Below are 125,166 nucleotides of genomic sequence, written 5' to 3'. Positions count from 1 at the left end.
GTTAGAAATGTTTCTAAGAAAACTTTACACATCACTGTCTACTTCCCACTCTGGGTGCGGAATGGTAGTCCCTGTAATCTCCTATTCTTTAGTCCTAGCTAGTTACTCTATCTGTTGAGATGAGATAGAAAAGGTTTATTTTGGTACATATTTTGACAGTGAAGTCATGCCAGTGAGGGTGGTGGGAGTTTAGAGGTGGGGGGCTAAGGGTAGGGGGCTAGATGTAGGGGTTGGGGTGTGTGTCCGAGCCCAGACGGCAGAAGCTCGAGATTGAGGAAGCCGGTAGCATCATTTCCGCACTCAGAAAGCAGAAAATGAACGCTAAACCAAATTCCTGGATTCGACACAGTCCTGCACCCAAGCCTTTGCACTAAACTAACCTAATGAAGATAATCCCTCATCCGCTGTCCAGGTGCTGGTGTAATCTAAGCACTCTTCCCAGGTGTGCCTAGGGGCTTTTCTCCTGGGGGAGTCCAGGCCTGCTCAAGAGACAACAGTCACCATCACTAAGAGCAATAGCAATAAAATCATCTTCACTGAAAAAGCAAATTCCACCAGCAGGAAGCTCACCCCCTCTGGGGCTATCTCAAGCCTGTCTACCCGGTCCCCATGCAAAGAGCGCGGCACTTTCCCATAAGGCACTGCAATTGCATGGGTATAATCAGCACTCCTTGGCTCTGTGACCAGAATCCACCACCGCACCACGTTTCTGCAGTCTTTCTGTTTATAAAGGGTAAACCTCCTGCATCAGTGAGAGAGAGCGGTTAGTGACCTTTTGGTCTAGAGCCTGGCAGGTGACTGCCAATGCTAACACTATCCTCAGTCACTGTCGAAGTTAAACACAGATCATCTTTCCTAATGTCCTCAGAAGAGGGTAGTGCCACCACCACCGACCCAGTGCCGTCAAGTGGAAGGCGTTAGTTCCCGTTGTGGCCAGTGCTCCTCGCCCCTTCCCAGTCTCTCCCAAATCTTTTGTGCTTATCTCAGAAACAGCAGCAGGTAAAGGTCATGGTTGGCTTCCCTGACTGCTACATGTATCACACACATACCCGCTACACACCCATACACACACCCACACTCACACACGCGCACACGTGCACACACACGTTAAATACTTTAAAATGATAATGGGCCAACTGGATGGGAAAACTAAGGCTGTGAAAGCTGGATTACTACAGAATCCATCTTTTCACGTGTACCTGAAACGCTAGAAATCAAGCCATCTGCTGGTCGTCGAGCACACGAGTACTGTAGTGTTTAGGGGAAATGTGTAACTTTAACTCATTAATTAAAAAAACATAGAAAGGTAGAAAATCAGTAATCTAGTAAATTTTACCTTTAAGATCTTAATAGGGGAGGAGGAACTCAAAATATAAACCATAAATAATAAAAGGCAAAAAACTATTAAAACCAGAAACTCCACAAAGACAAAGTTTTGGTTCTCTGAAGGACTGAGAAAGACAGAAAAAAAATCCATGAAAATGAAATACCACTATGGATTTTTATAGTCACTATTAAGGACATGAAATGAAGAAAAACACCTTCCCAATAAATCTGACAATATCGATGAAACAAAATCAGGAAGAGACAAAGATTCTGAATAATCTGTTAGAGAAATTAAGTCTGATTTAAAAACTTGGCGCAAAAAAGTTTTCAAACCTAATTAACTTTACTGGCGCATGTATCAGTCATTGTGGAGAGGAATTACACCAACCACACACAAACTCACCAGCGGAAGAGAAACTTTTGGCCACCCTATGAGGCCAAGGTCGTCCCAACACAAACACCAGCATTTCATGCCGAAGAAGCTCATAAGCCGGCGTGGCTCCCGCGTGGAGAGGGAGGAGGGCGATTTCCACGGTGCGTGGTGACCAGGATGAGGTCTGTACTTTCTGGAGATCTTGAACTGAGCGGGGGTTATCATGGCTGCGTGAACGTCGTTAAACGTTCATGCACCATATAGGATAAAGTAGATTACACATTTGGGTTTATTTTATCCTCCTGTGGAAACACTGTCCCCCGACGCCTCCTATTCTAACCCATCCCATAAGGTGGCAGCGCGTAAAAGCCTTGCTTATGCCCAGTGATGGGAAACATAGTAAGGTTGTTTCCTGCTAGGAAGGTAAAAGATATCGGCCTTAACTTAGAACTTAACTTAGCCATTCTGTCACGCACTAGGAAAGCTCAGAGCATGTGGTGTAACACGGCAAGGGTCTGGTTCATTGTCCTGGATTGGCCTTCACAATGTGTACTTCAGAAGAAAAGAAACAACGGAAAGCTTTCAAGCTACTAGAGTGAAAAGCATCACGGGGGGCCCAGGGAGGAAGCTCAGTGGAGCGCTGGCTTTGCAGGCACAGAGGTGAGTTCAGTGCCCGATACTGCCAAAAGCGTCGTTCGGGAACCGCCCTTGCCTTCTGGAGGTATCATCCCTTCAACTTTAGAGCTTCTAAAACACATCGACAATGTTTTTCTCTAACCACCCCCAATTCTCAGCAGTTTACGCTGTAGTTTTGTCACGTGGCTCCTTTACAAACCGGTAAAGTCACCGGGTTGCTGAACTCACGGATCAATGCCACCCATTCAATGCCTTGTTCGTTTGTGGTACAAACCCTCTAGGCTGTCACTGTGTGGAAGGGTAGCAGATGAGAAGATGACGTGCCTCTTGAGGATGTCATGGCCCAGTGAGAGGCTGGGCTGCCTTTGGTATTGTCTTTAGCAACAACAGCCAGCAGCACAAAATGCCCACAGGGCAAGCTACTGAAGTGGGTGAGTAACCTATCCTGTTTTAGCCACATTATTCTATTCTCACGTTTAGGATAGGTCTGGGCGGAGGGGGGGTATGGATTGAAATCCACATGAACTTGGTGGATTTCATGTACATTTCAGTTCTCAGAATAACGCGTGCTTACATTCTGCCCCTCCAGATTTGGGGAATGGAGACCATACGGCATCGGCTTTAGCCCCTGGCTCAGAACTTACTTCCGTTAGCCCAGAAATTAAAAAGCTTTGAAGACGTTAAGAAGACACAGGCAGGGTTTGAAAACACACATTGCCAAGGCCGGCTAAAACTGGGAACCTCTGGCTACAGAACGTTTTTAAGTCCTAGTTTGCTCTCCGTACCTCAAGGATCGGCTTTCCGTCACAGCTGAGATAACGGACCTTTAACAATCATTGGATTTTCTGTTCAAACTGTTCGGCTGTCTTGACAGTGTGTTCCTGTGGTGACACACAGACCAGCGGGGCACAAGCTAGTCTCTGGCGACAATGGCTGTCCACACTGTTAGCAAGGGTGCCTGCCGTAGCGGGAATCAATCAATCAGCCATCACTGCCCTGGTGGACCTAAGAGGCTCCACTCTGGACCTGCTCACCTGGAAATGCTCCATCTTCGAACACTGGGGCAGTTCGGGGCACAGGGAAGCTAGAGTCTTTCCGGAGCAATAAAGGCCTGCCCGTTCACAGTCTGCTGGTCCTACTGGGTTTCACAAGAGCGCAACACAACAGCTCTCTGTTTCTTGGAATAAACAGGCATTTGCATTAAAAACAAGGAAGCTTGTCCTTAAGCAACAGAGACTTTCTGAATATTAGTGACTAACTGGATTAAATGCTTCCATTTCTCACTCCTATGCCGTGTAAGGCTCAAATCCCTAAAAAGTCTTTTTTTTTCTTACTGTGGCTTTTTCAGTTAGCTAAATTTTAGGTTATTGTGTTCTATGATATTAAAAGTGCTTTTAAAAAAAATCAAGATACTAAAAAAAAAAACCCTTCAAATAGAGGAGGTTTCAGATATTCTGAACACCAAGCAAGTTTTAGAGTAAGTGCAAATGCAAACATCTGCAGACTTGGTGTCAAGCTCGGTCAGCATTTCTCTCGTCCTGAAGTCAGCCTGCCGACCTCGCCTTGTGGGTCACTGCTGTCTCTTTGGACAGTCTCAGCTATAAAAATGTGCTAGCCGTTGCAACATTTCCCTCCTAAGGGGAAAGGAAACCACCTAGCCTAGATCTCCCTCTGCAAGGCTGTGCCTCTCTCAAGACTCAAGTGGGGAGGGAGAGGGTCACAGACGCTTCTGAGCTCCTAGGGCAAATGGAGAATTAACTTAGTATCTACAATACTCCTTGAAAGTTAAACTTTTACACCAGGCATTTCCTCCTAGTCACCTTTTTAAAGTGTTAATTTTGATGCTACTTGTATAAAAACGTCGATGTGAAATCGATCTAGATCTGATGCTATCTGGTGAAAAGATACACATTTTTGATACATCGTCTACCATGCATCTGGCCTAGAACTGCGTTACTTGTTTACTTCACTTTTAAGCTTCTATAATTTTTTTCACTAAAATGTTTCAATGCTAACACTAATTTTATTTAGAAAGAAAATGGGAATTATAGAATGGGATATGGTTTGGGGACACTGATCAGAAAAACTTCACATTTTGATACAAATGGTATGACTGACGAGCAGGAGCTAACTGCATTCAATTCTACTCTATACCTTGTTTTAGCTGGGGAAAGCAGAGAGGAGGAGGGAGAGACAGGTACAGAGGGATTAAGGACCATGGTACAAAACACACATTAAAATGCACAGAGAACAATCTTGTGGGGAACAGATCTACATAGGACCAGCCAAGTTTCACATATGAGAAAAGCAACTCTAGTCTGTTTGACTCATTGTTTGCTGGTGAAGACAACCAAAATAAATGCAAATATAGAGGCTAAAATGGTATCCAGAAAGGCCAGTTGCATAATGGAATGTGGTCCCAGTAACTTACTAAAGGGGAAAAAAAAACCCTCAAAGGCCTGAACTACACATTAAAAGGTATTCTCCTTGAGAAAGCACCTCTGGGTAACCCAGACTGCCACCTTGTGCATACTGGATGTGCAAATGTTTTCAATAGCTCGTTTTGTTCCCAGTACTGGACATCACACCCAGGGCCTAGCGTATGCTACGGAGAGCTCTGCTACTGAGTTATCTCCAGCCCCAAAGTGTTATTTTTAGTTATTTTTATTCATCTATTTATTTTACATCCTGGCCTCAGTCTTACCCCCGTCTCCCCCACCCCTAATCTCCACCACAAGTCTACTTTAAAGCTCACTAAGATACGCTATTAGGATTGGCGCTGAACGGTAGAGCCCTTGCCTATCAGGTACGAGGCTCCAAGTTCCATTTCCAGCCCTGGAGATTTTAAAGACAAACCAAATGCTGCCTCAGGACCTCAGGGACTCAGGCTGCACGGGAGCAGTGCAATCAGGGGATCAGGGCTCTGCTTTGGAAGCGTTCACAGGACTATTGTTAAGGATGCAGAAGAGCTGAATGGACATCCTGAAGTCTGTTCTTGAAGATTCAAGATACGCTAACATCAGCAAACACTCAAGTATGCTTACGCAGGCACTTTGCCCTCGTCGACTTCATTATGATGCAATCCCGAGGTAGGGGCCACAACTAACCCGGTTCTGCAGAGGGAGAAACACTGAAGTTTAGCAACTTGCCTGAAGTTGTTTCCAGACTGACTCGAGACCCCATGCTATGCAGCATTCCTGCAAGAAACTTTATCATGTGCCAGGCTTCTACTTAGTAACTCATTAAATGCAGCACTCCTATGAGGAAGGCACTGTTATGCATAATTTACAGACTAAGAAGCTGAGGTCTAAGGAGGTTGTGTTACTAGGTCCAAATGGACTTAATCTATTAGCAGCGCTGAGTCCACCATGGCCGTTACACTGTAACCGGCACACCAAGAAGTTGGTTCTCTCAGGAGAGAGGTTCTCTGAAGTGCAAGAGAATGTTCTTTATGATGCAAGGATCTCTCCAAACTGCCCTGTAGGCTCATCTTCCAGATTCTATCAGCTTTCCTTCCTTCATCCCACCTCCTCTCCAGGCAACACTGTGCCTGTCTCCCCCTAGGTCTTGCAGCCTCTTGCCTTTGGACCAGCTCTCAACCTGAGATTTGTTCATGCCTCAGGCTGCTACAGTGGTCTCCTAACTGGGTTATCTATTTCTTCTTTTCTCTCCGTTTTCTAATCTCTCTTCAGCAATCAATCCTTTTAACAAAAATCTTACAGCAATTTCTAGTCCCCTCTTCCCGCCCCAGTTCAGAAAGAAACCCCAGAAAGAAACCCAAGCCTCAGCATGCGTAAGTCCTGGTCTATTCAGACCTCAGCATCTCCTGAGCTCCTCCAGCCTACTTAGGGTGCTCTGGCCTTCCTACTGACAACCTTGCTGCTCATCTGAAGAGTGGAGCACAAACCCCTTCAGACGTCTGCTGCCTTCTGCCCGTGTATGTGCGGGAGAACTGCTCCCCTCACCTCATCGTCTCGCATCCTTTCCACCCTGCCCAAGCCGCGCTGCGCTCAGCTGGTAGAGCAGTCGTTCACTGAGCGACTTCTCAAGCTCTCGTCACTTCCTAGGCTAACTACTGCACACAAAGGGCACTCGGTATGCTTGGCAGGTCAGAGAACGAACAGATCTACTTCGTCTTCAGCGTCTCTGGCCAGCCTGCACACTTCGCTGGTTGTCAGTGCCGTCACTTGCTCCCACCAATAATACCTCTACATTTTCTTTACTCAGACCTGAGTCTTGACTTCTGTCTTTGCTGTAGAGTTAATAACCAAGTTCCCAAATGCCAGACTGAACAGACAGTTTGGGGTTCAAATTTCACTCGTGCTGACCATCCCCTCCTTCACTGGAGTCCCTAGTGCTTCTTCCCTGCTTCTCTTTCAGCCCATATTCCTGAGTAACAGAGCTGCTTCAGTGGGGCTCATCCTTGGTGTGGCCTTTGTTATGTATTTATTTACTGCCACCAGATTGCTCCTTTGGTAATCTCAGCTGCCACCAAATTTCCCATATTTTGAACTTGAGATATGGAAAGCAATGGGGAAACAAAGCAAAAATCATTTTTATCAATTTCTGAGATAGCTTTCCAGTTTCCACTGCCTCTTACAATGAATGAAGTAGAGTTCCCTTCTCGGAATAATAAAGTTTAACAAGCAAAACAGAAACACAAAGAAGCAGATCATCTCAAACTCTATTAAGGGGTAGGGAATGGTTAACCTAAGCAGAAGATCCCAGAACTGAGAGCTGATAGCAATGCTAAATATGACCAAGATTAAACTTTTAATAAGCAGTATCTCACAGATCCACGGGGAGGGGGTAGACCTAACCAAATATCTGAACCACTTTCTCAGGAAGCTACTACCTTCAGGAAATTATCAAGCAAGTATACTTTCATTATTTTTCATCTTTGTTCTTTGTGGGGTTCTTAATTTTGTTTTGAAAGTGAGAGAAAGAACAAAGTTGGGTGCAAGATGGGTGGCTAAGTGTTGGGAGCAGTGAGACCCCAGATCCTGAATTTCTTGTAATCCCCTGATCTGAGTGCCTACAGCTGCTCTGAGCACGAGACCTTCAGGAGTTCCTGACGGCAGGAGAGTGGTTTCTGGTGGGTTTGGCTGGGGTGTGGCTATCTCTATATAATCTGCCCCTAAACACAATAAAGGGGGGCATTCTTGGGGAATTCAAGGATGACCCGTGTCTCTGTCTCTCTCTTGTGTGTGTCTGTGTATTTTAACCTCCAGCCCCCTTGCCCAAAGCTCACAAACTGGGTGCACACAAAGCGCAGACACGGGGGCGCGGTGCACGGAAGCTAAGGAAATGGGAAGGATCTGGGAGGAGCTGAAGAAAGAAAATCATGACCAAAACATTGTATGGGGCTGGAGAGATGGCTCAGCTGTTCAGAGCACTGGCTGCTCTTCTAGAAGCCCCGCCTTCAATTCCCAGCACCCACATGGCAGCTCACAACTGTCGTCTGTAATGCAGCTCAAAGTGATTTGACTCCCTCATACATGTATGCAGACAAAACACCAATGCACATAAAACAAAAATAAATCACTTAAAATTATATGAAAACTGATTTTAAAAAAACTTTTTAATTATGTGTATGTTTGTCGGTTGTCGGTTAAGTATACATGAATGTAGGTGCCTACAGAAGGCAGAAGAGGGCATCAGGTTCCCCTGGAAATGCAGTTATGAGATTCCAACAGGGTGCCTGTAACCAAATTGACTCCAGTCTTCCACAAAAGTAGTTCATGCATGCTCTTAGCTGCTGACTCATCTCTCCGGAACCCCCAAACAAGCATTCTAACCTCATGTTAAAAAAAAAAAAAAAAAAAAAAAACACTATCTAAAAATATATGAACTAAAAAACTTAGTATCAAGAAAACAAATAACTCAATTAAAAAAACAGGGTACAGATCTAAACAGAATTCTCAAAAGAGGAAACTCAAATGGCTGAGAAACAAATGTTCAACGTCCTTAGCAATGAGGGAAATGCAAATCAAAACAACTTTGAGAATCCACCTTATACCTGCCAGAATGGCTAAGATTAGTAGCACACGTGACAGCTCGTGTTGGTGAGGATATGGAGCAAGGAGAACACTCGCCCACTGCTGAGTGGGAGTGCAATCTTGTCCATCTACTATGGAAATCAGTGTGGTGGTTCCTCAAGGAGATGGGAATCCATCTCCCTCATGATCCAGCTATACCACTCTTCCACATACACTCAAAGGACGTCTCATCTTGTTACAGACACCTGCTCAACCATGTCCACTGATGTTCTACTCATAACAGTCAGAAATTGGAAACAACATAGATGTTTCTCACCAGAAGAATGGGCAAAGAAAAAGCAGTATTTACACAACGGAATACCACTCAGCTGTTAAGGAAAAATATATATAATAAAAATAAAAATCAAATCACGAAACTCTCAGGAAAATGAACCAGAAAGAAAAATCATCTGAGTTGAGGTGAGAAAGACAAATATGGCATATAGTCACTTATGTATGGATATTTGCTGTTAATGATTACCAAGCTGCAATCCATAGAACCACAGAGAGGGAGGGAGGTGTGGGGGGCACGAGGGTGTGACGGATAGAGCTCCCTAGGAAAGGGAAATAAAGGTTATGGATGATGGGGAAGGCTGGAATGGGAGAATCAAGTAATGAGGGGAGGAAAACGAGGGGCAAGAGAGGGAATATGGGGGAGAGACAACTAAAATTAGGGTTATCTCAGGGGTACTGAGGAAACCTAATGCAGTAGAAGCCTCCTAAAATACATACACATAAAAAGGCGATCTAAATAAAGTCACCAAATAATGGGATAGAGAGTCCCAACTGACCACCTCTTGTCACCAGCGAAACTTACAGGACTGGGACTGGGTCACCCGAGAGGACCCCTCAAACAAGCCAGACTGTTGCCAAGACTTTAGCTTGCTTTCCACAACAGATGGCAAGGCCCCATTGCTAAAGACAACAGCTACAGAACTCACTGACATTGGAGAGGTCCAGTTGGTGCCTACATTGAGCCTTCACCCCACGATCTACTGTCCTTGTAGGGTAAAATAGGAAGGCACTCTGCACACTGCCAAAGGAGAAGGGTAAACACCAACCACAAACCTTTGGATCTACAATGGTGCCCCGCCTGCAAGATCTGCTAGGGCAATGGTGACACAAAGCTTATGGAGTAACCAACCAATATCTGATATTTAAGAGCCACTCCATGAAATGGACCAAGAACCTGAGACCAGACATTCTGCTACATTCATACATCAGTACCTTGTTCGGCCATGATCAGAGCTTATTCCCGCAGCACATGGAAACAAAAAGAGACCCACAGCCAGACACTAGCAGTGAGAGAGACCTTGGAACACTCAGTCCTAAAATTTGGTGTCTTCATTAAATCCCTCCCCTCAGGGGTTAGGGAACCCTGCAGAAAATGATGCAGTGTAAGACCCAGAGAGGACAGAGGACACCAAGAAAGTCCCTCCAAAGCAACAGGCTCAAAGCTCATGAACTCCGAGAGACTGAGGCAGCATGCACATGCCTGAACACTCATCTGCAGCAGGTGGGGCACTAGGCTGAAGGACATGGACACAGAAGTAATCTCTAATTGATAATCACTTGCAAATGAAAGCGTCGTTCCCCCCAGGGCATCTCTCTGGGGAAACTACTTCTAACAGGCTGTAGGAAGAGCAGTAGATGGCCAACAGAGAACTCATGGCATCTTTGGCTCATCTCACAATGCTGGGTCAGGGATTTTTCTGTTTATTTAACCTTACTAGTTTGTATTTTAATTTTTTTCTTTTTACCCTACAAGTCCTTTGCCATGTATATTAAGCCTTCCAGTCAAGCCATTTTTGCTATTTTTTTTTAAATGGGATTGCAGAAGAATATTTGAATGAGTAGATCTGTTACTTGTGCCTTCTCGTGGACTCTTCTGTTTTTGTAATTCTGACGCTTCTGTTTTATCATGTTATACTATTACCTCTTAGAAGCCTGGTTGTTTTCTAAGGAGAAGCAGAAACAGAGTAGATCAGGTGGGAGGGGAGATGGGAGGAACCAGGGGTAAAGGGAAACCAACATAAAGATATATTATGGGGGGGATTACAACTATTTTCAATAAAAGTAAAAAAATGAAAAAAAAATTAAAGATTAAAATGTGGATGAGTAGAGTTAAGGTCTGTTTCTGCTGGTTGAATAATAAACTATCTTGCTTGCTTAAGGATGCTGGGCTGATGTGGGATTCCCCTCTGAAGGCTATGAGGATTTCATTGCCATTGGTTATTAAAGAAGCTGTTTTGGACAATGGCTTACTAAAGCCAGGCAAAAAATCCAAACAGAGATATAGAAAGTAGGTGGAGTCAAAGAGATGCCATGTAGCTGCGGAAGGAGAATGCCGACAGCCAGAACCTTACCAATAGGCCACAGCCTTGTGATGATTCACAGATTAATAGAAATGGGTTAAGATGTAAGAGTTAGGTAGAAATATGCCTAAGCTATTTGTCAGACAGCGTTGTAGTTAATATAGTTTCTGTGTGATTATTCGGGTCTGTGCGGGCAGGAAACGAATAGCAGCCTCCATCAAAATAAGAATGTATTACGAGGGTGGGGACACACACACACATATAAAAGAAAAAAATTTTAAAAATGTGGGTGAATGAGTGGAGTGGAAGGTCTGCTTTTCTGTTGCTTAAATAATAAATAATCTTGCTTGCTTAAGGATGCTGGACCAGTATTCTCATGTGTGGTGAAGACCAAACATTCTTGAAGGGAAAAAAGTATGTATTTTCTTCCTTTTGGTTGGTCTGGATACCAAGAAAATAACTCAGGTCTAGAATGGAAGCAGAACAACCTGCCACAACTTTCCATCATAGTCTCTATATGCTGGCCCACTTAACACACATAAGTGTACTGTACATGAGGTCTTTAGAAAGCATCTATAAGCCATATATCTATATATCCTATGGTCATCCTATCCTCTAAAATAATACTTATGCGCTATAATATACAATATAATTCAAAACAAGTCCCTACCCCAACTACCGCCTGTGGACTATTTCTTTTGAGTAAATTTCCAAAAGTGGAATTAGTATTCTTGAATTTTATGACAACTCGAGCTGATGCTTATCCAAAATGGCGGTGGTAGCCATCCATGGGAGCCCGTGTGGGAGAGCTGTGAATTCCCTGCCAACTAGGGAGGAGACAGAGCAGGGTGTTCTAGCAACAGGGCGGCCTTCTAAAAAGAAGGGTGTAACTGTGACAAATGAATGTGGTATGTCTACATTATCTCTGTGGGAAAGGCGAGAGCTCTGAGATTTCCTGGCTCTTTCACAAGACCAAAGATGGTAAGGCATAATAAATAGCAGGTGCGTTCCTCTCTATACTTGTTTACTTAAGCTAACTGTAAACATTGCCTCATTTGCTTGCATTAATAAAAACAAGAGGTTGGAGAGATGGCCCAGAGGTTAAGAGCATCAGCTGCTTTTCCATAGGATTCTGGTTCAACTCTTGGCACCCACATGGCAGCACACAACTGTCCTTAACTACAATTCCAGGGGATCCGATGCCTTCTTGTGGATTCTGCAGGCAATGCATGCGTATATACATACATACACACACACACAAGAAAAACACCCATATACATAAAATTATAAAAAATATAAAGCGGGCTGGAGAGATGACCCCACAGATAAGAACACAGCACTGGCTGTTATTCCAGAAGACCTGGGTTCATTCTTAGCACCCACAGGGTGGCTCACAACCACCTGTAATCTCATTTCCTGGGGAACTGATGTCCTCTTTTGGCTTTTGTGGGCACCAGGCATGCATGTGGCAGATACACAGACTACTTGCAGGTAAAATAACCACCCCTCCACCCCCCACACACACAAATAAAGAAGAAAGTGCCCTAGAAGGAAGTTTACAGTTTTTGACAATATGTTCATTCTTATACAGTACAAAAGCTATAGCTGTGTTCTATGAAGTTGAAGATTAGCAATATAATTTAAGGCCTAGATACAAAAGCTCACAGTCAGTGGTTAAAAGTGTCTTTCACACAATCAGAAGCATAAAGCAAATTTAGAAACGGGTCTATTTGCCCTCCACAACTACTACCAACTTGCTAACTAGGCATTAAAATGTGTGAGGAATGCACAGATGTTAAAAGTTGTTTAAATACTTGGCCCCCAATTGGTGGAATTGTTAGGCAAGAATTAGGATGTGTGACCTTGCTGGAGGTGCATCACTGAGGGTGGGCTTTGAGGTTTCAAAACGTGCTATTCCCAGTTAAGGCTCGCACTCTGCCTCCTGCTTGTGGGTCAAAATAGAGTTCTCGACTACTTCTCCAGCATCATGCCTGCCTGTGGCCATGCTCCCCGCCATGACAGTCTAGGCCTCTAACCCTCTGAACCGTTAATCCCTACAACTCTCTTCGGGAAACTGGCCTCGCCGTGGTGTCTTATCACACACAGAAAAGCAACTAGGAGAGCCGATGTGCTTTCCTCCTTGTACTGTGATGAAAGCTGCCATTCTCAGATTTGTAGTTCTCCCCGCCAACGTCAGACAGCAGGGACGGAAGCACGGATGGGAGGCCAGAGTGGCCAACAGTCTAGACAGAGGAATATGATTCCCATTTCAGTTTGGAATAATGACAGCAAGCGAATGGACCGTGCCGCTAATTACTTGACTCTTCCACCTGCTAATTTAATACCCTGGACATGTTAATTTTCTTATTTTCCACCCATAAAACAGACTGAATGTAATTCTTATGCAGCAGAGTCCAAAAATATTTAAACAATAAAATAGAGGTGGTTATAGTACACACACATGCAGAAACACATTCAAACTAATGTCAGGAAAGAGGTAAGTCGCATTCCTTAAAATACCCAAAGTACCAAGAGAGAAATCAAAACTTACTATTTTAAGGACTCTAATTTAAAATACAATTTCCCGGTTTATATGGAAACATTTTAATAATAGTGAAATCTGAAAATCAGTCATTATTAATGAGGCACACTGGCTAAAGACTATGATTTTTGCAACCACAGAAAACCTTTGACAGTACAAAGCTTTTAATCTCTCTGATGAGCTCTGACTACTGGATATTACTCACTATGCTGAATAATCCAAGCATCTTAGCATACATAATCTTACACATAAAGAGCACTTTCTCCCTTAACTCACCCTTCTGGAGGCATCAGATCAGAAAGGAAAGGGGAACAATAAGTAGTTCAGTTTCTAAGTGAGTCCAGATAGTAACAAGAATTCAAACATCATTCTTTTTGGATGTTTAAATAAAACAAACTTTACATTTTATTAAACCAGCAGATATAACCACTTAGATATAATTTTATTAGCAAAAAATGATGATATTGATAATAAAAAATGAAAGGAAAAAGGAGAATGCACCTCAAACCAGAATACCATAACATGTTTTGTGGAAGCTGCATTTTATTTGAAAATCCACCCATTTGCTAACATACATTTTAATATTGTAAACAAAAATAGAATCTGCAGAGACAATGCGACAAGTACGCTTAACTCATGTACAGAATTGCTTTCCTACAATGAACTGTCCTTCTTAAGGCCCCTCTCCACCCAAGCGTTAGGATGTATTTACAGAAAGCACCGATCAACAGTGCATTTTAATTCTTCATTAACTAAACTCTTGGCTAGACACTGAATTTAAAGATACTATCTCCCCTTATTTAAAAGGTACATGATCATAACATGGCACAAGCCAAATAAAAAGTTCAAGAATTTTTGTCCCCTCCCTTTCCCCATAACATCTCCTAAAGTTTACTGAAAAGAAGGAAAGTCTTGAAGTGAAAGCAATTCCTACATTCATTTTGGAAAGGCCCTACTGTCCAATGGAATAGAATGACATGCCAAGCACGAAGCAGTATAGATCCTTCCCAATGCACTAATGCTGAATTTTAAATGTAGTGCTTTTCCTAGTCAGTGAACTGTTCCCTCGCAAAATCCTAGGCACAGAATTGACTATAAGGATTAATGCATTTATAATGCTTCCCTAAATCCCATAGAGACTGAGAATTCTTAAGAGATTCAGATCCATGGTTTTGCCTTAAAATACTTAGTGCTCTGTATGTCAGCTGAAAAGCATTCTGAATCAGATTCATTCTTGTGGACAAAATCAAACATACTGTGAACATCCATACTCATTTTTTAGGAGGTTTGATATAATATTAATGTTATGTAAAATTGATAATCATAAATAAATACAAATACTTAAGGAATGTCTACTGCAAACTGAATATAATTTTTTTTTAAAAAAAAGCTAACTTCAATTATGGTTTCTGTATTTGTGAGGACTGGAGGAAAGAAATATAATGCATAATTAAAAATTATGATTTTGATCCCCACTGAGTCCTGCTGAATTATGGTAAAGGACACAACTCTTTTCTCCAGGCAGCTTTTCCAAACATACACTCCACACTTTCCAAGTACGGGCTTTTCTTGGTTGGTTACTGATTATGGGTATTAATAGGAGTTGAAAGAACTGAAGTGTTAGTCACCAGAAAGACAGATCTTAGTCTTAAATCATGGCAATTCTTGGCTTTATAAACGGTATTGACAAGGCTCTCCTAGAAACTAGTCCCATCCCTGCTGTGGGCCTTCGTGGGTTACTGGAGCGCTCTAATGGAGGAAGAGTTTCAGAGACAGCAGTTTGGATTTTGCTGGAAGTAAGGAGTTGCCACCTCGAACTTGTGTTCGTGGAATAATTCCATTCTCCTCCATGTAGTTACATAAACTGTATCTGGAAAAAAAAGCCATAGCTTAAGTTAATTCACTATATTACAGGAAAAATCACAGATAAAAACACTTTCTGCCTTCACATTCAACCAGCCTAAAAATGTTCTTAACATGCTCATCACAGACCCTGATGGCACAGAAAGTCTCACCACCTTCCTGTGTCCCAGTACTCAATCCATGAACCATACTGTAGGGACTCCTAATTAACTATTTAAAAGCAGGAAGGAGTGGAGGCTAGGGGAGAAAACCAATGAACTATTTTTCCTTAAGTTAAAAATCTTTATCCATAAGCACAAATGCCCCATGTAACTCATTTGGGAAAGCAAAATATAAAATACTTTTAAAATACATATAATTAGAGAATAAAATAAAAGGCAGTGTTGTTTTACTGACTCAATTATTTACTAATATAATTAAGACCCTGAAGCATCTATAGGAATACGTTTCAGTCAGGAGTCACTATTCACCCACTCCTCTTCAACTGCCTATGCACAGCTAAGACTGAGGGAGATGTGCGAGCCAAATAAAACCATGAACTGCCAAAGACCTAGACAGGAAATGTAAACTGGGGCTAGAGCATCAAGAAGAACAATTAAACTGTCTTCTAGAAGATATAGGTGGTGTGGATCATATACACAGATCCTTGTATTTAAAACTTAAGTATTCGTTTGCCCTTCAATAAGAAACAAGCTATAGCTGGGAGGCAGAGGCAGATGATCTCTGTGAGTTTGATGCCAGCGTGGTCTACAGAGTTCCAGGACAGTCAGTATTACACAGAGAGACTGTCTCAAAAAACCAAAACCAAAAAACCCAAACCAAACCCAAGGAAAAAAAAAAAAACCACAAAATTGTATTTTTAGGTTACTATCAAGGAACACATAAAGTGCAACTCTCTAATGAAATTATACAAATGTATTTTTATCATTAGCCATAGCTGTTACACTGAAACTAAAGCTATTCCTAACCAAGACTTAATGCACTGTGTACAACTGGGGCATTCTCTACAATTCTCTTAGGATGGACTCAAACACATCTGTAAGGGTGATATTTGATTCCAGCCATCAGCTGTGAATAGTGGATGCTTCTGTGTTAAGATGTCCCTTGACCTCACACATCCAGTATGTCAAGCTATGTTCCAAAGGCAGTTTCTTTTGTCCTATCTCAAACTAGTTTTATTCTTCACTTAAAGAACAGAAGAGGAGGAGACAGTTGAGGCACAGAGGGAATGCAGGCTCCTTTAAATAAACAAAGAAGAAGAAGGGTGCACGGTGTTCAGTGCTGGCAATCTTTGTATCCACGCCCCCATCTCCCCCACACGCAGCAATACCTAAGTGACTTATAAGAAGTCCTCCAGAGAAAGCTCTGCAAAGGGGTCCTTTCCTGCAGCTCTGTGAGGACTGTGCCTGGAGGGGCTGGATGCTGCCGACAGCTGGGGGAAAGAAGACAGAGACAGGGGAGAAAAAGATCTCAGAATGACAGAACATGAGAGTAGAAAGTGTAATGAAGGAAGAGGTGGTTTTTGCTTTGTCACCTTTAATAAATTAAAGGCAGCCTTTGTAGAAAATGGGATTATTTAAAATGCTATTGCATGTCAAGTTAAAAGATATCCAATGGCATGTGTTTTCCAGAAAACAAATGTGCGCGCCTCTGAAACATAAAATGTAAGTCTTTATCCATAAAAGCTCGTATCAGTCAAGACTTCTAGTGTAGGGGGAGAAAGGGAGTGGGGAGTATAGGAGATAGGATGCATAATTGTGTTCAAAAAAATAGCCTTCCTATGTCCAGACATATGTCCACAGTGGTCCAAACTGACCTCAGTTCAGATTCCATGTTTCCAGATGCAATTATCATTTGCTGCCTTCTTGCCACAGGTCTCTCTGCTCTTACACAAGGCTTACCTCCTGCTTTTCTATCTGGACACCCTGAAGCCGGTGTACACCCTGAGGGAACTAAGCCCAGACGGTCTGAATAAAGGGTCAGGAAGGTCTCTGCTTGTTTTCAGTCCAAGTTCATCTGATTTTCAGAATTTGCCCCATCTTTTAATTTGAAGATAAAGTTGACCACTGCACCAAGTATCTTTACTCCCAAAGAAAAGACAATTTCTTTAATTAAGAGGTTATTGTGTGTGTGCCCACCCGTGTGTGCACTCCCAAGAGTTTCACCAAGCTAATTTGTGAGTATTTAAAACCCAACAAAACTATTTTTAGTTTGGAAGAAACTTCTGTTTCTCCCTTGCTACAGGATCACAGAGTCTGCACGCACAGGACCATTATGAGAAGAACTGGTTTTAGGGACATTAAGAATTAAAATTGATTAAGCAAAACAACTTCCATTCATATTTTCAACACTTAAATTATATAAAGAATTATAAATCACAAAAAAAACCTCTTTGCTGGTTTAAGAAGTATTTCATCTCTTTTTAAGTTTTGCTTTTATGTTTGCTTCTTTGTTTCTGTCTTAAGGAAAAGCACCATAAAGAATGATTGGCCAATGAGTTTTAGCAAATACTACCTCACCAGTATAAGCAATTTGACATTTAGGGCACTATAACCAGCTTACAAATTTGAAAATCATCTTTTGTTATTTTGATCATCAAGATTTTTCCAACCCACACACTACGTTAGAAATACACATTCAAAGGCAGAGAGAAGAGATGGTGGGAAGGATAATGAACTTGCCCGTGCTGCTACAGATGGGAGGACTGGGCAACAGGCTTGTCCTCACTAGCGCTCTCAATATCGGCCACTCCAATGGCAAAGTAAAGTGAACCCTAACTGGAAAGATGCCCCAACCTCCTTCCTGAAGCCCCCATGAATGGATGCCTATCTCAGAAGAAAATGATTTCAAATACCCATTAGTCACTGGGATGAAAGCGCAAACATTCATACTTACTTCCACTCTTCACCTACAGATTTTCCTTTTCATTTCAAGTTAAAAACAAATATACTCTACTGCACACTGAATCTAAATGCTAACTCTATGAGAGCCCCACACTAAAATGTCTCTTTACAACAGGTTTTCATGAAGGCAGCGGTTTGAAGACCTGATAGCATCAGGAGAAAATGTCCCTGAAGAATGTAAAAGAGACACCACCATTCTCAACATAAGCATGCTAGCAGGAGTCAGAGTTTTACAATGTTGAAAGAGTTCAGTTTACCTTGGGGAAAAAAACGCCTTCCAGGCTTTAAAAGTGTAAGACATGCACTGATAAGTCTTATGTATATACTTATGTATATAAATATTTGAGGCCACCAATGATTCAGTGTCTGTTTCTACACACTAAGCTTCTTAGCACGCTCCCCCAGAAGCAGGCTAACCCACATCCTAGAGTGGTCTGGCTGCAACATCACTCCAGGGCCTTGGACATCCAAGTGGCCACAAGCACCTACCTACTACTACCTTTTCCCATCACTAAAGAAAGCACAGATAAAGCCTTCACTGGTGGGAAAGTAGTCAGACACAGGGGGATAAGGAAGGACAAGAACAGGACATGCTGCCCACATTACTGCTCAGGAAAAGCAGAAAGAAGAAAAGGGATGGCGGGCAAGGACACTCCAGGGGGTTAAGACGCAGTAGAATTTGAAGTTTGAAGAAGTTGTCTGTGATAGAGTGCTGACTCTTTTTTATTTATCATTCTTTGAGTAAATTACATCTATTTTAAAGGTGCCAAGGAAAACACACTAGAATAAGAAGTTAATATACTGGAGGAAAGGAATTTTTAAAAACTCAACTTGTCAGAATTCACCGCAAAATCCAATTTACAAGCTGGCATAAAATAATACCATTATGGAAATATATAACAAACAAAATTACAACAGAAAATGCCCTGGTCCACTTTTCCAAATAGCATTCTCTATCCTGGAGTCCCAGTGCTGAAGTTAGTACAGCCACAAGTCAGTTCATATCCAAGTGAATCTATTTCATAACTAAAAGACATCTTACTGCTCCAACACAGGCATACTTAAGTCCTCTTTTCATTTATAAAAAAATTGAAATATCGCAAAGAGCAGCATATAAAATAGAAATACTAAGATTTCCAAGTAAGTGATGATGATGACAACTGAGATCCCTCTACCGCTCTAACTAATCTTGAAAAATACACGAGTGGTGAGATGGTTCCGTAGGTAAAAACCATTGCTGCCAAGTCTGAAACCCATGTTTGTCCCCAGAATCCATATAAAGGTGGAGAGAGAACCAACACCACAGGCTGTCTGTCCACAAGGTTATCCTCTGACCTCCATATTCCTGGCACCAGCACACACTCCATTCCTATGCACAAACACATACAATACATTTTAGTAAAAACATAAGCCAAAATGAAAAAACAATCTTAACAACTTGCTTTTACAAACACTTGCTTCAAAGTGGAGCTATTTGGCTTTCTTTCCTTTCTTGGTTATAGAATGAATTGTAGAGAAAGAGTAGTGAAATCATAAATTAACAAAAGACAAAGAAATATTTTATATTTCAAAATATACTTTAAATATATACTTCAAGAAGCTGACAAGTTAAACTGTTAAGATAAAAACGGCTGCTTCATCATGCTAATTTACTACCAAAGAAAAAACTGCAGGTTAGAATAAGAATGTAACAGCAAGCTTGGTGAGCCAGGCTCCTAACAGACTTCTGAGAGGCTTGGGGGCTGAGGGGCTGGGCTATAAACTCAGCTACTCACTCAGAGTCACACAAGGATCCTAATGTCCAGGCCAGTCTGGGACACACAGTGACAGAAAGAGAGCCTGGGTTCAACCTCCAGCACCACAGAAAGTTAATGAGAACAAAATTTCTAAGAGATTAACAGCTTCGTACCTAAAGTTCTTAGGGAAAATCTGGGCTCGGTGCCACTGACCTGTAATCAAAGGTAGAGGCAGGAAGATCAGAAGTTCAAAGGTACAAAATGAACTCTAGGCCAGAGCAGGGCAGGCTACTGTGAGATACCCCTTCTCAAAAACAAACAAAAGCAAAAATAGATATAACTAAGAAAACAACTTCCTCACAGCTTTACATTTAATTCTCCAGTCACTACAAAGACTGCATAGTGTCAATGAGATAGACCCACTCTGACTTTGTATATAAAACAAAGACAAGAACTTAAAAGAAAACTGGGTGTAGTTTCTTGGCTTTAAATGACTCACCAGAAATTTATAGAAAGATTAACTGAACTGAATTCTGGCTCATTCATAAAATGGGGTTTGGAATACCTAACCCCAAATACTTTGCACAGATGTTTATGGTTATCACAAAGGTGTATACTGCCTGACATACATCAGTAATTCAAACATCGCTAGCGCCTACATCAAACATTCAACTGCGCTGACAGAAGGCTCCCATCAAGAGCTCTGCATCTGCACAGCTCTGGGCGCTCTGCTAAGTCTGCAGCACTTCTCTCGCTCAGAGAAGCTCACGCTATGACTCTTAATTCACTCACCTTTAGCGTCCTCAGAGAGGGCAACATTATTTTAGCTCTCTTGTTTACTGATTAGCACTGACTTATATATTATGACCATTCTAAAATGTATTAAAATGTTGTCAATAAAAACACTCTGTATAAGATGACCTCCAAATTCAGATAAAAGGAAATTAGAATTCTAATTTTAAAATTCACCAACTTAAATTTTTAATTTTAACATCTAATATGTTTACTGATGTAGAAATATATTGACCCAACCTATAGAATTATGAAGGGTATGTGTTTGTTACTATTTGGATGTTATGACACCTCTCTCACCTATCACACACACACCAAACAAATACAAAAAACAAACAAAAAACCCCATGGGAATGTGAAGGGCAGAGACCATTAACACACCTAAGTCAAACCCATTCCTATAATAATAAACCCACTGTCCTATAACATCATTTGTCTAGCTCATAAAGTTGCAGCCTCCAAAACCTCTTAAAGAGTCCCACACTGTGATAATAACTACATCCATTCCCTCTGTCTCCTCATCCCTTCCTTCCTTTCACAGTGCCAGAGATAAAACCCAGGCAAAGCTTGTGAGTGCTAGGGAAGTGTCCCACTGAGCTGTATCCTTATATAATATAGCGATGGGTTCATTACTGTAGGATGGGTTTGCCTTACGCTGTGTGTTCACAGTCTCTACCCCTCCACTACGTTGCCAAAAAGTTCTAGCTACAGCTGGCACCTTGACAATTCAAACGGATTTCCATTCGCTCTATGTACATTATTCAACCTATGTGTTCTGCTCAGTAACACTAATAAAACACATTCCCTTACAGTTGATAAGAATATTTAGAGACGACAGTACTACTCCAGGATCCCAGAGATACCAGCCTTGAAGCTTAATCTCAGTAACAGTAAATTGTTTCAGGGTATTCAGAGCACAGCCAGATCACTAACGGCATATCCAATCCATCTGCGTGGGAATATAATATACAGTGTTGCACGCCATTAGTTTTCTACTAAAGATAACCCCACTTCTTGGTTGTTTCAATGAGCAACAAGTGGCAGGGAAAGGTTTTCCTCTAGAGGAAGCCATATGAGGACAGCTTCATTTCAGACTCCAGCCTCCGAAAGTGCTGCTGTCCTGAGCCGTGAAGCCTACCATATTTCATTATGGCTGCCCTTGGAAGCTAACAGACTAATGCACATCTTGGAGGCTCCAAGGCTGCTACTTTTTCAGTTCTTAAATTTAAAATCCTATTATGTCATCTCAAATCTATCAAGATACTTAACTTAGAGGAAGAACTTTAAATGAAAATACTGGAGCTGGAAGTGGTTCAATGGTTAAAAGCACTGGTTGCTCTCTTCCAGAGGACCCAGGTTAGAGTCTAGTACCTGCATGGCAGCTCACAACTATGTGTAACTCTATTTACAGAGGATCTGACATCTCTGAGCACCAGGCAAGAATGTGGTGCATAGACATGCAGGCAAAACACCCATACACATAAGATAGTAAGTTTTAAATGAGAATACAGACCTTTTAAAGGGACTTTCCTAGCGCACATTAGGAAACCAATGTATTTGCATGCTTTCTATATAGATAGTGCTATTGAAGTTCATTATGATGACATTGTAAAACTTTGGTCACCCAAGGTTGGCTATAAAACAAGAAACTAATTTTAAAAAGAAAGCCTAGGAAGTAAGGCCTTACTCTGTTTGCACTTGTCTTATTAACCACAGAAGTCAGAGATGGGACTCCTAATATTTTATGACTAACCGGTATATAATAAGGGCTCTACAGAAGCAACTTTTCATTTATGGTACTAAATCTAATTCCCAAAACAATTTCTCTCATGGTCCTGAATAACAGTAAAAAGACAAAAATAAATGAACACAAAGTACTACTGGAAGTCCATAAAGCTTTCTTTACAAAGATACAGCTGACCAAATCAGCTGAGAACCATTCAATATCCAAGATTAGTACAAGACACAAGTGAATGAATGAATGAATGAATGATTCACAACGCCTAAAAGCAAAGTGTCGTTGCTTTCTTTTAGACACTTAACTGGTGTCAGACTTGTGTAGTCTACTGCAAACGACAAGAACCCATAAGCCATTTTACTCCTTTTTTAGTCATATCCTCCCTTAAGCAAAACAAGCAGTACTCGAAAAAAAACAGCCTTTATATATAAAGTTATAAAACTTTAATAATATTCGTGTTTTTAAAAGTTAAGCGCCCCTTCAATTTTGTGCTTAAACAAAGGTTGAGCCAACACAAGTTCCTCATAAAGAAGTGACGAGAAGAGAGCAAGCACAACAACCTTTTCAACCATCAAAAAGCTTCAACAACCTCTGAAACCATTATCATGTAAATACTCACTAAAGAGCTAGTTCCTACCACAGCAACTACCAGTTACTAGGGACACTGTCTTCCTTCTTAAGTGACATAATACCTACACACAGCAAACAATTTACAAACTACTGGTCAGCTGTGAGCATTCTAATTTATATAAAACATCAGTAAAATGTATTTCAAGTACAAAAGGATATAATTAAAAGATTTAGGAACAAACATAGAAAGAGAAAAAAAAAAAACCTATGAGGATTCAGCGTTTTCCACATAAACACCGGAAAAATGCAAATGTTAGACACAAAACAAAGATTGCCACACACCTCTTTAAGTGCAGTGGTGATAACCTCTAAAGGTACGGAATGATGAACATGAACCAAGGGAAGGGGGTGGAGCTTGGCTGGGATGCAGCTCAGTAGCAGAGCTTATGTTCAGCATATGTGAGGACATGGATCAATGATTTTAATACCTAAAAGGGATTAAATATGAAATGGTTTCCTATCCATCACTGTCTATCAAATAGACTCGACACATCTTTATAACAATGTTGGTCCTAATAAGTCTACTAATAAGTATGTGCATTAGAAAAGGAATACAAACTATCAAATACTCTGCTTTCAATAAGCTTCAAAATTACAGTTTACCAACCTTCTGACACTGGAAGCCATTTAGGAAATCAAAGAGTACATTAACAATTCTATGTAGTGAGCAGAGCCACACATAAGGATAAGCTACCCTCCACTTCATAAGGTGCTTATCTCATAGCTTCGCAATAGTAGAATCCAGACTGCTCTAATGTGTCCCCAACCCCCTCCCCGAAAAGATAAAATTAAGAAGACACTTAGAGTAATCGTCAGGAACAGGGAGGGCATTAGAAGCATTTACAAATGCTTCTAAGTCTCTCCTTTAAAGATTCTAACTTAGCACAGCCTTGCCAGGGATTCTTCTAAGTCTCTCCTTTACAGATTCTAACTTAGCACAGCCTTTCCAGGGATTCTTCCCTACTTTTTTGGTTTGCTTTAGTGACAAAAAGTCACTTAGTGGGAAAAAAAAGTAACAGACAGTTTTTATGTAGGCTTTCTAAGAGTCTGCAAACATCCCAAGAGCAACACATACAGCAAATCCCAAGCCATGGGATTTGGCTAATATTCTGTGGCGATGGGTTTGAGGGTCTAAATGTCAAGAATCACAAAGAAACAAGCATGAAGTTATAGGAAATTCTCACCTACAATACTTGTTATAGGAAGTTCTCACCTACAATACTTGTTATAGGAAGTTCTCACCTACAATACTTGTAATCTACTCACAACTTTCTTACAGTTAATCAATATTCTAAAAAGTTCTTGCATCAGGCAGCTATAAAGCAAGTAATATCCATGACAAAAGGGAAAGTCTGATTAGTGTTACAGAGCCCTTCCAAATCAACACACACAACAGTTATGCGCATCACTAATACCTGTGCTCCTGATACAGGGCCAAAGGGGTTTGGTGGTCTCATGACAGGCTGGCTGTATATTAAGGTTGGTTGTGTCATTACAGGCACAGTTCCCATCTGAGGAGGCTGAAAAAATAGAATAATATTAAGTTAAGAAATGCTGGGTCACATATTCATTACTGTGGAAGAAGTAAACAAGAGGACTAGTAGGAATAAGAGATGAACGCTACCTCTCTGCTTTGACTGCATGCAAGGAAGACCGGTATCTACAAATTTCTGAGCACTACTTTCATATAGCCTTAAAATATACCAAATAAAGCCTAACCTTTTCTATCCAATGGATTTGTCAAACTTAAGCTTTATTGTAGTATAACAAAGAAATATTCTGACAGAAAAGACGAAACGAGGAGGAAGAGGAAGGGAGGAGATGGTTGAGGAAAAAGCTTCAAGTACCCAGATTTCTCTAGGTCTATATACAGAGAAAACTGTAGGCTCTATATCGAAATATTAATATACTTCAGAGCATGCCAATTGCCTTTGCATATCAAATCAAGTTTTATGCCATATGCAAATGATCATAAATAATGACTGACTTTATGTGTTTGTGCATACATGCAGGTGTGCGCACATGTCCATGTATGTATAGGTACAAGTACACACGTGGAGGCCAGAGGTTAACCTCATGTCACTAAGGGTAACAGAATATAGATTATGAGGATGGTAAATGATTCAAAGACTGGTTTTGTACCACAACAATCACTGTCAGTGGAAAATCCTCCTGGCCTATAGCACACTAATGTACCCTATGCAATTCTACTGTATTAAGTGGTATCATTTCACTAATCACACCAAAATAGCTTAGAGTAAACACTAACATCTAAGTGAATTTGCAATGAAAGGCAACATGCACAGCAAAGCTACAAGGGTGAAAATAAGTGGTCAATACTGGATACACTAATCAACAATACCCATTTTACAACAACTATTCTTAAAACATACTTATGAATCGTTGCTAGGTTCTTGATCTAGTAGCATATACAGGGCACTTAAAAAACAACTAAGGTTGTAATAAACTACTATAAATAAACTAATGTTAGAAATAAATTACTCTATTGTCCAAAACTTTTATTTAAAAACATACTTACAATCCCATATCCCATCATGCCTGTTGGTGTGGTAGCAGGATAGGCCATTACAGGGGGTGCCTGATATGGCAAAAGAGAAAGTAAACAAGGAAATGTTAATTCCTGGATGTCACGAGTTTAAAGGATTGTCAGATTTCTATTTAAGACAAATTGCTAAGACAGCTATGAGTATGTAACACTTGTGATTACTGGAAATTGTCAATTAATACTCAATGAGAAATAAAATCTCAAAATTAGCAGAAAAGCAGAACTATTAGAAAAAAACCACTTAAACTTAGACTCAACAGTAGTCTAAGCTCACAGCATCCTTTACAGATTTCAAAGACCTTTCCACAGAGCACTTGCCTGCTCTGTTTGAGACCCTGGATTCTATCCCCAGCTGCATCAAGATAAGCAAACAAATAAAAAAGTCGCCAGGTATTTAAAAATATCCAGAATTTTAAGTCTATCATTCTTATAAAAACTGGGTTCCAGAACAGCTAGAACTACATACCCTGTCTCAAAAAGTAAAATAAACAAAGAGTAACATTAAAATGTTTATCAAAAAAAATATAATATGGATGGTGTATTTCCTTTAGTACTGGAAGGAAAAAAAATCATAAAGATTCCACATCAATTAGTATAATGATGTTCAAAAAATTAGTTTCCAAGGATCTTGCTCATGGTTGTCAAAACCATAGGAAGATTTCAAAGTGCCTCTGAGTAGACTCTCCCTAGAATCACAATTTTCATATAAGTAGCTGTATGCTAGCTTCCTAACTTATCCTAAAACTTTCAATTACATAGAAGGAATTCAAGTTCTAAGTACGTATTAAATGAGGTCTTCTTGTTCTACTTTAACTGATGATTTGTAAACATACAATCTAGAAACAAATTGTTTTAGATATGGCTGTCTTAACAATATTCCCTGCATACCTCTCTCATAAAAGACTAAAACTGAGCACAGGTGAAAGACCAATAACACGGTTAAAACATGAAATTATACAGCAATTTGAACATATGCATGAAGTTAAATGAAGCATAACTTTAAAAATAACACTAACAAGTGAAGTTTAGTATTTAGGTGAGCATGTAGGGCATATTGGTCTCTCCGCACTTCAAAACCAAGATCTATAAGAGCAGTAAGACAAACTGCCAAGTACAGCAGAAGCCTGTAAGATTACATGCAATTGTTATTTCAAACATTACACAATCAACATTTCCCTTCATTCAAAAGTCATCAAGTGCATGGTGGCAGCACAGATACACACACAGACACCCAGCCATCTGGCAGCAAATGGCAGAATATTAAGCAAGAAAGAAAAATTGGTATTTCCCATGCCACCATCAGAATCAATTCTGCAACACACCCATGAAAAATCAGTAGATGCTAGGAAGAATTTCTGGCACACTGAAAATCTGATGTGAAAACAAGGACTAGCTGGAAGGTTATGAGAGCCTGCTGCAGCGGTGGTTAATAGCATGCCAATTTATTGCCAAAAAAAAAAAAAAAAAAAAAAGGAAGAAGAAGAAGGGCTAGGTTTTGGTCACTTACGTATTGTGGAAAATGCATGCCATTCTGCTTTTCCCCAGGGAGAACAATTACATAATGCAATAACACTGGATTAGAGCAAGTACTTACACAACAAAATACACAGAGAGCATTTTAGTTTACATGTACATTCACTACCTAAAATTCCGGGTATCTATATTTCTAAAAAGAACATTTATTATCAAACACTATCAAGGTTGACAAGGAAAACATGTTTAGCTACCTCCCTATATAGACACAATGGTTTAGTACTTACAAATGTTATTAAAACATAAAATATATCAGTGATGCCTGAACAAAAAATTCAAGTGCATCCTCAAATAGGATGACGTCATTAATCTACCATCAGGGTGGGGGTTACCAATGAAAACAGCTTGGGGTATAACAAATATTTTAACAAAATAAGTGAATTTGCCTGAAATTAAAAATTAAAAACCTTGACAGTGTTTAAAGAATTAATTAAAAGGTTAGAAATGTAAAGAAAAACCATAAGCAGCAGTTTACTCTTAGTGAATCACAGGCCTCACATGTTAGCCATAAAAAAAAAAAAAAAAACACCAAACTATAAAATACACACAAATATCTTAAGAGATGACACACACTACAATATACGACACACTGTTATATTGTCAACTTACATACAAATGGTAAAGGGATAGGTGTTTATTTATTACATTCTATAAGTCAATATTGGGTAAATGCTAGCCTACGCTTTCAGTATCCCATAAAGATTAATAATGACATTAAATAAGCAAACAGCACTGTGCTTTGATATTAGCTGTTGTACTCACAGCGCTGCACACACCCATCTGCAGCCATGAAGCCACTGAACTAACACTCCTACCAGTTCTAGTCACTGAGGCATGTTATAATGGAAAATGCTGGATTCACAATCAAGTTCAATTTAAATCAGCTTTAAGTGCTTTCCATTTGGAGATTTTAAAAAGCACAGACAACATTGTACTTCCAACTGATATATGTACTCCAACTCTCATGAGAACACTACACTCTTAGGATACACTTACTGTAAGTCATGTTCAGATGCTTGTGTTTGTATGTAAAACCTAGACTATGAAGCAGACATGGTGTTAGACACCTGTGACTCCAGCACTTGGAAAGCTGTGGAGAAGAATGGTGCCTATGAAGCTGATCTGAACACTTAGTAAATTCAGAGACAGTCTGGGTTCTATAACAAAACTTTCCATACTCACACCTGCCTCCTTGAAAAACAACAAAATAAAATGAAGTTAAACTCAAATATTTTCATTTTATAAGGTCTAAAGCTATTAACGATTTAACCTAGCCTACAGTTTTAACACATAAGCAATCCAAGGTAAACAAGGCAATGTCCTACAAGGGACTTAATGACAAGAAAGCTGCTATATTAAGCACAATGGTTCTAACAGCAATTAGGGAGGCTATAAGATATAGCACCTAAGTAATCAAAACCCTGTCTTCATACCACTCAAAGAAAAACCATATTTCAAATGTTTCAACAGAAAGGGTATGAATTTCTCGGGCAGAGGGAGAGGAGACGTGGTAGATTAAGATAAAACAGGCCAAAGACAGGAAAATAGCCACAAGTTATTCTGGGCCTACTATGTCTTATAGTAATTAAAAACATCAATAGAACCTCTGTTAGCAAACTTTATAATTTCCAAGTTCAATATTCACAGCACTTCCCAAGTTATTCATGCACATGTACAGAGGCATAAAATACTGAACATAAAATACTGTTCATTCCCCAGTAATATGGAATAAACTAGATGTTCTGCTTCCAAGTGTTGGGATTATAGGCCATATACAAGTATGTCTGGCTTAGAATGAGGCTTTATAAGATGTGAAATTGGTTCAGTGTTCACTAATTCATTGACCAGGGTAAATTCAATCAAATGTTAAATGGCTACAAATAATGACAATCAACTCCATAAACTATATAAAACTAACAAAACCCAAGAAAACAATCTGTTTACCCACGGTGAGGTTCGAAGGATGTAAGGACTTTAGATCCTAGACAATATATAATAAATTTAGAGTGACAATACAGTGTATCCTGCCTGTAGCTTTGAGGTCACATGCTAAGAATGAATCCATTACTTAAGAACTTTGTACTGCTGCTGTATGTTTTAGGGACTGTGCATACACCCTAGTCTACAACGTGTGAGAAAACACTAGCTCCTATCACAACCACACATTACTTATTAAAACAATGTCTAGCCTGGAATAATCTTTAAATACATGTTAGGTATTAAAATGTGCCCGACAAAGATAGTCAACCAGCTTTAAAGAGAAAAAAAAATGAAGTACTTAATAAACGCAGTAATAATCTTTCCATTTATGTCTATCACGTTACTTTTTGTTACACACTGTAGTTAAATATCCATGTATTAGAATCAGAAGCTTCCCCAACTCACCATTGTTGCAGCATTCCAAGCAGTTGTTGGTGCAACCTTTGGTTGCCAGTTAGATCCTCCTGTCAACTTCTTTTCACCTGGTTGACTCCAACTTACATCACTTTAAATAAACATAGACACACAATGTTTCTATATGGACACACTGAACATTAAAAGCACCAAACTGACATCTCTATACACACTTCTGAAGTGAAAATCACATCAGCTTCTACATGATATTTAAATAATACGAACAAGACACTCACTTCTTAGTGGTTCCATTTCCAATGCCAAGATCTGGGAAAAGAGAAAAGGATTTAAGAACTAGAACCATTTTACTAAACAAGCTCAAGGTGACTGAAGAATCAAAGGACTACTTACTGCCCACAAGGTTGGCTAAAGATGAGTCCAAGTCATCAGATACTAACTTGTTTGGTGGAAGTTTGGCAATAGGAAGAGTCTGGTTCTGAGAGGCCACTGTTGGTTTGAGGAGTCCACCTAGTTCATCAAAGCCTTAAAGTTACAAACAGACGAAATGGGACGCGTAAGGAACTTCACTGCAGCTTTCTAGCGGACTTCTCTCCCCTTTCTGTTGGCTTACTCACAGCAAGTTTTCCCAGAACACGGGAAATGCCCTCACGTGGAGAGAGGAGAAATCTGCCATCTTCAAGCAAACTTTAACAGAAATAATTAGTGTAATCTAATGACAAAATTGTATCGAGGTTAAAGGGAATGATTTTAAAAAACAGTTATAAAAGGGAGGGAGAAAGGATGTAAATCTCTCCCTATCCCAGCAAAAATTTTCTGAACACTCAAACCTAAAGTCCCTTTTATGTTGAGAAAGAATATTTTTAAACCTCTTTTATACTGGAGCTGAAGAAATGGCTGAAAAGTTAGTAGTACCCATATCAGGTAGCTCGCAAGCACCTGTAATTTGAGCCCAGGAGAGCCAATGTCTCTAGCCTCTACAGGAACCTGTACTCAAGTGCATACATCTGCCTCCTCCACATATGCAATTATAAAATTAATCTTTTAACTTCAAAAAATTAAGAAAAAAAAATAAGACAGGTCCTCACTTGTGCAGCTCTGATTGGGCCCAAACTTCTATGTAGATGAGATCAAGCTGACATTCAATTTACAGAAGATCCAATCTCTGCCTTCCAAGTGGTAGGATTAAAGGCATATGCCACCATGCCCAGCTATAACAAACCCTTTTACAAAAAGGTTTTTTTTTTTTTTTAATTGTGCATGTGTGCATGCGTACATGAGTCAGAAGAAAACTTGTAGGAGTTGGTTCTCTCCACCAAGTGTATCCTGGAGATGGAAACTCAGGTTGTAAGGTTTAGAGCAAGTGCCCTTACCACTGGGCTATCTCATAGGCCCAAGAAGGCATATTTTAGAGAACTTTTCACTTCATATACTTGGGAATATAAAAACCTAAGTCAGGGGCTGGGGAGATGGCTCAGTGATTAAGAACACTGGCTGCTCTTTCATAGGACCTAGGCTTAATTCTCAGCACCTACATGGTGGCGCTCATAATTGCCTGTAACTCCAGTTCTAAAGGATCAAATGCCCTCTTCTGGTCTCTAAGTGAGCCTGCATGCACATGGTGTATACAGAGACAAGCGGGCAAAAAACCCTACAAATAAATAAAAATTATTAATTTTAAATAATTAAAAGACTCTAAACTGTATCCAAGAAAACTATGTAATTACATAAATTCACCTAAAAACAAAAATAAAACTCTATAAAGGTTCTTCACCAAGGGTTAAAAGGTAAAAAATCCAACAAGTCAGCCCACTTCAGTACTCAGCAGCATGACTGATCCAGGAATGCTAGAGCCTAAAAACAGGAAGTCACCAAGGATAGTGATTTCCAAAATAAAAAACTTATTAGTTTCCAATTCCCTTTTCCTAGACGAACCAAATTCAAAAAAGAAGAGTCAAATGAACCCTCAAATACAGAGTTACAGAGTTGTAAGCCTAAATTAAATGCACATTAAATAATTCCATACACATACGCTTGCTTCTTATTTTTATGGATAACTAATTATACATTATACAACTAAAAACACTTCAATGTTTTAAAGTTAAAATTTAGTTGTTAACTGAAGTCAATGATTATGTTCTTGTAGGAATAAAATTAGAACATTAAAGTTTTATAGGGAATGGTATAAACTTCACAATAATCCGAAGCATAAAGCACTGGCCACATCCTAGAGTAGACAATCAGCCCTGCAGTCACAACCTTTAATACACTCAGCTTTCTTATATATACACTATCTAAACATGACAGAGTGAAGACAGAGTGAAACTTGTCTTCAGTTTCAGAAACAATCTCACACGGTAACATTGTTCATTTCAGTTAAATAAAAATTGTGATAACTGAAAAGTTACAGCACTTTACACACAAGAAACTGTTTTCTCTAATTGTGCTGTGGACCAAAAAACCAAAAACAACAACAACAAAAACAAAACAAAACCAAAAACAAAAAACTTTCCCAAACTCTAAAACGCTACCAAGAAAAATATTCTTTGAAGTTCCCATCAAGTAAGTGGTTGGGGAAGAAGATCAATTTCCTCCAATCTATAAATGCTAAAAGCAGTATGTTTCCTATGAAGACTATGCATTAACACACTAGCATATTTGCAATCAGCAAAAATAAAACAAAAAAAATGTTTTCCTTACCTCCAGAATCCACCGTAACATTTGTAGATTTATTTCCAAACACAGACTCAAAGTCAACATTAAGGCCAGCTGAAGGGTGTGGCTGTGCAACTGGAGAAGGGCTGAATCCTAAGAAAAAGCAAAATGCAAAACGCTCAGCTTTCTACCAACTATATTAATAGTTAAATACAGTAACCATATATTAATAATGGTAATAGAATGGAGAAAGCAATACATTCCTTAAACAAAAAGCTAGTTTTTGAAGATAAATTTTTTTTCTCCAATACATCACACTTTCGAGACTAGTACCACACTGTAGTCCAAGTGATTCTCCTGCCTCAGCCCCCAAGTGTTAAGATTATAGGTGTGAGCCATCATACCTAGCTACATTTCCATCACCCACTAAGGAACTAAGAAGGAGCAACATGCATCGGATTATAAGTTTACTTCAGTCCAGAAGGGAAACCTTTGCTTGTCTTTTATATTAATTTTGCATCTGATAATATTTTTTCCGAGACAGAGTTTCTCTGCAGCTTTGGACCTTGTCCTGGAACTCTATAGATCAGGCTGACCTTGAACTCACAGAGATTTGCCTGTCTCTGCCTCCTGAGTATTGGGATTAAAAGTGTGCTCCACCACTGCCCAGCTCTGATTTCTTAAAACCTAAATTCATCCAGAATACAAAGGTCCTCTCTCTGCCTATGACCTTCTGTATCCTGTATCTCTCTCACCTACTTTTTCCCCTACTTTATTCTCAACAGTTACACTTTAAAAAAATTGTTATTACATGTATTTATTAGTGTCTGCCTGTGTATATATATGCGTGTGGGCATGTGTTGTCACCGTGTATGTGTGGAAGTCGAGACAACTTCTGAGAGTTAGTTCTTTCCTACAGCCTGTGAGGCTGGGATGCAAATCCAGGTCACACTGCTTGGCAGAAAGCACCTTTGACATACCGAGCCTATCAATGGCATAGAAGTTACACGGTTTAAAATAAATCTGCAAACTGGTGGGATTCTAAAAGTTACAACTTCACAAATGTTTGTGTTCCAACTGTTTTCGGAACATTAAAGAAAATTATATTTTTTCAATACCCACCCACTCTCTCAAAGTGTGTGAGCCAACAGGCTAACTAGCCTGAAACTAGTCTAAAATACAAACCCATAAATGAGACACCTTTACTCTTTCTTGTGCTATCATGAAGCAGTGGGTGCTATGATAGCAGAGCTCCAAGCCTGAGCTTTGAGCCTGTCCATACCGGGTTAACATTCATAAAGTTTCAATTCTCAGGTTGTTTACCTAAAGCTAAGTGTGTAAAATTCTTGAAGTTAAAAAGAATTAAAACCATCTAAAAATATTGGGTCTGTCACATGAATTGAGCTTTGAATCACTAAATATATTCAGGTACATAGTCTAGAAAGGATCACGAAACAAGATTCTTATGCTTTATAGGAGGCTGTAGTCGCTTGCTTCTAAGGTCTCTTGCTTCCTAAAGTCTATCAGGTCAGCATGTAAACACAAAGAAGCACCCAATTTTACAAGGTTAGATTAGTAACTTAGTGACACTTAAACGTATGCAAAGCTTTTATAGTCCATGGGCTTAATAGTTCTTATTATAGCTTAAGAGCAAAACATGTCTGTGCTTGCATGTGTCCATGTTACTACCACACTGTAAGACATAAGACTATGTCATGGGCTCTGGGAATAAACTTCGCTAAAGGACCACTAATCTTTTGGTTATATATTTATCAACAGTTTATAGCTAGGCCATTACATCTAATTGCCATTTTCTCCTGCTATAATGTCCCTGTTTTCTACCCTTTACAGCAATCTAGGGATAACTTTATTATTTCCTGTTATAAGGGAGCCATCTTCCGAAGTCCCTTGAGTAATTTGTGAACTTGTAAAATTATTAGCTACAAGAAAATTCAAAAAGAAAAATGTAATTCAAAACATGTATCTCGTTAAAAAAATCCTACATAGATAAAAAATACAACATCAAATAATTTATAATAGCAAATAGGGAAGCAACATATTTCTACGGTAATCATTTTTCTGTATACCATTGTGCATGCATGTATACATACATACAAACGAGGTAAAATTTTTCTTTACTATTTCAATAAAAACCATTAAATTAATGGCCTGCAGTCCCCCAACACACACACACATAGGTTAAAAAAAATGAAACAACAACAACACCCCTTCAGACACTAACAGCAGAAAGCATCCAAGGCCAATCTGGGCCACACTGTGAAACCTACCTCAACAAAGAGCAAGCAAACAACAACAAGCCCAACTAACAGCGCTATTTCAAAAGGTGCATTTTGACAGAAAATGGAGGCAGGGAGTAAAGTGAATGAACAAGCAGTCTGAGATAAACATATTGCCATGCCCACTCTTGCCTTTCATAAGACCCAGTGAAAACTGACATTGGTCAGCACCGATCCACAGACAAGCATCTAGGGCAAATTTCAAAAGGACATAATAAGTGAACTGAGGCACAAAACAACAAGCACTGGGGACAGAAAAATATTCCAAACTGGAATTAAAAGGCTTTGTGCCACCAATGCCTGGCCCAACTATCTTTAAACACAGACCAGCAACATAGTTCAGTGGGTAAATGCATCAAGCTTTAGTTCAATTCCCAGGACCCACCGGGTAGAAGGAGAAAACCAACTGCAATGAGTTGTCCTCAGACTTCTACATTTGAGCTGTGCTGTGCTCGCACACAAATACATGTCCACACTCATACACACTCATTAGAGGATTAAAGTCCAGGGCCAACCACTCCTGGGTTGTAGGTATACTTTTAATGACAATTTAAATGAAGGGAATCAAGTAGTGTGCATAAACACACAAAAGTAGCTGGACTCTCAAAATAAAGTAGTGCACTAGCCAAAAACACATTCGCGGGGCTGGAGGGATAACTGGGTAGTAGTCAAGAGTATTTGCAGCTCTTCCAGAGGACCAGAGTTCCCAGCACCCATACCAAGGGGCTCACTGTTGCCTGTAACTCCAGCTCAAGGATATCCAATGATCTCTTCTGGCTTTCAAGGGCACTCATAAATACACGACATACAGTTGTACAACATATACATACACATGAATTAAAAAAAAAAAGACAGTATTAGTGCACTCCTTTAAACCCAAAACTCAGGAGGCAGAAGCAGTCAAATCTCTGTGAGTTTGGGTCCAGTCTGGGCTACAAATGAAGTATGAGGACAAGCTCCAAAGCTACACACAGAGAAACCCTGTCGAGAGAGAGAGAGAGAGAGAGAGAGAGAGAGAGAGAGAGAGAGAGAGAGAGAGAGAGAGAATATCAAAGGAAAACAGCTGCTTTACATTATACAAGTTACTAATATAATAATAAACTCTTATGAAGATGTTGAAGTCATGAGTATAGACTAGAGCATAATAGGCATCTATTTACAAAATCATGATGTGCTTAAAAAAGACGGGGAGGAACACATCCTCAAAAGCAAGCAAGGGCTGGGATATGGCTCAGTAGGAGAGCTTGCTGAGAGTGCCCAAGCTCCTAGTTTCATCTCTAGTATCATTGGGGGCAGAGGGCAGGGTGGGAAGTGGGTCTATTTATTCCTAACAGGTTTATAAAAATTCAGCCAGGTGTGGTAGGATATGCTTTTAATCCCAGTACTAGGGAGGAAAGCAGATCTCGTTGAGTTCAAAGACAGTCTGGTCTATATACTGAGTTTTCCAGGACAGCCAGGGCTACACAGTGAGGGCCTGTCTTGTACAGGGAAAAAAAAAAAAAAAAAAGAAATCCCTCCTGTACAAATAAATCAATAAAGTAAGTAAACGGTAACAGAAGGTTCGTGATGTATAAGTGTAGTATTAGGTTCTGTCTGGGTGTCAAAATAAAAATCCTAATAAGGCACAAGAACAAGGGACTCAAGACGAAAGGGAAAGGAAGGAATGGGGATAGAGGTATTCAACTTAAAGCTTACTAAAATGCAATTTTTGAAAGAATACAAGGCTGAGTACTCCATTAAAAAGATTAATAAAAGCCACTATATCAACTTAAAAAAGAACAACAAAAAAACCCTTTCAACTCCCTTTTCAGCCAATTCTAACCTATCTTTGAATACCTAACTTTACAGATAAAGAAGAGTCCTACACAAAGATTCTAGCTGTTTCTCCCCCCACCAAGTTTAGAATATGCTGAAACATTATTTTCTGTAACTCATGTAAAATTTTGACTTTTAATATTGCAATGGCAGGTTAGTTAAGTCGCTGTTCTAATTTATTAGCTAAAATGGAATACGTACTTTTCACTTTTCCCTTTGTCTTCAGACAAGTGTTGAAGTAAAGACTTATGAAGGGGACTAAGGAAATGAACGACTTAAGGCGACACGAACTTATAATATGCAATAGCTTTAATGGTAAGAATGACAACGGCTCTCCTTCCAGTGTACAAAGGTAAAAAACCTAAGTATACATGCAAATTTAGATGTTACTTTTAAATCAACTCTCTGAACTATAAACAGAATACGACACAAGACACTAGTAGCTGAAGTGCCATACTACAGCCGACAACGAAACCAAGAACACTCAGAATTAAAGGAATCTGTTTTCTGAAATCTGCATTAAATACAACTAGGAGTATTTCAGCAATCAATTTAAGAATCTTAACTACATACATTATCACTCCAGTTATTTTAAAATTTGATGTTAAAATCCAAAGTAATTATTGTAGCACTATAAAAGTAATCAGCACATAAGTAAAAAACTTAGTACAAACATGAATTGGGAAGAGAAGGTTAAATGGTACTTTACCAACAAACATTTCATGAGTAGGTGTCCTAGTAGTAAAAGTGGATACATCTGAAGAAATGGGAAGGTGAACATCACCACTACTTTTTGTGAGGAAAGGATTTAAGCTTGGAATGGCATCATCAACAGCATCTAGGGTAGCAGAGAAAGGATCTGTGCGTCCAAGTGAATTACAGCAAAATGAAGAAAGGAAGCAAATAAATTAGTATTGTGATTAGTTGAAAGATGCAAAGTGAAAAGTAGTAGTTATATTATTATTAATTTTACTCACAAATACATTTCATCACTAACATGAAAGAATTGCATTTACCATACAGAAATCCTTAGGGGGAAACTGTCACCATTAACTACTGCAGCAGACCATTACCGTTAGACTTGCTTCTCCCACATTAGAAAGCCAATAGTCATACAGTTAAATAAGAGACTAAGCACAAAAATATTCCCATACCACTCACCTTGCACCTGCTCTGGCTGAGTATACTGGTTTTGATGGCACAACTACTCTGCTTACTCAAATCATTGAAATACATACTTCAACAGCCAGAAATATTAAAGGGAAGAAAAAATTTAAGGAGAGAGAGAGAGGGACCTGCTGACAAAGAGATGACTGTCCCGCTGTCTGGGAACAACTCTAAAAGTCTTGAAGTGGTTTCCTACAGGGTAACAAATGTTCCCACCATAAAACTAACAGACTTTTTTCTCCTTCAATTTTGTACCCAAAGTTACTCTTGAATTACATTTTTCCTGTTCTTATGCCTCATTCACAAGTCAGTTGTTCTAGTGAGGAAAGCCCCTCAAGACTGAAAGGTTTAACTAAAGGAGAAAAGAAAAAAACATAAAGGATAGCAAACATACAGCATCATACTTTTATTTGTTTTTTTTGTTTTTGTTTGTTTGTTTATTTATTTATTTATTATGTATACAATATTCTGTTTGTGTGTGTGTTTGCAGGCCAGAAGAGAGCACCAACCCTCATTACAGATGCTTGTGAGCCACCATGTGGTTGCTGGGAATTGAACTCATGACTTTTGGAAGAGCAGGCAATGCTCTTAACCACTGAGCCATCTCTCCAGCCCCTCATACTTTTATTTGTAGTAACTAAAATCAAGATGATGATTCTACATGTTTAATCACCAGCCTCTTCCAGTTTTACGACTACATAAATGAACAATAACCTAACAATAGTCAATTATACTGTAAGGACCAGCTAGCTCACTCTGACAGGCACACTTTCTTTACTCAATCAATTCAAGGCAAACATTCAATAATCCTAAATGTAACTACTTAAAAACTGGAAAATCACAAGAAAATAACAAATTAATGGGATTAATTAAAGCATCTTTAAAAAAATTTAATTCTTTATTGTAAGTAATGTCCTAGAAAGCAAGTATTCTTATAGAATATCAATTCATTGTAAGAAAATCACTTCTAAACTCAAACTAATTAACTACTCAAACTCAAGATATGTTAACATCTTCCTCATAAATGTAAAAAACAAAAACAAGAAAAATGAAACAGCAAGGAGACAAAATAAGAAAAAATAATTCAGAAATAAACATATATAAGAAGTTGGTTTTGGTACTGAAGCCAAATGTACTTTGCAGGGAATCATGGAGTTGGCCTTGAGAAAAATGCATCATAGCCATGGTTCCTGGGGCACTGTGTCTTTCAGTTCCTGAGAAATCAGGCACGCCCTCAGCATTCAGCCTACCTTTGTTTCTCTGTGTCCCTTCCTTAGAAGTCAGAGAGCATGTATCAGTTTGGCAGATCGTTAGCCTTAAGACATACTTGTCTGGCTTGCAGGCTAGCAAGTGTCACTGTATCCTATTTTGATACGTGTATAAAAAGTCTGATTGCTTGGAATAAATTTGTCTCAGACTCCATCTTGCTGAGACCCCTCCAGCCCAGCCTGGTTTTCATTCCCAATGACCATATCAGAAGACACTGGTTTGGTAAGTAAGCAAAGGGCACTTACAACAATGTTGTCTATCCACTGTAGCTCCTCATACAATAAGGACATTTGAGTTTAAAGTTGACTAGTGGAGTTGGAAGTATACTTTGAAAATATTCAATAATGTAGAGTTTTAAAGTGCATTTTATTTTGCTGAGCAAATAACAAAGAAATGCAAACAATGTACAACACATTCATAGCAGACCAATCAAACAATAAGTAAATCCAGCTTCTATTCTATTTGACAAATCCTACAATTAATCTAGACAGGGTTAATTAGCAGACAAAAATAATAAGCACAATTATTAAGTATAATAGTGATATTCAAGCTATTCCAACTTAAACTAGCTCCCAGACTGACAAATTTCAAAACTTTTTCTCTCTTGAGTATTTGCAGTGTACTTGTGAGAGCAGATATTTTTGCCTCTGTGTGGGTATGGCTATAGAGACCTGAAGCAGACACCTGTAGCTTTCCTCAATTTCTTTCTCTAACCTTATTTACTGAGGAACTCAAAGGAAGTCAGAACTTGCCAATTCAGGCTCATATATCTAGCAAGCTTGCTCATAAGATCTTGCTTCCAGTTAGCATCTGAAATTTGGAATAACCTATAGGTCACCATACCCACCTGGCATTTACGTAAGTTCTAAGGACCCAAACTAGTCCTCTGTCTTGAACAGTAGCAAATACTTGAACCATTCGTTGAGTGATCTCCCTAGCACTCTTAAAATTTTGAAAGATTCAACCCAGCATAAAACCTTCGACCTACATCTTGCCCTGCTGGCAGAGTGTTCTGGGGCCAGAGTTCTAGCAGAATCCTCATCAAAGAACCAGAGAGACTTCATCCAGCAACTGATGGGAGCAGATGCAGTCCCACAGGCAAATATTAGGCAGATATTGTCATTGTTCAAGTTACTGTACATGATGTACTCAAAAGGAATTTAATAGTTCCATTACTTTGCAATGTTGAATATATTAACCTATAATTTGAGTCTGTTTAGGAAAACAACTTTCCAGCTTCTTTATTTAAAATAAAGAAGGTCTGGCAAGATGGCTCAGCATATAAAGGCACTCGCCATCAAGCCTGTCAACCTGAGACTGTTCCCTGGGATCTACATGATGGAAAAGAAAACTGACTCCCAAAAGTTACCATCTGCCTTCTGCACTCATGCACGCGCGCGCACACACACACAGATCAATCTCAATGAGCAAATACAATTGGTGTGGGAGGTCCTTCTGTCTACATGTTACCTTTATTATTTAATGGATAAAGAAGCTGCCTTGGCCTATAGCATGGGAGGAGGAAGGCAGAGTTAGATTGAAGCCATGGATCCGCCACCAGAGTCAGACATGCCGAAACTTTGCCGGTAAGCCACTGCCATGCAGCAATATACAGATTAATAGAAATGGGTTAAATTAATATGTAAGAGTCAGCCATTAAGAAGCTAGAGCTAATGGGCCAAGCAGTGATTTAATTAATACAGTTTCTGTGTGATTATTTTGGGTCTAAGCTAGCCAGGCGGCCGGGAACCAAACAAGCAACCTCCTTACTATATATAACATTAAAATAAAATTAAGAGAAAATTAACATCTCGCTGTAAGAGAGACTCTGTGCTTATCTCTTTAGTTCTATGTGGAAATGGAATGTTATAGAGATGTCCCCTTCCCGCACCAGCTAGTCTGTTCTCTCTTTTCCCCTGGTCTTAGCTTCTACTCATGGAAGCAGGACTTACAGGAAACGAGTAATTATTAAAAAAAAAAACAAAAAAAAAAAACAAGCCAGAAGGTGAAGGCACATGCCTTTAATCCCAGCACTGGGGAGGCAGAGGCAGGCGGATCTCTGTAAGTTCAAGGCCAATCTGGTCTACAGAACAAGTTCCAGAACAGGCTCCAAAGTTACACAGAAGAAACCCTGCCTAAAAAAATGGTAAAACAAAAAGGCTAATTAACTATTAAAACATTAAAAATAAAGGGAAGAAGTCAAAATTATTTAATGGTCTTGCTAATAATGCTAACATTTAAAAAATATGCTTATTTTCTATTTTATATGTATGAGTGTTCTAGCTGCATGTAAGTATATATGTGCATGCCTGCTGCCAGTAGAGGCCAGAAAAGGCTATCAGATTTCTGGAAATGGAGTTACAGGCATTTGTGAGATGACATATGAACCCCAGTAGAACAGCAAGTGGTTTTAACTCCGACCCATCTCTCCAGCACCTGAGAGCTAGGAGTGGTGAGGTGTGCCCTTAGCACAGGATTAGAGGGTGGTGGAGACAGGAGGTACCTATGAGCTTGAGACCAGCCTGGTCTACTTTATTCCAGGATAGCCAGGACAAAATTGAGACCTCCCCCCACCCCACCCTAAGCCCCAAAAAGTACAACTGAGATTAAATAGAACATAAATACAAAAATGTATCAAATTCATGGACTGTTAGGACACCTTCTACTCTATTTTTATTTTAGTTAAGATTTTAATGTGTTGATGCGTGTGACTGGGTATGTGCATCGGAGTATATAAGGAGGCTAGACCTTCACAAGCTGTGGTCTGCCCAAAATGGTGCTGGGAATAGAACTAGGTCCTCTACAAGAACAGCATGTACTCTTAATCACTGAGCTATTTCCCCAGCACCAAGAAACTCGGTTCTTAACATTTAATTTGCTGTCTAGTTTAATTCTAAAATAATTCTAATATACTTATTAAATTACCTTTCTTTAGAAATTACTCTCAAATCTCAAGATTTTGCTAAATTAAACTAACCTTAATGCTTACACAAAACTAGTCTAAAACCAAATTTTCTACAACCTACACTGAAGAGAAAATGTCCCCTTATTCAACAGAGTATTTCTTATACTAATTTATTTATATCTACATATAACAAGACGTACTCTAGGGCTGGGTGTGGTGGTTTCATCCCTACTATCTTAACACTTGGAAGCTGAGGCAGAGGGATTGAGACCAGCCTGGGCTACAGTGTGAAAACACGGCTCAGAGACAAGACGTGAGCTGGACAAGGTAGATGGAGGTAAGTACCTCCACCAAGTCATTCTCCCACCTCCACATGTGCACTGTGGTACACATGCTACTGCCCCCAAACAATCACCACCACCAATGCTCTCCTAGTTAATGGTAGATAATCCTCGCCTTCACAGAGTTTATATTCTAATATATTAAACAGTGTCTTAGGGCTGTTGATATAGTTCAATGCCAGATCACCTGTCTAGTGTGGGCAAGCCCTGGGTTCAATATTCGGTCCTACACCACAAAAAGAGGAGGGCAGGCATTGGAGGGGAAGTAGAGGATAAAAAGAATGGATAAAAAGCAGCATAGAAACTGTATTTTTAATTCAAATGATTAAATATGAAAATCTTACATGCTGTAAAATTTAATACCTTCAAATGTTACATGAAAGCCAATACAAATTTTAATATTTTATAATTTTCTACTTAGCATCAGTCTTCCTAAAAAAATCTTTTTCTTTCTAATAATTTTGATGACTATTTATAGAATAATATGCACACACACACACATCCATACATACAAGACCATCCCATGGAGATAACCTGCAAAGCAGGCACCTCACTGAGCTGTGAGACACAAATAGTCACCACTTTGCTTTCAAGATGATGGAACCAAAAACCCACTCAAGGGCAGCAAACATTGCTATTATTTTACAAGTCTAAGTTAAAGAAACATTTAAAACACAATTAATTAATTTAATTAAATATAATTAATTAGAAAGGACAAGAATTACCATGAGATACCTGGTTACAACATACTTCGCTGGCTGATAACACAATCTGAGTTTTACTAAAACTTTACCATCTAGATACACAAAAGTAAGGATTTTATCCACCACGAAATGTTTTTCTACACCAAAAGTGGTAATTACTGTATATTTAAAATTCACAATGAAGGGCTGATCTTTAAAAAATGGTCATTCCTCTTATATTTTACTTCATCCTCCCTAAACCTTATTTAGTAATTAGCTATGAATTCTAATACTTCATACATAATAATAAACTGTCTTTAGGAGATAAAAATTAGTCTACTGCCATCATCTTAGTATTTCTCAAGTTCCCACATACCAAGTACAATCAAAACCTCTGCTACTTAATGGAGAGGCAGAAGCCTACACAGCATTTACACAGAATGAAAGCTTACCTCCCCATGTGCTTGCTACCTGAGGAGCGGCTGACATGGCATGGACAGAGGGATGAAAGGTCGGCTGTTGCAGGTCAAGCAGGTCATTTGGCAGCTTAGATGTGCTAGGAAAAATATTGTAGACACTAGTTTTATTTCTATATGAACTCTGCTAAATTAGTTGGTCTCCTGTACTCTAACCCCCCAAAAATTAAAAGTGAAAAGCTTCAATGCAAACCTCAGAAGAACAATAATTCTGTAAAGGTAACATTTAACATAATTATACAGAGGTCCAGAAAAATACTTGAACACGACGTGTTAAGTTTCTATCGAATTTGAGTAACAATACCTTTTCTGGAAAGACTCGATGACTTTCCTAAGAAAATACCCATTCCCTTATAGCATATTCCAATTAAACATTAGTAATTTAGCCACATTCCATTTCCTAAACATATAAATATATCCATGTCACTTTATATTTAGGTAGTATACCACTGCATTGCTATTACACCTTTCGTATTCATTTGTGATTACAATATCATAAAGCAAACTCACAGCATCTGAAAGCATGCATTTGAAGACACTTAGACTGAGTATTCAGAGACAGCCTTTGTCCCCGTTGTACCTGTTAGAAGAACTAGGGGTAGAAAACATGTCGATGGCTGGTGCAGTCATTACACCTCCTGCTGAGGTGGACACCGGAGAGGCTGCAGTTGTTAGAGAGGTGTGCGGTTTCTTCGCAAGTTCTTTTAGACGCTGCTCCTGTTGAGAAAGGAACTTAGTATAAGGAACCTAAAACTAAACTGCTGGTACAGAAGCTGAAAAACAACAACAACAAACCATTTCCTAATTCTGCTTTAACAGCAGCAGGGTACCCCTAACTTTTCACCAAGAATTCTATGTGATGAAAAATGAAACTGAGTTTCAGCCTGTAGGATCGCTACACAATTAAAAACTTAGGTCTGGCTAGAGGTTTATTCACATGACGATCCCCTCTACTTGCTTTTCAGAAGAGAAAGCCCATACTTACCTTGAGTGCTTTTAAACGAGCCTGTTCTTCCTCTAGTGCTGCCTGCTTTTCCCTTTCGTCCACTTTGGTCAGAGATAGGCCAGTGCTTGCCAAAGAAGAGACTGCATTGGAAAGTGTTGTAGCCCTGGGGTAAGAGAATAAAAGTAAACAATTCATATCTAGAACATAAAATGAAGTAGCCTTGCTTTTGACAAACTAAAATAACAAGTTTATAGACTTAAAGCTAGTACTTCGGATGGAATCTTCTAACCAGCAACCTAGAAATTTCCAACCATTTTAACACTGTTCACTGATTCGCAAATTCATAGCTTCTAGAATTAAGTGTCCAACTCAAGATAAAATCTACAACACAGGAACACATTGCCTCTCTGAAGACAAGAAAGCAATAGGAAAGAGACCTCACATTCCTAGGAGTCCTCACAGAAAGACAGCATCAACGACAATTCAGTGTCCCTAAGACAGCTCCTACACTATCAACACCCTGGCTTCTGACACTTCTACACAAGAGAAGCAGAGCTTGAGCACCAGAGTGAGTCGTGCATGTCCAGGCCTGTGTCCCACGACAGCACTCCCAAAAGCGACTCCTGGGGCTGTCATGAGTCTGTGTGGCACCTCCTTTCTATGTGCTTGCTTACCACATAGACCGCCAGAATTTTCTTTTCAAACCTATTACACACACACATTCATTACCTCTCTCACTAGCCATATCCTTTCCCCTTCGTAAAGATCTATTCATACTAGATACCATGAACCAGCATTAAATTCTAGGATAAAGAACTACACCTGGCCTCAATTACTCTTCCTTTTCCCCCAATGCACTAATCGCTGTTGTAAAGCCATAAGGTGGCAAAAGCTAATCTAACTGATGTAAAGTCAGTATCGTACATGAGTTAATGAGAAGGCAATGGATGAGTCACATAATTATGACAAAAATAAGCCAATGATGTCATGATAAATATCTAAGAGAAACTGGTATACCTAAACCACGTTAGTAGATTTTTTTTATTTCTTTTCTATAACCAAATGGTCTCTAACATCTTGATGATTATAGTACTTCTATAAGTGTACTATAAAATCAAAATCTTGCACAAAATATTATTTAAAAAATCACTAGTGGATTTTTTTTCCCTTGAAATTGGTGGGTTGATGGGGCTTGGAAAGGGAGGAACATTTCAGGCTGACCTTACTCACCACAGAGACCAAGCTAAACTCACACTTGCCTTCTTCCTGCCTCAGCTTTTCAAGTTCTGGGATTTTAGGTAAGAGCCATTGTACCTAACACTGCTTAAATTTTATTACTAAAAAGGGGAGAAATCAGCAAAATATAAACTAAAAACCAAAAGGAACCAAAGAAAAAGTCTCACTATATATTTTATATATTCTTTTAAATAAAAAGGTAAAATCTTCCTAAGAAAACGAGATAATTATTCAAGCAACTACTACACCTGACTAAAAAAAATTCTATCAGTAGATCATTATAAGATAATTTCTATTGTTTTTAATTTGCAAGGTAAACTGGGAAATTAGCTCAAGACTTGACTTGATTAAAATAGAACTTGACAACAATCAATTCAATCCCATCAAATGTATAAAAAATGAAATAAGATGTCAGACATCCCAGGCCTGAATCCTAGTATTACTACTGCATCTACAAGGGGGATAGTATAGGAGTTGAGCAAAATTAATACAAAATTATCTTTTGATTTTGAAGCATGATATTTATGGTGAGTTTTAATACTGAAATCACAATTCTGAACAAAGCCTCACTGTCATACTTCAAATATGTCAACACTCACTGACAGCAGGAAGTAAATACATTAACCCCTAGGGAGTCCTCTAATTAAACATAATCTTCTAGATAATTAAGTCAGGATAGAAAAACCATACAATGAGGACCTTGAGCTGGTTTCATCTATTCCTTCAAAAAAAAAAGACTCATTTTTACCCTCAAAAAAAAAACCCCCCAAAAAAACCAAAAACCAATGTACCTGCTTGCAGCTGTGGAATCTTTAATTTTCTTCCCTTCCAAAGAAGCTAAATGTTGTTCTAAAGCATCAAGAAGACTGCTGGGAGCCTGAAATTACACAAATATTAGGAATTCATAACTATTACACCATTTTACAAATTAAATCAAATGTCATCTAACATGAGAACAACAAAAATAAATACATACCTCATGTACTAATTACTGGTGGCATTTTTAGCTACCAAAAATAAATTATAATCTTTTATTGTTGTTGTTATTATTATTACTATTGGAACATAAACTATTTGAAATTATTAATAAGCATCACCAAAAGTATAAAAACAAAAGATAAACATGAAATCTAAGAATTGTGTAAGAACCCAAGATTTTTAAATATTTAATATATGTAAAATTTTAGCAAAAACAGTATTGAGACTGAAGCACATACTTATTTTAATATGCATATAAAAGAATGAGTTTCAGGGCTAGAAAGTGATTCTTCAGCAGTGGGTAAAGACACTTGCTGCCAAGCCTGACATCCGTAGCTCAACTTCTGGACTCACACAGTGAAAATATGAGAACAGATTTCTAAATGTAGTTCTTACTTCCACACGTGTGTTGGCATGTGTGCCTGCAGTCACAAATGCTACACACATAAAATTACACACACACTGGGTGGGGTAGGGGTGGGGGTCAGATAAGGCTCAGCAATTAAAAGCACTTGCTGCTCTTTCCAGAGGACCTTAAGTTTGTTTCCCAGAACTTATGCAGGATAGCTTACAATCAACTTTAATCTCAACTCCAGGGGATTCGATGCCCTTTTCTGGCCTCCCTGGGCACCTACACACACATGGCATACATTCACATAGACACATGAATAAAACAAAAAAATTTTAAAAAGAAAAAATAAAAATAGCAAATGACCCAGCTGGAAAACTCCTGGTCATTTATTTACTCTAAGGGTTCTAAACCAACATACCAGAGATACTTGAACATTGTTAACTGCTCACAATAACTATGATATGGCACCAGACTAGATGCTGCTCATCAATGCATGAATGGGTAAATAAAAATGTAGTGGAAATACATAGTGAATTTTTATTCACTGTAGTGAAATGACATCATAACACTGTCAGAAAAATGGATGGAAGCCAAACCACCAAGTTAAAGAAGCCAGACTCAGAAAAGACAAATACTGTTTTCTGCTATATGTGGAATCTAGATTACAAAAGTGGGTTTTTTTTTGTTTTTTTTTGTTTTTTTTTTGTTGTTGTTGTTGTTGTTGTTTTTTCGAGACAGGGTTTCTCTGTGGATTTGGAGTCTGTCCTGGAACTAGCTCTTGTAGACCAGGCTGGTCTCGAACTCACAGAGATCCGCTTGCCTCTGCCTCCCAAGTGCTGGGATTAAAGGTGTGTGCCACCACCGCCCGGCTAGATTACAAAAGTTTATGTATATTTAGAAATTGTGTATGTATGTCTTAAAAACTAAATAATTCCTCCTGAAGGGAGAAGGAAATGTGAGAAGATCCACAAGGCTAGTGTTACGTGAATCTGCCTGCAAACTGGGTAGGAAACGCCACAGGTGCAGTTTTCACGGGTCACTACCCACGCTTGGGTGGGCTTTTCCACTGTGCAGCTGTTACAGTACAGCAGTGGACAGACAGGCCCACCATAGTAAGAAATGAGTTCATCATTCATTGCATGTGTAATAAGGTTAAAGAACTCTCCAGAAATACAGTAAAATGTTAAAATCTGAGAGAAATGAGCCCTTCTCACGGCACTGTAGTGCACATGACAGTGGATTGATGTTTTAACAATCTACTCACCTGGGACAGATCTGGAATATCTCCTCTGTCAATTCCAACTTGCTGCAAGAAAAAAATGCTGTATTTAACACGTGGAATTATAGCAATATGACATCGCCTCTTCAACATGCCTCACAGAAACACTGGGAGAAATGAGAGTGACTATCAACAGTTCTCTGGGACATAAAAAAGAAGCACATCTAAAAACACCAACTTTCCTTAAATTAATTTTCTTTTCACATTAAAAAAAAAATGCTTCTCCTGACAGTCACCACAGAAAATCCTTTCAGAACCTGTTATTTGGGAGCCAGTGAGACGGCTAAATAGAGAGGCACTTGTTGCAAAGCCTGACAACCTGAGTCATCCCTGGAATCACAACTGACTCCCACGAGTTGTCCTTTGACCTCAACACAAATGCCATGGCACTCAAGTGCCTACACACATAAATAAAATAGTTTTTAAAAGTCTATTTATTGTGGTACTCAGATTTCTCATGAATGTCAAGTGATATTTAACCAGGACTTAACTCTCTCCAGGCATTAGATAATTACCAGCATAAACAACTGCAACAAAACAAAACAAAAAACCTTCCTTCCTATTTAGTTAGGACTCAAATTAGAAACCTGTATTTCTCCCCTGACTATGACTTATTTTCTAATAATCCTCTTTTTCTCAACTTTCAAGAGTCTTAGAATAAAATCAGTAGAAAATCTAATCCAATCCTATTTAAATATTAATAGCTCATCACTCAGACTTGGACAACTGTTCCCTTGGAATGCATTCCAAGAGATTACTGTTGTCTTTACTTTAAGAACTGAAGTCTCCTAACGACACTGCAAGCCCAAAGACAGTCTCATAACAACACTATGCAACAGAATCTTTCATCTTAGATCACATGTACAGACAATGCATTCCACCTGTGTCTACATGCAACTTGGAGATAAGGAAGGGCTTTTTTTTTAAATGTATGGCAGTAACCGTAACTACCAAAACAAAAAATGCAAGAGACCAGAAAGGGAAGTCAACAAACTAAAACTGACTTGCAAACTGTACTGGAATCACAGCATAAACCCTGTCTCTTCAGTTTAATATGCAGCTGGTACAAGGGACTAGGGGCAGAGGTCAGAGTTCTCCCTGAAAGACCTGTCTGAATCAAAGCAAGTGTCTACAGGCATCATAAAAAAGGTCACCTCATTTGCTAAAGATAAAATATCATGCCAGGCAGTGGTGGTAGCACACATCTTTAATTCCAGGACTAGGGAAGCAGAGGCAGGTGGCTCTCTGTGAGTTTGAGGTCAGCTTGCTCTACAGAGAGAGTTCCAAGAGAGCCAGGGCTACAAAGAAACTCTGACTTTTGGAAGAAAAAAAGGAAAGAATAAAATATCACAAGGGTAATAGTGCCTAGAGCCACTAACTTGGTAATTAATGTAAGTAATCAAAATATTCTAAAGAAGGGGCATTTCTGGCAGTGATGGATAAGAGGGTAAAAAGAGGGGGAAATCTTTATGCATTGTCTCTGCTAGGATAAAAAAGGATGCCTGTAAACACTAGAACTGCCTTCTGTGTCAACTTCATAATAATTATTGAGAGAGATATAAATTTAGATTATCATATAACCTTCTCATACTCAGTAATTAACTATTCAAAATTCACTTATGTAGGAGAACAAAAACACTGAATTATGTGACTCAATTGCAGGCCTGTCTGGAGGAAAAAGAACTTAGGCAGACACTGGGCATTTTCTACCACCTTAACACAGTAAGCCTTCAAAAATAAATGGTTACTTCTAAACAGAGACATCACTGCCACCAGTGTACGTATTTGTAGAGATGTATACAATGTAAAAGTAGATTAACTTTTCAATATCCCACATAAATTAAATATTCAGCATCTGCATTATTAAATATTATGTCACATTAATATTGTTCAACAGAATTCAAAAGTACATATTACTACTACTACATATAGATAGAATATACAAGAATATTTAAATATTTCTTTCATTTGGATGATGATTTCTTCAAAATCCATACATATAAACAAAAGACTGCTTACCTCTGCAACCTTCAGAAACTCTGAGATTCTTGTCATTCTAGTCAGGAACTTCTTATAGATGTCAAGACCTTCTTTGCACTGGTTCTTTTTCATATCAAAATATTTTTCTGCTCAAAGAAGTAACAAAAATACTCTTAGTTAAAGTTTACTTAAACAGAAAAAAGATTAGGCCGTGTCTCCAGAAAGATCCTAATACTCTCAAAGGACTTACCCTACAACAAACGTAGTGCTAGATTACCTTGAACACGTAAGCAAGTTAGAAGCAATGCACTAGGAGGGTTAGGATGTCAGCAGCTGAGAATTGACTGGAGTGTACTCACATCACTATTTGTTCACATGACTGCTATGGGATATTTATGTGTAAACACATGTTATTCCACTTAAAACACTAAAATCTGTTTCTAAATACTTTACTAATAACATACCAATACTAACATTCTAGGATGGCAACTTCACCCAATGTCACTTCAAAAGCTCCCTTAAATTTCGTCTGCACACAGCAATAAAGAGCTTCACATTTACCAATCATGAAGTCGATGACTATGACTTCCACAGCTTTGTATGAAAAGTGAGTATAATTTACCTGTCCTCTTGGATTAAATTACCCCTCCTTCTATTAATGTTGTCCTAGTCTATGGAAACCACATTTCAATAAACTTTCTAAGGGTCGGGCACATACAAAATAAAAATACTTGGCATCTGATACTTAATACCTTGGCACTTTCTGCCATTCCTGTCTACTCCATTAAAACCTCAATTTAAAAAATAAAAGAGGGTTGGAGAAGTAGTGCAGAGGTTAAAAGCATTTGCTGTCTCTTAACAGAATTCTCTGTCCCTGGCACCCATGTCAACCGGCTCACAACTAACTGTGTGCAACTCCAGCTCCAGGGGATCCATCTGGCCTCAACAAGCACCTGAACACATAGGTGTTGCACACACATAGAGATTAATAGATATTAATAATTAATAATGCATCGCTAATAATAGTATATAGTGTTAATTATAATTAATAATAGTATTTGATTTTAATAACTGCATATTAATGGATTTTTATATTAATGGAAACAAAAGTATCCATTAATAAAAAAAATATTTAAAAGGTACCTTTCTATGCAAAATTAACTATTTCAAATACATCTTGCTATGCAAGAAAACATCATAAATTCCCAAACTACCCCAAAGAAAAAAGTAATCCAAAAAAATGCTGTCCGGCTTAAAAATAATTATTAATTTCAAATTTAAGTTTAGGGACTAGGGATACAACCCAGAGATAAAACATAATTTATTAACATCCAAGAAACCCTGGAATTAATCCCCAGTACACATGCATGTACCTCAATTTTAGGATAAAATATATATACACAAAATATATACACACATACTAGTTTTACAAAGTTTATTATAGAATAAATATTAAGGCAATATACTTTTTCTGAAACAAAGAAATAAGAGGCTTTTCCATTTAAGTATACATGACATAAAATGTATTATCATGCCTAATCTAACTTTACAGATTTTAAGTATTTCTAAAAAGAAATGAAACAGTCCAAAAAATTACAACTATATAAAAAAAGTTTAATTAATAGCTGAATATTCTGGTTATAAAAATGAGAATTTAGGGCTGGAGAGATGGCTCAGAAGCTAAGAGCACTGAATATTCTTCCAGGTCCTGAGTTCAATTCCCAGCAACCACATGGTGGCTCACAACCATCTGTGATGAAATCTGGTGCCCTCTTCTGGTGTGGAGGTATATATGCAGGCAGAATGCTGTATACATAATAAATAAATCTTTAAAAAAATGAGAATTTACCCACTTGTGTGGCTATACACGTAAATGCTTATGTTCAGGAATAAACCTTTTCTCCAAATACATATTTGACATGTGTCACAATGGACTTCATGACAGCATAAGCAACTAAAATATTACTAGTTCACAAGATTATCTAAGATATTGCAGTACTTACCCAATAAATTAATGATTCCTTCATTATATGCTGCAAAGAGTCTAATGGCATCTTTGAACAGGAGCATGAAGGCAGCATTTATTACCCCATTTGTGAGTTCATTACTATTAACCTAGGGGAAAATGGAAAATAAGATCAGCTTATCTCATATTTTAAATGACACTAACAAAATGATTCCTTACTACTAGTAAGACAATAGTCAGCTTATTAGAAAAAGAGAGTGCATTTTGCCTAGGATATACATTACACATAAGCTTTCCAACACATGATTGTGAAAAATCAGAATTATAGGCAAATATTGTAAAACTCTAAGAAAAAAAATAAGAAAGCAAACAAACAGCAAAGAGCAACTTCTGAACATTCATTGTAGTTTAGAATTGACTTAGAGTGAAAAGGCCATTTACCTCAACTCTTGAAATGACCCACCTACATCTCAAACCTCTTATAAAACTTTATTATAACACTAGTGGTTTACAAAGCATGCACTAAAAACCTATGAGAAAAGCAAGTAAAATTTTCTATACAATAAAGTATAACACAGACGCTAAAACAAGTAAATAATTTCATAGAAAGACCAAACTATGTACTAAGTGAAACATACGTGGTTGGACCTTCTGAGTCTCTATATAAATCAAAATAATGTTCTCTAAACAGCAGTTTCCTGTGTCTTCAAGCAAGAGCTTTTCTTCCTTTTTATGAAAGATTTTAGGCTCTGGGAATTATGTTCTCTTCTGTAGCTAACCCAGCACTATATAAAACCAGCAAAAGCAGTATGCAAACCAATCAAGAATCTGCCTGTGGGTCACTAGTGCTACTGTGAACACTGAAATTTTAATTTCATAAAATTTTTAAATGTCACAAAACAAAACCTTTTCAACTATATAAAAATGAAAAAATGATAAAATCATTCTCAAGTCACTAGTTAGTTATTATAGTGTGACACTTTCTAGTCTATGAAACAAACACATGAGTAGTTTGCTGAACATTTCCTTTAGTCAACACTCACTACCCAAATAACATCATTTAAAACTTACAGGGAACCTTGTCTTGAAAAAACAAAAAACCTTATAGGGAATACAATGCCAGTCACTAAGCAAGTCATAGCAATCTATCATAAATGAAATTTGAACCTCCTTTTATTTCTAAGTAGTTGTCATGCTTTAAGTCCTACCAAACAAAAGGGAAATATTGAAAAGGTTGTGCACAAGAGAAATCCTTACATTTTTAAAATCTAAAGTTCCTGTGAAGAATTTTAATAAAGCACTTTACCCATCACTTGTTTTAGTCTGTATAAACTAAAATTCTAGCACCAAAGAAAGCCCTAACCACTAGCCAAACATTATTACAGCATAGTAAAAAATTATGAAGACTTGGGGATAAAGTTATGATTATCTAACTAACTAGTTATTATTATCTAATTTTTAGGAATTTTGAATTACAAAAGCATATCAACTTACATTAAAATCAAGAAGTGCATCCATTTGGTTTTGGATAATTGGTACAGTTTTTAAGAGTTTTTCCGTGTTCATTGTTCTCATAACTCCATCAGCCCTATTAAGAAAATAAACCAAAATAATTCACCATTAAATCTCCCATTTGGCTCTCTATTTAAGTAACAAGACTGTGATGAAATATCATATATTTCTAAGTTATTACTGAACTCTGTATCTCAAGTAAGGATTATATAAAAAGAAATGTAAAACCAACAGCCGGAAACTAGTGCTACCAGCTGTACATGTACAGAGATGGCTCAGTAGTTAAGTACACAGCTTGGTCTTCCAGGGGCCTAGGTTCTGTCCTTAGCACCCACATGGCAGCTCACAACCATACATAGTACCAGATCTAGGTGATCCAAACCCCCTTTCTGGTCTCTGTGGGCATGAGAAAAAAAGAAAAAATAGTGTACACACATACAAACAGGCAAAATATCCATTCAGATAAAATACTATTTTAAATGAAAGTGAAGGTTTACATTATACAGCCAGGTAGACTGTATAGTTATCACAAGAAATGGCAGGAACCTCAGTCATCATTACATGTAAAGGCAGATTTATACTTCTTTAAAAGCAAAAGAAAACTACTGCCAGAACCCACTAAACAATTAAGTGCTATAGAGTCACGAGTTAATTCTATCCAATTGATTCATAGCCAGGTTTGTAATGTCAGTTCATAAATAGACAGCACTGGAGTATCACAACCTCCAGGGCAGTCTGTTGCAGAAGAACTTTAAACCTCTGGCATCTGGCAGCTGGTGAAGTGAGTTTAAAGCACATTTCTAAGTCTCAGGACCTGAGTTCCCAACCCTAGAAGCTCAGGTGTAAGCCCAGGACCAACTCCTAACAGCTGTCTTCTGACCTCCACACACACCAGGGCACATGTGTGTAACAGTATTCACACAACAGTAAGAATAGGTAAAATTATGGAGAAAGAATTCTGATCATGTAACTCAGCAGTAGAGTGCTTGCCTAGCACGTACCAGCTCCTAAAGAGAATCCCCAATACCAGGGAGGGAAGGAGCATTGTTTATGAGTCAAACATCAAAGTCTTTTCAAAGAAAACTACAAAGAAATCAGTTCTACAAAAGTATTTTTATCAAGTCACTCTAATCAAAGCCCTACTGGGAATAACGTCAACAACTTACAAAACACAAGAGTTTAATGAAACAAACACTGGACTGCCTCAGCCAGCTGTTGATCAGTTTCACCCTGGTTAGTTTCACTAATGTATCTATCAAATGCTCAATACTGTTTTCTCTTAGGTACCACACTGGTTGGTAGCAGTTGCTGGAATCTGAGAGAACACAATTCCTGTTTGTAGGCTGTTCTTATTTTCATAACTATCACAAACTCTTCCCAGAAACCGTAACTTTTATTTATTCCCTTCTTGCTGACGTCATTTTTTAACTTTCTGGACATTTCTCCATCACAGATACCTTAAATTTTGTCTCAGACTTTTTGGTTTAACATCTAAATGAACAACCAATACAACTCCTTTATCTCAAAGTCTCTTTTACAGCAGCCTGCGGTACTCACATCATCCCAAACCCTGGCTCCCAAATGGAAAGGACTCAACTGATACTGCATTCTATGACATAACTGGAACCTCACAACTACTCTGACCAAACAGCACTACTGCAAACATTCTCTTGCTAATATTTCATTTTCTTGCACCTTTCTCCCTTGCAGTCAGTCACTCAGCAAATTCATGACCTTGGATGAACAAATAATTCATTACTATCCATACGTGACTACATAAAAAGCCACGCAGGAGATGCAGTCGATGGCATGAAGCCTAGCATGCATAATAAACTCATCAGTTTTTAAAAATCACACCACTGGCCAAGCTGGCAGACAAATAAATTCATGATTATCAACTTCACAAAGGTAGGAAAGATTTCCACCATTCCTTATAGTCTAATTATTTAGAGAACTCCAAAGTATCTTCAAACTTCCCTCTACTTCTGTGTCTTAGCTACCACCTGAAACTCTCAGCTCATTAACTCTCAAAACATCTCATTCAGGAACAGTCACATGGGAAACAGTTTATTGAACAGGGTGCAGGGAGTAAGAAATCAGACTCCTAGGAACCTTTTATTACAATCTTCTACGACGTGTCTAAATATGTAACATAAAAATCTGCACAAGTTAGAGTTTGGTAAAATAATCCACCTCTCGCCTCATACCGGTTTTAAAAAAGACTTGAGTTCACCATTTAATATCTTGCATATGCCTACATTTTTCTTGAGATTTCTACTTTAGGCCAGGCTGTGGTAGTACATACATTTAATGCAAGCACTTGGGAGGCAGAGGCAGGTGGATCTCTGGGTTCAAGGGTCAGCCTGCTCTACAGAGTAAGTTCCAGGACAGCCAGAGCTACACAGAAAATCTGTGTACAAAGTAAGTACAAAAACAAATGAAATTCTACTTTACTCAAATAGTCTATAATTTCAAGAACAAGCTGAAGCACACAGCAGATCCCTCAGATGTGGAAACTGCAGGCATTTTAGCTGGGAAAGGATTCACCAGAAATTTCTGTGGGCATCACACTCACTGTTCCTTTAAATACTCAATCACATTACAAGAACAGTTGCTCACTTATGTTCATAGAAACATTATTTGTCATAGCCAGAATATGGAAACAACCTAGATGCTCCTCAATTAAAGAATGGATAAGAAAATGTGGTACATTTACACAACGGAGTACTAGTTAGCTGTTAAAAACAATGACATCATGAAATTTGAAGGCAAATGGATAAACTAGAAAAAAAAAATCATCTTGAGTGAGGTAACCCAGACCGAGAAAGACAAACATGGTACGTACTCACTCATAAGTGGATATTAGATATAAAGTAAATGATAGCCATGCTACAATCCACAGACTAGAGAGGCTAGATAACAAGAGGGCCCACGGGGGTATGATTGGATCTCCCAGGGAAGGCGAAATAGAAGAGATTTCGTGGGTGGTCTGGGTGAGGAAAGGTAGAGATGAAAACATGAAGATCAGGTGGGGTGAATGGAGGGAAGAATATTGAAAGAGATGATTAGAAGGGGGGAGGATTTTCAGGGTCATATAGAAACCTGGACAAAGGAAACTCCCAGCAGTCTACAAGGACGACCCAGCTAAGACTGCTCACGGTGGTTGCATAGCCTAATCTGGCCTTCTGTGACCAGGCAGGACTTCCAGTGGAGGGACTGGAATGCTGGCCTAGCAACACACCTTTGACCTACTTTCTGTCTTGCCTATGGGAAGTGTGAAGGGGGAGGGGGTGTTAGTTAAGCTTGGCATGGAGATTGTGGGAGTAAGCAACCAATGACTGGTCCAGCCTCAGACCCATACCACGATAGTGAGCCTACCCCTGTCACTGCCTGGAGTGTCAGGACCCGGAGGCTGGATGACCCAGAGACCTAAGATAGAACTAAACATGATTGGAGGAGAAAAAAAGAAAAAAAAAAAGCAAAAGAAAAAGTCAACATAATGATGACTAAGGATACTCTACAATACTTTCAGATTGGTGACTACCCCAGTTGTCACCAGAGTCTTAATCCATGACCTGATGGAAACAGACACAGAGATCCATAGTCATGCATTGGGCTGAACTCAGGAATCCTGTTGAAGACAGGGAGGAAGAATTGTACCAGCCAGGGTTGGTCAAGAACATCACAAGGGAACCCACAGAAACAACTAATCTGGCCTCTTAGGGGCTCAGAGACTAAACTGATAACCAGAGAGCCTGCATGAGAACAACATAGGCCTCCGCATATGTGTGACAATTGTGTGGCTTGGTCTATTTATGGGACTCATAGCTGTGGGAGCAGAAACTGTCCCTAACGCTTTGGCTGGTTCTTGGAACTAGTCCTCATATTGGGTTGCCTTGGCCAGCCTTAATACAAGTGGACGAGCTTAGTCCTATCTCAACTTGGTAAGTCATGCTCTGTTGATGCTCCTTCCTGAACAGAAGAAACTGAGGGGAGTCAATTGGGGGAGGGATGGGAAGGATGAGAAGAGAAAAGGGAGGGGAAACTTCATTAGAATGTAAAATGAATAAATACATTTAAAAAAAAAATCTACAGTGGCTCTTTCCTGAGCTCCCATGATACAGCCTAAGGGAAAAAGCTGCCTATATATAAGATAATACTAGACATCAAAGTACTGGTCACTATTCATGTCATAGTTTTTATGCTTAGATGATCAGTACTCGGAATGCAGAAAAATTAAACTCAACTTTTACATGCATGTTGTCTCAGAACATAAAAATTCACTCCTCAGCACACATATAAGGGTGGAAAAAAGATCCAATTTCACAAAGTTGTCTTCTGACCTCCACATATGTGCCATGGCATACACGGCTCCCACCCCACCATGCACACATGATAAATAATTTTTGGGAAAAAAATGTAAGTGGACACGGCAGGCCCTGGCCTGAGAGCTGCAGTCACTCCCAAAGCTATCTTCCTCCAAGTGACTTGTAGCTGCATGTTTCCAGTGGTGGAGCCTAGGACTCAAAGGGCCTGCAGTCTTCAGCCCTAGGATCCTGAAATGAGTTTTCCTGTGACACAAGGACCCTTGGCCTTCTGCTTAGTTTTGCCTAGATTTTGGTTTAAGGCACAGAGCTGAGCAATGCAGGTGATCGCCAACAAGCAATCCCAGCCCAAGTGCTAAAACTACATCAGGGAGTTTTATCATGAGCTGCCCTGAGAGCACAGCAGCCAGGGTGCTCTTTACCACTTCTTCATACCTAAGAATCAAGAACTGATGAGCAGTTGAGTTATGCACCTTTGGAACATTTAAAACCATTGGAACAGTCATAGAATGTAAATGGTATCTGCTGTATCCATCTAAATCCTTGTACTATGACGTTATTTCTCCCTCCCCCAAACACCCCCCAATGCGGGTTAGGGATAGGGTTAGGGGGTAAGAGTAAGGAAAACTGGTGATTTCCCCGCCTCTCTCCTCATTCACTGGATTACAGGCATATGCTATCACAACCAGCTATAAACGGTAAAGGAAAGAACAAACAGAAAGATACCCTATGTTTATTAGAAACTAAACATGCTACAAGTGGTGAGACTGCGCAGACAGATCAACACATTTAGTGACCCCTACTTCTAAAAGCCTGGCTGCAAGCAAGGGCAGGCAGGACACAGGGGGCAGAAGCAGACAGATTCAGATTTCTTGAGAATTCAAAACCAGACAAGGAAACATGAGGCCCTATCTCTAACCAAAAGAACTAATTAAAATTCTTGACTGATTATTTTTTTCTACCAAATCTGACATACTAATCCTAAAATTTCCAAGGAATCGCAAGGTAACCAGAAAAACTGAACATAATGAATTGAGTGGGTGGGGAACAGGGATGGGGCTGGGGAAAGAAACTACAAGAAATAAAATCACACAGTAGGGTTATGGCACATAATCTTGTAAACATACTAAAATTGATATAAAATTTAAAAGGATAAATTTTTAATCATGAGAACTAACTCAATAAAGTTGTTATAAAGATAAATAGAACTTTAAAAAATCCTACTACAGAAAGTATATAGCATTCCTCCAAAGAAAAATAAAGTTTAGCTATAAACCTGGACAAAGTTCTGTAATTTACATTGTATAATTCCTGTTTTATAGTATTTGATATTTGAATTAGAGATAAAAACATAACTCACCCTCTTTTCACTTTTGTGAAATCGAATGCAACTTGTCTGTATGAAACTGCCTTTTCATTTAGATACCTACTATACCGCCTAATAAATGTAGACATATCATAGCCTGCAAAACAAAGTTTTCGTGAATGATTAAAATCTAAAGTTTACTAAAACAACTTTATTATTCAACAGCACAAATATGTTATCCTAACTATATTCAGTAATGCAAATTAAGTAATACTAAGTTTCATACTAAATTCTTTAGAATTTTTAGACTCAGATGTATCATAGAAGGATTTAAAATTTTTTCCTTTACAATTTCACTAAAAACACGTCTATTTTGTTTCATTTGGCCCACATGCCTATTCTTTACTTTAGAAAAATGTTTCCTTCTACAATTTAAGAACCTCAGAACTCAAACTTAACACCTCTAACACCCAGCAGAACCATAATTCCATCCTTCAAATCAAATGAAGGTTCTGTTTTTATACTTGTGAAATCTTTAGCTGTGTATTATTTAGGAAAAGTGTAACACACATGTACCAACCATGTAAGAAGTATGAGAAGCATTGTCCAATAAAAAGAACAGTTATATGTATGATGAAGGCACAACCAGTTTTATGAATAGTTTCAAAAAAACCTTGCTAATTCATATAAATCACTCTAACACTGCTTCATCAGCAGCAGCAACATAAAGCTTTATCAGTATATTTTTTTAAGATACCAGAAACCTTGTATTTTAGCAACTGTCTAAGTCAAAGGTCTATAATTTTTGCTTCTCAATGAAAAATAGGTCAATTTCTTTTAACTTGGCTTGTTCAGATTTAATTTGACTTGATATCTGCTTTACAAAAGACAATAATAACCACACACATATATGACTTGATTTCGATGTGACACCTACCAATCTGCAAGTGTTTAGTGACTGCTTACTAAAAAGTCAGAACAAAACAGACGAGGAAGAAAAATGGAATTACTGCTGCCGCTCGCTCGGCTCAGACCTGCTAATGTACTTTATAAAACATGTTGGGTTTTTGGTCCATGCTGTTCCGTTCCATCCCTTACCTATTATCCTTCCTTACCTTGAGAGGGAAAATACCTCTTGCTCTTCAAACCTCAACTGATCTTATTGCTAAAATCTTTATAGAATATATATTTGTTTGTTTTGGTTTGTCAAAACAGGATTTCTCTGTGTAGCCCTGGCTGTCCTGTAACTCACTCTGTAGATCAGGCTGTCCTCAAATTAAAGAGAATCACTTTTCTCTGCCTCTCAAGTGCTGGAATTAAAGGTGTGTGCCCCAACCACCTAACTAGAATATAAGTCTTTAAGATATATGTGTGTGTGCGCGTGCACGCGCGCGCACATGTTCCTGGTCACTCCATGTATATGGAGGCCAAAAGACAACTTGCAGAACTCTGTTCATTCTTCCCACCATGTGGATCTGGGGATCAGGTTTGGCAACAAGCACCTTTACCTACTGGGCCATCTCACCAAGAATATAAACAACTAATCTACCTCCTCATAAAAAGAATAAAAGTCTAAAAATCTTTATCTCTAACTTTACATAATTTCTAGACCTTGAGAGAAGCCTATATGGTTAAGAGGCCCAGTTGCTCTTCCAGAGAACCAAAGTTCAACTCCTAGCACCCACACGACAGCTGACAATCATCTATAATTCCAGATTCAAGGGATTCAATGCCCTTATCCAGCCTCTGCAGGCACTGCAAACATTGGCAGAGAGACATACATGCAGATAAAACACCCACACACATAAAATAAAAATACAAGTTAGAAATAGTAAAACGAAATAAATTTATTTCATTTTCATCTCAAGGAAATGAAAATTAGTAACTAATGAGACAAAAACCAACGGGATGTATGTATAGACTCTATAGTCGTTGCAGCTTTTTTTCCCCTGACTTAAAGTAAAAGTTAAATAAGAGCTAAAAAACCTGTCTCAAAAAACAAACAAACAAACAAACAAAAAACAAAACAAAAGCAAAAACCAAAGCAACAAAAGTGAAGGGAGAAGACAGCAAACAAGCAGTTTTTATCTTCCCTGAAAGGGGTGCCCCATTTTACTACACCATCAGTCTGTTTTTTTTTTATTTTTAAAAATATTTTTAATATTACAAAATGGGGGTATTGCTGATTACCCTCCCTTATGTCCCTCTTATTAAAACAAACTGAATGAGGGGTTGAAGAAATGGCTCAGAGGTTAGGATCTCTTGCTACTCCTACAGAAGCTCAGAGGGCAGCACTCACAATCACCTCCAACTCCAGTTCTGTGGGATCTGATGCCCTCTGTCTTCTTTCAACTTCTGAGGGAACCCACATGTGTGTGCATATATACACATAACATAAATAATTCTCTTTTAAAATTAAATATAATACTAATGAAATTCTGTTACCACTGAGTCTTATGCACGTAACTTATATTCCAGAATTACTGGAAGCATATTCATTTTAAGCAATATTTCTTTCCATCCATGCCAAGTCATACTCCATTTAGCAAAAGGAAACAAGCATCAAACTAAATACACTAAATTCTTCTTATTTTGCACTGTAAGAACCATAGTCTAGGCTCTCATTAACTTGATACTAGGATGGAGCAATGCCTAGAACAGTCTCAATGGCTTAAAAAAAAATTCAGTCTATTCTGATCCAGCTTGACCTTCAGCTGTTTCCTTATAATATACTTGCTTCTCCCCTACAAAATTCCTTTCCTAGTTCCCTACTACATTATAAAATTTAAGCCCACCAAAGTCTTCTGTTTGGTTTTGGTTTGAATAGCTTCTTGAGGGCTGTTTACCACCACACATGTTCTCCAAGGTGTCACGCACACTCATTTTTCCTATCAATCTTAAATATTTCACATCATCTGTACAAGTGTACTTAGATTAAGAAATCTCTTCCACTTCTCAAAGCCCTAAACAGGTCTCACATTCTCTGAAGATCTTATTTTCCAGACTGAAACCCACTGTTAATATTCCCAAATAGGTTAGCAATCCTTTATGCGGCCTTCCCAGCTCTGGCAGTCTAGACTATGAATATCCAGTTCTAGACAACAGACCCCATTAAGACAGAATGGACAGAGATGGCTATAACCAACAAGGCAATTTAAAGTGATCAGACTCAAAGAGAAGCAAAGGGAACTGTTAAGAGAAGTACAGGAGGCACCAGGTGGGAGTGTTCAACTCACACTCTGCACATGTATAAAAGTGCTGTTACATAGCACAGTGCCAAATATTTAAATATATACAACTGAAAACCCTTTAAAGATAAACAAAAGGAACAACCATGCTATCAATGTCAATTAACACTATATTCAATTTTGTCCCTATAATGTACAATGTCAACCAGATTTCTTGTGATAAAACAAATCCAAAAAACAGCAGTAACACTTAAGGTAACTAGTTTGTGTGCCTGGCATTATTCTAAGCACTTTAGGGTTAGTTATTAACTAGATTTACTGAGCAGTGACTATCCTTATTTGTAATTTTATGGACAACAACACAGAGGTAAAGAAAACTTGGTCAAGTCCATGTATTCTAAGTGCTAAAGCACAGGGAGTGCAGCTCCAGAGCCCATGTTTGCAACTCCCCTGTGCTGCCTGTCAGAGACTCAAGTGTTAACTATGACAACAACCTTAATACCAAATTAGAAGACATTCACTCAAATGTGATCTGAAGCATCAATAAGTTAATATAGTTGAATGCTGCAATAATCATTATATGGGGTTACTCTTGGGTTTCTAGAAAACAAAAAAAGTCTTTACCTTGCAATCCACTTTTATCCAAAAAATTGCTTAAGTTAAACAATGTGTTTCTTGAAGCCAAATACTGTATGAAACGCTGAAAAGCAAACAATTATAAAAAGTTACAGTGCTGCCATCTTACAAACTTTGAATTTGCAAGTAGAAGGAAAGAGATGGTTAATATATTAAGTGAGCTTATTTCAATTTCCCATCCTCGCTCTCATTAGTTACCCAACATAAAAACATAATTTTCATTAGTACATTTATTACCAACCATCTAATGACCACAACTACAATTCTAAAGTCAAAATAATTTAATGAATTAAGTACTACAATCAATAATTCTGTCTTTACTATAACATAGTAGTACACAGGTAAGTATAACCAGATCATATCTGTACTTTAACTCATTTATTTATTCTGTTTTTGTATGACATGTCAAAGCACATATATGGAGGTCAGAGGACAACTTTTGGGGGTCAGTTTCATCCTCCATCATGCAAGTTCTAGAGAACAAAAACTTAGATCCTTGCTTCACCTACTGAACTGTCTCACCAGCCCTCCTAAATATGTTTATTATTATTTCTCTCTCTCTTTTTTTAAGGCAGAGCCTCAGAAGTTATTTCACAGTTTCATCGTAAGCACTGGATTCCGGGGATCCAAACTCAGGTCCCCAACTTTGCACAATAAACACTTTACTAACTGAGCTACCTCTCCAACTCCACTATCTAGATTTTTTTGGGCGCCCCAATTTTTGTGATTTTTTTTTTAAAAAAAGAAAATATTCTTAAACATATAAGAGAATGTTAAAGGTTACTTCTTATCCACTGACTAGGTTAAATACATTAAAATACTCACTTCAGAGTTTATGATACAAACACAACATCGCAGACTCTATTGAAAACACAGCTCTGTAATCTCATTTCCTCCTTCCCTCATTAAAAGTGACTACTCTGTTGAAGCAGGCATAGTTTCTGACAATTTCTGCATGCAAACATTGATGCAAGTTTGTACTCTCTCTGAGATTTACAGCTATGTGCACTGCACTCCTCAGACTCCTGAGCCTAAGGAAATAGGATGATGAATCTGAGACAAGCCCTGGCTACAACAGAAAAGTTCTATATCCTGCAATATCAAATATCTACCCAAAACTTGCGTTATTTTTAAACAATTTCTCTTCCTTATTTGTTGTGTGTTCATGATAGTGTGGGGTGGGGTGGGAGGTGGGTGAGAATGCACAGTGCACATGTTGGAGGCTGCACGAGGACGGTTTGCAGGGCAGGGTCCCTCCATCCACCATGTGCATTCCATGTACTGACTTAGACTGTCAAGCTTGAAACTTTCACCTGCTGAGCTACCTAACATATTCTTTATGTAAATATTAAAAAGCATGTTTACCCAATATGCAAACTTACTTTTTAATAAATGATAGTTTTATATAAAATTGTTTTAAAATATATTTCTTATTATCAGCAAATAGATTTATATACCTGATTTCTTTTTTTACATTTTTTTATACTTTGTATGTGTGTATCCATACATTTACACCACAATCCAACCCTTGTAGGGGTAAGAAGACAACTTTGTGCAGTCATTCTCTCCTCCTAAAATGTGAGATCTGGGGATACAGTTCAGGTGCCAACCTTGGTAGCAAGTGCCTTTACCCACTAAGCCATTCTACAGACCCTGTTCACATATTTTACATACCCTTATACCTGAGATGACATAAAACTCTCTTGGGCAAAAGGGAACCATGAGTGGAAGAGTTTAAGAAGCCTTGGCTAATTCTACTTATTCATTATGGTATTCCCATAACACTAACAGGAAATGTAAAGTAGACAGAAATGACTTGTTCAAGACACGTAGCTATTATATGGAAAAAAGGGATGGGAGGTCCTAGTTATCCCATGTCAAGACCCTATGACACAGAATCAACTTTTAAAGATCTTCTCTGAGTCTAGGTTTCTCCACTTAACACTAGTGGGAATTGGGACAGCTCATTCCTTGTTTCTATTCTAGCTGCTTGGTATGGAACAGCCATGACGTCTACCTACCAGCCAATAGTAGATCTCTTCTACTTGTAAACAAATGTTGAAACATCATATTCTTCCCTGTTAAGAGCTACCATTCTACGGTATTCCAATCATCACAGCATAAAGGAACCCTATGTACATGTCACAGACTACAGAGTTGCCAGTAGATAAACCTGAGCTGAGAATAAAAGAGAGAGAGAAGGGGCAGAGGAGAGATGGGGGAAGCAAAGCAAGGCAACTCCCTTAGCTGCTCTAGGGAAGTACAAAGTACAGCCATGTGCTATCTTTCTCCTGTCTGTTGGCCAACTGTTAGAAACAGCAGTCAACTTTCTATCTTGCTTTTAGCAACGTTAGTCTGCATACTACTGCCTCATCTGAAACTACACTCATAGTACATTACAACATCTGAATGTACTATCTATCATAAATTACAACATCTAAAACCTAACACTGATACTTTTTTGCCTCTTTGCCTGGAATTATATAGTTGGCTGTATTTGAAGCTCCTGAATTCTTCAGAATAAATACCTCTAAGCAAGCACACGTTAAAAGTAGAAACGATTACTGTAGTTGAGACCAAGATGTTTTGAGTTACATTTAAGTAGCATACCCAAACACTTCAACTGGATCTATGAACTGGCTGGAATGGGTTCAGAAGCAACTGGGCAACATATGCCCTTAACAGTTGCTGCATGAATGACTAGTACACATTTTAGGCACCACTGCAGAATGCCATTTTTAAAAACTACAAACAAATCTCCATATGGTGCTATAATATGAATAATCTAAGAAAACTGAGGAAAAAAAGTTAATTTTACAGGCAATGGTTGCACTCCTTTAATCCCAGCGCACTCAGGAGGCAAAGGCAGACAGGTCTCTGTGAGTTCAAGGCCAGTCTGGTCTACAGACAGTCAGAGCTATTGCACAGAAAAAACCTGTATCAAAAAAGGGGGGTGGGGTGGGATGGGGGATGGGCTGGCTAGAGAGATGGCTCAGTGGTTCTGTTCTTCCTAAGGATTCAGGTTCAATTTCCAGTACCCACATGGCAGCTCACAACTCTCTGTTACTATATAGTTCTAGGGAATCTGACACCCTCACACAGACCTACATGCAGGCAAATCACCAATGCACATAACATAAAAATAAATACATTATATAAAAAACTGAAATATAAAACTATTTGATGATGATAAACAATATGGAATATGGTGATACTTCTAACAAGTAGTACACAGAAACAAACCAAATACAGTTTTGTATCCAAAGTATGATTATTGTTATAAGAACCAAAAGGGAATAAAAAAATGTGCCAGGAGTTAAGATTTGTTGGAATGATGTAGCTGCACTGGTATCTGTCACAGAAGAGGAGAGTTTCTCCTGACCCGGAAGCCTAAGATGGTAGTAAAACGAGAGGTGACAGAAAACTGTGAGGCTCAGTAATCGAACAAGACAAAAACGTCTTACGTCTTTCTCACCCTTAAGAAGCATCTTTTCTTTCCAAATTACTCAGCAATATAGATCTATCTAGTTTCATTCAATCATTCCACAGCAGCTTCACTTCACTAAACACAACGTCACAGTAAGTAGGACAGCTGAGAAACCCACACAAGGTTAAGAACCAAACAGACACTGATAGGCTGTCATGGAAAACAAGACGATTCTTTCCAGACAGAAAAGCCATCAAGGTCTCTCTGCAGGTCTTACTGGTTTACCCTTCTGAGCAGCAAAGACACCAGGAACTTCTAAGAAGACATTCTTTAGCAGTCCCTCTCAGCAAAACGTCACGTTAGTAGTCAACAGCATAACCCTCCACTAAACAAAATATTTCCAAAGACAACCACATGCAGTCAAACAGCAAATCAATGGATGATGATGATAATAATAATAATAAAAATCAGGCAGATATAGACATATAGTTTATAACTGAAGACTAGAAAGACCAGTGCTGTTTACAGAACGTAGTGCTCGGAATTACCTCTATTTCTCCATTTCATTACTAAAGCCCTATATGCTCTGACCTACGCTCTACTTTCTAGTTTATTTCATTACTGTTCTTCAAAATGCGGAATCTAAGGTCTTTATTTTTGGCCATATGACTTGCTCTTTTTATCTACATTCAGCTGCAGTAGTCACCATTTAAGTTTTAATGAGCAAAGCAAGTTAAATAATCAATAATCTTATCAATATACATGGTTTTTGGTATACTTATCAAGTTTTTCCTGGGTTGAAGAGATGTCTCAGCATGTAACTGTAGATGCCCTGCAAGCCTGATGACTTGAGTCTGATCCTGGAAATCCAACCTCCACACAATAATACAGTACTTTTAAAAAGTGGTTCTTACCTCATTTCCATACACCATCAAATGATGAGTTGTGATGAGTGACTTGAAGACCACCACCCAACTACTGTTAGTAGTTCTTTCAAACAAACTGTCTGCCAACTGTGGGATGTTCACATTCATCTCATTTGTACACTGAATTAAATCTGTAATAATAATAATAAAAAAAAGGTTAATCTCTAGTTTTAATTTACAGACTTCCATAGTAGTTTGGACAAACTGTTAAAATTCTTTCAGGAGAGTTGGCAAGATACCTCAGCAGGTAAGGTCATTTGTTACCAAGTCTGATGACACAAGTTCAAAACTCAGGACCCAAAGGGCATGAGGAAGTTGGAATGAACACACACACACACACACACACACACACACACACACACACTCACTCATTCTCATATGGCATGCACACTTGCTCACATATACAATATCATTAATTGACAATAAATAAATGTAATTAATTTAAAAACCTCCTCAGGCAGAGTAAGAGAGTAGTACTGGTTAGCTTTACATAAATGATCAGTGTCGGAGTATTAAGCCAGTTCCCCTAGGTGCTATTCAGTGCCAAGTGGTTTATTCATCTCAAAAAGAATTGCTTAGGAACCCTAAGAAGTTGTAGCTGCCTTACTATCTATAACTTTCAAAGTTACAATTCTGACTATATTTATCCCTTTGGAGTAAAATCTGTAAGCTTTACTTTAAAAAAAAAAAATCTTTCAAAAGAAATCCTGTATAGAAGACTGAGCAGGAAGACGGCTGGTCACCTGTACAAGTGTCTGCTCTATGGTATCCTCTGTTCTAGTAGGGAAGGAGCAGAGAGACATGTCTGTGACAGAGCAAATCTTAGTTTATGCAAACTATGGCTCATTCTTGTTCCCTCAATCCTACTGAGTTATCAGCTAGCTAATTCTGACAAAACTGAAAACAGATTCAAGTTTCCAAATTGAAAAGGATTCATACTGCTAAAGTTCCAATTTTATTTTTACTTTATGTATTTACTTATTTGAGGCAGGACCTCTCTATCCATCTAATTATTTCTTTATTTGTTTTTTGAGGCAGGGTCTCTCTATGTAGGCCTGGAATCCAGGAATTACGTAGATCAGGCCTGGCCTCCAGCTCACAGAGAACTCGACTGCCTAGGTGCTGAGATCAGGCATGTGCTACCACATCTGGCCTAATCTGATTCACTTCAAGCACAAAGGCACTATTATAAAATAGTCTAGCACACAACTGCTTGATTACCAAAATAGAATTCTTACTAGACCTCAAAGTTTTACCTACAGTCTGCTTTAAAATATTTAGTAGCAAATTCAATATAGGAAATCTCAACTACGATCCATTCTAGAGAATAGAAAGGTAGAGTCAGACATGACTTGTTTTACCTTTAAAATGTGTATCATATATGATGTACAAATATGTCAGCTATAACTATTATAATAAGGTTGTTGTAACTATCCATGGCTGGATTAGTAACTTGTTCACTTTAACTGTTCAGTTGAAATTCACTAAATGGGAATTCAGATGACCTAGCTTGGCCTTGGCTGCTTGCAAGAAATGACAATGTAACCAAGAGTTACTTGCCTGCAATTCTTTAAAATGCATGCTTTAGTAGATCCAATTAGTAACATTTGCTGAACTCAAGTAGCTACCCAAGCCAATACTGCTTGAAGAACAAAGTACCGCACAATGAAACAGAAGGCCTACAGAACAGCTGAATGACAAAATCTTTCACAACTCAGATCAATTGTAACAAAAACAAAGAGTAAATTCAACTCGGGTGTGTATGGTCTGGCTTCTGAGACTTAAAAAAATATGAAAGAATCCAATCTACCTTCATTACTACTTTGCACTTGTTCTACAGCACTACATGCCTTAATGCTTGCTTTATTCCAAAACCAATCTGCTGGGCCAACTCTACCTAGGACTGTCTACTTCTCTGTTTAAAGACAAGGTCTCCCTATATAGCCAGTCTAGCTCTACTTATGATCCTCCTGCTTCAGCCTCCCAAGTACTGAGATCCTAAGTATATAACACCTGACTCTGGTCTGACCTGATGTTTAGTTTCAAAAGCTAAACATCTGGTCCCCCTTCCTCCCATTTAGCTTTACAGCCTTAGCTTTTTTTTCTTCTATATCCTTCCAGAAGTTACCTTGAGAAACTACTCAAGTTCTGAAATATAGTAAACTACTGCCTCAAAGTATCATTCATTTTTTTTGTTTGGTGTTATATGTGATTTCTGTATGTGTTCATGTGGATATGTGAGTAAGTGCATACAAAGTCCACGCATGTGGGCATGAACATAGGCCAGAGATCAATGCCAGGTGTCTTATCTATTGCTTTCCACATTTTTGGGGGGCAGGGCCTCTCACTGAACCTGTTTCAGCTTGACATCTTGCTGCCTCTGTGTCCCCCACCGTTAGGGTAAAAGGTACCCGCCTCTATGTGCAGCTATTTACGTGAGTGCTGGGACTCCAAATGCAGATCCTCATACTTGTACAGCAATCCCCTTACCAACTGAGCCATTTCCCCAACCCCTTAGGCATCTTTCTGTTTCTAAAATTAAACCAGCCATCAAGCTCCTCAAAGGTGCTCTTCCTACCTCTTCTCTGTGCATCTGTTAATAGAGATATTCATTCTACACATCAGTAAGCTAAGCTTTCTCATGCCATCTCCTAAACCTCCAAAAAGGCTACCTCTTTATCTCAGCATGGAGACTCTGAATCCTCAATCTGAAATTGGGAAGGAGGTTACCACCACGTGTAATCAATATTGCCAGCATGAATATCAAAGGGGTAAACTATTCTGCAAAGCACAACCAATACACCCACTACAACTAAAACTGCCAACAATGAACTGAGCATGGTAGTACATGCTGCGATCCAAGCAATAAGACAGGAGAATTGGCACTTGGCACAGTGAATAAGGCCAGTCAGGGATACAAACTGAGACTCTTCAAAAAACCAAAAAGACTGCCAACAATAAGGAACACTGTTCAGACTGGCTTCCCTACTTTTGGTAATAGCTGATTTAGTATCTCACCTACCCCACAATGCTAATCATTCTCTAAATGATACACAATGCTCTACAAAGCAGCACTATCATTATCTAACCTAAGTAATGTCTTTTCTTCCAGCATGGGACAAGGGAATGCACTTTGCTACTATCTTTCACCAACAGAACACCTTTCCAATGCTCTGTGGTGCATTTGTTACTTCATATCTGAATCTTTTCATTCAAGTTCATTATTCAAAATACTGTTTTAGTGAAGAATTTCCTTCCACAAACTAAAGTGCCTTCCAAAGTCACTGACATTGGTACATAACAATTCTACACTACCAAACTTTCTTCTACACCTAACCGACTTCCAATTCTTTTTGTTCTACTAATCACCTCAAAAGGAACCTCCATTTCTTTATTCATCCAAGATAAATAGCTACGGCTAAATAAAGTCTAGTTTAGTAGGAACACATTTCGGGCTCACATACAGTGTACACACGTACACACAGTGGGTGTGCATAAACTGTCCGTTACATGGGCATGTCTATACTGCACAGTACAGAGTACACAGCACGGATGTGCACACACTACGGACAATCATACTGTGCTCCCTTAGGATCTGCTTTCCTTCTGCACATATTTGTTTCAGTTACCCCGATATCCTTCTCTGCAATGCGTCACAAATGCCAAATACCTCGGATGTTTGGCGCTGTTCTTCTCCTACTTGGGGTGCTCTTCCCCCAGATACTAGCTTTCTCACTTTCTTCCTACAGATCCTTGCTGAAATGCCACATTCATCAGAAAAACTTCTTTGAATGTTAATTCATATTAACACATACTTAGGGCACCTCTTTAATTCCATATCACCATTACCTACTCCACTATACACTTGTTACTATTTAACTCATCTTACTTTGTTTAATGACTATCTCTAAACTATTAGTTTTTGGGTGGCCAGAGTTGCTTGAGCTCCACTATTTCCCCAGAGGTCTGAAACAATGCCACAATATAACAGTCACTCATTTCTCAAATAAATACATTCATCTTGGTATATATTTGTACATGTTCTTTTCTGATGACATATCTATTTGGTCCAGGCTCACCTGACATTCCCATGTAGATAAGACTGAACTCCAACTTCCTGCCTGTCTTGCAAGTACTGGAAAGTAAAGGCATACCTTTGTACATATGTACACTTTTAAGAAAGCATCCAAATGAGCATGGTAGTTTGCCTCAAACTCAAAACTGACAAAAGAGAAGTCAAGTCCAGCCTGAGCTAGTGTGAGACCGTATCTCAAAAAAGCAAACAAAAAAGAGGGAGTGAGAAGGGAAAAGAGGAAGGGTTAGATAATAAGAAGGGAGGAGAGGAGGCAGGAAGAATCCATCCACCACACTGGCAGGTTACAGCTATTTGCTCTTGTTAAAAAGGTGAAAAACAAGCCCAAACTCATAATGTAAAATTTTCAAATTTCAAGTTAAAGGACATCTAAGAAGTTTTCACTATCACCCTTATGAACTCTGCTTGGCTTAGAAGCAATCACATGGAAAGAAGGAGAACTCAGAGGCTCTAAGGTAGTATTTCACATACAACAAAACAAGAAAAATGAAGAATTCATGGTAACTGCTGAGCAGTGGTGGTGCACGCCTTTAATCCCAGTACTCAGGAGGCAGAGGCAGGCGGATCTCTACGAGTTTGAGGCCAGCCTGGCCTACAAGAGCTAGTTCCAAGACAGGCTCCAAGGCTACAAAGAAACCCTGTCTGGGGGGAGGGGGAGATTATATACTAGAACAGACCAAATGCAAAACTAAAATTGTACAAATATTACTAGGGTGAGGAACTGTATAAACTCGGCTGTGTGCATTTCTACACAGCTCCCTAATTCAGCCAGTCACTCTCTCTAAGCAGGTATTCTTCCCCACCATAAAGGCAACTTAATTTGTTTCTAATTCTGAAAGGAAAATGCCTTTCCCACCTGTAACTAAAAAAGCAAACTTCCTAACAGAACTCTCATTTCTGAGAGTTTCAATTACTTGTCCCACTCTGCATCTAGGACTCGGTGACTGGTTTTTTTTTTTTTTTGTTTGTTTTCTTTGTTTTGTGCATATATGCATGCGTGCATGCATATGTGTGTATGTGTGTTTAGACAGGATCTTACTGTATATCCCTAGCTGGTCTGGAACTTACTATGCAAATCAAGCTGACCTCCAACTCCCAGAAATTCACCTTCCTATAGTTTCCAAGTATTGGAATTAAAGGTATTTGTCAACCATGCACAGACCCAGGAGACATATTTCTTTTTGGTTTTTCAAGACAGGGTTTCTCTGTAGCTTTGGTGCCTGTCTTGGAACTAGCTCTTGTAGACCAGGCTGGCATTAAACTCAGAGATTCGCCTGCCTCTGCCTTCCGAGTACTGGGATTAAAGGTGTGAGCCACCACCGCCCGGAAAGACATATTGTTTAAAAACAAAAACTCTGTAACATTTATCTAGAGAATATAAAAATTGAAGTTCATCAACATGTCTTTAACAATTCTCAAACCCCACACTCAAAAAATAAAAACAAAACAGCATGTAGGTTAAAATGAAAATTTATAGAATTTAATGTCATAAAGAAAATTTGCAACAGTGAATAACCAACTTTCTTTTCCCATGGAAAGTTAATGGAACCATCAACTGCCAAACACAATGTTCTTGCTTTTATTACTACTAATACATTCCCCCAACTTGTAACTAGAATTAGCATCTGAGAAACCAGATATTAGTTCTATTTATATAGACCAGGCTCTTTGTAAAAGGTAAGGAGGTTACAGGAACTCACTAAGTTAACAGATTTGTGCCTAGAACTAAACCATTGTAAATGATAAGGATATTTTAAAAAACTTGTAAAAAAGAATGTCCATGTATGTTAAGATACAGGGAGGGACACACTATGTAGCCCACGAGAACCTTAAATTCATAATCTGCCTACCTCAGCATCCCAAACACTGAGATTACAGGTCTGTATCATTGTGCCCAGAAGCAATTACCCAATTTAAAGCAAATCCTAAATTTTAACTACCTAACAACAAAAATAAGAAAACAACAGTCCTGTATTTTTTAGAATGTACAACAAAATTTGAACAGTTACCAAATAGTTTAATTTGTCTTATAACCAAACTCCCAGCCCAGGCCACCAGCCTAAGTAGACTTCCGTACGCTACCCAACGACTTCAGTGTTCACCTCTACAGTAAGTCAGGCAGCTCGGAGAGCAGAATTCAAAATTGAATGCAAAGGTCTTGAGTTCCCATGTAAAAATAGCCACACAGTAGACAGTATCAAAACAACTGGCTAACAAATCATATTTCACAAATGTATGTGAGCCTGGCTAACATTTTTTAAGAGTGATATACAATAATCATTAGGCAAATGTTATTATTACAGAAAAGTAACCTCTTTGCTCAAACTTCAGACTTTTGTCTGTTGCTAAGAGGAAAATTAAGTGGTCAATTAAATGTCACCTTACACCTCCAATCTTTGGAACTTTTTATGGATGTGAGTTAAATTAAACAACTCTCACCAAGAATAACAACTTGGGATAAGAAACAGCTTCTGGGGTTTTGATATAGAAGTAGCAAAACATCACCTGCAAACACTTTTAATCCCACTACTTGGGAGACAAGAGGCAAGTAGAACTCTGAGTTTGAGGCCAGCCCGGTCTACAGAGCAAGTTCCAGGACAGGCAGAGCTACACAAAAAAAAACCCTATCTCAAAAAAACAAAACAAAACAACAACAAAAAAAATTTCATCATATAGCCAAAGTGTTAAAATACTTAGTAAATATGGAAGTTGCAACTAGACTTAAACCAAAGCGAATTACCTATGTCTAGGGACATCTGCCCTAGTCTTAAATATCAAATGTCTAAAAATGTCCTAATAGCACTATTTCCTACTCTATCTAGCTCTTCTGTACGGGATCAAGAAATGTAACTGCTAAAGCATTGTTTCAAGTTTGGAATTCCATACAAGACACAGTGTGTATTTTTATATAACTTCCATTAGAATTCAAGTATCTACTTGCTAAGCCTGGCACATACCTATATTAACCAGGATAACCAGAGCAAGAGGTTTATGGAGTTGAGGCTATCCTGAGTTACAGTGAGATCAAGGTTCCCTAACTACATGTGAGACCCCGTCTCAAAAGCATAAAAACTATTTATATAGGCAAATTTATACCTTAGGAAAGCAATATAACAACCTATCAGACAGACCTTAGGGAAATAACAGGGCAAAGGCTCTTAAAAAGAAACCTACACAATGATCACTACAGGACAGAGACTGGGCTAACTTGAAATGGAAAGAAGGGGAGATTCGAGATATAACAACCTATCAGACAGACCTTAGGGAAATAACAGGGCAACGGCTCTTAAAAAGAAACCTACACAATGATCACTACAGGACAGAGACTGGGCTAACTTGAAATGGAAAGAAGGGGAGATTCGAGATATTAAAATGACGAAATAACCACATGACCTGGATAAAAAATATTAGGAAGCTAAGGATCCTAATTCACAATGTAGTAGGCATGCCTAGTAATGCAGAGTTAATTAAAAGGTAATACAGTCTTATAATAAAAGAATATTAAAAACTACCAGAAAAGTTGTCTGGGCAAAACAGACTACATATTATTAAGCAAAAGCCACAGAGAAGAAACACCACCATGCAGCAAAGTGCATACTTTAGTTGTGTATTTGTTGAGGTACACTGTATTTGCCCAAATACAGAAAAATACAGAACTGATCACCTTTTACAGCAGTGGTTCTCAACCTTCCTAATAAATGCTTTGACCCTTTAATATGCTTTTTTATGTTGTGGTGACCTCCAACCATAAAATTATTTCATTACTACTTCATAACTGCAATTTTGTTGTTTTTGAATTGTAATGCAAATATCTGATATGCAGGATTTCTGATATGCAGGATTTCTGATATGCAGCCCCTGTGGGATCACAACCCACAGGTTGAGAACCTCTCTTTTAAGTGTTGATATAGGGACTCAAGGCTAACCTATAAAAGAGTTATGTCAGTACCTATGTGATCTCTGGGATCACAACAAACACTCCTCATGACACACACACACACATACACACACACACAGAGTAATGCTGTGCTACTTAAGACAGACCCTTTGAAACTTATGTCCAATGGCAGAAAGGACAGCTTAACAGGAAACAGCATCCGAGGAAAAGGCAGAAAAAAACAACATTTCCACTGTTTACAAGCTTAGAATTTAGTCCAGAGTAGTGATGCATGCTGTTAACCCTAGCACACAGGAGATGGCAGAGGCAGGAGCACTTTTGTGAGTTCGAGGCCAGCCTTGTCTATAGCAGGTTACAGGACAGCCAGGGCTGCACAGAGATCCAGTCTCAAAAGAAATAGCACAGAACTTAAAGGACACTATTCAACGAGTAGGTCACTATTTTGAACTCAATTTAATTTTCACAATGGCAGCCCTAAGGAATCTCTAGACCCCACAGTTAAACTAAAGCACAGTTAAACAAACTATCTTAGAAAGAAAACCAAGTCCTAATTTTAGGCAAACGCCAGTCTGTTAGCACAACGTAGGTATGCTATGTCTGCCACTGTGTTCTCAAAATGAACAGGATAAGAAGAATTCAGAGGTAATTCTACAATTGTGTAACAGACATTATATTTATCCTGCTAACTAATAAAGCTGAATTCTTTTCATTGTTATAACTGCTATACAGAAATAGCTTTTCTCCCTAAACCCTTTTAAACAGAAAAATTACTGTGAAATCTCTGCAAATTCTCTTATCTGCTTTTATTTGGTTTTTTTGTTTTGTCTTGGTTTGGTTTTTTGAGACGGGATTTCTGTGTGTAACCCTGGCTGTCCTGGAACTCGTTCTATAGACCAGATTGGCATCAAACTCACAGAGAGCCTACCTCTGCCTCCCAACTGCTGGGATTAAAAGTGTGCACCACCACTGCCTAGCTTCCACTTTTTATTTTAAGCAAAGTTCGTTTTTGAAAAGAACGCATTAACCAGAAAGACCTCCCTCAATGCAAGTTTCAGCGTTTAGAACATAATAAAGGCAAATTAAAAAAAAAAAACTGTTTTAGAAAAAGAATGTTAAAAACTGAATACAGGCACTGTAAGTATTTCTGAAAATATACTACACAACTACACAAGTAGTTAATCTTGAAGAGATTAAGGCCATACATGAGAACCAAACAAAAAAGTCTCAGTGTTAGAACAATGGGTATGCGCCTCGAGAATTTTCCACCTCATTTATCATGTGTCTGTGCATGTATCTGATGCACTTATTAATGGCAAGTAGCTACGTATACAAAGTCAAGGACATATAATTGCTCTCCTAAAATGAGGTTTTGGAGGGTAATGATAATAGTCTTGTACTGTGTACATTGTTATCTGTATGTATGGAGCTGATATAACCCAAGAGCAAGCGGTTACTGAAGGTGGGGACATGCTTTCCCCAAGTCCCTGTATGTATCACAATATAACATCATATCTCATTACAATTAGTGAAATATGTGTCAGTTTCTCTTCTAAAACCCAGCTTAGCAGAAGCAGCACTGTGTCTTCTTCATTGTGTTGCCCTGAAGAAAAATTAATATATGAGGATTGCGTGTGTCTCAATAAAAGTGCTTGCTTGTCTTGTACAAACAAGGCCCTGGATCCATCTCCAGCAACTCAAATAAGAAGTGAAGTACAACATAGAAGGCATGTGCAGAAAGTAACAATACTCTATTTAAACAGTATATGTACGGTCTGGTGCAGTGATAATTTGAAAGAACTGTACTAGCAACTTAACAATCGTTTTGTCATGTTTTTAGGACTCACGTACCTATCCTGTCACCACAATGACACATATATAAAACACCTTAATACAAAGCCTCCATGCCAACACTAGGACACAGGAAACCCTTCCCCCAAAAGGTATGTATTTAGTTGAGAATGAATTGATTGCTCTCTCACCTGGAGTAGAGAAAAGCAGAACCCAAACAGGAACTTAAAGAAAGCATTCAGATGGAGACAGGTGCACAAAGTCACTCCTGAGATATTACATAGTAAGAACTGGCCAATCACAGATGGGCATAAGCCAAATCAATTTAAAAGTGCAAAATAAATTATTTTAGTCGAAGGTGAGTCATTGTATAATTGCCTTAAATTTTAAAATCAAAATAAAACCATTTTCTTCAAATAAGCTTAACTCTCTTAAAATTATTCATTATTATTTCATTAGTCTCTTCATCTACTTATAAATACAGAAGAAAAATCTTACAACAAAAGCAAAAGGTTTGCTATGAAGATGCTTTATAGAAATACATACACTTTCAAAACATTAAGTATCCAGTGATTATAAACTCAAATTAGAGTCCCTGCCCTCACATTATCAAAATGCTTCTGCTTACTATGTGAGTACTCTTTTCAAGATTTATTTAGTTTATGTAAACGATTTATTAGTTTATGTATCTGCATGTGTCAGAAGAAGGCATCAGATTCCATTATAGACGACTGTGAACCACCATGTGGCTGCTGTGAACTGAACCCGGGACCTCTTGAGGAGCAGCTGGTGCTCTTAGTACACCTCCAGAGCGGCTGTGTTTTAGTGGACTCTGCATTCCTACCACTGGGTGGCAGACTGAGCAGGGAAACAACAGAGCCTGGCAAGCAGCGTTCAGGCTCAGGAATAAGGCCTCTACTTTATATGTACTCTAAAGCAGTGAATTCCAAACCTACACTCCTGCCACAAATTACAAACAAAAACTACACAGAAACCTCATTTTTGGCAAGTACTGTTTCAAAAGCCTTCTATACCAATTTCCAGTTTATCAGAAAATGCAAGATCAAAACATTAGTAAAAACCCATCGCCTAACATAAGAATTTAAAAATATTTATTTAAATTGAACAGGAAACCAAAATGAAAAGCATTAAATATTAAGATCAAATAATAATAATAATTCATGGTAAAGCAAAATGTGTTTTCCTCTCTTCTTCGAAGATTTGAAGTTTCAGAATTACAATCTCTCCTACAGGAAAGAAAATTTTTTAAGTATCATACAGCATAAAATTCAAATTTCATATCCCAATTACAAAGCTTATTATATTCTAAATTCTCACTAGTAACTCTGCGAGGTGACAGATACTAATTCCCAGGACTCTCAAAAAGCAGTCCATATGGAAAGAGAAATTTACAAAGACCAACTGCCTAGGCAAACTGAAGTAATTTATTAGCAATACAGGCACTGGTAGACTGCCTAGACTCCAGGAAGTGCCCACATCCAGAAATATTTGAGCAGCACAAACTAGACTCGATTGGTTATTTAAAAGAAAAAGGGGGACATCAAGTTTGGGATGGGTTGAAAGGTAGAGGTGAATCTGAGGGAAGTTAGGGGGAAGAAGAGGCAAATATAACCCAAATACACCCTGGTGGTGTACGCCTTTAACCCCAGCATTCGGGAGGCAGGCGGATCTCTATGAGTTCAAGGACAGTCTGGTCTACAAGAGCTAGTTTCAGGACAGGCTCCAAAGACAGAGAAACTCTGTCTCGAAAAACCAAAAAAAGAGTACTATAATAACATCTACCAATGCTCTAAACCAGAATATTACAGGAGTGGCATGTAGAAAACATAAATTTAAATTTAAGAATTCTCCTAAATACCAACAAGACCAATAAAAGGGAAGCAGAGTTTGAGAATCTCTGCAAACATGAATCAGAGTATTATAAAAAATGTAAAGGCACCTGAAGATGTAAGTGAAATTGGGTCAATTTAGAGAAAACCATGTTCTAAAACGTGAATCACCAAGTGTCCTGGTTTCTACCCGTCCCTATGCTGTAGGCTCCCTTACAACTGAACCAACTGGGACAGAAATTATGTCACCCTCGTTATCATTTAACCTAGTGAAAGTTCACAAGTAGCTAAGAAGCGAAACAACCCACCCTGGGTACCTCTAGTTTTCTCTACTAAAGTGCTGTATTTTGGGTTTCTTCTAGCCTTCCTAAAACACTAACACGCTTCTTCTATTCTGCGCACTTTGTCCTCTCCCCATAACTACTAACGTACTTCACCTTAGTCGCTGATGCTTGTTAGTTTTTTAAAGCACTCTTGGAAAAATCATCTAATCTGCTAACAAAGTCTCAAGCAAATGATGTGTATGTTTCTTCTCAGAAAAATCAACGTAAGCTCTTCTGGGAATTGGAAATACTAGAATTTTTACATTTGTATCCAAAAATATTTTACACCTTAAAAAAAAAAAAATCAGAACATAACCAAACCTGTTACAAGCCCAAGCACTTGGGAGGCAGAGGTCAAGTTACTGAAGTCTCCAAGTTAGCCTGAACTATTCAGTAAAGCCCACAACAAAACAAGGCTGCTTCATTAAGAATCCAGATGTATCCTTTTCTCCGTTAAATAAATCTCAGGAATCTATCTCCTATCTCGCACATGTGAACACTGTACTTGGTCGATGTGCTCATATGATATAAGTAAGTATGGCTTCAGAGGTGATACCCATCTCCCCTCTTGTATGTTCCAGGAAGGAAGAGTGGAACCAATAAAGACTCTTACAGTGCCCAGATCACTGTTATTTTCTAATGGCCAAGCCCACAGAAGCAAGGACTCACAGGACGTCCCACATGTAACAATTGAATCTGCCTATTCAGAAAGAGTACCAGATTAGTTAGTTCCCCTGACGATATCCCTCACTCAGAAAGCACAAACACTAGTCCATGTCCCTAGCAAAAATAGGAAAATGAAATCTATGGTCTACCTTCCAGAAGCTTTGCAAACTTCAGAAGCAACAGAAATCCGCTTATTCTAAAAATATCCACTTTACAGAATAACTGAGCAAATAACTTCTTAGGAATACAGAAGAGCAGACAAACAAAGCCTACCTCGGTGAGTTTATACATTGCTAGGGAAAGATAACCAAGACTTCACTAGTGGGGAGAAGACAAATGACAGCAGCTGGCAGTATTTGCCAGAATTTCACAGCAGAGAGCAGGTTGTTATTTTTACATAGCAATGAAAAAAGTCCTAAAAAAGAGACTTAGATATCAGAGCAAGTACTAGTGGGTGTGGCTATGAATCAACTCCGTGGAGCATGAAGTATGGTGACATCCCATCCTTGCCCAGCGAAGTGACTCTGAACTCTATCTTCTCTACATGATTTTGCAAAGCCTCCAGATTTTTCGGACTGTAACTAAAAACACCGGAATCTCAATTATTTAAAGTACATTTCATGTCCCGTAGGTGAGTCAAACCAACACAGCCATTCATTACGTTCATCAAGTGTTACTGTCCCTGTGGCAAACAGGCACAAGATCACAGGGAAAGGAAAACTGCCTTAAAAAGACCTTTCAAAGCGCTGAAATGACAGGTGCAGCCCAAAATCTGAAGTAGCAAATGGCCTATCTACATGGCTTTATGTTCTGAACTAATGCTATAAAAGTAGAAAGCATGAGCAATTTTAAGTTAAATCAATATCAAACAAAGCCAGAGTATTTTTCCTAATGAGTCAAAACTTGAACCTTTTGAATTTCTATAAAAGGTAACTAAACATTGCAAAATTCTCCATACTTGCACATTTTATAACCACATTAACTTCTGACTCTATGACCCATACCCACCTAACTCAACATCAAAAAAAAAAAAAAAAGTCATTTCCTGAACAAATGCCTGTCTTGGGAGGGGACATGGTTGAAACAGGTCTCTCTAAGAAGCCCTGGCTGACCTGGATCTCATTATGAAGACCAGGCTGGCCTTCAACTTTCTCAAAAGGCATTTACTGTGTGAGGCAAATCTGTGTAGGGCAAATCTGTTTTAAAAGCTGCCCAAATTAAATTGGATGATTTTTTAACTTAAGGAATTCCATGAAAATTATACTTGGGTAATGTGAACTAAAAGAAAAAAAATAGACCTGTCTAAAAAGCCAAGTTCTGACCATCAAAAGATATTTGTTGGAGTGAGGATAGGCTCAGTTGAGTACTGTGAAAGGCAGGAACATTAGAAGTTAGAGACCAGCTTTGGTTACAAAGCAAGTTCAAAGTTAGCCTTGACTACATGAGATCCTCAAACATTACCCTCCAAAAACCATTATGTGGGAAAGGGAGGATGAGACAATATTTGTAATATATACTAATACAGTTTGAAAATAATGCTATTTACCAATTCACTATTTAGAAAACATCAATACATCCAGACGGTGGTGGTACGTGCCTTTAATGCCAGCACTAGGGAGGCAGAGTTAGTTAGTTCCCTGAGGCCAGACTGGTCTACATGAGCGAGTTCCAGGAAAGGCACCAAAGCTACACAGAGAATCAGCTCAGAAAACTACAACAACAAAACAAAACAAACAAAAGACAAAACAAAACAGTATACTAGAGTAAGAAATTAGAGGACTCAGTATGCTTTTTAAAGTGGAACTAAATTTACCTTTTCTATGAAAATTAGAAAGGCAGTAACATTTTGGATATTTGCTGGTGTTTATGGATTTATCAGCTTCAAGCACCACTTAATACAAGGCATCTTCATAACCATCCTTCTGATACTAAAATATATTAAAATAAGGCCAGGGAATGAGATACACACCTATAATTCCAGCACTTGGGAGACAGCAGGCAAGTATCTGTAATATCTGTATAGCCACTCTGATCTACATAGCAAGCACATGCTAGCCAGAATTACGTAATGAGACTCTCTCTAGAAAGAGGGAAAGTGAGGGAAAGAGGCTCGCTGGCTGGCTAGCAATACATCATACTTAGTACTTCACTGGACTTTTATTTGGCTCGTGTGTGTATCAACCACACAGTAACAACTGCAGCGATGATAATAATAAAGACTTCAAAACTAAAAGCAGCTGCCTTGTCCGTGTAGGTATCTGTAACCAAACAGATGTCACGTGTACAATTTCAAAAACTAAACACTGTCTGTGGATGACATTTGAAAAGTCTGTTAAATTTCTGGAAAAAAAAAATATGTTTCTTGTTATCATGAGGAAATAGTGTCCTATGGAGTACAACCAGCCACCCTTAAGAAAACTTAAACACCTTTCTACTGTCATTATGCACTAATTTAACTAACTTCCAGTATAATTTTGTCAAATGAGCCTCAAATAAATCGTATGCTCAACTAATATGCCACGACAGGGAATACTACTTGTCCAGTTAACGTTCCTTAAATTAGACAGACACTGAATACGAGAACCAGCTCACTCTTTCACTGCTGCTGCCAGACACCTTTTGGAAGACTAGAACTGGCAAGTGAGAAGGGATCTATTTTTAGACCTTCCTATGACATCGTGCTTTAAAGTTCATCTGTCCCTGTTAGAAGTCTTTGGACTCTCACTTACTTAATAGTCTGGCCTAACTGCTGCTCCATCTCCGTTCCAAAAGTAACAAAGATATAATCTCACCATCCTTAAAGTTCTGCTCTCCGTTCTCCTAGCTCTTCCAAGTACATGCCATCTCAATGGGACATGACTTACTATGGAACAGAATTGCAATGTACCAAAATGAGTGAAGGCTCTAGAATCAAATTATAAATTCACTCTTCATTATTATGTCTTCAACTATCTCAGTCATTTAGTTTTTTCTTATTTGTTTTGAAATATGGTTGAATGCAACCAAAGCTAGCTTCAAACTAATTCAAACTAAACCTTTAGTTCCTGATCTTCCTCACCCTCAGAAGTACTAGGATTACAAGTGTGCTCTGTAGATGCCTTAACCACTGAATTTCAAAACCTGTATTTAAGAAATAAGAAATTAATATTTAATTTTCACAATATCCCTGCTTAACTACCAAGATCTATTTTGATTATTTACAAGCTTTAATGCACCACTACAAATTAATATAGCTTTAATTTAGCATCTGTTTCTCCTAATTCCCATGTAATATTTTCAAACCCTTCTCTTGCAAAACCTTCTCTAAGGTCCAATTTTTTTTTACCAACAAGAAAATGCTTAAGTGGGAAATGCTTGCAAAAGCAACACAATACTTACACATATGGTCTCTTCATATAATCTATTTCTGATTATTGCAACAGCTTAGGACAAAGCAGGAGAAGCTGTTGTCGCCACTGGAACATTTTACATACATGTCTAACAGTATGAAACAAACAGTAGCAGCTATGGTAGTATTAGAATCTTCTCACTCCAAAGATGAAGGAAAACATACATTCCTATTCAGATCCCCCAATAATAGGTGATATAAGCCTTCCTATTTACCCTAAAATCCATATATATTGTTTAACTCTCACAAAGCTAATTTTTAGTACAGGCAAGAACTACAGCTTTAGTTTACCCTGTTTGTAGGCCTCATCTTCATCCTGATTACAATGAACTAAAATAGGAAACTGGCATGTCACTCAAAGCAAGATCAGAGGACACATCTTAAAAGTTTTATGTATTTCCCATCTCCAAATAACTCAGAAACTCTAAGACTTCACTTATAAGTAAGTTTAAGATAATCGTAAATATCAGAAGAAACTCAATTCTGCAGATGCTAAGAGAATGGATGTTTTATGGGACAGATAATGGATTTCTCTCAGGTTAAGAAACTGCATCATCAGCTGCTCTAGACAGCTTTAAACTCTCTGCCAGCTGCAACTCCCAAGTAATTTCTTTATCAGCACCTACTCTTTACGACCACCCAGCTACTTGTGTCATGCATTGATTCTGGGACAGCAACCAAACTATCCCAAAGTAATACCTTTGTTCACTACAAGTCTCTCTCCTCTCTCCTCCCCCGCCTCTCTGCCCCCCCCCACATCCCTAAACATTTTGCAAAAACTGTGAGAACAAAATTAAATGGGAGACTGTGTATACAAAACCTAAAACACTGCAGTGAATTGAATACCTGACATATGTGCCAAATCAGCTGATGACGATTACATAGTGCCATAAAAGAAAGTTATGAAGGATGAGCTTAGTGGCACATGCCTGTAACCCCAGGATTTGGGAAGCAGAGGCAGGAGGATAGCCACAATTCCCAGGACAACCTAAACTAGAATGAATAGCAAGTTCCAGGCTTTCTAGGAATAAGACCATGTCTTAAAAAGCAAACAAACAAAAAACTAATGTTGAGAAAGGAAAAACAAAATAGACAAGAAAACATTGCTTTCTAAACCGTAACATTTTAGTCATCACACAGCAAGTCTTGGCTCCAAAGAAAAAGTATGGACAGGAAGGATAAAATGGACATGTCTTCCAATCCTGAAAGCTGACAGGAAAAATGACATCACAATAACAAGCCAGGTCAGGCATGGAGCATAAACCTGTAACCCCAGGGCTTAGATAGCTGGGTCGGGAGCAAAGTCAAAGAATTGACAGTCACTTGGGTTATTACATAGTGAGTTCAATGTACCCTGTGGAGCAATGTCAAAGAGCTGACAGTCACTTGGGTTATTACATAGTGAATCCAATGTACCCTGTGTTACATTATAAGACCATGTCTCGAGTCCCAAACAAGCAAACCAGAACTACTTGAGATCAAGAAGAAAAGAATAATCTCTAATACAGCCATCGGCCATATAAATCAAAGCCCAAATTCTCCTAGGCAGTTCACCTGAAATAACATTAGCAACTATAATCTGAAATCAAGTTTCCTATTCTAACCTCGAAGAAATGTTACCAAAGTTCTTCCCTTCCAAAGATAACCTGAAAACAAACCAGGAACAAACAAATTTGCCTTTAGGCAAATTTTCTAGGTATAACTACACACTCAACATAATTAAAGATTATAAACTATACTAGTAAGTTGTTTAATGTTCAGTCATCAGAGGACCCAAAACAAACAAATACCAAGGAGAAGAGGAAACAAGCCAAATAAAAACTACCTGTGCTATCTGCCTCTTAACACCACAGACAGCAAGCGCATCAGTCTGAACAGGCAGGCAGTAGGACATTCACTGCACAGAAACACAAACTCCTTCTTCTGCTGCTAGCAGTTATCACAGGTACACAGATTTCAGTCAAAACCTCGGCAAGCAATTATATATTTTTTTGGAAATGTCGCCCTGACCTACTGTAGAGTTCTGGTGTTAAAAAGAAAACATGCATTTCATTTTGCATAACAGACACAAGCACACACGACACAGCGGCCGCAGTCCTCCCAGCAAGCACACCAAGGATTCTTAATGACACATCTTACAGCCCTAGAGTTATATTAGATAAAGCATAAAATAAGGCTTATGGCAACAATCTCTAATTCATCACTTTATTAAATCTATGGCAACAATCTCTAATTCATCACTTTATTAAATCTAAGCCTTTACTTTCTTAAAAATAGTACAGGGATGGGTTAATGATGCTTCTGGTATACTTTCAAGTCTTCTATTATGATAAAGCCAAAAGATACAGGACAATTAGTCATTGTAGATCATTTAGTCTATGAAAATAGTTTCAAGCATTGCTACTATCACCCTTTACCTTTTCTTAATACCAAAATCATATTTCTGATATGAACTCTCTGAACTGGTAAGTGAATCAACTTAAGATCAATATCATACTTAAATTTAACATTAATTGAAACATTAATTCTATTCATGAACAAATTATCACTTAAAAACTGCTGACTGAGCTGGGCAGTGGTGGCGCACGCCTTTAATCCCAGCACTCGGGAGGCAGAGGCAGGCGGATCTCTGTGAGTTCGAGGCCAGCCTGGTCTAGAAGAGCTAGTTCCAGGACAGGAACCAAAAGCCACGGAGAAACCCTGTCTCGAAAAATCAAAAAAAAAAAAAAAAAAAAAAACAAAAACAAAAAACAAAAAAAAACTGCTGACTATTCAGCACTAGCTCAGCACACTAAACCCACTGTCTTCATCAAGACAGTTGTGGTGGAGCACTCCTATAATCCCAGCACTCAAGAGGTGGAGGTAAGATCAGGAATTCAATGTTAGCTATAGCCACGCAAGAACCTCCCTCAAAAATAAAACACAAGCATAAAAGACAATAAATACTTACTAAAAATACTTTTAAACAGCAGAAGTAAATAAAACATTCAGAAGTAAATAAAACAGTCCCTATTTTCAGGAATAGGCGCTGTAGTACAAAAATAAATACACACACACACACACCAGCAGAAAGGCATGGAGAGCAATTTTGCTACGGGGCACGGCTGGGCAGTTAGAATTTAAAAGTACTGTCCTTCCCCAAACAAATGCATCCGACCTAATGCATGAAACAGACCCTTTGACAAGCCAGGTGACTGAACTGAGGTCTTAAAAAGTAAACATGAGGGGCAGGAGAGATGGCTCTCTTCCAGAGGACCCGGGGTTCAATTCCCAGCACCCACATGGCAGTTCACAACTGTCTGAAAATGCAGTTCCATAAGAACTCACACCTTCACACCAATGCACATAAAATAAAGTTAAATAAGTCATTAAAAAATTTAAAAAGGTTAAATTATAAAAAAGTAAACATGAGATGTGTTTGAAAAAGTTGACAGAAGACTTTTATCATCAAATATTTTCACTTTACTTGCATATTTTCAATAAGAGTATGAGAAATTTCACATTTTGTTAGCCATTTTTTTTCCTAAAACAAAATCACATAAAAGAATACTACTATCTCCCTGCCAATGGTAGTAAGATATACAAGCTCTGTTTTGTAAGTAATAATATACTAGCAGATGGGACAGAACGCTGATGGAAAATAAAGCAAGAGCTCATAGACAAATTGTCTCTGACAGTAGTTTCCAAAGCCAAGAACAAAAGAGCTACAGAAGCACAAATATCACATCACAGACTAGCAGAGGAAGCAGGCAATTTAGAAAATAAGCAAGCTGAGCAATGGATTTTCCTAAGGTCACACAAAAAGAAGGCTAGTACCCCACACTTCTCAGTGTGAGTTCCCCTCTTGAATTTGTTATTTGTAAATAGAAGCTTACATATTTATAGACATTTATTTCTCAAACAAGTCTCCTATTTGCCAGTCTTAAGTGTTCTGTGAGCTAAAGGATTTCTCCAGATTTACAGTCAAGGTTCTTTATTACCATCTAAAAGTTAAATATATTCTAACCAAAAAGAAAAAAAGTTAAGGCTAGGGACTTGTCATGGTAGTAGGAATTCTTGCTTAGTATGCCCTAAGGCTCTGGGATCAATCCCCAGCACTGCAAGATAAATAAATTAAATGGATAAAATGTCAATGTTCGTCTGTCCGTCCGTCCGTCCTTCCTTTCTTCCTTCCTTCTAAAGAAGGAGGGGTTGGAGCAGGGTCTCACTATATAGCTCTCACTGGCCTGGAACTCTAGAATAGTCTGACCACAAACTCTTAGCAATTGCCTCCGTCTCCTGGGTGCTGGGATTAAAGGTGTGCACCACCTTCATAAACTAGAACAAGACTACTAAGTACATTTTAATAGGGTTTTATAAGTATGCTGATACATATCAATGCTAAAAAAGAGAAAAACCACATCAAATCTGAGCTGTTCTCCCATAGTGTGTACACTGTACTGTATCTTAACTAAACTAACTTTACCCAATTTGTGTAATACTCAAGTTTCCTTAAACTTTTAAGAAATGTTTACCTTGCCAGGAATGATGATACATGCCTTTAAAACCAGTACTCAAACTGAGACCTGGTCTCAAAATGGAGAGGGAGGGAGGGAGGGAGGGAGGGAGGGAGGGAGGGAGGGAGGGAGGGAGGGAGGGAGGGAGGGAGGGAGGGAGGGAGGGAAGGGGGACAGGGAAGAAGGGTTTAAAGTAGGAAGGGAGGGAAATCTTTACATTAAGTCAAATTTAGTTATATATTAAGCCTTCCTTTGTTCTTTAATGATCCCCACCCTCCGAACTTGTCACTGTATTAATAACAAAGTAACATTAAAAAACTGAAACAAATGATAGTATCCAGTACAACAATACTGTGATACTAAGTACATACAGATGTTGGATCTAGACATTATTTCAAGTCTGGCCCAGAGTAGTGATTTGTTACCCTACCACTTGGAAGGCTGAGGAAGGAGAAATCCCGAATTTGAGATGAAGTTGGCAAACAATGAAACCCTGTCTCTAATAGCCGAGCTTAGTGGGTCACCTATAACCCCAATACTCGGGAGACTGAGACAGAAAGACTGAAGTGAGTTTGAGGACTGCCCAGGCTTAAATATAAGAATTAGCAAAACAAACAGAACTACACAGCACTGTCTCAAAGGAAAAAACAAACAAACAAAAAACAAAGACTTGAGGCCATAATCTAGTAACTTAAGCTTCTAGTAAGCAAAAATAGAAGATCAAATTCAAAGTAAGCAAAGCTGTCTTTTCCCATTTCTATGCTGGCAAAAGTAAATACACAGTGGTTCCAACAATGGCACAATTTGATCAAAGCTACAGAGCGATAACCTCTGACTAAAGGTGTGTGGTTATAACTCAACTCCTACAGTTACTCTAACTACATTTTTGACCCTTCCAGCCACAAAGAAGTCCACTCTCACACAGAGCACCTGTTAATTCAGACCGCTGCAGTCTCCTACCCAAGCATGTCTGTACGCTCTTTCCCTCAGCATGAACTTACTACTGCTCCTCTCTACTGAAGACCCAGCTGCCCCATGAATCAGAGGCAGTACCTGCCTTTCTTTGACGCTCAATGGCATTAGATTGCTATCTATCTTACATTGCCTGGTAATACAAATACAGTTCCTATATATGTCATTTTCCATACTAGATTAAGGACCCCAGTCAGCAATTTGGCTTTTAGATTTGAATAGTCACCACACAATAACCTGGGCATATTTAAAAGAAGACAGTCAACATGTAATTATTATTAAGGAATTTGAGTTCTACCATACTATGAGTCTCATTTGGTAGACTCAGCTTTTAAAACACCCAGAACAACTGATCATTTAGAGACAAACACATCTAAATAGTTAAACTGAATAAATCAAAGAGAATATTCTAAAAATCTTTATTATTCACTATCATCTAATGAGTTTATGTCCATTCATAAATAAATATAGGGCTCCCTTCAAAGACTAGATTTCTGAACAAGCGCACAGTAAACAAAAGATGACAGTATAGCTGATTTCATTTAAAAGAAAGAAAGAAAGAAAGAAAGAAAGAAAGAAAGAAAGAAAGAATTATGCATAACAACATTTAAAACACTTTCAGTCTTCTGTTCCCCCTTCCCTGTCCTCTGTAGCCTACAGAGACAGGAAAAAGCACTCCCCATCTTCATGGCACTGGCATTTAATAACAGCAAAGGGAGAGGGACTCCAAGATAAAGATCAGTGGAGTGAGGTTGAAGACAAAGTCTGTCAAGATAACAAGACCTTTAAGGGCTCCCCAGCCTCATTCAGCCTCTTCTCCAAACACTGCATTCCACACTATAAAGCTCTCTCTACCTCCCTCTCACTGTATATGCTAATTTAAAAATAACTCTTTATATACCTGCAAAAGCACTACACGTTCTTTAAAATCTGGTCCCCTCCCTGTGAAGGCTTTGCTAACCTCCTTTCAACATAATTCTTCCCTCTTTGAAACTTCTCACATGAACTATATACATATCTCAATGGATTTCAATTACTTGGTAGTTTTACACTTATCGTCCTTTTAGGGGAAAGACAAATTCACATCTTCATGCTCTTTTTGAACCTTAGCACACCACTCACGGTATCTATCCAAGACTGGCATAGGCCCTGATCAGTATTAATTCAAAGCTAGGTATGGTAGTTCACACCTGGGGTGCCAGGAGGTAAGAAAGACTGCTGCGCTCCAAGGTAGCAGTGAGACTTTGTCTCAAAAAAGAAAAAAAAAAGTCGCCTTCAATCCCAGCAGAGACAGGCAAATCTGAGTTCAACATCAGCCTGGTCAACAGACAAGTTCCAGGACCACCAGGGCTATACAGGGCTACCCTGTCTCAAACAAAACACACAAAACAAAACAAACCTTTTTTTCTTTCAATATTAAGTTTTTTAAAGATTGTCATTAAAATATCATTAAATAAGAGTCTTAGAAAAATGAGTCTCATGAAAAGACAAACCCATGAATCTCAGTAGGCCTTCTGAAACAGCACGAAAACAAGGAGGGAAAGGATACAGCTGAGGCAGGGCACAAAAATAACCATCACCACACACAGTAGTGTATTAAAGGTAAATCCTTCACTTTTTACTATTTCTATTTACATTTTAAATGTTTCTACCAGCATTCTCTATCACAACACACACAAGTATTTAGTAAATAAAGTCTTATATTCTACCACAAGGTATTGGAGATAACCGAAAGTTTAAGACTAAGGGTGTCTGGAATTTACTTTTAACAACTGTATAAGCACATAATTCTAGAAAGCAGAAAAGCTAAAGGAAAGATTTTACTGACAAAACTATGCTTAAAATCAAATATGCCAACAACAGGTAGACCCTGGAATAAATATTTTTGTGTCAAACTGACACAAATTTTTATATGAACTAAAAGTAGCAGAAAAAGATTAAGACACATCTTCACACCACATATCAGTTCAAAAGTGATCAATCAAGCCTATGTGTAAGAGCTAAAACTATAATCAAAGTGCTAGAGACAAGTGTAAGCTTGAATCAGCCAACGGTTTCTTAGATACGATAGTACTAACCACCAAAAGAAACAGATGTTCACCAATAATAAGTACTTCTGTCTATCAAAGGGCACTATCAAAATGTGCAAAGGCAGAGAGAGATGCCATAGTGGGTAAAAGTGGTTGCCATAAAAATCTGAGAACCTGCCCCCAGGGGTCTGGAAAGATGGCTCAGCAGTTGAGAGCACTGGCTGCTTTTCCAAAGAACCTGGGTTCAATTCCCAGCACCCGCATGGCAGCTCACAACTGTCTGTAACTCCAGTGGATCTGACAACTTCATATAGACATACACGCAGGCAAAACACTGATGCACGTAAACAAAAAATAAATAAATGACATCTTTAAATAGAAAAAAAAGCTTGAGAACAAGTTAAAAGAAATCATAAATGACACAGACCTCAGTACACTTTTCACAAAAACTGGCTCAAAATGATTACAGAACCAAATGAAAATTACAAAACAAAGTTTCTCAAAGACAATATGAGGACTAATCCAAATGATTTTGGATTTGGTGATTAGATTTCTTTTTCTTCTGGTTTTTGAGACAGGGTTTCTCTGTTGCTTTGGAGTCCGTCCTGGAACTTGCTCTGTAGACAAGGCTAGCCTCAAACAGAGATCCACGTGCCTCTGCCTCCTGAGTGCTGGGATTAAAGGCGTGTGCCACCACTGCCCAGCCTTTAGGGATGGCTTTTTAGCTACAACACTAAAGGTGTAATCCAAGAGGAAGATGAACGGCATTCACCCTTTGATGCTCTGACCTTTAGTGCAGTTCCTCAGGTGGTGACTCCAACAATACAATTATTTTCGTTGCTACTTCATAACTTAATTTTGCTACTGTTGTAAATCACAATGTAAATATCTGATATGCAGGATATCTGACATGTGACCCCCTATCAAAGGGTCACTTGACCTCAAGGGTTGAGAACCACTCACTGGTCTAGACTATACTGTAACTAAATGTTTCTGCTTTCTAAAAGACTCAAGGAAAAAGGAAAAAAAGAACTAGCCACAGAGTATTTACAAAAGATGTTTGACAAGTCAATTATCCAAAATACACACACACACACACACAATAAATAAAAACAAAAGTCCCCTCTTAAAATTCAGTAAGAAAACAAAGATTCTGGCCGGGTGGTGGTGGCGCACGCCTTTAATCCCAGCACTTGGGAGGCAGAGGCAGGCGGATCTCTGTGAGTTCGAGGCCAGCCTGGTCTACAAGAGCTAGTTCCAGGACAGGCACCAAAGCTACAGAGAAACCCTGTCTCGAAAAAAAACCAAAAAAAAAAAAAAAAGAAAACAAAGATTCTGACTTTTAGGAAGAGTCAAATACTGTAACAGAAGAAACCCCTCAAAGACCTACAGATACCAACCAAGCACAGGACGAACTATGGTAAGGCATGATATGAACAGTATGAACCCTAGCACCCACCTCCAAAGAGTGGTCAGTAAAAACATCATCAAATGCATGACAAGATGCGAACAGGACTTCTCATTCATTGCTGACAGGAATAAAAAGGGACGAGGCGACTTTGGAAAACGGTTTAGCGGTTTCTCACAAAGCATACTAAATGGAACATATACACAGAGAAATGCTGCTAAGAGCTTAAAATGTAATTGGCAAAACTTGGACATCCGTCAACAGAATGGACAAATAACCCATGGCACATACAAAGAATGTTATTCAGTGCTTGAAGGAAATGATCAGTGTTCCGCACGGAAAGACAGGGTCATTTGAAGTGTGTATACAGGCTGTAAAGTCCATGTGAAAAGGCTACTATTATATGCAAGATCCCAATCACACAGCTTTCTGAAACAAGCCAGGAAGACGGTGAAAGATCACAGACTTCAAGAAGTTTGGGAAACCACAGAGCATTTCAGGACAGCCAAATTAACCCTATATGACAATGTAATAGTGCATATACACATATATTTGTCCAACCTACAGTTACAAAAGCAAGAGTGAATCCTAATATAAACTGCTCGGTGGTGGTGGTGGTGTATTAAGACAGGTTTATCAATTATACAAATATACTACTTTAGTCAATATTTTTGACAATACAGATGTGGGAATATTATTACATGAGAAGCCTCTGACCCTTGCTATGAAGTGAATAGCGCTCTAAGAAACATTCGTCTTGCTGAAACCTTAGCATACTCCAAAATTAGACTTGAGCTCAATGTCCAGTCCACCTCTTCCTGAAAGTGACCTTGTAGAGAAACACAGCCTCTCACGTAAAGTTACTAAAGGAAAGAACAAGTTAATAAATGCAAAGCATCTCACACATAATAACCCCAAAAGAATATTCATTAAAAAAAAAAAAATCAATGGTAGCATGTGCCTATAATCCTAGCACCTGGGAAGCAGAGGCTTTAGGTTATCACCAGTTACATAGTGAATTTGAGGCTAGTCTGGTCTATATGGGACCCTGTTTCAAAAAATAATATTAATAAATAAAACTAGGCATAAGCCCAAAAGATTTACACCAGCTTAGCTACAAATATGAGAAATCTTCCCAAAATCCAGCAAATCAAAACTCTGAATATAATTTTAATGCAAAACCTTAGGCTCGCCGGGCGATGGTGGCGCACGCCTTTAATCCCAGCACTCGGGAGGCAGAGGCAGGCGGATCTCTGTGAGTTCGAGACCAGCCTGGTCTACAAGAGCTAGTTCCAGGACAGGCTCCAAAGTCACAGAGAAACCCTGTCTCGAAAAACCAAAAAAAAAAAAAAAATCTTAGGTTCATCAATATAACTTTTTAATGAATTCATTAGTCAAAATTAACAGAATAATTCTTCATGAAAAGAATATACACAATGAACAGAAAATTCAGAAAAGTCATATTCAAAATTCCAATTCTCTAGAAAAATATATAAACCACTTCAACTAGGAACACAATGAGAGAGAACACAAAGTAACAGAAATGCCACTTTAACCACCAAAAGAACAGGAAGAGCTAATACTAAACCTTTACTTTCAAAGTCTAGGGCTACCTCTTCAGGGTAGGACTCCAACCTCTTCCCAAGAAACCTTTATATTCTGCTTCTTACTGATTTGATTTTTTTCTTAAAACAATAACATTAAACACTCTGAAACTAAAGAAAATAAACATGCAACTTTCTATGAATTGTGGTAAACTTTCATTGTAATATTCTAAATAATGATCAATGTAAACCCTTTTATTTAAACTAAAGCAAAACTTTGGGGCCTGGTGGCATAGGTCTATAATCACAATACACAGAAAACTGAAGCAGAAGGATCACAAGTTCAAGGGCTATAAAGAAAACTCAAGGCTACCCTGTCTCAAGAACAAAAATAAGAAATGGATTGTGTATACAGTTCAGTGGTAGAGCCTTGCCTGGCATGTGTAAGGCCCTAGATTCAATCCCTATTATTTATTGTAAATTAAATCGATTTTGATAACTAGAATTTTTAAAGAGAGTATTTTAAAATATCAATGTATTCCATGCAAATGCTTTGCAATCATGGATGTGCATGCTTGTCATCAATCCCATCTCACAGGAGGCAGAGGCAAGAATCTGACTTCAAGATCAACCTAGGCTACATAGACTCCCAAGCCAACCTAAGCATGCAAAACACAATAGCCAAGTCACTATGAAGTGTTTGATTTCTCACTTGCACCTCTAAACTAAATGATACTTTAAAATTATCTAAACGAGATACACAGTAAACCTAAAACATGATTCTCCAATTACATATTAAACACTTCTTAAATACAATCACTTTTTAAAAATGTTTTAGAATTCATTTTGTAATTACAAACAGAATGTCAGCTCTCAAAAGTTTCTCTGGACAGTGGTAGCACACACCTTTAATCCCAGCACTGGTGAGGCAGAGATTGGCTGATCTCTTTGAGTTTGAGACTAGCCTGGTCTACAAAGCAAGTTCCTGGAAAGCCAGGGCTACACAGAAAAATGCTGTCTTGAAAAACCAAAACAAAACAAAATGGTGGTCTTGGGTTCCACAACATCAGATCCAAATCATTTGGTAGAAAACAAGCTGTGTCTGAACACATACATTTTTGTCATTACTCCATGCACAATACACAATACACTACAACTGTTGACATAGCATTTACATCGCAGCAGGTTTAGGGAATGTACAGGAGGATGCGTAAGTTGTGTGCAAACACTGCACCTTACACAAAGGACTTGAACAGCTGTAGACTTGGGCGGGGAGACAGTTGTGTCTGAAAATTTAAGGTTGTGTCTTCTATCTTTATTACAATAGCCATGAGAAGTCTGAAATCAAATTGAAATTATGATTATCTGTCAAGTTTAAAAACTCTTCGCTGTAGGAACATTAGTAAACACTTTTATGACCAATACCTAGAAACAAAATTTCAATAAACATATGGATTGACTCATAATTTACAGACAATAATCACTTCCTTATATGGAAAAATATTGACAAGGAAGTACACAAAAGCCACCTCTACGTGCTCAAGGATTTATAGGGGCAACAAATTACTAGGTATATTTTGATTAAATGCTACCATTTTAAAAAATACAATTGTTTCCACTCAGTTCAAATAAGCAGATGTTAGTAGATGAGAACATTAAAAAGCCTAAGAGAACTAAGCTTTCAAAATTAAGAAAAATTCTTAAAGGGGCAAAAATTAATTGAACTGATTCATTTCTTTATTATATAGCCTGAAATTCTTGATACTGACACTGAAAATTGTCTGTGAATAACTTTTCAAAGCAGGCTGAAGTGGGGAGAGTTGTAATAAGTGAGATTTTACTAAAATATTAGTACCAGTTTCACAGTAAAGGGCAAACAGTGTCACTCACTGTTTTAAACCTAAGAAGACAGGCATCTCATTACTAACACACTAGTATGAAAATATTAGCAATATGCTCAAGCTCTAAAACATGGGAGTTTGGAAACACAGCTGTAGTAGAGGAAAAGTACAGATATAAGGTTAACCCCAAAGACCAACTAGTTCAAATCTACAGTAGTAACTATTACAAAAGGTCACTAACTTATTAAACCACAACCTTTGCTCCTACCCTCAACCAACCTATCTTCTAGCCATTCCAGCAACATTTTAGAATCATGGCTGCCACTGAAGATGCAGGCTTTACAAAGGCTCTATCTGTGGTCATAATCTATCATTCTGAGTGAAAGGGAAATATTTCCATATTCCAAAGCATCTTGTGCCCCTCCACACCAAAAAATAAGAACTGAAAAACCACAAACACAGTATTGAAACAAACAGGATTTTGTATCACAGAAACCAGCATTATAGCATAGGCCTGGACAGCTGAGGCAGAAGGATGCTCTCAAGTGCAAGCCCAGCTTGGGCTACACTGCCAATTTTGAGACAAGCCTGGAACTGGAAGGAGAGGTGTGAACAGAAACGTCTACTCCGATTAGTCTACATTTTCAAAAGCATTCGCCATGTAGTCACACTGTCCTGAAGATGTTTACAGAAGTGTCACCATCCAAGTAAGTCCACTCTCTAAAGAGGGAAGCCGGTTAACAGCAGCCTGTGTGAGCACCACGGCCAACAAAGACAAGAGTTTCATAAAACTTTTCCACAGCGAGGGAACAAACCACAATGAGTAACGGGTTTGTCTGTGGCCATCACTTGTTCAAACAGCACTTAGAGAGCAATGGATCTGAGAAGAACTCACACGCTGGGTTTTGTTTTTTGGGTTTTTTTGTTGTTGTTTGTTTGTTTGTTTTAAAGTGCAAACCTCACAACCAAAGTCTAAAGGCGAAGCAAGATTCCTTACAGCGAATTCCCTTGCAGGGCAAGCTCACTCTTGCTTCACTGGGCAAAGCAACTTTCATGTATGATGAAAGTCATTTCAGCTAACGTGTCCGGGAGTCATTTAAAAAGAGAATTTACTATCGTTCACTATGTCTCTATTTTTTTTCCTGAAATGGTCCACTGACTCAAGGATGGAGTGATCCACTGAGCTTTGTACCCTGAGGCAAAGGAGCAACCAGAAAAAGGAGGTGGTTTTACAGGTGGCTCCCGGGTTAGAAAACAACTGGGAGGAGTCTGTTCTAGAAACCGTGCCTAAGTTAGTGCCGCTGCAGTAAAGGTTTGCGGCTGAAGCGAGCGCAGTTACCCAAAATACAAGCACACAAACAAAACCGCTTCCAGACTTGAGTACTTGTACCTACATTTATTAATCCACTTCGAATCCCAGCACTTCACACTCGAGCTTCCAAATTCAAACTGCCAACGTTAAAAGATCCCGGAACGACACCAAAACCAGTAAAGCCCTCTTCCATGTCCCCGTGTGAATTGACAAAGGGAGAGGTCGGGCATTCACAACTCGCCCAACTTTACACTCAAGACAGTATAGTGACGGCAAATAAAGACAGTAACTCTCTACCAACGCTGTTCCCACACCACACCGAAGCCCTTTGTTTCTACTCCCCGCAAACGTAAATGGAACAGAAGCCGAGAAGCTCGGCGTAATACTGAAGGAAGGAGGTAACAAAAAGTCAAAGGAACTTAACGGAAGCTAGAGGCAGAGATAACCCGAAAGGTCGATAGAAAAGTAGGAAAGGCAACCCAAAAGGAATGGGAGGAAAATCTAGGGTTTTGGGAACCACTTCAAGGCTGCCAAGTGACAGGAATCTGGGCCCACCAAGCCGAGTTAGGACGGAAATCCGAAAAAGAGCTAACGGGAGGGGGGAACAATGGGGCGGTGAGTCCCGGAGCTAGCGGGGCGACACCGAGCCGAGGGCGGCCAGGAGATCCAGGACGGGTGGGGAGGAAGGGCAAAGGGCTGCCCGGAGCTGGGAAAGGAGTTCGGGCGAGCACCCGGGTGGGTGGCAAGTTGGTGGAGCGCGATGGGGCACGGTGGAGCCTGGAGCCAGGAGGAGAGGGTCTCGGGGGATCTCCGGGTGGGGGAATGGCTTGTCACGTTGCTTTCTCTTTGGAGAAGAGAGCGGAGGCCGCGGAAGGCAGGTGTGATGGAAGCGGCCAGGAACCCAGCTCGACGAGGCATCGGAGCCACGGCGCAGCTGAGACGCAGGGAGGGAAAAGGCAGCTCGAGAGGGAGAAGAAAAAGATGGAGAGGGGGCGGGGGGCTTCACTCACAGTCCAGGTGCTTCTTCTTGGGGCCCATGATCTCGTGGGTCGTGGCCTTGCATACCGTCTTGGAGACCGCGGAGCCGGTGACACTGTGCTGGGCCGCGGTGATTCGGTCCGTCAGGCTCTGGCCAGACATCTCTGCGGCTCGTCCGCCAACCCCCTTCCGCTCGGCAGCCGGCGGGGCCTGGGACCCCCAAGCGCCCGAGGGTCCCCACCCCCCACCGCACCCCCGACCCCCACCGGCTCCCGGCCCGCCCGCTCGCCTGCCGGCCTGGGGCGGGGCTCAGGGCCGCGCGCCGCCACCCGCCCGCAGAGGCCCCCGGCTCGCGTGTCCCCCCCGCGGGGTCCTACACCCAGTCGGGGGTCACTCCCGAGCCCCGCGCCTCAGCCTCAGCCCACCCCCTGCCCGGGATCAGCTGGAGCCCGGTCGGGCCAGAGGGACAGGCAGCTGCAGGGAAAATGGCGGCGCCAGGCTCCTCCTCGGAGCTTTCCGGGCGGCCCCGGCGTCACGTGACTCGGGTCCCGCCCCCTGGCTCCCTTCCTCCCGCCCCTCGCTCCCTTCCCTTCCCGTTCCTCTCCGGCGCGCGCCCCCCCTTCCTCCCCCTTCTGCCTCCCTCGCTCGGGCGAGGGCAGAGCCGGGCGGCGACGGTGGCGGCGGCGCCCGCGCGCGCGTGCGCGCGCCCGCGCGACGTGGTGGAACCCGCCCGGCGGGCGCAACAGGAGGCCCGGCCCGCGGGGGCCGGCGAGCGGCTCGCCGCGTCACGTGACGCGCCCCTACCAACAGGTCGCCCCAGGCGGGGCCCGCGTGTCACCGGGGCAGGGCGGGGGGGGGGGGCGGCCCGCATCGCCCCTCGCGGCCCCTCCCAGGCCTGGACGTGACAAAGAGGTGAGGCCGCCGCCTGCGCGCAGCTTGTCCCCGAGGTGGAGGTGTCTGGGCTCGCCGGGCTGCTCCGCGCTCAGGTTGGCGACGACCCCGTGGCCCTCCGCAGGTCGTAAAGGACACGGCCCCAGCCGGGCTCTTCGGAGCCTCCAGGCAGGCCTCTTGGCTGTGGGACTATTCCATTACACGTACACACCGGGTTTGGTTTGATTTTTTGTTTTTTAATATCAGAAAGATCTTTTCGCACCCCTTCGTTTTCCTTGGGATTGTTGGAAATGTCACCTAGTTTTGTTTATCTCGACTACTAAAAGGCGCCACAGACGTTCCTGCCTAAATTTAGATATCAAGCAGGCCGGTACTCATTTAACACGGTGTCCAGTACGACAGGAAACACATAGCTTCAGTGGAATTTGAAAAGGGAAGTAGTAGGGTGATGTCAACAGTGATTAACTTGACCCTACAAGGCTGACAACTCGGGACATGAAAGGGTCCACACCATAGAAGGAAGTGAGCCTGGTTGGTAAATGGAGAAGTCCCATTCAGGGAGTCAGACATCAGTACCTGCGATCTCCCCGGGTTTAGTCTTTCTTCCCTTTGGCCTCTTTTCTCCTCTTGTGTGAGCCAGATTTCCATGGAAAGATATTGACGCTGCCCGGTAGGCATTTTAGAACAGTATGACATCCTGAGGCTCCGATCTATGAAATCCAGACGATCTATTAACAAGGCCTTTTAAAATGTTACTAATGCTCTCTGTGTTTAACTCAGGCTTAGGGATAAATTTTCGAATCTCTCTGAATGTTAAGTTACCATCATGGTTATATGTAATCTTGCTAGTTTCAAATGGAATGCGAGCGTAGTCGAAATCTGTGTACACCATCTGCCAACCAAATCTAGAACACTGTGCTTAAATCTGTTGACTCTCAAAAGATGAAAAAACTAATACACGTTTAAAATTGTATGTGTGGTATCAGGAATTCCATTCCCTTTTTTATTTTACACACACACACCACTATGGCGCTATGGCGGTTGAAATTTTGAAACACCAATGCTTTGCCAAGAACTCACAGTTCTTAAGCCTGCAGGTTTCATTCTCAGCAAGCCAGCTTGAAATTTCACAAAACTGTAAAGCTCCCTTCGGTGCATCTGCAGTCCATCTGTAGTTTGGTGCCCCGTGTTTATCAGGCTGTGGAATGGCCAGATTATTTTATTTTTTGCATTTGTTTATGATGTGCATGCATGTATGCATGTTCACATGTTGATGCACATATGTGTGAGTACAAGATTTAATCCATCATCCCTTTATTCTCAAACTTCTAGTAATTTCTTAACTAATTCCTCTATAGTTGTTTAGCCCTCCAGCTGACAGTTTCTGAACTTATAATGGGTTTATTTGTCTGGGCACTAAAATTGTCTACAAATTCTATGTAAATTGTACCTCCAAAATGTGCCCACTCATCCCCTACCCCACACCACCAATGAATGTGTTGGGACTTAATCCTCAACTGTGTTAAGAGGTGTGGCCTAATGGGAAGTGTTTAGATCATAAATGGATTAATGCTAATTAATTATAAGAGCCTTGAAGTTCCAATCCTCCCTCTCTCCCACTTTCTCTTTGCCTTGTGCCCTAGAATATTTAAACTCTTGATTTTGGACCTCCTAGCTTCCAGAATGAATCTATATATATTTATCAAAAATTACCCAGTCTTGCTAGGCAATGGTAGTGCATGCCCTTAATCTCAGCACTCGGAAGGCAGAGGCAGGTAGATCTCTGTGAGCTCAAGGCCGGGCTGGTCTACAGAGCCAGTTCCAGGATAGCCAGGGCTACACAGAGAAACCCTGTCTCCAAAAACAAAAACAAAAAAAAAATCCAGTCTATAGTAATTCTGCTATAGCAACTAAAAAAGTAAAGCAAACTCCACTGTGGCTATCCTGGAAGATAAGAGTCGGGTCTCTGAGCCATGGGAACAAGACTCGATGATCTACCCTGACCTAACTACTTTCTGAGCCTCATCTGTTTCCATTCTCCTACATGTCTGCTGCCTACTGCACTTAGGAATACCAGGTTGCTTTACAGCCTAATGGGCAAGAATCTCCTTTTGCTACTGCTCATATCTGTACTTCGTTCCTTAACGACTGTATGGCATTAACATGGGGAGGGGAAAGAGAGAGACTTGTGGCTTGGATCTGGATTGTCCCCTACAGGATCATGTGTTTTATTTAAGTTCCTGGTCCTGGGGCTGGAGAGGGAGCGTTAAGACTCCTGTAGTAAGGAGGTCACTTGTTTGGTTCCCAGCCGCCCGGCTATCTTAGACCCAAAATAACCACACAGAAACTGTATTAATTAAATCGCTGCTTGGCCCACTAGTTCTAACTTCTTATTTGCTAATTCTTACATATTAATTTAACCTATCTCCATTAATCTGTGCATCACCAGCAAAGTTTCAGCATGTCTGTCTCTGGCGGCTCCACGGTGGCTCTCTGACTCTGCCTTCCTCCTCCCATGCTATAGGCCAGGCCCGTTTCTTTATTCATTAACCAATGAAAGCAACACATAGACAGAAGGACCTCCCACACCAGATACTTTCTATTCTTGAAGAGAACCAGAGTTCAGTTCCCAGCAGCCATGTTGGTTGAATCATAACATCTCAAACTTCAGTTCCAGGAGATCCAATGCCCTCTTCTGGCCTCTGTAGACACATGCATATACACACAGAGTTCACGGGAGCCTATAAATAATTTATTTTTATTTTAATTTATTTTTTAAAAAAGAAAACAAACCATTTTTTTTCAAAATACATACCAATCCAAGTTCTCACTCCCTCCTCTCCTCCCATTCCCTCCACTTACCCGCCCCCCCCCCCCACAACCCCTCATTCACTCCTCAGAGAAGGTAAGGTACATTGCTTTGGGGAAGGTCCAAGGCCCTCCCTACTATATCTGGGCTGAGTAAGGTATCCATCCAAAGAGAATAAAAAGCCAGTATATGCAGTAAGGATAAACCCTGGTGCCACTGCCAGTATAGGGGCTACTGGTAGTGTCACCTATAAACAATTTTTTTAAAGCATTCATTTTCTTTCATTTATTTATTTATTTATTTATTATGTATACAATATTCTGTCTGTGTGTATGTCTGCAGGCCAGAAGAGGGTGCCAGACATCATTACAGATGGTTGTGAGCCACCATGTGGTTGCCGGGAATTGAACTCAGGACCTTTGGAAGAGCAGGCAATACTCTCAACACTGAGCCATCTCTCCAGCCCCGATAAACAATTTTTAAATAATTTTTAAATAATAAAAATTTAAAAATAAACACCTGGTCCTCGCCTGATAGCACTGCTTTGGGAGGTTGTAGGGCCTATGTGATGGAGGTAGGCCCTAGAAGGCAGGCCTTTGAGGGTTACCTGCTACTTCTGGTCGTGCTACTGCTTTCTGGTCGATCCTTGGTATTAGGAGCTCTATCACACGTCCCCTCTAGCACAGCCCCGCTCCACATATTTCCCATTCCTAACATATGGGATGAAACCCCCTGAAGCCAGGAACAGCAGTCTGTGCTTGCGTAGCTCTAGTCAGGTGTTCATCATAACGAGGAGAAAAGTGACGGATACCTACCCTTAAGCCACTGCTAGCAGCTGGTGTGAGCAGACCTCCAGCCTAATGATGGTGGACGGATGAATGGAAACACACGTACTTAGATAGACAATCGCTGCAAAGCTTCCATTTGATCAAATCTGCCCACTTTTTTACAAATCTATCATCCATCCTATAATTATCTGTCAGAGGCATCATCCTTACTCGGTATGTTGTTAATTCCCTCTTTCAGAAAGTATGTACTGAACGTTGACTGTGTGTCAGGCACCAATTTAGACGCTGTGTTCTGTTCTAATGGGGAAGCCGTCAGTTCTATAGGAACTAACCTATTTTCTATTTCAGTCACCAACTTGAAGGCAGGTTTGCTTTACAAATGAGCAGTCCCCAAACAGAAGGAAACAATGTGAAAGCACATGTTAGTTTCTTAGCTCTCCTAAATAAAAAATTATGTTGGAGAACGTCCTGGAGTCCAGGAGGAAAGAGCAACAGGTTTTCTAAATTTTATTTTATTTTATTTTATTTTTGGTTTTTCTAGACAGGGTTTCTCCGTAGCTTTTGGTTCCTGTCCTGGAACTAGCTCTTGTAGACCAGGCTGGTCTCGAACTCACAGAGATCCGCCTGCCTCTGCCTCCCAAGTGCTGGGATTAAAGGTGTGCGCCACCACCACCCGGTTGTTTTTTTTTTTCTTTAATGCCTCCAATGTACTACAAATACAGCAAAACTTTTTCATGTAATTCTTCTTACAATAATTGCAAAAAGTATTGTACTTACCTAATACATAAATACAAACAAGTCCAATAAAGTAACTGTTTAAATCCCATAGGTTCTAAGTGGCAGAAACAAAATTTAGGAACTTGTTCTCTATTATGATATACAGACCATTTAGCCAATAATTGAAGCAATTGACAATAGAGATTAAATTCATTAACACATAGATGTTGTCTATATTCAATGTGCTGCTTGTTGAATGTTATAATGTACAGACAAACATGGTCTCTGTTCTTAAACTTTAGTGGAATAGGGATTGTATTTGTAGGCTTTAGTATTTCTTCATTTATTTTGAGATAGGCTCTTAGTCTGTAGCCCAAAATGGTTTTAAATTTGCATTTTAACCCAGGCTGACCACAAATCCTCGTTCCTCTGACCTCAACTTTCTGAGTACTGAGATTACTCACATGTACCATCACCTTTGGCCTGTTCTTAAACTTTTAAAATCTTGAAGTAGGGTCCTGGAAAGATGGCTCAGCAGTTAAGGACATTGATTGCTTTCCCAAAGGACCCAGGTTCAAACCCTAGCACTCACTTCACAGCTAACAATGTCTGTAACTCAAAGATCAACGTGCTCACACAGACTTACCTGCAGGCAAAAAACCCAATGCACATAAAATAAAAGTAAATAAATTTTTTTAAAAAGACAAGAAAAACTTCTTGAAGTAGGAATTAAAATGCATGCCTGACCTGAAGATCCTGATAAGCCTATGACCTAAAAGTAAGAAAGCCAATCTGGCATGATGGCACACACCTTTAATTCCAGGACTTAAGAATTAAAGAATTGGAGGCCAGTGATGTCTACATAGTAAGACCCTGTTTCAAAAGAAAAGAGAGTAACCAGAATTTCTATAGTTATTACTTCATTTAAACCTATTTTGAGGTCCAAAGAGAGCCTCCTCCTCTGTCCTCACTGTCCTCAGACATTATTGTTGTTTGCTAAATTAGACCCCTTTGACATTGTATTTACTAGGTTGATAAGAACGTCCAGCAGCTCACTTCTCCCTTATCTTTAGCTACTTACTTCTCTACTTAATGAGGCAGCCAAGTGAGTAAAAGATCGCCTTATGTGACCCACTTTCCTTTGTAACAGAGAACTCAAGCAAGTACTCCGTTTCAATTGAGGAGACTAATTCCAGCTCTCAGCATACATACTTGCAATAATATTGGCATGCTAGCGTTGATTACTTACTCTCTGCCAAGCATGGAACGTGCATTCCTCCTGCACTCTGAAACAGCTTCATGGCTTCAAGGAGCACAGACATCTGATGACCAAATGGTTTCTTTCTTCCGCTAAGCATGCAGTTAGACTGTTTCCTGGCCACCTTTCTGATTAGTTGGGGCCAAATGCCTGATGTCTGTCCAAGAGAACATGGACTGAAAATGATGCTAATTTGGGCCATGAGCCCTGAAAACCTCTAACATGTGTTCAGCATTCTTTTTCTCCTACTCCCAGCTGAATAGAGGCTTCAGAGAATTAAGAAGTTGAAACCACAACATGGAAGACACCTGGAGTTCACAGGCAAGTCACTGGAGTTGACCAGGAGCACCTAGAGTAATGTATTTGTTCATTAAAGAATGACTGAAACATCTCAAACTGTTACCTGAAATGAATCTTCTTATCCTGTGGCCCTACAGTACAATTCAAAGAGCAGGTGTTATTAATCGCTCTTCCTGCTAATGTCTGGCTATTTGGAGCTTTTGTGCTTTATATGAACTTTAGGATTGTTTTCTTTTTCTTTCTTTCATTTTTATTTTTTGTTTGCTTGTTTTTTTGAGACAGTTTCTCTGTGGAATAGCCCTGGCTATCCTGAAACTTGCTTTGTAGACCAGGCTGGCCTTGAATTCACAGAGATCTGCCTACCTATGCCTCCTGGGTGCTGGTATTAAAGGTGAGTGCCACCATACCCATCTGGGATTTTTTCAAGTCCTGTGAATAATACGGCTGGATTTTCGTAGAGATGTCATTGAATCAGTAGATCACTTTCAATGATGTGACTATTTGGACAGTACTAACTCTGCCATTTCATGAATATAGGACATTTTCCTATCTTCTGTTGTCTTCAGTTTTGTTCATCATTGCTTTAAATGTTTGTATTGTAGAGGTCTTCCTTGTTTCGGCTTTTTCCCAGTTGTGATACTTAATCTTGATTATCAACTTGACAAGATTTAGAATCACCGCTGTCTTAGTTAGGGTTTCTATTGCTGTGGAGAGACACCATGACCATGGCAACTCTTATAAAGGAAAATACTTAATTGAGGTGGAGGCTTACAATTTCAGAGGTTCAGTTCTTTATCATCATGATAGGAAGCATGGTGCTGGCTACATCTTGATCTGAAAGCAAGAAATTGACTGAGACACCAGGTAGTATGCTTAGCATAGGAAACCTGAAAGACGGTCCCCATGATGACACACTTTCTTCAACAAGGTCATAGGTACTCCAACAAAGCCACACCTCCTAATAGTGCCACTCCGTATGGGGGCCCAATTGCATTCAAACTACTACAACCACAATAACAATTCTCTTGACATGTCTGTGAGTATTTTCTAGGACAGGTTCATTGAAGTGGGGAAGATTACTCTAAATTTGAGCCAGGTTCCATGCCCTGGGGTCTCTGGCCGAATGAAAAAGAGAACACAAGCTGGGCAGTGGTAGTGCACACCTTTAAACCTTATTCTTGGGAGGCAGAGTCAGGTAGATCTCTGTGAGTGTGAGGTCAGCCTGTTCTACAGAGTGAGTTCCAGGACAGCTAGGACTGTTACACCAAGAAACTCTGTCCAGAAAAATAAAGGGAAGAGGGGCATGTTCATCACTCTACTTCTGACTGTGGATACAATGTACCAGCAGCCTCAAGTTCCTGTTGACATCACACTCCTGCAAGAATAGACTGTATTCTTGAACTACAACCTCAAATAAGCCCTTCCTCCCTTAATTTGCTTTTGTCAGGTATTTTACCAGAACAAGAAAAGGAGTAACTAATAAATGTTAAGTATCTATAGGCAAGGACTTTCTGAAAAGTGCTTTCGTAGCCCCAAAGATAATAGCAAGATCAATAGTGGGATTACATCCGGTTAAAAATCTTCTGCATAGCAAATACATTGATTAATAGACTAAAGAGATTGCTAAGAGAAAGGGAGGAATCTCTGTCAACTATACATCAAATGTGGGATTAATGTCTGTATGTCAGAAGGTATTCAAAAAGTTAAACACTAGCAAATCACAATCAATAGGCAAATGAATTTAATACATGGTTCTCAAAAGAAGTACAAATTACCAATAAATACGTTAACATCCTTAATTATTATGGAAGTGCAAACCAAAAGGTACAGTGTGGTTCCGTGTCCTCACAGCCAAATGGCCATGTAGTAATCTTCTTGATAATTTTATACACAAGTGAAACATACTAAGATTATACCTATCCTCCAACTCCTCGGTTCCCCACTCCTACCCCCCCCCAACTAAACTTTGTTGACGTTTAGGTTCATCGAAAGTTTGAGTATAAAATACTGGTTTCTTATGTGGAGGGAAAGTGTCCCCAAACTTACACACCCTCCCCCACTGTGACACCATAGGCTGCAGAGCTGAATTTTGACAAAGCATGTCACTGATACATCATTGTTACCTAACACACAGAATTTACACTAGGCTTTACTCTGAAAACTGCACATTCTATAGGTTCTGAGAGATACATGATAATCTGAATCTTCTTACAGCACAAGAGAGTAACCCTGCTCTGCAAATCCTCTATGCTCAGCCTGGGTACCTGCTGCTGTGGCTAGTACAGCATTTCACTGATACCAGAACATAGATGCGCTCTAGAAATCCCCAGGCCTTCAGTGCCAGGCTGGGACTGCTGAGACAGCCAGCCTCATGGGCTGGCGGCTGTCAGATTCTCAGCCTCTCCGGTGTGAAGACAGCCATGGCTGGACTACCCAGACTATACCATATAAGCCAATCTAATGATCTCCTTCTAATGTACATTCATTCTGTTGATTCCGCTTCTTCTGTTCAGACTCTCACTTGCTTTGCCCTCTGACTTCACTGTTTAACTGATCCAGAATGTCTTGTTGATGGTTTCATTTGTTCAACATTTATTTATTTGGTGATTTTTTTTCATTTATTCAGCATTTGACCTGTTACAATAAAGTAGTAACTTCTAAGATATGTATGTCCAAGCTGGAATGGAAATTGCAAGTCTTCGTATATTGATTTTCAGTTGCTCATGAGGCGTTCAAATGGAGCTAGCTCTCTAAAATACCCAAGGATCCTCATGTAGCCTCCAAGAAAGATACTAATGTGTCAGATGAGGCAAGCGCATGTACGAGTAGGGAAGTCATGAAATTATGCAGGTTAACTGAGAACAAGCTAAAGGCAGAGTAGTCTTGGGAAATCCCTACCTTAAAGAGACAGCATACAACTCTGCACAGGCACTGAAGCTAACAACTGCTCCAGTAAAAATGAAGTCTTACCTGATACCTTCCCATTGCTCAGATAAATTTATCAAAGTTCATTACCTTTTACTCTTTTACACCTACACCTCCTACACCCCAATTAACTGAAGCAATTATATTATATAACCTGCTCGTCCTGGAGCTTTTTAAAAAGATGTAGACTTTTTACCAGTTGAATAAAGTGTCTCAGACTGGTCTATGTGCACGTGTGATGTGTAGGTGTCAAGGCCAGAGGTTGATGTGTTTCCTCTGTTACCACTTTGCACCTTATTTTTTGAGACAGGGTCTCTCGCTGATCCTGGAGTTTTACCCTTTGGCTATACTGGCTCTCCAGCAAGCCCCTGGGCTTAGGCTGTCTCCACCCCCCAGCACAGGGATTAAAGACACAGGCTGCCACACTTAGCTTTCACATGAGTGCTTGGGATCTGAACTCAGGTTCTCATGCTTGGGCAACAAGCACTTAACACACTGAGCCACCTCCCCAGCCTCTCAGTGATCTCCCAGCTGTCTTTTAAATAAGGTTCTATATGTTATTCAGTAAATCAGTTGTTTAAATATATCATTTTAAGCAAGTACACTTGTATTCTAACTGATAATCAAGAAAAAGTCTTGAATACCAAATTCTAAACTTCCGAAAATAGAACTAAAATTTGAGATTCTAGAAGTTGCCAAGACACAGTAATATATCTTTATGCTGCAGTAAAGGAGGGGCAGGAAGGACACATCTGCCAAACTTATAATTAAGTCCCTTTGTAACTGGTATGGCTTTAGTATATAATGGAATGCTTGTAGGGATTTTAATCAGATAAAAATAAGGTTGTTGTTTTTTCTATACCAATTAACATAGTTGACATTTAGCCAGATCTTCCCTGGTCACTGCAGGAGATGTACAGTTTGTCCTGATTCTCTGGGAATGAAAAATGAAGAGCTTGGCATGAGACAAAAATGTGAACCCAAAAACTGTTGTCAAATATAGCAAGTCAAATTAAGTCGATAGACTTAGTAAAGGACAGCCTATGCTTTCGAGAGAACAAAACAGGAAGATGGTCTGAAATACTAACAACTGTAATAATAAGTGAGCATGAGTTTAACTGTTACTGTATGTTAGCAAAGAACATGTTTGGTTGAAGACATTCTGCTAGAATTCATGGTACAGCCTTTAACACACGTTTTAGAGAGGAGCTGAGAGTGACTCGTATACAGTGTATGAGAACATGTTTAAAATTTTAACACAAAAGCACTACTTGGAATCATCCAGTCTCATTCTTTAGTCCCCAGTGACCATGGAGCTTACCAGTTTGGCTCGATTAGCTGGCCAGCAGGCCCCAGAGCTGCTTCTGCCCGCATCTCTCCAATGCTGAGATTCCTGTAGGCATACTCCATTGAACTTAGGACTTCATGCTTGCACAGCAAGCCCTTCAACCACTGCACTGTCTCCCTGGCCCCTGAGACAAGTCCTTCATGTTTCCCCGGCTGGTTTCAGTGACTAGGATCAAACAGTTTTTCCTCAGTCTCCCAAGGACCTCCAGACTACAAGCACACAGCAAAGTAGAACAGTTGTAGCAATGTGTGGTGGTCACACTTGGTGCATCTCTGTCTTACGTTTGGACTGGCAAGAAACCACCTCTCTCGAACTGGGGTGAATGGTTGCCGAGTTGAATCAGGTGTTACCTGATGACGACTGCAGTACCAACAGTGACCTTAGAAATCTAGGTAAACGCTATAAACTGAGTGTGGCAAAGTCTGTGTCTTTGGTGAGAACTGTCACCCCACCCTAAACTACCATACTCAATCTATTTATATTAAAGAGAAATGAATTTACATCTTAAGACATGATTACTGGGGCTGGAGCGATAGTTCTATCAGTAAGCACAAGAACCTAAGTTAGATTTTCAGTACCTACTTTTTAAAAAAAAAGCTGGGATTGGTGATGCTTATAATCCTAGTTCTTAGGAGGCAGAGCCACGCAGAGTCCTGGGTTCACTGGCCAGCTAGACTAACATAGTAGTGAGCTCCAGGCCAATGATAGGCCCTGTCAAATAAACAAGGTGAACTGCATCTGAGGACACCACCAAATTAGTCATCCATGGGCCTACACACACTCATGCATGCACGTAAACATGCACACACAGAAACGAGATTTGTGGTTTTCTCTCTTCCTTGCTGTATACCTATTCCCAAGGGGCAGAAGGCTCCATTAGGATTTTCATGGAATGTTCTCTGGGGTAAACTAAAGAGGAAGATCTAGCCAGGCAGTAGTAGCACATCTTTAACCCCAGCACTTGAGAGGCAGAGGCAGGCAGATCTCTGTGAGTTCAAGGCCAGCCTGGTCTACAGAGCGAGTTCCAGAGAGGCTCCAAAGCTACAGAGAAACCCCGCCTTAAAAGAGAGAGAAAGATCTAATATCTCCAGAATCATCTTCCTTTTCCACTTAGGCCTATTTGTCCAATTCTAGATGCTCCTAGAAGCCAAAGACATCTAGACAGCTTCTTTGAGGATTAGAACATTGTCAGTTTGTCTTAGTTCATGAGTCTAGTAACAATTTCTCAAATGTTATGCTTATGTTCTTCTAAAACGGTCTAATTAATCAATTTGGATTTTTTTTTTTATTAAATTGGGTTAAACAATTTCTCTGTATTTCACAGAGTTCGTTAATTGCACATTTTAAAAAGGAGCCTAAGGTGCTTTCCTAGAGTACCAAGGAGGTCAACAAAACAAATGTAACTTTCAATCTCAGATTGTAAACTGGTTAATTTATTGAACTGACTAAAACTACATTATCTTAACATAAGGCAAAGTCTATATTTAAGTTTTAGTACACATTAAAAATTTTGGCTAAGTAAAATCTTTTTTTTCCTGGGGGTTCTCAAACTAGGAAAGTAAAATCTTATAAGGCATACCAAAAGATTTTAAACCAGCATCAGGAACAAAACCGATAGATCTAACTTAATTTTGTCTTCACAATTAGCAAATTGATATTGCTGAAATAGTACATGAAAGAGTATGCAGAAATGTTCACCGTGGAACAAGCACATTAGTCAGTGAGCAGGACTGACTTAGGGGAAGAGTACACAATTGCCAAATCATATTCTTGGGTGCCAGAATTGCCTATGGCTCCTCTAACCACTAACAGTCATGTCTCCAAGGTATGTTGACATGTGTATTTTGTCATTTTCCTCAATCTGAAGTACATTCTAATACACAAAGTACTGGGTTAAGGCCAGAGTAGTTGAAGTGTAGTCTAAATAATAAAGCTATAGCCTTTGTCAGGGTTAATTTTCTATTGCTATGAAAAACACCGTGACCAAGGCAACTTATAAAAGGAAGTATTTAATTGGCATACAGTTTCAGAGAGTTAAAATCCATGATGACCAAGCAAAGGAACATCTGAGAACTTATATCTCAATCCACAGTCACAAGACAGAGGGAGAACACTGGGAATCACACAAACCTTTTGAAACCTCAAAGCCCACCACCAGTGACATACCTCCTTTAACAAGGGCTCTAATCCTTCCCAAAGTATTCCACCACTGGGGACCAGGTATTCAATCAAACACATGAGTTTATGGTGGCCAGTCTCATCAAACCAACACATTCCACTACCTGGTCCCTATAGGCTCATGGTCATATCATAATGTAAAGTGAATTTAGTCCAACCTCCAAAGTTCCATAGTCTTTCATAATCTCAAGAGTTTAAAAGTTCAGTCTCAGAGTCTGAGACTCAAGGCAATTTGTTAATTATAACCTGAAAAATCAAAAAGTAAATCACATGCTTCCAACATACAATGGCACAGAATATAAATTATTATTCCAAAATGGAGAAATGGGGGCAGCAGCATGAAGAAATACTGGATCAAAGCAAGACCAAAACACAGCAGAGAAATGATGTAGTTCCATGTCTGATATCAAAGAGTTTAGATGGCTCTGTCCTTCCTGCTTTGCTGCCCACAACACACTTCTTTCTCTTGGGCTGGTTCCACTCCTTCTATGCAGCTCATTTTGGCTCTGGAACCTCCAATATCTTGGGGTTTCCAATGCAATGTAGGCTTTGCCTTCACAGCTTCCCACAAAGGCCTCTTAGGACAAACCTCAAATGCTTGCCATTTTTAACCTTTTTAAGTTGATCTCATTATTCTAGTATTTTTTTAAAATCATTCTTCAAGCAAAGTTCTTTCAATTATGAAGGGGTGAAGAAAAGCTATTGTATGTGTGCTGGCTAGTTTTATGTCAACATGACACAAGCTAGAGTCACCGGAGAGAAGAGAACTGAGGAAATTCCTCCTTAAGATCAGGCTGTAGACAAGCTCGTGAGCAGCACTCCATGGCCTCTGCATCAGCTCCTGCCTCCAGGCTCCTGCCCTGTTCGAGTTCCCATCCTGCCTTCCTTCAGTGATGAACAGTGACGTGGAAATGAAAACCAAACTAACCCTTTCATCCCCCAAATTACTTCTGGTCATGGTGTTTCATCACAGCAGTAGTATCCTAAGACAGTATGTGACAGATGGACAAGTCCTGGCCTTCTAGTCCATAAAAGATTTACAAAGTCATCTGAATTCTTATCAAACAAACAAATCTGTTAATATGTAGCAAAGTCCATCTAAACAGACTGGTTACAGATTCCTTGAGATGAAAGATACCATTAAGAAACTACAGGAGGGCTGGAAAGATTGCTCAGTGTTTAAGAGCTCTGGCTGCTCTTTCAGAGAACCTGGGTTTAGTTCTCAGCACCCACATAGTAGCTCAAAACTGCATTTCCATAACTCAAGTTCCAGAAGATCTAATACCTTTCTCCGGCCTCCTCAGGCATCAGGCACACATATGGTGGACAGACATGCATGCAGGCAAAACACCTATACTTAAAAAAAAGCTTTAGAGAAAAGAAACTACATGAAATACTTGGGCAGCTTTTATAGAGTAGAGAATTCTGTAAAAATACTGAAGGGGTAATTCTCCAGTTTGTTCTCCACTAAGATGCTGCTGCAGGCTCTTCTGAAGTGCTTTCAGTAAGAATGACTCAGAGATGAAGACACTCCTTACAATAAGGCAAGAATGCTATGCCTTTTCTCAGTGACCCAGACAAGACAGATTGCTCAGGGAAGCTGGCTTCAGGATGCATAGACCATATAACCAGAGTGTCAGAGCTAGAAGTGACGTCAGAAGATAACCACTCTGTTTTATAAGGGAAAGGATGAAGTCCAGAAAGATTGCAAGCTGCCTCAGATTAGGAACTGGTTAAATAAACATCAGCTGAGTACAAACTGTGTGTCAGGTTTTATGCATCAGACCATGACCCAAGTGTAGTAGAAGACAAGACCCTGACTACAGTGAGACTATTGCAAAACCAGGACTCTCAGTCGGTTCCGAGAGCCCAAGCCGATGAACTGCTGGTCACCTCACAATGTCTCTTAGAGTAAAAACGTTTGACACCCGTTTCTGTCTCCAGGAATTAAAGGCATGCCCCATGATACCCAGTTTAACATGCTGTCTTATCCTAGGAACTCTATGCACGAGTAGAAGGTACCAGCTGCTAGGAAAAAAAACCAATGCAAAGGCTTCACAAAAAGAAATACACAATGATAGCTGAGCGTGGTGGTGCACATTTTCCATCTGAACACTCAGGAGGCGGAGGCAGGTGGATCTCTGATCTCAAAGTCAGCCTGCTCTACAGAGTGGGTTCCAGGACAGCCATGGTTACACAGAGAAACCAGCCCCACCCAAAAAAAGAAAAAGAAAACAAAAGTACATGATGGTATAACCTAGACACTAAACAGTGTCTCCTGTCTGAATAAACTAACTGCACTGGATAAATCTGTGATGAGCAGGGTTTTGGGTTGCACCGCCATGAGACAGGCATAAGGATAAGACAGAAGGTCGGAGGCAGCTTGGAAACAGGTCATCGTGTGTCATAGCTGTGGCCCTAAGTTTGTGTGTGTGTGTGTGTGGTTTTTTTGTTTGTTTGTTGAGACTAGGTATCACTCTGTAGCCCAGGCTATCTGGAACTCACTGTGTAACCCAGGCTACCCTCAACCCTGTGGTGATCCTCCTGCCTCAGCCTCTTCACTGCTGGGATCAGAGGCCTCACGCGCCACCACACCTGACTTGGCTAGCTCTTCTGAACAGAAAGGTAGCTGCTCATCACCCCCTACTGCCACACTTCCAGCGGACGAGAGGGCTCGGAGGCAAAGCCGAAAACAAGTGAACTCAAAGTTAGCTGTGTGCCGGCCACTAAAACAGTCGAGGTTGGGTAAATGTCTCATGGTAAGCAGTCATTCCTCTGAGAAGAGCAACTGGTGTTGCACTGATCTGTCTAAACCCTTCTTACACTCTTCTTTTCCTCCCTCCAAGTCCCTACCACACACTCTGTACAAAGTAAGTTATCATCATTCACACTGTCGTCTTCAAATGAAACATCAAATACATGTCTGGATGCCCGAAAACATAAAATATAACCTAAAACATCTGTTAACTCCATCTGAGAAAAGAAGTAACAATTTGAATTCAAGCAAGAATGGTTTTTTCCCACAATCCCAGAGAACCTAGACAACAATGAGGACACTAGGAGAGACTTACATAGATCTAATCTACATGGGAAGTAGAAAAAGACAAGATCTCCTGAGTAAATTGGGAGCATGGGGACCTTTGGGGAGGATTGAAGGGGGAAAGAGAGAGGCAGGGAGGGGAGCAGATAAAAGTGTAGAACTCAATAAAAATCAATTTAAAAAATCACTGTAAAAAAGAATGTTTTTGTGCTGTTTTTATTCATAATATTCAAAATTGGTTTTCATAAAGCTTAGAAAAATTCTCTAGTAGTATACTAAAATGCAGCATGCTAGTTAACACACAAGCCAGATCTTGTAGTTGTATACCACAATTACTGTAATTATTATGGCTAATAATTATTATAATAAACATGTATGTAGCACTGTGCATTACTAAAGTGTTTTACAATATTTACCCTTATTCTATTGATACTAAACTAGTTAAGCTCCAAAAGGGTTCTTATTCACTAACTAGAATTAAGTTTGACTTTTTTTAAATAAAACCTACAGAAAAAAAAAAAACAGTATATATTTCAGTTAAAATATTTGACTGGTGTCTTAGTTAGGCTTCTGTTACTATGATAAAGACCATGAACAAAAGCAACTCAGGAAGGAAAAGGTCTATTTCGCTTTACAGTTTACAGACCCTCAGGAAGAGAAGCCGGGACAGAAACTCAGACAGGACAGGAGGCAGGAACTGAAGCAGAGGTCCCAGAGGAAGGCCACATTCTGACTTCTATCCAGACCTAGCCTGCTCAGCCTGATTTCTTAGCCAGCCCAGAATCAGCTGCCCATTACTGCTCACAGTGGGCTGGCCTCTCCCATAGCAATCATTGATTAGGGAAATGCCGCACAGACTGGCCTACAGGCCAACCTAAGAGAGATAGTTTCACAATTAAGGTTCCTTCTTCCCAGGCAACCATGGCTTGTCTCAAACTGACAAAAAACATATCAGCACAACTGATTTGACTCAGAGTGTAAAGAACCTATGCATATTAAAATTAAATTATGAAAATAAGACATGCCATTTTAGTTTACCTACAGAACGTAGCAACACTGGTGCTCTGTATTGCGTTCTCACAACTTTGGGATTACATAAATCACAAGGAATGTTTATCAAAAATCAGCTTCCTTCAACCCCTAGGTCTCCTGTGTGAGGCACAGCCAGAGGAACACTTTTTAAACAGTACATGAAACTCCTTTCAGCCCAGCAGTTTAATCCCAGCACTCGGGAGGCAGAGGCAGGTGCATCTCTGAGTTCAAGGCCAGCCTGGTCTACAGAGAGAGTTCCATAACAACCAGGACTACACAAAGAAAAGAAAAAGAAAAAAACTTTAAAAAAAAATAGTTTTCAATTCCTGAAAACATGCAACATGACATTTTTGCCTGAACACTTGGCCTGTCGTTCACTGGGATCCCAAGTTTTTTGTTCTTCTAAACGTTTCAAGATAGAGAGGCTTGCCCTCTCTGGGAATTAAAATCTGAATGGTTGAGTAGCTGGTACATGAGTCACATGACTCCACAGGCTGTGCTCAGGCAGTTACTATTGCTAGGAGTGGGGTTCTTTAATAAATTAAAATGTATTTATTCAGCTTGATCTACATTCCAGAACAGCCAGAGCTACATAGTTTTGAGGCCCTGTCTCAAAACCCCATAAATTAAAATAATAATAATAAATTAACTGATTAAAATACATTTTTTTAAAATTAGTGTATGTGGTGGTTTGGATGAGAATGGCCCTCGTAGGCTCATGTATTTGAATGTTTGGTTTGCAGGTCATAAGTGGGGTAGAAGTTAGGGTGGAGCAACCCAAAGCCCAGGATGTGGGGCCAGGTGGTAGCTGAGCTGGTCGGTACAAGCCACTGGGAGAAAAATTATTTTTATTTTGTTTTGTTTTTGTTTTTTGTAGTTGGTGTTTGTTTGTTTGTTTGTTTTTCAAGACAGGATTTCTGTATGTAGCTCCTGTCCTGTCACTCTGTAGAACAGGGTGGCTTCAAATTCACAGAGATCCTTTTGTGTCTGTCTCCTGAGTGCTGGCATTAAAGTTGGTTTGGTTTTTTGTTTGTTTTTTTTTTTAATGAAAAAATTCCAGAGAAGACCAAAGAGATAGTTGAAGATTATAGTTAATTTCTCTTCTAGTGTCAAGGTAGACATTACTTTGTTGAGACGAGCTTTATTTGGTTCAAAAAAATAACGCCTTCCTCGAGAAGACACTATGGCAGGTGACGTAGATCGGTACAGTGGACAGACCAAAAGTTACAGAAGTGTCTGGGCCAGGCAGAGGCGGCAAAGGCAAAGCTGGGTTCAGGAAGTGAACCCTGTCCTCAAGGTGGGCTGCCTGATCAACAACTTGAAGACTGACTCCCTGGAGAGTTGTTGGTTTTACCTGCCCATCAGGGAGTCTGGGATTGGGGCACCATCCAAGAATGAAGTTCTGGTTTTCATTATGGTTCAGAACCTGATTTATGCTGACTGGGGACCCCGGATCACAGCATCTATTGACCTGAGGATTACAATGTGCATGGGGGTCTGGAGAGCTCATGCAGCCTCTGCCATCTGAGAGCTATCATCTTGATCAACATCTCTGTGGTGTGGTGAAGGTAGTTGGCCCATAAACTCTTAGGGAGTGGCACTATTGGGAGGTGTGACCTTGTTGAAGTGTTGTGGGAGCGGCGGGCTACGTTCCTGGCACCCGGCCGCCCGCACGGCTAGCTTTATACCCGAAATAATTACACGGAAACTGTATTCTTTTAAACACTGCTTGGCCCATTAGTTTTAACCTCTTATTGGCTAGCTCTTACATATTGATCTAACCCATTTCTAATATCCCTGTAACACCACGAGGTGTGGCTTACTAGGAGAGATCTTAACCTGCATCTGTCTGGAGTGGGAGAATCTCTTTCTCCCAGCATTCTGTTCTGTTTACTCCGCCTACCTAATTTTCTGTTCTATTAAAGGGCCAAGGCAGTTTCTTTATTAATTAACCAATGAAAGCAACAGATTAGAAAGAAATCACTCCCACATCATTGAAGGAAGTGTGTCACTGTGGGGGCAGGCTTTGAGGACTCTTGTTTAAGTTTCTGCTCAGTGTAGATTTCCAGTCCATCAAATTCACTCAGTGGATTCCCTGTGCCTGCAAAATGTAGGACTCTCAGCTGCTTCTCCAGCACCATGTCTGCCTTCACCTCACCATGTTCCCTCCCCGCCATGATGATTATGGATTAAACCTCTGAAACTGTAAGCTGCTGCCTCAATTACATGTTTTCTTAATAAGAGTTGCCATGGTTATGGTATCTCTTCACAGCAACAGAAACCCTCAGACAATCTCTTTTGTCTCTATGCAGAGATGGTACTTGCGGACCAAGATCAGCAAGCCCCACATTGTTCCATAGAAGTGACAAGCCTCGAAGGCACTGTGCTAGGAGCCCTTCCCCACCTGCAGGAACACTGGCCTGGTCTCAACATCAGAGCTCCAAAAGCCGTTCTTTTTTTTTTTTTTTAATATTTATTTATTTATTTATTTATTATGTATACAATATTCTGTCTGTGTCTATGCCTGCAGGCCAGAAGAGGGCTCCAGACCCCATTACAGATGGTTGTGAGCCATGTGGTTGCTGGGAATTGAACTCAGGACCTTTGGTAGAGCAAGCGATGCTCTTAACCTCTGAGCCATCTCTCCAGCCCCCAAAAGCCGTTCTTAATGGCTGCTACGGTTGATAGCTACACATCATCCAGGGGCACCACCACCACCATGGGCATCTCCGTTAAGGTCACCTTTGGTGCCAACTCCAAGACCTCCAGCTACCCAATCTCTGACCTATGGAAAGAGGCTTGTTCACCAAATCTCCCTATCAGGAATTCAGAGACCATCTTGTTAAACCTGCACCAGGGTCTCCGCTGTACAGAAGAGGCAGGCATCAGCTGTGGCTACCACAGGGGTTTTTATATAAGAAAAATAAAGTAAGGCCAGTGTGGTGGCACAGGCCTTTGATCCCAGCACTCGGGAAGCAGAGACAGGCAGATCTCTGTGAGTTTGAGGCCAGCCTTAACTACACAGTGAGTTCAAGACCAGTCAAGGATAAATCGTGAGACCTTGCCTCAAAAAATAACATAAATCTAATTAAGCCTGTTTTCAAAAAAGAAAGGAAAAAAATTAACAGAGAATAAATGGGACACGCAGTTTGACTATAGCCAGCGAATTACTTCTTCAAAGTTCCAATCAAAACTCTAAGGGATTGTTTTTTCCTTACAGCTATTTTTTTTCTTTTTCCTTTTTATTTGTTTTGAGACCGTATCACTATGTAGCCCTGGCTAACCTGGAACCCATTTTGTAGACTAGGCTAGCCTAGAAGAATTTATAGAGACCTATCTGCCTCTGCCTGTGAGGTCTGGGATTAAAGGCATATACCACCATGCCTGACGCTATTGAGCACTGGTCTTACTATTTAATTCAGACTGACCTTGTATTTGCTGTGTAATCCAGGCTAGCCTGGAACCCATGGTTTTCCTGCCTCAGCTTCCTGAGTGCTGAGATTACAGGCATGAGCTACCACATCCAGCTTCAAGCCTCATATTTTATTTAAACCTCTATGAATTTAGGCTTTAGTTTCTTTGTTCACGCAGACAGGTTTCACTATGTATCTGATGTTAGCCCGGAGTGGCCTAGTTCAGGGTAAACTCAAACTCTCGATTCTCCTGCCTTCACTTTTAGAATTCTGCATTATAGATATGTACTACTGTGCCAAGTTTCTAATACTTTAATTACAAATTTTAAATTAATATTTAATAATTCTTTTATGAGTACACTTTCTGTCACGTCCTTCAGTCAAATGTTTTGTTGTCTAAATGTCGTGGTCACACTAATATGAAAACAATTATTTTACATATCTCAAAATTTGTTTTAATGAATTTCATTTATATTTAAATTTTTTAAATTATAGGTTTTTTTTTTTTTACTGAAAATAGCTTTTGAGGAACCAAATACATAAAGTAAGAATGCTGGAGATGAGAGGGAATGCCATTTTTTCAAGCAGAAACCCTCTTCGCCACACATGCTATAATTTTATGCATTTGTAGTCTTGTTGAATCAATTTTTTTAAAAGGTATTCTCCACCCAAAGGCTAGAAATCCATGTATTCGTATCTGAAATGTGTCTATATCTGAGAATCATTTTTGACTTAGATTTTCAGCTTTGCATATTATGCCACATAATTATGTCTGTGGAACTACAGACAGAAATAGGTAGTTGAAAGTATTTTGTAGACAAATGTTAACTGTTTTGAGAAATAACTTCCTCTGTAAGCCACAAGTGTCTAGACACATCGTAATGTGTAATATAGATGTCCAGGGAATGCCTGCCATGGTCTCCTAAGTCAAGGATTTAGCTCTCTGGAAACATCACACATGATTACAAAGGCATTTCTGTTGGCAAACATGTCTGCTTCCTTTTCTGACAGACCCTTAATTTAGCCAACAACTGAGCTGTAAGCATGAGAGAGAATAGAAGTGTCCTAAAATAGACAGGTAACTGGACTTGTTACATGTCCCCACATGGGCATCTCATGAGTTTATTATGATTACCATGACTACAGTAGGTACCAACCCCCTTAAACTAGTCTTAATCCTGCCTTTCCTAGTTTAGTAAATGACGCCACTTACCCACAGACATTCTCATTAAAACATACTGCTCATTCTGGCTTCCTGTTTGCTTGGTTCCCCAAACTCAATGGACCATCAGCCCCTCCAAAACAAATCCCAAATTTAACCATCATCACCATCACAATCTCTAAAGCCATTGTCACTCACACGGACCTCAGAAAAAAACAGTTTTCATACGCGTCCGTGCTCCATACAAAAGATGTCTTTTTTTTTTTTTTTGCATTTGTTTACAATCATGGTGACACACACCTTTAATCCTAGCAGTCAGAAGGCAGAGACAGACAAATCTCTGTGAGTTTAAGGCTAGCCTGGTCTACAGAGCAAGACCCTGTATCACCTCCTGCAAACTACAATTATTCACTTAGTTGTGTTTGTGGGGGCTGGCATTACATGTGTCACACTGTGGTTCCCAGAGAATGAACTCAGGTCATCAGGCTTGGTGGAAAGCACCTTTACCAACTCGGCGTCAGCTCGCCAGCTCAACCATCATCTTCTGAAGACATAAATGGGGGTCTGAAAACATGGCAAAGTGCTTGTCGTGCAAGCGTAAGGACCCGAGTTCAGTGCCCAGCACCTATAAAAGCTGGGTGCAGCACGTGTCTATAATCTCCAGAGCTGGGAGAGCAGAGATCAACAGTCCCTGGGACTGTCTAGACAGCCAAGCCGAGCCTGATTGGTGAGCCCCAGCTCCCACTAAGAGACCTAGCCTCAGAAATACAAAGAAGGTAGCTTCTGAGGCTGACCTCTGGTCTACACACACCTGCCCTCACACAGACATGAACATGCACACATCTCTGTGGACAAGAGCGTGCACATACCAAGTCCATATCTCTCCCTTGCTTAATCCAACTCTGACCCTAGGCTCTCACTGCAATTGGAACCAGCTTTGCCATACACAGTGAAACTACACGACCTGCTTCCGTCTGTCCCTTCGGCCTAGCTTCCTGTCTTATGTCTTTACTCAGCTGGGCTCAAGCATGTTGTACTCTTTTCTTGCTCAGGCTCCTTTGCCCCAGGACCTTTGGACTGCTGCTCCCTCTGCCCAATATGATTGTCCTCAGCTTCCTAGGGCTGTCTCCCATGTTCACATCACAGGAGCTTCTCAGGGGGAGTCTTCCTCTCCTTTCCCTACTCATTAGACTTCCAAAATATTAGATGTGGATTTTATTTCCAAGTTAAGATAAATATAAAAATAAACCAAATACTCTCTCTAGTCACTATTATGGAGCTTTGTTTTTTCTACTGAAGCCATTATCTGAATTTCTTTTCCTTGTGTACATGTCTGTTGATTGTATTCCACACAGCACAGTGTAAGCCATGGGAGAATGAGGGTTTGTTCCAGGGACCCTAGGACTGCCTTGCTGAACCAGTGGTTCCCAGTGCGTATAAGGCCTTGTAAACTGTAGATTCTCAATACATATTTGTTAAATGAATAAATTTCAATCATCTAAGAGACAAACAGTGCCCCTTTGACTGATGACGCTCGCATGCAAAAACTTGAAATATATTTTAATTACATCTTTTGCTCAATTTAGGTTTTGTTTGTCTATGAAGCGACTGTCCCCAGTACCTGAGCAGACGATTCAGATGAGAAGCTGTCAACGTTTGTACAGAGACTGCAACAGTGGAAAATAGATTAGCATCCTTACTTATTTCAGCATGCCAATGCTGAGTTTGTAGCATTCATAGCAAAGTGAACGCTGGAAGGCAAAATCAATGTTGCTGTCAATGTGAAGGCTCTGCTTTCCAGGCAGCAGGGAAACTGTGGGATGCTGTGGTGCGGCTGAGCTAGAGCTTGAGAATGTGCCAAGATGGTTTGCATCGCAGCAAGGTGGGAATTAAGAGGGGAAATGATGGAGGAGGGTCATTTGTCTATCTGTTGCTTTCATTGGTTAATTAATAAAGAAAACTGCTTGGCCTCTGATAGGACAGAAAATTAGGTAGGCGGAGAAAACAGAACAGAATGCTGGGAGAAAGAAGCCGAGTCAGGCAGTAGCCATGATTCTCCCACCCAACACAGACGCAGGTTAAGATCTTTCCTGGTAAGCCACACCTCGTGGGGCTACATAGATTATTAAAAATGGGTTAATTGAGATGTGAGAGTTAGCCAATAAGAGGCTGGAGCCAATGGGCCAGGCAGTGTTCCAAAGAATACAGTTTCCATGTAATTATTTTGGGTAAAGCTAGCCGGGTGGTGGGACACAGCCCCACCGCTCCACACTACAGAAAAACAATGACAACGTTGCCACCAAAGGTCCCATGGAACCTTGGGTCTGGGCTGCCACCCATAGGTCTTGGGGTCATGTTAGTGTTCGAGGGCCATGCCTCCACCAGGGCCATGCAGATCTGGGTGGCCTATGCTGCCCTACTGCAGCCAGGGTCTGTGCTGATGTCCATGGTTCCGGTTAACATGGAAGGCTGTGCAGACACCCATGGTATGGGCCACCACTGAGGCCATATTGGTTCCTAAGGGCCACTCTGTTGCTAGGGCCATGCAAATCTGAGTAGCCTGGCTGCCACCCTGGCCTGGGCTGCTCTTGGGGACCATGGGCATGAGAAAGTTAACCCTAATAGTGTGGGCATAGGATACCTGGCTCTGCCCCTAGCCTGAGGAGGCGTGATCCTAGTGCGGGCCTGGACTGACCAACTCAGCTACCACCCACATCCGGTGCTTTGAGTTGGCCCATTCTACCCCATCTATGACCTGCTGGAGCGCATCAAGGGACTGGTCCTGTGGAACCAAAGCTAAAGGATCGCCATGGCTGGGGTAACAGCAAGGTATCCAAGAGTTTTGGGAAGGGTCTAGTAATGATGGTGTCCCAGAAACCAGAGGCCTTGAACCAGAACGCCAACTCATGGCAATGAACATTTGCAAGCAAAGCTGTTTGGATGAAAGGGCCTACTGTGTGCTACACACAGCTCCCAGCACCACAGGTGAATGATGAGATGGAGGAGAGGCGGGGAAGATGGTGGACTGACGTGGGTTTGTTTTGCTTTGTTTTTAATTAATATCTTCATTTTTAAATTTTCTTTTGGATGGAACACCACAAGGGTGAAGGGTGGATATGGAGGGACTGGGAAAAGAGTGGAATTGAGGTGCATTATGTGAAATTGTCCAAGGAGTCAATAAAAAATGTTTAAAAAAGAGGAAAGGACAAGCCAGCTCGAGACACGTGGTTAGGTTAAAATGAGATTTTGGTTTTGACTTGGAACTTCTACCTCTTGGATGGAGTGGCCTCTGTGTGCCTGGCTGTTGTCTTTAATTCTTACAGAAATCCCAATGGATTTCTGTATTACCCTACTTCACAATAAGTAAAATGAAAAGTAGGGCTTTAAAAACTTACCAAAGCCATATAGCTGTGCTTTAAAGTGAGCCAATGGTACAAGCTGGAGTTTTTTTTTTACATCCCAAAGTACGCCTTTTCCCATGCTGCCTTCTTTTACAGTGGCACAGCACATTCCATCAATTTCTTTGACTCTGGGCACTAATTACAGAGCTTGGCATTGAACCCTGATAGAAGCCCGCCAAGCCGAACAGCAAATGCTTCTGCTGCTATTGGAAGGGCAACTAAGGGGAATGTCCGAGCCAAATGGAGTCTATCATTTGCTGACTAAGCGGGTCTCAACTCATGCTCACCTCTCTTCTTCCCCACTGCTTTCTCACCATCCACTGAGCGCTCAGCTAGGGTCAGGTGTCCCAGTGGCCACCGCGGCAGGCATCTCCCAGATGTTAGCAAGAACTTTACCATGATGTGAAGGAAAGCAGCAGTTGGCAAAACCCTGCTAAGAGCCTGGGCTCATCAGGCAGCGTGATCTAAAGTGCCAAGAAAGAAGGGCCAAACACTAAACCAAAGACAGAGATAAGCAGAAGAGGAAAATCTTACTGACAGATGAGTTAGTTGCAGGACTCACTCCTTAAGGGAAGGGACTGCACTGTTCCTTGAGTGGAGACTATTTGATGGAAGACAAGTGTGTGAGAGGGGCGTCGGAGGGCGGAGGTAGCAATGATTAATCCGTGATTTCTCCTCCTAAGTTTTATGAAGATCAAAAAAGCGTTTTTAAATGAAGGGAGAAATAAAAATAAAGGAAGGGAGCTGACCACAATGATGAAGAACAAGGAATTTGGCCCTTGTGGTGAGTGAGGGAAATGATTTCTTCCAATTGGGGAGCGCACAGCTAACTAGCTCAGACCCTTGAATTCAGAGTTCAGGCTTTTCAGTTACCATTTGTATGTACATCAGCAAATCACTTATCCCCTTAAAGCAACAAAATAAGACCAGTACTCTACCTCGTTAGGTCATTTCTTACTATAAAATATAAATAACTTCATTGCAGATGGTCTTGCGATGTTAAGATAACTCATAGAAAGAAGAGTATCTAGTGCTTAGTGGGCACCCAGTAATAACAATAGTTATTATTGAGGTTTGGATTTCCGGAGAAGGGACTGTGGTTGGGTCATTACCAAGGTCACATCATGGTGAGTTCTTCCCTTTAAATGGTGTCCCCTCGGTTAATGACTTGTGTCAATAGTCGATGTCATCTACACTGTCTTGGCTTCAGTCTTACAGGAGAGATGAAGTCCAAACGTGATAAGCCCACCTCTAAGCCCAAACGAGCTTGCCAGACAACAGCTCAACTCTGACTCATTCTGAAGATAAAGAGGAGGGCGCTGAGCAAAGGAGATAATGCTAACGACACTGTACATTTATTTAGTCTTCTACAGTTTACAAAACAGCCTTGCCTGAGAAAGGTTACTACCTTCATTTTATGCACAAAGGAACAAATGGAGATGAAGCCACTCCAAATGACATTAGTGATTGGTCAGTCTGTGGAGCCGGAGCCTTCCCGGGTCCTCCAACTCTAAGGCTGGGTTGGTTTGGTTTGTCTATTTGTTGCTGTTTGTTTTGTTTTGTTTGTTTTTGTCCATGCTGAGGGTTAAAAGCAAGGACTCCCGAATGCCAGGCAAGTGGGCTTCTACTAAGCCACATCCCAAGTCACTCTAAGGCTCTGTCATGTATCAGATACCGTGGGTGACGTGAACAGGCTGAAAATTCTTACGGTCACTTGAACAGATGTTTAGAAGATTAAGATTTACTTACGAAAGAAAAGGGAAGTTTATAAAAACCTGTTTGAGATCAACTGCCTTGGGCTGGGGGTATAGCTTAGGGGCAGTGTGCTTACACAGCCTGTGCACTGTGCCTCTTGTCCAGGACTGAAAAAAAGTTAGAACACCTGTCTCCCATATCCAAAAAGTGTCCAGAGGCCTGGGAAGGCTAGGTAACTTATCTGCGTCTCCTAACCACCGAGAAGCAGAGCTAAGTCCTGCATTCAGTCTTTAATCATCTGCATATTTGATAAGCATGTCATACATGGCCTCATTCCGCAAGCATTTTCCTTCGAGAACCTCAGGCAAGCCATGGGGGAGAAACTGGCTCTTAAGGCTAGCCTCTCCTGGTGACTCAGAAGATGATCGCCAGTCAATGTGTCTCCGAGTTCTCAGCTTTTCTAGGCTCAGGACGTCTAGACAGCTCTCAGTGAGCAGAGTCTGCTGTGCCGGGTGTAGGAGAAGAAGCTGTGAGGGTGCTAGGGGTTCTGCCAGGAAAGGAGACACATGTGATTAAATCCAGTGTCGTACTGTTTACAAACGCCTGCCAGGAGT

General features: G+C 39.8%; 1 protein-coding gene across 12 annotated transcripts; it reads right to left on the bottom strand.

Annotated features, from left to right (window-relative positions):
• Window positions 1–13,753: 13,753 nt before the first annotated feature.
• On the bottom strand, window positions 13,754–98,133 carry Picalm (phosphatidylinositol binding clathrin assembly protein). Of its 12 annotated transcripts, none has more exons than XM_057755891.1 (22): window positions 97,628–98,133; window positions 66,997–67,139; window positions 62,644–62,719; window positions 58,886–58,988; window positions 53,183–53,276; window positions 51,726–51,837; window positions 49,762–49,868; window positions 47,728–47,769; window positions 45,925–46,010; window positions 43,937–44,060; window positions 43,532–43,668; window positions 42,928–43,031; window positions 36,820–36,969; window positions 32,044–32,151; window positions 29,737–29,868; window positions 29,622–29,652; window positions 29,377–29,476; window positions 26,966–26,989; window positions 25,432–25,491; window positions 24,308–24,412; window positions 16,424–16,525; window positions 13,754–15,100 (listed from the first exon to the last, which is right to left on the bottom strand). In XM_057755891.1, the coding sequence occupies exons 1-21, from the start codon at window positions 97,755–97,757 to the stop codon at window positions 16,433–16,435; spliced, it is 2,061 nt and encodes a 686-aa protein (XP_057611874.1). In that variant the 5' UTR covers window positions 97,758–98,133; the 3' UTR covers window positions 13,754–15,100; window positions 16,424–16,432. The 12 variants fall into 12 exon arrangements, with proteins under 12 accessions (XP_057611874.1, XP_057611876.1, XP_057611875.1 ...); XM_057755893.1 differs by having other exon boundaries at window positions 36,820–36,948; XM_057755892.1 differs by having other exon boundaries at window positions 29,737–29,853; window positions 97,628–98,131.
• Between the last annotated feature and the right edge of the window lie 27,033 nt (window positions 98,134–125,166).

The sequence above is a fragment of the Chionomys nivalis genome, chromosome 23 (genome assembly GCF_950005125.1).
Source record: "Chionomys nivalis chromosome 23, mChiNiv1.1, whole genome shotgun sequence".
In the NCBI taxonomy this organism is placed as follows: domain Eukaryota; kingdom Metazoa; phylum Chordata; class Mammalia; order Rodentia; family Cricetidae; genus Chionomys; species Chionomys nivalis.
Note: the sequence above shows the minus strand (reverse complement) of the source record. Positions and strands in the feature narration are given on the sequence as shown.

Bases quoted from the DNA above. Each gene is read 5' to 3' on its own strand.
- Picalm (XM_057755891.1), bottom strand. From the start codon at position 97,757: ATGTCTGGCCAGAGCCTGACGGACCGAATCACCGCGGCCCAGCACAGT. The intron at 49,869-51,725 runs GTAAGTACTGCA...TTCTTTGAGCAG, and splicing joins AGGAATCATTAATTTATTGG to AAAAATATTTTGATATGAAA. The intron at 43,669-43,936 runs GTAAGTATGGGC...CTTTCTCAACAG, and splicing joins CTCGTTTAAAAGCACTCAAG to GAGCAGCGTCTAAAAGAACT.